Source organism: Callospermophilus lateralis, chromosome 1 (assembly GCF_048772815.1).
Source record: "Callospermophilus lateralis isolate mCalLat2 chromosome 1, mCalLat2.hap1, whole genome shotgun sequence".
Classification (NCBI taxonomy): domain Eukaryota; kingdom Metazoa; phylum Chordata; class Mammalia; order Rodentia; family Sciuridae; genus Callospermophilus; species Callospermophilus lateralis.
In genome coordinates, this window is record NC_135305.1 from 87,628,790 (window position 1) to 87,772,968 (window position 144,179).

The 144,179-nt window shown below is 37.9% G+C and overlaps 2 protein-coding genes across 2 annotated transcripts in view; both read left to right on the forward strand.

Annotated features, from left to right (window-relative positions):
* Positions 1-19,706: 19,706 nt before the first annotated feature.
* Itprid1 (ITPR interacting domain containing 1) lies at positions 19,707-106,078 on the forward strand. The gene is made up of 14 exons (XM_076853892.2): positions 19,707-19,887; positions 21,136-21,184; positions 21,501-21,544; positions 37,196-37,247; positions 39,665-39,751; positions 41,692-41,894; positions 45,574-46,148; positions 48,170-48,227; positions 90,491-90,573; positions 91,149-92,372; positions 98,742-98,869; positions 100,348-100,459; positions 100,878-101,022; positions 105,990-106,078. Exons 1-14 carry the CDS (start codon positions 19,725-19,727, stop codon positions 106,076-106,078), a joined length of 3,012 nt encoding a protein of 1,003 aa, XP_076710007.2. The 5' UTR covers positions 19,707-19,724.
* Positions 106,079-138,674: 32,596 nt separating this feature from the next.
* Ppp1r17 (protein phosphatase 1 regulatory subunit 17) overlaps positions 138,675-144,179 on the forward strand; it is a 13,271-nt gene continuing 7,766 nt past the window's right edge. The window contains exons 1-3 of the mRNA XM_076863772.2: positions 138,675-138,756; positions 142,184-142,336; positions 143,694-143,846. Of these exons, the coding sequence (XP_076719887.2) occupies positions 138,675-138,756; positions 142,184-142,336; positions 143,694-143,846 (388 nt within the window). The remainder of the gene's footprint in view (positions 138,757-142,183; positions 142,337-143,693; positions 143,847-144,179) is intronic.

Consider the following 144,179-nt stretch of genomic DNA (forward strand, 5'->3'; position numbering starts at 1 on the left):
GCTTTATTGAACTGACTTGGTCATCCAGAACAAGGTCGAATAGAAGTAGTGAGAACAGAGTATCGTTGCCTTATGTGCAGACCGAAGGGAAAAGGCTCAGTCTTGCACTATTAGGTATGATATTTACTTTCAGTTTGAGGAAGTTCACTTCTATTCCTAGTTAAGAGTTTTCAATCATGAATAGATATGAATTTTGTCAAATGTTTTTTCTGCATCTGACAAACGATCCTATGCATTTTCTTTTTTATTCTGTTAGTGTGATGAATTATGTGAATTCATTTTTTTTAAGTGCTTAATTCTTTGTTGGAAGATGAAACTTCAGGGCAGCAAGGGTGAAGGAAAACAAAACAAGGGAGAAAGTCACGGAGCGAATACAAGGAGTTGCTGTAGCGATCCTGGCCAAGCAAAGCGGGCACTGTGCGGAGATGTGCCACTTATTCAGTCATTCAGAACAACCCTTGGTTGGAATTTTGATAATAAGCCAATCCCATATTCCTGGGATAAGCACCACTTGGTCCTGCTGTATTAACCATTTAACCTGTTCCTGTTACCTATTATCACTTTCTAATAGAGTGAGTTGGAGAGTTTGCACTTGTGTTTATTAAAGATACTGCTCTATAATTTTGTTTTCTTAACAAGTACAAGGCCTGGACTTAATTTGCTCTCTCTCCCCAAGGTGGAAGGCATCTCTCTACACAGAGCTGCATCTGCAAGGTTTTCTTTTAGTTGTACTAAAAGCAGGCACTGTGGTCTCTCACCTGATCTCCTTAGTTCTGTGCAGTTGGTTTGATGGGTGCATAGCAGTTCAACTTGTGTCTATGGGGAGAGGACTGCCCAAGGACCTTGCTCAGTCTCCATCCTGCGGTGCCCTTCTGTTTTCTTAGAACATCTTCACCAGGTTTGGGTATGCCGTCCTCATTCAGAGGAACTGAGGAGAGTTCAGAAGGAGTACGTGGAGCATTGGTGTAATCTCTTCCTTAAACATTTGGTAAAACTCACCAGCAAAGCAATCTGATCCAGGCTTTCTCTGTGAGAGGATTTTAATTACTAATTCAATTTCTCTAATAGATACAAAGCTATTAAAATTTTTTTCCATTTTTTTTTCTTATCCTGGTTTTAGTCAGTTGAATTTTCCAAGAAATTTTTCATTTCATCTATTTTGTCAAATGTATTGGCATACATTTTATGATAGTACATTGTTACATTTTTAATGTTTGTAGAATCTGTTGTGATGCTTACATCTTTAGGAAGGGGCTTGATCAAAATTTAAAAAAAAATTTTAAAAACTCTTTAAAGAACCACCAGTTGACTTTCAATTTTTTCTTTATTGTTTGTTTTCCATTTTGATGGTCTTTGTGTTTGTTTTGTTATTTCCTTTTTTTCTACTCTTAGATTTAAGTTATTTTCTTTCCCTGTATTCCTAATATAAATAACTTATTAATATTCTAAATTTCTTTTTTTCCAATATATGTAATTTAAACTATAAACGTTTGTGTATTTGTATTACATTTTTCGCTGCATTCTATACATTTTGATTTTAGTTCAATTGTTTAACAATTTTATTGTGGCATTTTTTTTTACCCCATTAGTTATTTAAAGTGATTTAATTTTGAAGTATCAAGGAATTTTCTAGCACTTCACTGTTATGAGTTCTTAATTCATACTGGTTTTTTTTTTTTAAATCAGGGTACCTGATATGTTTGATTTTGACTTATTGTGTTTTATGGCCCAGAATATGATTATCTTGGTGAGTGTCTCATGAGCACCTAAGAATTTTTATTTTGTTGGGTGGAGTATTGGGTGGGCAATTCCATGTTTGATAACAATGACTGTTAGGACAAGTTGGCTCATAGGACAAGTTGGCTCATAGTACTGCTCAAAGCGTGTAAGTTGTTTCTGAATTTCTATTTGTACTCCTAATTATTAGGGAGGTATTAATTTCCAGCTCCAAATTGGATTTGTGTATTTCTTTAGTTTTGTAACGTTCATTTCATATCATGAGACCTATTTTAATAGTTACATGTTCATTTAAAATTGAGTCTTCTTGTTGATTTGATCTTTAGTTATGATAACATTTCCCTTCTTACTCCATTCATTGTCTTGGTCTAGAATCCTGTTTATTTTCCTGGTATTAGTTTAACAATATCAACTTTTTTATGTTTAGTGTTTAAATGTTATATTATTTTTGTTACTTTATATTCAACATTTGTGTCTTTATTTTTAAAGCAACTTCATTGTAAGTAACTTATAGTTGGGTCTTGCTTTTTATTTTCCCTAGTGTGGTCTGACAACTTCCACCTTATATTTGGGTGTTTGTTCCATCTATATTTAATGAAATTGTTTTGTTAAAAATTTGCCATACTATTAGTTGCTTTCTAATTGTTCATCTCTCTCCCCAACCTTCTCCCACCCAAAACTGGTCCTTTCTATTTGCCTTATTTGAGAAGAGGGGGATGAATTAAATTTTTAAAATCTGTTTTATCATCTTAGTTTTTTTACTTTGTTATGCTTCTTAAAAAATAATTTTTATGTTTTTTTTTAGTGGTTTCTCTAGGGCAGCACAGTCCAATAGAGCTTTTTTCCATGATGGAAATGTTCCAATAAGCCCTGCATATATGGTAGCCAACAGCTGTATGTGCCTATTGAGGCACTTGAAATATGGTTAGTGCAACTCGTATTGAATGTTTAATTTTATTTAACATTAATTAATTTAAAATAAATAGCCATATATGAGTAGTGGCTACTGTGTTGAACAGCACAACTCTAGAGTTTATAGTATGTATCTAATTAGATTCTATCTTTAAGATATACTATTTCACAATATAAAAAACAGTATAGTTCCCAATACTATTCTCTTACCTTTTGTGTTCCCATTTTCATAATTTTGTTGTACAGATGTGTAAATCTCACAATTCTGTGCGAATATTTAGCTTTACTTGATTAGCCTTTGAAGAAAATTTAAATGTACTTTTATCTACTGATAGTATTACAAGTAGGTAGACACATGATAATACATGATAATATATTTTGTAATATGTATGTGGGTGTAATAGTCCTCTATATAATAGAAATAACCTTTAGGTTTCTTATCAGATAATTTTTAACCTTTCAAGTGTGACTCATTTCTTCTTGCTGAACCAATTTTCCAGCTGACTTATTTTTTTTCAAACTGAAGATTTTCTTTAAGTGTTTTGGGTTTTTTTTTTTTTTTTTTTTTTTTTAGTACAGATGAATTTTTCAAATTGTCTTATGTCTTAAAATGTTTTGTTTGGGCTGGGGTTGTGACTCAGTGTTACAGCACTTGCCACTTGCCTAGCACATGTGAGGCACAGGGCTCAATCCTCAGAACCACACAAAAATAAATAAATAGTTAAAAAAAAAAAAAGAATACTTTCCCTTTAAGAAAATGTTTTATTTATCCTTCATTCTTGAAGATCAGTTTAAAGGGCTACAAAACCACAGATTCATATTGGGTTTTTTGTTTGTTTGTTTGTTTGCTTGCTTGTTTCTCTGTCTTATCGCAGAATGGTAATTTTGTCTTTTAGTTTCTTTCGTTTCAAATAAGACATCATCCATGATTCTTACTTTGTTTTTCTGTAATGTGTTATTTTTTCCTCTAGATACTTTACATGTTTTTCTCTTTATCTGTAATTTTTAGTTTGATAACAATGTTTCTCAGTGTAATGTTTCTGCTGGTGATTTACTGGATTTGTAAGTTAATGTCTGTCCTTAATTTTGAAAAATACCTGGCCATTATGTTTTGGAATATTTCTCTTTTCCTTCTGAGACACTGATTACTCTTCCCATAAGACACTTGTTATATACCCATAGAGCTCAAATATTATGTTCCATTTTAAAGATCTTTCTTTTCCCTCTGTATTTGAATTTTGATAATTTGCTCTTAATTTTTTAAAGTACATTATTTATTTATTCTAATTTGTTATGCACAATGGCAGAATGCAATCCATTTCATATTACACATACAGAGCACAATTTTTCAAGTCACTGATTGTACACGAAGTATTTCCACACCATTCGTGTCTTCATACATGTACTTAGGGTAATGATGTCTAACTCATTCCACCATCATTCCTACCCCCTTCCCCTCTCCCTTTCCCTGCCTCCCCTTTGTCCTATCTAAAGTTCCTCCATTCCTCCCATCCTCCCCCTCCATTCCCATTATAAGTCAGTATCTTCATATCAAAGAAAACATTTGGCCTTTCGTTTTTTGGGATTGACTTACTTCACTTATCATTATATTCTCCATTGATGTGGCTGTGTTCCTATAGTATGCTGTTTTTAAGTCCTTTGGGTATAAACCAAAGAGTGGGACAGCTGGGTCAAATGGTGATTCCAAGTTTTCCAAGGAATCTCCATACTGCTTTCCATATTGGCTGCACCAATTTGCAGTCCCACCAGCAATGTATGAGTGTACCTTTTCCCCACATCCTCGCCAATACTTATTGTTGTTTGTATTCTTAATAGCTGCCATTCTGACTGGAATGAGATGAAATCTTAAGAGTAGTTTTGATTTGCATTTCTCTAATTGCTAGAGATGTCGAACATTTTTTCATGTTTGTTGATTGATTGCATATTCTCTCCTGAGAAGTGTCTGTTCAGTTCCTTGGCCCATTTATTGATTGGGTTACTTGGGTCTTTTTTTTGTGTGTATGTGTGTTAAGGTTTTTGAGTTCTTTATATATCCTAGAAATTAGTGCTTTATCTGATGTGCTTATGGTTAAGATTTGCTCCCATTCTGTAGGCTCTCTATTCACCTCACTGATTGTTTCTTTTGCTGAGAAGAAGCTTTTTAGTTTGAATCCATCCCACTTATTGATTCTTGGTTTTAATTCTTGTGCTATAGGAGTCTTATTAAGGAAATTGGGGCCTAATCTGGCATGATGGAGATTAGGGCCTACTTTTCCTTCCATTAGGCACAAGGTCTCTCTGGTTTAATTCCTAGGTCCTTGATCCACTTTGAGTTGAGTTTTGTGCATGGTGAGAGAGTTTTAATTTCATTTTGTTACATGTGGATTTCCATTCACATGTGGATTTTCACAGCACCATTTGCTGAAGAGGCTATCTTTTCTCCAATGTATGTTTTTGGTGACTTTGTCTAATATAAGATAACTGTAGAATTTCTACATTCCATTTTCAAGCTCACTTACTTTTCCTCTGCATCCCAGTTTAATGCTATACTTATCATCCCATCATAAGAATTCTTCATTTCAGTTTCTTTCTTTTTTATTTATTTTTACCTCTAGCATTTCATGTGGGTCTTTGTGTCACCGTTTTTCATCTTTCTGTTGAAATTATCTATAAACATCCCACCTTTTTAATTAAATTTTTTACCGTATTTATTATAGTTATTTTAGAGTCTCTGTCTGATAAGTACACCATTGGGCTATCTCTGAGTCTAGTAGTATTGATTGTTTACTCTCTTAATGAGGGGTATCGTTTTCTTCTTTTTTGTGTGTCTTGAAATTTTTTATTAAATTATAAATGTTGTATGTAACCCCCCCCCAAAAAAAAAGAGTAGAAAGTAAATACTTTTTTATGTTCTCAAAAGGGAATATCCCTTCTCTCATCCAGCCAGTTACACAGAGTATGGAGTCAGTTTAGTCAATAGACCTGTTACGTCTGGGATTTATTGTTACTTTCAGTCAGTTTTGCCTCACCATGGCCTTCAGATGATTGCAGGGAGGTCAGAATCCTCCCTTTAGCAGAGATGGGAATCTTAGTGCTTATTGGGTTTGTCTCAAGTTCCGCCTCTAGTCTTAAGCAGACTTCATACATCGGCACCTCAGGGGTATTTCTCTTAGCCCTTCTCATGGCCAGGGAGCTGCTGCCTGTTACTCAGAGTGACTCTGACTCTGCTCTCCTGCCCCTCCGCCAGTCACAGCCTGCTGCTGCTTCCTATTATTGTAGTGCCTAGATGATTTCTTAGAGGGTGTGTTCTCCCCAAGGACTTCAGCAGGCCTGCATCCTTGAGAGGAGACGGTCTCAGCCTTTCTTCTGAGCCAGCTCTCTTATTGACAGTATCCCAGGGAGGGGTAATAATGTACATCTTTTGAGCATGAAGTAGATGCATGCCTAGGTATATTTATCAAAAGGGTTAATGATGCTTATTAAATACAACATATTTGTATTCACTCCTTTTATCTTTCTACGTACTCCATCAAATTCTGGAAGTTTCATATTAAAATCTTTCATTATGATTCAAATTCCCAATTTCTACTCTATTTCCATCATTTTCTTTTGTTTTAAGTATTCAGAAGTTATGCAGTAGGTGCGAAAGTACATTACCTATCATTTAGAATGTGGCTACAGTCATGGGCTGGATGATGATGTTCCAGTCCTCAATGGATTGCATCTACACCAGTGGTCCAGAAGATGATTTCTTCTACAAATGCTATAGCTGTCTTAGTTTGTGTAAGTGCAATCTTATATTCTCATAGAAACAAAGTCACCTAATGAGGCATTTCTTAGAGCGCATCCCTGACATTGGGCCACACCTGAGTGTATTCTTATAATATGATAAATTTATTAGTAATTCTTAATACTTTTTACCTAGAATTCTATTTTGTTTTAAATTAATATTGCTTTTTAAAAGTTGCAATTTTTCTGGAGATACAGTTTTCTTCATTTTCACCTTTCCTCTTTTTTTTTTTTTAAATAAAGCTATCTCTAATAAATGCTAGCAGCAGTATACTGTAAAAAAATCCCAATAGAGATTGTCTATCACCTAATATGTAAATTTAATTCATTTATATTTATTATCATTATAGACATATAAGGACTTATTGTTACTGTCTTATTTTTTATTATGATACAATGTTGGAGATTCAATGTTGGAGATATAATGTTGAAGATTTCCACTAGGAACTTAACAATAATAAAGAAGACAAGTAGATAATATGTCATGTAATTGAAAATTTAGGCAAAATAAGCAAACTCAGGAAAATACACCTTGCCAAAATTGGTACAAATAAAAAGAAAATCTAGATAGTATTATAATTAAAAATTGAGTCCATAATTATAAATTTTCCACAAAGAAAAAGTCAGGTACAGACTACCTCACTAGTCAACACTTTCAAACATATAAGAAATAAATCCTACAATCTAAAATTCATCCAGAGAGTAGAAATGAGGGAACATTTTACAAAACCATTTATGAAGCTAAAATGTCTTGCTACTAAAATTTGACAAGAACATTATAATAAAGAAAAATACTGGCCAATCTCATTTATTAACAAGGAATTTTAAAAAAGCCCTAAGCAAAATATTAGCAAATTGAGTTCAGTGGAAATATAAAAATGATAGTACACCATGACCCAGTTAACTTTATTTTAGGATTACAAGATTGGCATAACATTAAAAAATAAGTAAATATAATTCATTACATTGACAGAATAAAATAGAAGTAGCTCATGATAATCTTGGTGGAAAAAAAATGGATACAAATCAACCCATTCTTAGAATTTCTAAAAAAAAAAACAACAAACCAACAAACTGGAATAAAATACTTAATGTAGAATTAAAGAATGCTGTAAAATTATATGACTTGGGCTGTAGTTATGGTTCAGTGGTAGAGTGCATTGCCTAGCACGTGTGAGGCACTGGGTTTGATCCTCAGCAACATGTAAAAATAAATAAATAAATAAATAAAATATATTGTGTCCATCTACTTTTTAAAAAAATCTACTCTACAACAAAAACATCTGAGTAATATGAAATATGAAATCTTCCCTCTATGCTTGGGAGAGAAATAAGGATATCTAAACTTGTTGATAGTTTGTGCATGTAAATCACATCTCCCCATTTTTTCTAAATATAATGTTCATTCTATAACCTAAATACCTCAAAATCACATCCTATGCTGCCCAGTGCTGGACATCTACCTGGTCTAATGACCACACCTGGTCTGTGACTTCATATAGATCCAGATCTCCACTGACTAACATATCACCAATACTTTTTAAACTTATGTTTCTGAGTCATCTCCCAAACCCTCAGTTGATATCCTATATGTCCCTCTTTCCCTGGCCTATTCTTCTTGCCCTTCATAATCTCTTGCAATGGCAGGGACAAGCAGTTTTGAATTTGCTGTTAGAGATTGAGGAGCAAAACATAATCAGGAATGTTGGGAATGGGGAGATAAGTTACTGGATGGAAGAAGCTGCTGAAGACCATTTTTGAAGTGATTGGTAATGCAAAGGTATTTCAAGCGAGGAATGAGATGTAGCTAGAACTAAAACTGACCACTATGGCTCCCTCTCCTTTGCTCTTAACAAGATCCTATAGTTGAGTTTGTGGCTTCTAGTCATGAATCTGGGATGCTATGAAGGAGGCTCACATTTAAGACTCTTTCAATGAAATGGATAATTGCGATTTTTAGAAGAGAATCTCAATGTAGGAAAGCACCCTAGGATGACTCACATCCATCTGCCTTAATTTAGGAATATCTTCAGCAATACACAGTGGCCAATATTTGAATATATGGATTTTGTCTGGGATAAACTTTGTCTTCTCTATTTAATCAATAAGGTAAAAAGTTATACTATCATCATTTTCTCTTGATTATTTATAAGGAATAAGATCTCCTATCCTTTCCATATTCCCTGAGATTTCAGGGTTATGATCAGCGTGAGAAAGGAAGGATGGTGATATCTGTGATGACAGAGGAGCAAAGAATACTTCTAGAATTTGTCTCTGAAATAATTCAAGTAGAAAAGAGGATTTAGACAAAGCTCTTTAATCTCTTCTTGCCCCTAACTCTTTCTTTGTTTTTCAGACCAAGTATTTTCTCATTTATGTAATTCAGAGTTTTAGCATCATAATGGTCTCTGTGAGATTGAAATATGCTGCAGGTTTTTTGTGGGACAACATATTTTTTTAAACTTGAAAGGTATTCACTTAATGATCTCAAAGTGAATTGTTGACTATTCTCTTCATGCATATTTTTATCTTATATACATAAACTTTACTTTTAGAGCAGTTTTGGGTTCACAATAAAATCTGCTGGAAGATAGAGAACATTCCCAGGTGCCCTTTACTCTACATCTGTATAACTTTCCCTATTATCAATATACCCCACCAGAGGAGTACAATTGTTATCATTTATGAGCCTGATCAACACATCATTATCACCCAAAGTCCGTGGTTTACTTTAGGCACTCACTCTGGTGTGATACATTCTATGGGTTTGAACAACTGCATGATGTCATGTATTGATCATTATTGAATACACAGTTTCACTGCCCTAAAAGCCCTTTATGCTGACCCTATTCATCTCTTCTTCTCCCCTAACCCCTGGCAACTATTAATATTTTATTACTTCCTAGTTTAGCTTTTTCCAGAATGTCATGTAATTATAATATTAATAATAATACAGTATGTAGCATTTTCAGATTGGCTTCTTTCATTTAATAATATGCATTTAAGGCTTCTTTATATCTTTTCATGGCTTGATAGCTTATATCTTTTTAGCACTGAGTAATACTCTGTTTTCTGGATATACCATAGTTTTTTTATCCATTTACCTACCGAAGGCTATCTTGGTTACTTCTAAATTGGGGCAATTATGAATAAAGCTGCTATAAGCATCCAGGAGCAAGTTTTTGAATGGATATAGTCTTCAAATCTCTAAATAAGTAACAAGAAGCACAACTTCTAGCTGTCATGGCAAGAGTGTATTTAGGGTGGTAAGAAACCACCAACTTGTCTTCCAAAGTGGCTGCACTGGTTTGCATTCCCACCAGCAGTAAATGGGAGTTCCTGTTGCTCCACAACTTTGCCAGCATTTGGTGTTATCACTGTTCTGAACTTTGCCACTTTATTAAGTATATAGTAGTATCTTGACACTTGCATTTCTCTGGAGTATTTTTTTCAAATGCTTACTTTCCATCTATATATCCTTTCTGCTGGGGTGTCACCTAAGGTCTTCCACCATTTTTTTTTTTAAGTTTTAAGAGTTCTAAGGATATTTTGGATAATATTCTTTTTTTTTTTTTTTTTTTTTTTACTCAGGGGTGCTTAACCACTAGACCACATCTCCAGAACTTTTTATTTTTTATTTTGAGACAAGATCTTGCTAAGTTACTATGAGCCTCAATAAGTTGTTAAGGCTAGCCTCAAACTTGCAATTGTCCTTCCTCAGCCTCATGAGTCACAGGGATAACAGGCACATAACCACCACACCTGGCTGGATAAGAGTCTTTTACTAGATAAGTCTTCTGCAAATATTTTCTCCCAATATGTAGCACTTCTTTTTTCATTCTCTTGACAGTATCTTTCATGGGACAGAATTTTTTATTTTATTGAAGTCAAACTTATTATTTCTATCTTTCTTGGGTTATGCCTTTGGTATCATATCTAAAAATTCATCACCAAATCTAGATCATCCAGGTTTTCTTCTGTTGTTTTCTGGAAATATTATATTTCCACATTCTGTGATTCACATTGAATTAATTATTATGAAGGGGATAAGACCTGTGTCTAGATTTTTCTTTTTTGAATGTGGATATCCAATTCTTCTAATAGCATTAGGTTAAAAGACTACCTTTCCTCCCTGGTGTTGCCCTTGCTCCTTTGCTGTCTATAACTATATCTCTTTCTGTGTCTCTCTATTTTTGTTCTATTGATCTATTTTGCTTCCAGTACAGTGTTGAGAAAGAATAGTGAAAGGAGACATTTTTGCTTTGTTCTTGGTCATAGTGAGACAGATTCAAGACTCTCACCACAAAATATGATGTTACCTGGAAGATTTTTATAGATATTGCTTATCAAGTTAAGGACTCATAGTTGTCCAATCATTTTTTTAAAAGATAGTAAGAAAGGTACACGGAAGGAATAGAACCCAACTAAAGGAAGAGTTTAAGAGAAATAACCACCAGATAAAATGACTTGTGATTTCATTAGGTAACATTAAAGAACATAAAGAACACATGTCTGTCACAAAGCCACTTCTCAGCAACCTTTTGACGAAATGTATGCTGTAATTATTTACATGTATTTTGGTTTCCTTATCTGGAAAGTTCAACTACCCATTACCCCCTTTTCAAGGATCAAGACCACAATTTCCCCTTCTAAGAAGACTTTTCTTACCTTTCAATATTAACAATGTTCCCTTTTAATATTTAAGAGCCATTGTTTATACTTCTGTCAGAAGGCAAATTATACTTCATCCCATAGAATGAAGTATAATTTGGGGGGCTGGGGCTATAGCTCAGTGGTGGAGCACTTGCTTAGCTTGTGTGAGGCACTGGGTTTGATTCTCAGCACCATATAAAAATAAATAAATAAAATAAAGATGTTGTGTCTATCTACAGCTAAAAATATTCTTTAAAAAGTGCTATTTTTCATAATCAACTCTAAGTTCCTCAAAGAGTCCCATACCCAGCACTTAGATATTTAATTGAATTAAATTGGTAGATGTCATTATTCAGTTCATTTAATTTTTAGTAGGTTATTTATACAATGTACTTTATGAGCAACTTCTAGTGCATGATCCTGTGCTTGACATGATAGAAACTACACAGATGAGTAAGTCACAGTTCCCACCTGCTGAGAACTATGCATTCATTCATTCATTAACCTATTGCTCATCACCTGCTAAACACCATGTATACAAAAATGAGCAGGTCATGGCCCATGCCTTCAAGGAGTTCCATTAGTTGGTGGGAAAGGAAAGTTTAATAAATCATTCTGAATGGGAAGAGTGTTATAATAAGGGTTGGCATAGGTCACTGTGGGTGCCAGAAGATGACTGTGGTGCAGAGAGATGAAGAGACTAGGAGACAAGGTCCCGATAGAATAAGTTCCATTTGAGCTCCATGACACTGTATCCAGGATAGAGAAGCAGCGTGCTTCTAGAGGGATCTGTATCCAGTGCCATCAGAGAGGAGGATGCATTTGTGAATTAGTAGCTCTCTGCATTCAGAATAAGGTGAATGTGAAGAACTTAAGTTGCAGTGATGATGGAATAGAAGATGAGCACTACTTCACAGATGTTCCCTCATCCAGCCACTCCTCCTTGTCAGCAAGAGGCAAAGAAAATGTTGAAAAGGGAAGAGTAAAAATGGTGAGGACAAAGAAGAGAATCATCAAGAAAGAAAAATCAGTTTAAAGTTGGAAAAGATCAAGGGCTGGATCCAGGCTACCTGTGGAGAAGCAGTGGGTCCAACTTCACCAACTTTGAAGTTACTTCAAGTTTCTGGAAGCTGTCTATATAGCTCTTCGTTTAATAATCCTTTGCTTAATTTTACAAGCAAAAGATGAAAACTGCAAGTTCAGGAAGACTGACTTTGGGATCCAGCTTGGGCACAGCTGCCTTTTCTTTAAACTCAGCTTGCTCCCAAATGGCAGGAGTGAGTACCCTTCACATATTTCATGGTGGGAGGAAGCCACCCACAGAACAAGTCATCAGATACTGCTTGTTCCTCCCAGCAGAGTGTTGACAGAACACTCCATTCCCCAGGCTCTGCCTCTACTGCACTGAGTCACTTGGAAGTCCTGACAAGTGTTTGTGGGACTTTGCCACTTGGATAGGAAGGGGGAGCAGAAGGGCAATTCCTGGCTTCACTCTGTTGCTTCGTTTTTCAGTTTTCCAAACTTATGAGTAATAAAAACAATGCTTTCTTCTTGTTGTTGTTTTTATAATTTTGAAGAATCTAACTTTAAAATATTTTAAAATGTGAGCTCCATTGATCAGATATTAAGCAGTCCATGTGGACCCTGGAAACGGAATAATGAACTTATGGAATCATCTTACTTCATCCAATTATCTCATATTATGCAAAAGGAAATAGCATTCGGAGAGAACTTGAAAGTACATGCCGGATGTCATACAGCCAATTGGTAACTCTTTGTTGATTAATGAAAATTAACTTACCTTTTTGTTTTTTGGGTGATCCATTCAGAACTTTCATCTGCTTGCTAGCTGTTAGGGAGCATATAAAAGGAGCTAAAAGACTGTGTTTATTCAGATAGTTGTTTTTCAAAAGGCTGAAGAGGCACTCACCAACTGATTCATCAGAAAATTTTGCTAGAGAATGGAGAAAATATTGTATGTGTGTGTGTGTGTGTGTGTGTGTGTGTGTATGCAGGTCTATAATCTCATCATTTTTTTCTAATTCAGACTACTGTCCATTACTCTTTGATGCTGTGAACTATTTCTGGCAAATTTGTAGTAGTTGCACTTCCTGATAAATTGTTTAACTACCAAATACCAAACTAACCTTAATTATGCCATAATCAGATTTTCTTTGCAGTTTCTCAGTTCCTTTTGGTATTCATGTAAAGACCCAGCCATTCAACAAACATACAAGACTACCTATTCCTTGTAGTTATATAATATGAGCTAAAATCTCTATCCTGAAGAAATTCTTAGGGTGGTTAAATTGAAGTGTAAATAAAGATTTATAAATCAAAGTAAAATACCTTAATATTGAACCATGGGATTATCAAAGAACAATTAAAGTTATGCTCACTTGGAGAGAGCATGTGAATGGAGGGGATTGTGGATAGCTAAAGTTTGAGGTACAGAACATATAAAATTTAGAGGTCAGAAAGGGAAAAACCAGCAAGAGAGCTTGAGAAGAAAAAGCTTTGAGTGAGGTAGGAAGAAATTTTGGAGGGGAAAATGCTAAACCCCAAATTAATAGAGTATTTCCATTAAACAGAAGTGATCAATTATATCAAACATTGCCAAAATTTCTAAAATGAAAGAAACTGAGAGTTGACCACTAGTGTGCTGATTCAGGTGGGTTGTGAAGTGAAAGGCGTGGTCGTCTCTGTAGATGGGAGCCTCTCACTATGATCCAAGTGTAACTACAAGTTCTGGTTCATATCAGCAGTAGAAGTAGTTTGCTTAAGATCTATTGTAAGGGTATCTCTCTTTTTTAATGGCTTAATGTGAGATATGAAAGGAACAGAGGAATCAAGGAAAACCTGTAAGTTCTTGACTGAGTAACCGTTTTGATGGTGATGCCATTCATTGAGATAGGCCACACTGGAATAGAGGCAAGTGTGTTAGAAGGTAAACAGTAGACAAGGAAACAACAAAGAATTCAGTGCAGCATATTCAAGTTTGTCTAAATACATCCAAGTGAAAATATCAAGTAAGCCATAATATGAATTTCTGAGGCTGGACCAGATTTGGAAATGTGAATTTGGGAACAATCATCAGTTGAATAGAAAACTAAGGTGAGCTGGGTGCAGGGACACACATTTGCAATCCCAGCAGCTTAGAAGGCTGAGGCAAGAGGATCACAAGTTCAAAGTCAGCCTCAGCAACTTAGCAAAATGCTGTCTCAAAATAGATTTTTTTTAAAAAAAAGTCTGGAGATGTGCCTCTGTGGCTAAGCACCAAAGATTCAATCCCCGATACAAAAAAAAAAAAAAAAAAAGAAGAAGGAAAGAAAAAGAAAACTAAGGTAAGTTTGGAAAAGGATTTGAGGGGTGAATGGAGGATTCTTTGAAGATGGGCCACACCACAGTGTGTTGAAAGGTGGAGAGAATGTTCCAGAGGGAGGAAAATGGTGCAAAAGTACAAAAGTATGCGTACAGAGTGGAGGTGACTGGGTGCTTGAAATCAGAATGTAGAAAGGGAATCTCTCACAGTGATGAACTATAACCATGGAGATCAAATGGAAGGAAAGATTTCTGAAAGGGAAAAGGTCATGGAACTGAGTGGCCGGATGTTGGTGGGTTATCTGCACAAGTAATGCAATCTTCCAGAAAGACCACAGGAATGGCATTCTAAATTTTTCAGTAGGATAAGAGACAATGTTCTGGATGGTGACAACTCCTTAGAATGATGCATATGCTTCAAGGGACAGAGAAAACAAAGTCTGAAAGCAGCAATGAAGAGCATAGAGGAAATTTATACCACCTCCAAGAATATGTCAAGATTATATGATAGGAAAAAAAGTGCCACAACTTGAGAGCAGCAAAGGAAGACATGTCCAGATTTCAATTAGAGAAAGGAGATGAAGGCACTGTCAATGAAGAGGTTAGAACAGAGGGGACTTGGTGCATGGCAGTGCAGGAATTCCAGAGGGCATAGGGGTTAGAAAAGTCCAGGAGGGATGGTAGATTGGCTCCATGAGATAATGTCACTGCCACGTGAGCATGACCCAAGAGAATGGTGAATTACTCCTGTGGTCTCCAGTCTCCTTGGACTGTCAGCCTCTCAGTACTGAACTTTTAGTTTGTGGAGGTGAATAAGTAATGTTAAGGCTCATGATAATCATCTTTTTGAGAACATGAGTTCTGGGGGCTACCTTTATAAACTTCTATGAGTGGCACCATAGCTGGAAAAGGGGCAGGTTTTACTGGAGCATGTAGACTTCTTTTAGATGATGCTATTGGGGAAGACACTGGCTACGGAGGATGGAAGGGGTAAGGCAAGCTGGACAGTGTTGGGGACCTTAAAAAGGACTGAAGGGGGGCTGTGATGAGGAAGATCCATAGAAGAGATATGAAGGTTGTTGGGAGTCGCCCCGACTCCAAAGACTAACTTCCCCATCCCCCAAGAAGAGCCATCCAATGGTGAGCCCTGCTGGCTCACATGATCCTTACCCACCAATCAGACTAGCCCTGCTGGCTCACATGATCCTTACCCAGAAATCAGAAAGCACCCCAGCCAACTGTCAAACCGTTCAACCATTAAACTGCCATAACTGTCAAACCACCCCCGGCTCTATAAATATGCAGAGCTGTTCCTCAATAAACGGGCATTTTCTTCAAAGAGAAGCCTTGATCGTTCTTTCAAAGATACTGTTAGAGATCCCTTGTGGACACAAAATGTCTTGGGGTTGTTCTCCCATTATGAGATTCTATTCCTGACCACAGAGATTATTCAGAAGTGGTGGCCAAGGCCAGCACAACATCCTATGATTATAACCTTGAAATTAAGTACATAGTTGAAGGAAATTCAAGACTGTTCAGAACCTCTAACTCTGCCCTCAGGAAGATATGCAATTTCATGGTCACAGAAAAACTCTATTCTCATAGCCCCCAAATATCTCTTCATTACCCAAAATAAGCAATCTGGAGACAGCACAGGTTATCCATAAACTAATAATGTTGAATCTATCTTCTATGAGAAAAACTCTGCACGGGTTGGTGAGTCTTCTTTTCTTGGCAATTCTTGAACAGAATAATGATACAAGGAAACAGAAAAGAGAAGGTAAAAGAAAGAAAACTAACAAATATGAGTATCGATTGTTTTATATACATTTTCCATTAATTTTTCCAAACAACCCTTTGAAGTGGTTATTTTATATCTACTACAGATATGAAGGAATAGATTAGCATAGACATTTGAAAATTCTCTCAAGATGTTAGAACCCAGCAGAGCTGAGATGAAAATCAAGAGTTATCTGATTGAATCTCTTGCTCTTTTATAGTTGGCACATGTAATATCTGATAAAAAAAAACTCATTTGTTAAATCATGCAAGAATTTTTGGAGGTGAAATGATTAGATTATGAGAGCTGTACCCTCACTAATGATTAATCTATTTGATGTATTAATAATTGGATGGACTACTGGGTGATTGTAGGCAGGTGGAGCATGGCTAGAAGAAGTAGGTCAACTAATAAGATGTGTCCTAGGACTATATGTTGTCCCTGGCTTCTCTCTCTTTCTTGGATTCCTGGCTGATCTCTGGCAAGCCCTTCCACCATGATGTTCTGCCTTACCTCAGACCAGAGCAATGGAGTTGGCTGTCCATGGCCTGAGGCTCTGAAACTGTGAGCCCAAAATAACTTTTCCTCCTCTGAATTGTTCTTGTCAGGTATTTTAGTCATAGTGACAAGAAACTGACTACCACACTGGCCAAGCTAACTGGATGTTCCTTTCCCACGTAACCAAGCAATCCACTAAACAGAGTATTTACCCTGGGCCAAATGTTGTACTGGAATCTATGGAGAAAACATAGAACACCTTCCCTGTTATCTCAGTATGAATGCCTTGTTTGGCAAGACAACCAGTCTGCATAGAGATACAAAAAAGATGAACCCCAATGGACAAGAATGTAATGATTGTCACTGTTTAAAATTTCAACATATCAAGTTCTATGATTTCATTGTGCACTGAAGACTCCATGGTATAAAGAAGCAGGTATGGGTAAAGTTGCTCTAGTTCAAGAAAACATGAGGCAGGGTCAATTTAACAAAGTTGATTGTCTTCTCGTGTTGATTATTTTTAAAAATTTGAAAACTTGATAACATTTTGATGTATTTCTTTTTCTTTATTTCAGTAATTAGTACTTTGCTTTTATAAAATGAAGGTTTTGATGTGTATATAATTTTGCATTTTTAAAAATTAAAATGACAGCATAAGCAATTTCCCCCTATTAGTAGATACACACACACACACACACACACACACACACACACACACATACACACACAAAGGATTGATGAAAGTATAGTAGTCAGAATAGAAGGAACTGAAGTACAGGGGAGAACCTGATCCAGGATGAGGGTGCCACTTTGGGCTAAGTCAGAGCTGGCAAGAATTGGACTCCAAATGGTCCTGGGGACTGAGGGGTTAACTAGAGGAGTTGGCAGAGGTCATATGCCAGAATGCTGCCTGTCTATCCTCTGGGCAATTCAGGGTTGCCACCTGATCCAAAGGGCTGCTCCGGGGAGCCACGTGAGTGAATGCCAAAGGAAGGTCATTCAAGCATCAGAGAATCCATTTCCAGAAGCAGATTTGTTTACTAACTGGGAAGGCATCCATCGAAACAGAGGGAACAAAAGAGTTTTTCTTTACAAACCAGTCCCTGACCCTTGCCTTTAGCAAGGGTTCCCACTTTTCTTTGGCAGCCTTAATTCTGCTCTATAGCCAAGTACAACTGAGCTGGCAGAGAGCTTACCCTCTCTGGTTGTGCAAAGCTAGAGGCTGAGGTCAGACTTGCCATTGTAGAATAGGAGTTTGGGGACATGCAGATAAAGTAGAGCTTTCATTTAAAATTTTAACAAACTTTTATGTTATATATGTGGAAAAGCCATAACTAGATTAAAATTTAACATTATGGTACTCTCACCTGCTTCTTATCCCTTCTCTTTACAATGCAAAATCTCTCCTACTAAATAGAAATTAAAATTTGTATAATTCACTACCAGAAGCTCTTCCTAAATTTAACTTCCTAAAATTGACCAGGTAACTTGTTTACTGTCAGTGTCGATTGCAACTGCCCACCTTTTGCCCTGTTTTAGCTAACTGAAATTTCTTAGTTTTTGCTTATTTTGAATGTAAAATTATCAGCCATCACAGTTATCATTATTTTTTCAGCAATTTACAAATACACAGTATTTATACTGTGTACTTATATTTCAACAATGTTTGCATTTGAACATATAAAATACATAAAGAAACTGCTACTGCTAGTTGCATCTAGAATGTTCACCTATACTTAAAGAGAATAGTCAAATGTTTACAAAAAATCTGAATGGTTTACCTTTCTCAAAAAATTATTAAAAATGATGGTTTACATATATGTCATGTGAACAGTGATTGTGCACCAGTGTGGGGTGTGAGGAATGCTGAAGTGGGCGTTGGGCTCTTTGGCTATTTCTCTAAACCTGAAGAAAACACTAATGCAAATTCAAATATATGCCTGGAAAGAATTGAGCCAGAAAGTGTGAAGGCTAGTTGAGTCTGAGCCCTGGCCCTGTTTATTTTTCACATGTTAATTTAGTACCTCTTGTGTGCCAAAAATTCAGTCAAATACTAAATACACAAATGAGGAAGGGAATACCTCTTGTTCTCAAGGTGCTTACAGTCAGGGGAAATTGAACAGTTTATATAGCTGCTCTAAGCTCTGGTCTCCTGCTCTAAGTCTATGATAAGGAGGTTCATAAAAGTCAAATTAGATAATAGGAACCATTAATATTTCTTGTACCAGGTGTATCATATATTCATTAACTCTAGTTGTCCCAACAACCCTAGGGTAGATAGTACAGTCTCAGGACTATGACTGGAGTGTCTCTATTTGAATCCTAGTTGGCTGTATGGCTTTGGCTATGCAATTAATCTCTCTGTTCTTCAATTTACTATAAACTGTGACAATTATGTAACTTCTTTCACTGAAGATTGTACCTTCTGTAATAGATGTATAGAATTCAGCACAGAAGCTAGCACACAATAACTATGCTACTGAAGTTAACTATTATTAAAATTCAGTACCATGTACCCCAAAATAAGCGGGTAGAGAGAGACTATGTAATTTATACAAGACCACACAATAATAAGTTGTAGAGATGACTCTCAGCCAATATCAATTGGTTGCCAAAACCTTCATTTCCACCCATCATTTTGGGTCTCTAAAAATATTTTTAGAAATGTAACTATTGGATAACTTTGAAGACTATTTATGGGTGGCTCCTCAAATCCAATTTCTTTACTTTCCATCCACATCCCAGACCACCAAATTGAATCCTTTAGCATGTGGATGTGGCCTGGTGACTGGCAAGGCCAAGTTGGTCCCTGTTCCCCAGCTGTTGGTTCATGGAGAGGAAACCATTCCACCAACTTGAGATCAGGAGTTTGTCTCCCATGGCCGAGCCAGGCTCCCATGTGAGTGTGGAGCTGGACCACTCACTGGACCACAAGCATCCTGACCTACTCCCTCGCACTGAGCAGACCCAAAAGCTAGTTCACTGCATCTGATTTGCTTGTGTGACTTAAGTTAATTTGCAGAAGTACCCTCTTATGATGGCGGAGAGGCTGCGAGGACCTGACAGACCACAAGATGGCCAGGAAAAGAGCAAGAGACGGATCCTGAGGTACACCAAGAGGGCATGGGCTCCTCTAGATGAGCAGCTGTTTCCTGGCTCTGAGGAGGAAAGTCAGACGGTCACCATCCCCCTGCTAGGTGAGACGGGCATTCAGGGCTATTCGTGAAAGGCCCTTCTGGGGGTGGCAAAGGATGCAGGGCTTTGGGTTGGAACAAGGGCTTGGCTTTGAGGAAACCAGTGTTTCTGACTTGATGCCAGATCATTCTATAAAATGGACACTCTGGTTTTCCACAGAGATTCAAACCACAGAGACTCTGAACAGAAGTTGACCAACTAAGGAATGAACTCTACTTCCTTTCCATTCCAGCACCCCCTCATCCCAAGTCTCAGGGACTTGAGAGCTGAATGGGATCCAAGTTTGTTTCAGGACATCATTTTATTGAAAGGTTCTTGGGGTCTGGCATGAGACATTAACAATAATGTTAATAATTTGAAGGGTGATAAATAGAAAATATTTCTCCCTCCCCTTCCCAAGATGTTAACTGTTGGATGTCTTTTTTTTTTTCTTTTCCCATCAGCTAATTTATTCTGTCCTTATGGCACCTTGATTGAAGAACAAACCCACCTCTAAGGCCCATTGGCTTTTGGTTCAGCTGACACCTTGTGAGGAGGATAATTCAGGTGCCCCAGTGTTAGGAGAAAATCAAGGGAGATCAGCCCAGGGTAGATAGCAGCCAACCAGAACAGAAACAAATATTTAATAAGAAATGTTGCCTTTATATCCTTTCTTTATGCCTTTTGACTTATCTTTTGAGCCAGTGCTAAAGATCCACCTTAAAGACTGGTGCCTTTTTAACACAGGGTGCCTTTGGCAATCCTGGAATTCTAGTGCAATTTGTCCCTGGAATGAATGCAAATTTCGTTTCTAACCTGGCAGAGAACTCCTTGCAAATAAACATCACTGGCTGCCTGCCTTAGGTAAATGTAGTGATTCAATCAGGAGAGGCTCTGTGGTGATTTACACCCCAAAGAGAAAGACAAAACTCTCATATTCTTTTGCGCCCTTTCTATTCACACCAGGTAATTTAAAAAATTATTCTAGCATCTTTTGCTCTAGACTGATTTATTTTTCTCCTCTTTAACATTTTCTTTAATTTTTCCTAAGTTTCAGTCCTTTGGCAAGTTTACACACTCTTCTCAGGAAAGGATGATTATGGAAAACAGGAGGTTGTACCTTCAGGGATAAAAAATGAATATGCTTATAGAAACATGTGACTAAATATGTAGGGAATTGAGCTTTTGAGTGATGACTGGATGACACAGTGGAGTCATTTGAGCTGGTGGTGGTGCTTTGACTAACTGTGCTGTTTCTTTCTCATTTATAGAAGATTCCAAACAGGAAAGTATCCAACAGTGGCTAGACTCTGGATTCTTGTAAGTGTTTCTTTGTGTCTTCTATGTTTCTCTTGCAAAGATCCATGACAACCATTTGGGTAACCCTGACTGGACAAGGTGGGATGCTCATATTCACTAGGTACTTGAAGGATTATCCTATTATTGCAAAAGATTTATATCAATTTAAAAGTACAAAAGAAAATGCTGTTTGAATCCCTGACTGTTCACTGCTTTCCAGAGGTCCTCTTTGCATAAAATCTAACTGCATTCACACATGTCAGTTTAATTAAAAAGCAATTTCGTACAGTTTGCTTGCCTACATTGTTTGACTCACAGTACTTTTGTTTTTTTACAGTGTCTCTGTAAATGAAAACTTTCAACAAGTCACCGATCATACTGGTAAGACAAGAGAACCCAGAACAGTTATAGTTTGTGGTGCTGACGATGAGATGTATGTGTGAACGTGTCTATGTGAGAATTATCAGAGGTTTCTAGAAATGGAACAGACCTCAATCCTTCTGTTTGATTAATAAGACACTCAGAAGGCAGAATGGGTAGTTGTCTCCTGAGCACCAGGTTAGGGACTGAAATCAGGGCTCCTGTCCTGTCATCACTTGACTATAGCAGGACACTTGCTGGTTTCTATGAAGATGTTTGCAGGGATATAATTGTGGAAATCGTTTGCTTTTTCCCTTGTATTTTGTATTGTACTTTTATTTCTTAATCTAGCCTCTATTTTTGGTCTCAAAATTACACTTACATTTTTTCTCTCTCATGATACATTTGTTCTAGGGAAGAACAAATGACTAAATCCTAAAGCAAACAGTGCAAGTATTTATGAGGCAAAAAAAAAAAAAAGTATGACATTTGTCTTGCTAAGATTTGATAAGAACATTATAAAAAGAAAAAGAAATGTAATTACAGGTCTCACAGATTTCATCTTTCATATATGAAATTTCATATTTCATAGAATCTGAGATCCCTCAATTACAAAATGTACTTATAATTACCATTCAGATAGATTAAAATAAAAGCCTCTTGGTAAATGAAAGGCATCCTGATTTTGTAGATATTAAAATGTGAAAAATATGTTTTAAAATTGATTCCATGTCATAAAGAATGCATGTGAGGAAAAAAATTGACATAAATTAGAAGTTCAATGATTAGAAGGGAAAATGATCAGTCTAGTAGTAACTAACTTTGCTGGTTTTAATTATCTCACTCACTTCCTCTATGGAGATTTTAAGTGAAGTTTGACCATTGTCTACAAAACAGCTTACTTAAAAAAATCCTCAGTATATTATTGAAATTTCCTTCCTCACCAAGTTTTCATTTTTCTTTAATATCAAAGTTCCATGATATCTAAAGTTCCAATAAATCAGATTGAAATACCCCTCTATTCATAATAGCTCAGACTCAAGGAAAAAAATGCAAGAATTTAAGAAATCCAGCTGGGTATTCGATGGCCCTGACATTGTCTCTTGCCCTGGTGATGGTGAGAGCCTCACTGGTTCTGGGGTCATCAGTAACTGTGCTAACATTGTCACTTCCCCAAAATTAAAGTCAAATCATGGCCTTGCTTCCTCAGAACCAGGTCAACAGACGACAAAGGCACAGATAGGATAGAACCACCTGGAGGAAAACAGGGCCATCAGCAAGGCTAAGCTCCGGGAGGCCCAGCTTAGATTCGGCAGCTCTTTCATCTCCAGCAAGACTTTCAATAATAATCGAATCGCTTCTTACAAGTTTAACTGAGCCTTTCCCTTGACCAGCCCCTTGCTCATCGATCATATATTAAACTCAGCAGCTAGGATGGGAATATGGCTAGTTCTCATTTCTTCTTCGCAGATGAAGAATCTGGGCACTGAGTGGTCTAGTGGTCATAGCTGGTTAGAGACAGGTGGAGGAACTGAAGGCCCAACCTTCCATGAGCCCCTCCATGCACCGGCTTCGGCCGGGATGCAAGAGCTGCACACTGAGCTCAGGGAAGCCCAGAGTCACCTGGGAAATGTGGGTGTGGGCTCTGTGTGAAAAACTGGTCACCAGAGGTCATGGAAAGGGTATCAGGGAGAAAAATGGTGGCGGAAGGAAAAGGAAATTCAGAGGAGGAAAGGTGTCACTACTGGAGAAATTATCCTGCCAAAACTCTTAAAATCCTGATAGGATGCCAAGTGGACATGCAGAAGGTTGTCAGGGCAGCCATAACAAATGAGTTCTAATCTGATGCTTAAAACACAAGAAATTTATTCTCTCAAAGTTACGGAGGCTGGACGTCCAAAATCAAAGTGGCAGCAAATCATTCTTCCTCTGGAGAATCCTCCTCTGCCTCTTCCTCATTTCTGGTGGCTCCTGAAAATCCTTGGTATTCCTTGGCTTGTGGTTGAATCATTTTGTTCTGCCTTCACAAGGCCTCTTCTCCCTGTGTGTCTTCTCTTCTTCTGAGAACACAGGTCATTGAATTTAGGACCCACCCTAACCCAGCATGAACTCCTCTTAATTAATCAGACCTGCAAAATCCTTATTTCTAATTAAGCCCATCTTTAGAGGTTCTGGAAGGAAATGAAATTTGGGGGAACATTACTAAACTCACTGTAAGTGGAATTCATTCTGAGGCTTCTTCCTCATTGATTATTTCTGAGGCTTGGCACATGGAAGTGGTATTAAGAGCCAAAGGTCTTGTCAACTCAGTTCTAACTGGATACCTTAAACACAAGAATTTATTCTCTCATAGTTATGGAGGCTGCACATGCCTTCCATGGGAAGCATTCTGCTGGGCCTATGGGCCCTGCACTGGTCCCAAATAAAATGGCTTCGGTGGTTCTGTTCCTGGGTTTCTCCCGAGCCTGTGATGGTCAAGCTGAGACCTCAGTCTGTTATGGTGATTCTTTGGCTTTTGTGCTCTTGTATGGCTACCTACGGTCTCATTTTTATTAAGCTAGCATCTAGTTGACCCATTTTATACCTCATTCATCACCCTGTGCTAGGTAAAGCTTCTAACCTTTGGCACTTCAGCCTCTTTATCAGTAGAACTGAAACGGGAAGGAAATTAATATGCATTGAGGGTGCACATGCTAAGTTTTTCCTGCATATTGCTTCATTTACCAGAACCATATTCTGAGGTGAATATTACTACAATTAAATTTTTAAAAAAAATATTTTCTGAATCGTAGATGGACACGGTATCTTTTTTTTTTTTTTTTTAATCTGGGGATTGAACCCAGTGCCTCATGCATGCTAGGCAAGCCCTCTACCACTAAGCCACAACCCCCTGCCCCTACTATGATCAAATTTTGCAAGAAGAAAAAAGAGACTGAGAAAAGTTAAATACCAAAGTAGTTCAATTAAAAGGTAAAGGAATTGAGATGTGAACTTGGACTGGTCTGTCTGTACGCCTCTTGCCCTCTCAAGAAAATCAGTGGTATTTACTATACACGTCACACATGGCAAGACCTGAGAGCCCCAGCATCCCTGCTGGAAAGTCAGCACCCCACGAACAACAGGAGAGAGAGAAGGAGCCACTGGCACTGTCTCCAAAACTTCTCAATTGAGTGCACCAGCTCTCTGGGATCACTACATGGTCCTGAGATTAAAAATTTTATATGGGACAACACTACTTTTTAATGTCAATCAAGTGTCTATGGAATTGCAGAATGGTCACATCTAGATCTTAAAATTGAAAAAAAGAAACATTTATCAAGTTGACCAATAGGTACAAACTCGATGAATAAGTTCATGAGTCCTGATATATAGTATGGTGATTATAGTTAACAATCCTATATTATATACTTTAAATTTGCTGAGGGGGTAGATTGTAAGTATTCTTGCCTGAGGAAAAAAGTAACTGTGTGAGGTGATGGTTTGTTAATAAGCTTGATTGTGATAATCATTTCACACTATAGATCTATATATGCACATACACATCAAAATACATTGTACACCTTGAACAGATATCATTTGGTCAATTATACTTTAGTAAAGCTGAATAAATATATCAATTCATCTGGAAAGCTCTAAGTAGTCATTTTGCTTAGATTTCAGAAATTTTAAATTAAAAGAAATTAAACTCTTATGGAATTTGATGTGACTGAAAAACTAATGCTTGAAACACTCTATGGTGGTTGTCTTTTTCTGATACTGTGTTTCAGATCTCCATACAATCTGGACTAAAATAATGATTATATAAGTACTATGATTAGTGATTATTATTAATTATCAAATACTTATTGTGTATTTTAAGACTATTTCCAAGTACACCTCAAGCAAAACAGCAGGATGACTAACTTTATTAAATACTGAGGAAGTTAGATATTCAGAAAGGTTACAGGATTTGCCTAAAACTACACACCTGTGAAAGATAAGAGACATGATTTGAATTCAAGTGTGATTTCAAAGTTCATGCTTTTTCTATCAGAAACTAGTATGCCTCTCAACTTCACTAGCTGGTAGTTGGTGTAAATCAACTAATCTGCCTCTAAACTGCACTAATGGTAGTGGGTGTAAATCAACATAAATTTTATCTCTAGCTTGTCCTTACTTCTGTGAGTCAATTTGGGGTGGCAGAAAAGAACTCTCCCTGAATTTAAGATTTTATGCTGAGACATGCACCAAAATGTATTCCATTTAAACCTACAGGTACATAAAGTAGATTTTAGATCAAAGAAAAATTGATTAACAACAGTTCTAAAAGTAAGAAAGAGGTTCAATACTATTCTGAAATTAATCTATAAATAACTCCTGTAACTCAAATTTGTATCAAGTCTCACCATTTTGCAAGTTTCAATTATGTTATTAAAAAAAAAAGTTGTTTCCCAAGTTTGGGTGGATTATTGCTACCATCTTGGTATCATAGGATCTTTCTGCAAAAATGACTCCAGTAGAATTTCTGGGAGCCATTAGATGTTACAGGCATTTTCATGAATGAGTCCCCTTCACTGTCACTTGTGGTACTCCAATAGAAACCTCTTTGGCATTACCTCATAGAAAAGTTGTCTTAACACTTCCTAAGCATCCTGTTCTTCTGCTCCCCAGGGACCACCATCATTGCATTAGAGCCCTTATACTGCTCTATTTCTTGCAGAATTTGTAGAAATGCTCGTTTTTATACTACTGCCTGACTCTATCACCTGGGGATTTAGGCAGTGATACTAGTGTTTTATGTTACATAAAATGCATGAAGGAAGTCATCTTACAGTTTATTCCTGCAGTCCATATTTCTCCTCACACCTTTGACTTAGTCTGGAGACTGGAGAACAAACATGCTGTCCACTCCAGTCCCTGCACACAGGCACAGTGGTGCTGACAGATCCCCTTTTGTCCCATTCTTCAGTTTTTAGCAAATACATATCTAGTTTTAGATGCTCCTTTAGGATTGGAGATAATGAAGAAAATAAATGTGGTGCTAAGATAGACAATAAACAATTAAGTAAATATGTAACAGCCAGGAACATAGGCATTGGGGAAGGCATTTCAGCAGCTGCCTGAGAGAAGTGAAAGAGAAGGACATTTGCTTCTCTCGGGGAACTGGACTGTTCCAGGCACAGGAAACAACATGTGCAAATGCTGTGGGGTTGCATATGCCGTTTGTATTCCAGGAAGACCAAGGAGGCTAAAATGGCTGCAGCTCAGTGAGCAAGGAAGAGAGTAGCAGGCCAGAGGTTAAACAATTAGCTAGAGCTGGCACAGTGACACATGCCTGTAATCTCAGCAGCTTGGGAGGCTGAGGCAGGAGGATTTTTTAACTTCTAGGCCAGCCTCAGCAACTTAACAAGGCACTAAGCAACTTATTGACACCCTGTCTCAAAATAAAATATAAAAAGGGCTGTGAATGTGGCTCAGTGGTTAAGTGCCCCTGGGTTCAATTCGCAGTACTCCCCTCCCCAAAAAATAAATTAGCTAGAAGCAAAATAATTTAGGGCCATATATATCCCTATAAATACTTTGACTTTTATTCAGCATGACTCCTTGAAAATAATTTAATTAAAAGGAGTGGCATGATCTCGATTCTTGAACAATTCTGCTATCTAGTTGGCTGCTATTTGGAGAACAGACTATAGGCAGTGGGGAGCTGGAAAAGGTAGAATCAGGAAGCCCAGTTAGGAGGCTAATAAAATAATTCAGAGGAGAGAGGATGGGGACTGACACCAGGGCACTAGCATTTATTATAGAGATAAGTGTTGGATTCTGGATTATTTGGAATTTAGGACAGGATATGTTGATGGATTAGATGAGGGGCATTAAAGACAGGAGAAGTCCAAGAGAACTCTAATGATTTTTTTCCCAGGCATCTAGGAAGATGGATGGCCATTTACTGAGATGGGAAAAACAATATAAGAATCAGCCTTGGGGTAAGAGATGAGAAACTCAGTAAGAGAAACTCAGTGTTAGACATGTAATGATTCAAATGCCTAATAGATATCCAAACAGATACTACCAGGGAGGTAGTCAGAAATAAAAATCTGGAGTTAAGGGGAAAGTGACTGGTCATTTAGATGGTGTTTAAAGCCAGAAGATCAGATGAGATCACCAAGCAAGTGAGTATAGAAGGAGGAAAGGTCAGGAAGATATGGGGAAAAATAACAAAGAGAGAAGGAGAAGGATTGGATTATGAGGTCCACAGAGAACCAAGAGGAAAGAGTCTGGAAGAAAAGTTGGTGTGTCAAAGAGGGAGCGATCAACACCATCAGCTCTTGATCATGGTTATAGATGAAGAGGAATGACAGCTGGCCCTCAGGTTTGGCAGTGGAAGCCATTAGTGACCTTGAGAAGATCTGTGTTAGAGTAGTGCTGGGGAGAAAGCCTACATGTACAGCCTTCTCATGGGAATGAAAGCAGAAGAAGTGGAGACAGAAAACTACTCTGAGAAGTTGCAAGGTGAAAGGGAGCAGTGAAATGAAATGATAACTGCAAGAAAGGAAGACAAATGCAGATTTTCTCTTTGTTGTTGTAAAGGGGTAGGAGTTCTTCCCAGATTGTGGATTTTAACCCCTTGTTGCATATATGATTGACACGCGTTTGCTTTCACAGGTGGCTGCTGCAGCAGGCATACAGGGTAAATAGGCATGATCAGTGACTGAGATGTACTAACCTGCTTGGTGCCTCTGCCTGGCCTTCAGTGGGACAAACCTTGGCTGCCCTCTGGGACCTCTGCTCTTGGGGCTTTGAGATCTCTTCCAAAGAAACATTGCTCACCCAAGCTTACTTGCTGACCAAAATTATTTGTGTTTCTCCTTTTAATGGTGCCAATACCTTCCCTTATACCTTCTTCCCATGTTGATTTTAATCACTGCTAAAGACTATATGGGTGCCCCTGCTCATATCCCAAGTCAGACTAAAGAAATTCCTGAAGGATTCTCTTCTTACTTCTGCGCTGTCTTCTGGTGAACATTAGGACATTTTAGCTGAGTGCTCTCACAGCCTTCTTTTTAAATATCCCCATAGAATTTGCTGCTCAGGGTACATGGATGACTTACAAGGAAGAGCTCCTAGTCATCCTTCAACTGTTTTCTCTTTTCCCTTTCCAGGAATACCCACCACTGAGTGCAGAGTAACTTTGCTTAGTGCATACCAACTGCACAAGCAGTTGATTCTCAGTTTGGTCACAGTCAAGATCCACAAACCTTCCTACAACCATAACCATAGGATATTCAGAGCCTCTGTGGGATCCCTCATGGTGCTCTAGGGATGATGGCCACGGGTGCTCAAATTCCTCTTTCCAGGCCGCTGACTCATTCTTAACCTCAGACTCTATCTAAGTATAAGCAAGCCCATAGAATGTATCCTGTTTGTGGCAAACTTGTTCCCAACACCAGAAAACAAATTAAATATCAATACTACCCGACAATGGGAGTACATTGTCATTACAATGCAAAGGTAAGACACATATAATGAATGCATGCTTCAACACATAGGTTTATATAATTGGCAGTGGTTTAACAACATATCCAAGCATCACTATAAGTGAAGAAACTAGAACTATCTCCTATAGCAAAAAAGGCAGTTTGGCTCAAAGCTCTGCTTGGTGCTAGTTACTACTTGATGGGTAACTAATTTATTTGTCCTTTTTTATATGTAGATATTTTGTTTTCAATCTTCAGAAAAGAAGAGTAAAATTTATTTCCAGGAGGAATGTATCAAGTACGAAGAACTTGGAAAATAAAATTCTAAAACCCGTGCTCTTTTTCATAAGAAAATGTCAAAATAAATCCAATTAAACAGACTAAATGTCCCCTTAAAGCTTGTCAAGATAATATGTCTAGAGCAAAGGCCTGTTCTAGGTGAAGGGTACAAAAATGTAGAATGTGAGACTTATACTCTCAGGAATGTCACTCACTTTCTAGGATCTCACAATTCAAATGTAACCTACACCAACTTTTCTACAAAACCTTCTCCTCTTATCTCTTTTCATTGCACTCCTGGTTCTTGAACTTCCTTCATCCAACTCCTCTTGCCTAAAGGTCAGTCCCATTCTGATAACTTCACACAATTTTCTGGAGGCCTGAACCAAGCCCCATATTCTGTATGAAGCCCTCCCTGACTTCTGCACTGAGACACTATTTCTCTTCTGAACACCCGTAACATCCATTCTGGGTTCTAATCAAGAGGCAGTTCTTCTGTGCCGCCTCACATTATGAGGGATATGATCTTTCTCCCTGAAAACAGCTGAGGTTCCTGCTAGTGTAGGAATCGTCTCTCTCCAAATGTACCAAAAGTAGTCAATAAAAGAATCTTGGTAGATCAAAATGAAGATGAGGTTGTCAGGTTGAGAAATCTCAGAAGGGAGATTTGAGCTAACCAATCAGAAAAAAAATCAAGAGGCAGAGCAAAAATGTTTAATTTGGTGGAAATAAAAGGAATTTGAACAAAATGAGAAGAAACTAAACAGGTGTGGGAAAGTAATCAAGCTGGAGATCTGGTTTCAGGCTAGAGAACAAGGGTAGAACTTTCTCTGCTAAATACGGTGTGGTCAGATTATAAATGCCTTTAAAATCCAGAATGAAGGAATCATGCTTGATGTCATAGGACTAGGATGGCACACCTCTAGTTCCTCTTCAAATGGATAGATAGTTGTAACCAGAATGAGGAAGATTTGGGTGGAGGATCTCTGTTCCCCTGAAAAAGATGGCATGAATAATTTAGAATAATAATTGCAGGAAACCATATGTTACCACCTCTCTGTTGTGGTGAGTTCTGAACTCAGTACAGTGAGGAGAGAAATGGCAGACCTTGGTGCTTATCTTGGCAAGGGGAAGAAGGTGCACATGTTGGGAAGAAGTTACAGGACTCAGGTTTGAGCTGACAAGGACTTATACTGGGCTTAACAGTGGAATGGGGAAGAAGAGTCTCACCATCTCAAAAATAAACAGATACCGGGTGGGATGTGGGGAGAAGAGACCAGCATTCCATTTGATTTAATGTTTTGAGCATGAGAATCAGGCAGAATGTAAGAATCTCGTTTTTGTAAGAATATGGGCTAATAATTTGCCAATGGAGACAATACACTGCTGACTGCCTTTACTAAGTATCGTGGTCACGCAGGAGTTAAATATGCAGAAAGCTGCAGAATGCTATTATTTTAGAGCCCTGCAAAAATGTGATTTGATTAGTCTATTGGACGATATTCCAAAGAACCAAATGTCTTCCATGAATCAGTCAGAAATGCTTAGGAAAACCAAAATAAAAAATGCTTTCTAAGCCAATAAAGGTGCTAATTAGTGCCTTCTGCATATCTAACTACATCTTCTCCAGTAATACATTTTGCAGGGTTAAGTGCGGTATCTGCTGCTTCAGATGGCAGAAGTCCGCCTCACAGTCGGGAGGGTGGCTAGAGACTCAAGCATCTAGAAGGGAATCAGAATTGGAATTTTAACCCATGGAATGGGATGTACTGGATAGAGCAGGGACTTTTTTCTCACTTTAATGTTCCTCTAAACAGATCCTTAGGAAACTTGGGGATAGCAGGACTTAATTTGTAATTTTTTTTCTTCCTCCCCCAGTGCTTTTAGAAAATAAAATCTGGTTTTAAAATTTTAACAAGGGTATCCCAGAAGGAAGAAAGAGGTGAAAATATCAAACCCAAGCAATTAGAGAAGCGAGTGTGAAATTGAGAAGGGCCTAGCTAGCAGAGCTTTGTGTGGGAGACACAGGTAGGCATCCAAGGGTCCCACCTTCTGCCTGGGGCATCTCCAAGCCTGATGCCTGCAGAGGCCTAAGGAGATCTGGGGTAACGGGAGCAGTTTGTCTGTCCTGGCATGGCCTTCCCTTTGTATCAGAGTCTTGCTCTAATCAGAAGCTTCCAGGAACAGGCAGGTAATTGCTAATGAACAGAGCAGGTAAGAGGAGAGGGAGACTGCAGAAAGTTGGAGAACCCACTGCCTTTAACAGATTGCTGCCCCGAAGACACCTGGGCCTGTAATGCTGGCTTTTCCAAGTTTTTAGGCAAATCTAGGAATCCCAATCCCTGTGAGAACTGGCACATTGTGGGCTACCAGCTTCTGTGTCTCTGTTCAAGTTCATTATTGAAAACAGGCCAAGGGAAACAGGACCTGACCCCAACAAACCAATTCTCAGGCTCCAGGCAGTTTACCTTACAAATTAGCAAACTGGGAAAGAAAAAAAAAAAAAGCCTCTAACAGGCAAGGAATCACAGGCAAAAACAAAACCTCTTTTAACAGTCAAGTTTCTGCTCTGTGCAAGACTCTTAGCTGCCCGAGTCCAAATGCCGAGAAGGCCAATCACTACTTCCCCCATAACCAAGAATCAGCACGCAGAGACACCATGAAAATAGCACTTGGTCTCCAAGGACCTAGAGAGCCAAGGAATGTAAAATGGAAATCAACCAGGGAACCTAATTAATTTTTGATGATCTTATCACAATTGAAAAAATCAGGCTCATCTTATGAATGTTTCAAAAATTATACCAGTTTTCCTTGGCTTGAGTTTCTCCAAAAAAATCTAAGCTTGGCAGCAGAAAAGGCTAATGTCTGAGTGCATTGGCTGCAGATAGACATTTGTGTCATTTTCAACAAGATCAAGAAGAAAGAGGAAAGGGGTGTGGGAAAGACCGTAAATGCTGCATTTCTTCCTCAGTGATGGTGGGGTTCAGGTGAGGCGGCTAACATCCCCTAACTGTGGCTGATGGCGGGGAGCAGGGCAATGGATGTTAGCTGTGGGGTGCAGGAGAGGAAGGTCCTTCTCCCTGCTTGTACCAAACCCCTAAGACTTTCATATATGACAGAAGCCCTCCACTGAGATCAAGCCAATCCGCTTCTCACTTCCTAGACAGCATCTTTCCCTAGGACCTTCTTTTCTTCTGGATGCAACATTTGGTTTCCTGGCTACCAAAATTGCTTGTAACAACAGTGGCAGGGCCTAGGGACGTGATCCACAGAGTGAGGCTGGCAGATTTGTGTGGACTCTGGGATCCATGAAGAAGTCCAGAGTGAAAGCCTCCAGATCCTACATGACTAGATGTTTTTTTCTGGGTGACAAGATTTTCTTCAGGGCTAGGGTTTTTGAAAGTTCAGCAAGGCTGAACTAACTCTTCTCATCAATATCTGAAAATGGATCATTTCCTCTCTGACAGTGTGAGCAATTCATTATGGCCACCATGGCAGGTCCCTGGCCTGGACATGCTTGTTTGTTCACACTTTCTAAGAACCCCAGAGCAGTAGCAGACAACTGGAAAAGACAGAGAGAGTAATGAGGACTGTGGCACCAGCAGAACCTGCAGCCAAATGGCCAGGACTGTGGGAAATTTTAGGCAAGGAGAACTGATCAGAAACTCCCCAGAATTCTCCAGATGAGCTCACTCAGGTACAAATGTGGGCTTCCTTTATGTGTTACATGCAATGCTGTAGTTACAGGTAGTGCTGGTTAAGAAGGTAGGGGACAGGGGAAATGGGAAATTTTTGTTAGGGAAATAGGAAATTATTTTACCTTCTGTTTGGGCCACTTATTATTTATTTCATCTTGGTATCAAGTCATTACAAATAGTTGCCTAAAAATTATACTGTGCTTGGATGGATAACATTAATGAATCTATGAATAGCAAAAGCTATTCTTTCATGTGATAACTTCAATCAACTGGCAGTGGTTTTATGAGTTGGAGTTGTGCTGAGACTGAGTTGGGTTCAGTAAGCAACTGTGCTGCAATGGATTAGTAATGCCTGGAAGAAAGACCTGTGTCTGGAAGTTGTCAAATCTTTCTCCTGGAGGTGCCTCACAGGGTCAAGAAAGAACAGAATGAAAGAAGGCATTCCCTATAATGTTTTATGAACCAGTTATGTATTTTCTTCAAGTTGTTGACATCTGAAATTTAGGTGCAAGATCTGAAATTTCTGTTTTTCTCCACTACTCACTCGGGAAGTTTACTCTAAACAAAGGATGGCAAATACACTCCATCTCACAAGACAGTCCCAATCAGGTGTTGGTGACTATTTTGAGAGCCTATCCAGGCTCAGTGAGAAAGTAATGCAATTGATTAATGATGTCTGCCATGGGCAGTGGGCTTGAAATTGAAGCACAGAGACCATCCTTATCTGTTTCAACCTTTGAAATCAATTTATGTTTCTCATTCCATCTGACTGCCATAGTGACAGAGTTACATTTGTTTTGCAAGGCAAACATTTACTGTGCCTGTTCTTTCACTGTCTCTAAATGTAATTGTATATTTTGAGCTTAGTTCAGAATACTCTATTTGCACACATCTTAACAATGTATCTCTGTCTTTTTCTTTCTGGACAAGTGTTCCTTTTTCCTAGCAGGGTAACTAAGCTTTTTAAAAAAAATCTGCTAAAAATGATGGATATTCCAGCTCTGATTTTAATTATTTCCTGTCTTCTATTGCTTTTGGTGTTGATTTGTTCTGCTTTTTTCTAGGGTTTTGAGATGTAATTCTTTTAATGAAAGAGCTCAGTGCAACAGACTTTCCACTCAGAACCACATTCATAGTGTCCCAGAGATTTTGATGTATGTTGTGTTGCTATTCTCATTTACCTCTAAGTATTTTTAAAAATTTCCTCACTGTTTCTTTTGCTAGTATTCAGGTGTTAGAGTAGTTTCTATTTTTCACTTTATCATTGATTTCTAATTTTGTTCCATTGTAATCTGAGAGAATGCAGGATTTACCTCTATTTTTTTTTTTTTTTTTTTTTTGCAAAGTGTTGCTTTGGGGCCTCAGAGATGGTCTGCTTTGGAGAAGGATCTGTATGCTGCTAAGAAGAAAGTATATTAAGTCATTGATGGATGAAATATTCTATGTATGTCTGTTAAGTCTAAATTATTAATTGTATTTTTTAGTTCTGGACCTTTTTAATTTAGTTTTCATTTGGAGGATCTATCCAGTAATGAGAGAGCCATGTGAAAGTTACCCAGTATTATTGTGTTGTGGTCTATTTGATTCTGGAAATTGAGAAGAGTTTGTTTGATATATGTCAATGCTCCATTGTTTGAGGCACAAATACTTATGATTGTTTATGTCTTGTTGATATGTAATTCTGTTAAGCAGTTATGAAGTGAGATGTTATCAAATTCAAAAGTTTCTTCACAGCAAAGAAAACAATCAAGAATGTGAAGAGAGAATGGGAAAAAATCTTTGCCACCTGCACCTGAGATAGAACATTACTGTCCAGGATAAATAAAGAACTCAAAAAAAAATTCTGAACACCAAAATAAATAAACAAATAAATAGTCCAATTAATAAATGGGCAAAGGAACTGAACAGACACTTCACAGAAGAAGAAATACAGTCAACAAATATATGAAAAATGTTCAACATCTCTAGCAATTAAAGAAATGCAAATTAAAACTACACTGAGATTTCATCTCACTCCAGTCATAATTGCACAACAAAAAGTAACAATAAATGCTAGTGAGGATGTTGGGGAAAAGGCACATTCATACATTGCTGGTGAGACTGCAAACAGGTACAACCACTCTGGAAAGCAGTATGGCGATTCCTCAGAAAACTTTGAATGGAACCACCATTTGACCCAGTTATCCAACTCCTCAGCATACATATATAGTGAGAGGCCACATCAATGTTTATAGTAGCTCAATGCACAATAGCTAAGCTATGGAACCCAACCTAGGTGCCCTTCAACAAATAAGTAGATGAAGAAAATGTGGGGTATATACATAATAGAGTATTATTCATAAAAAGAATGACTTTTGCCAATAAATGGATAGATCTGGAGATTATAATGCTGAATTAATTAAGCCAATCCAAAAAATCAAAGGCTGAATGTTCTCTCTGATATGCAGATGCTAGCACACAATAAGAGTGTGAGTGTGGGGAAAGGAAAGAATAGAAGTTGATTGAATTAGACAAAGAGTAATGAAGGGAAGGGTGGGAGGATGGGAGTAGGAAAAACAGTAGAATGAATCAGACATAACTTTCGTATGTTCATATATAAATAAACCACCAGTGAAAGTCCACATCATGTACAACCACAAGAATAGAATCCTAACTAGAATAAGTAATACTCCATGTATATAGAATATGTCAAAATAAACTTTACTGTCTATATCTAAAAAGAATAAGAAAATGTGATTATTGCTATAAAAATTATGGAGATCCCTATTTCCATCCACCAAATTTGACATTCTCAAACAAGTTAGTTCTGGCTCCAAATGAAAGCTCTTTATTATTTTCAACATTCTTTCATATATTTTAATCACTCGGGTTTGTTCATCTAAAACTTTTTCCAACCTGCATTCTCTTTCTTATGATGAAAAACTTCATGTTCTCATAGAAGTAGAGGGTGGGGACACTTCCCAGTGTTGTGCCTGTTCTACATTTGTACCCAAGAAAGCCATGAGGGAAAGTAAGTGATAAAATGTACTCATACTGGGAATAGTTCCTTTTGCAGATGTCAGCTGCATGTGGTGTCGTGACACACAGTGTGATACTGCAAGAGCCCTTGAATGGGCCTCGGATATCTAATATATGTTCATCCTGAGATATTCTGTCCTCAGCTCCACTGCCCAGCAAATGGACTGGCGGCATCATCGTTCTCACATTTATATGTTTGCTCAAAAACTTTTCTTGGTTTTTCATGTCCTGACATATACTTATAAACTCTTGTTTTCAGTTTTCAAATCAACTACAAGATATTCTATTAGCAGTGTGGTTTTTTGTGTTTTGTTTTTTTTTTTTTTTTTTTTTTTTTTGAAAAAAAAAAAGAAGCTATGGCATTTTTTAGTGACCATGAGAAATGTATTTAATTTCTCTGAGCCTCAGTTTTCTTCTCTATTATGTGGGAATAAGAACAACAATAAAAATTTTGGTTTTTATTTCGTGGTTTTATTGTAGAAATTGGGATTATACATGTAACATGGTTAGCTGTTGCTTGAGTAGATTATACTAAATACATTGTGCTAAATATAGTATGCTATTGCTAAAATCAATAATGCAGGTAGTAATAAATTCCTAGATCTGTTACTCTTGATCATGGACTCATTACTAAATTTCTGTGAGTCTCAATTTCCTTATTGGAGAAATGAGGATATATCTTAAATCAAATGGCTTTTGGATGGATTGGATGGTACCCACTAATGGAAGATGCTCAGTAAATGCCAATTCCTTCCCTTTGTTCCTTTGCTTGCCCAGGCTGTGCTTTTGATGGGCCACAGGTTCCACGAGAGAGCCTCCCCACATGCTCTGCGATCTAATCAGACCAGTCTCAGACCTTCCTCTTTTTAAAGATACCTTTTTCTCTTCTTTAGTGGTGATACCTCCTTTCCATTCATCAAATTCACTTCATTCTTAAACATCCAATATAAATCCCATTTCCCCCATTGAAACCTCCACTGATTCCTCCATTTGCTCCTGACTTCTCGCTTCATTGAACAAGTATATTTCTTCCAGGGCTTTGTCCTACTGTTTAGCCATTCATTATATTCTGTCTTGTTCACTCCTGACATACCTTCTCTTCCATGCTTATACAACCCAGGATATGGAAATTCGGTCCCACATTATTTCATTTGGATATAAGAAAATCTCCCATGAGATAAAAGAAAATTAAGTTCACCTCTACTGTTTTTTTCTTCCAGTTTCTTTGCATGAACAAGGAATGGTTCAAATGACTGTGAAAGACTACATGAGGTAGGTAGCAGAATCAGAGTTCCTTCTCCCCACTATGTTACATCTGAATCTTTCCTAAATGAAGTAGAAGTGAGAAAGTTTCTCAATAATACCATGGATCCTAGGCTCTCACAAAAGGTCACACTGGTTGAGTGCCTGGAACGTGTTCACAACCCCTGGAGAAATAGAGATTCCTTAGATGTCATAAAGGAACAAACAAATTAAATCAGCAAATGCTGACTTGGGAGGCAATTTAATTAGAACTTGTGCCTCAGTGACATTTTACAGTGACAGTACAGCTATTCATAAAGACCTGTTCATATGACAGTTGTATTCATACTTTCATCTGGCCAATGTTATTAATTATCATGATATTTACTGGATAATAATGCATACAATTTTCAAAGTTAGATTGAAAGCAGTGAGAGTCTCTTGATACAAGGAGAGACTAGATCTCAAAGTGTGGTTCCCAGACCAGCAGCACCAGCAGCACCTGGGAACTTAATAGAAAAGCAAGTTCCTGAGCTCCCTCCCTGCTCAGACTCACTGCACTACAAATCCGTGAAGTAGGGTTCAGAAACAAAGATGTGTTTCTTCAAGTCTTTCAGATGATTCTTGGACATACTCTAGTTTATAAAATGCTGGGATAAACTCTGAGATCTCCTGAGTTTAGGAACTCTGCTTCCTGGGCTCTCATTCTTGCATTTTTGAGATAATTCTAACTAGCCAGAAACCATTGCTATATCCCTCTTACTTCTACAGTTCACACTTTGTTTTAGTCAGCTTTTACACTGCTGTGACTAAAGGACTCAGCCAGAACAATTGTAGAGGAGGAAAGGTTTATTTGAGGGCTCACGGTTTCTCCATCCATAGACAGCCAGTTCCATTCCTCAGGGCTCCAGGTGAGGCAGAGTATCAAGGTGGAAGAGTGTGGTGGAGGGAAGCTGCTCACATAATGATCAGAGAGCAGAGGGCAAGAGAGGTATCCACTCTCCAGATACAAAATATATACCCCATAGCCACACCCTCAATGAACACTTCCTCCAGCCACACCCACCTGCCTCCAGTTACCACTCAGTTAATCCCATGAGGGATCAATTCACTGATTAGATTAAGTCTATGACCCCATCTTTCTCCTCCAAAACATCTTGCATTGTCTCACACATGAGGTTTTGGGGGATACCACATCTAAACCAAAACACACTTTAAATGCCATTTTTCCTAATTTTTTCCCTCCCTTTAAGGATTGTTGTTTTTGTTTCTTGTGAAACAAGGATCACAGGAAGCTCCCAGAAAACCGTCTTTTTTCTCAAAAAGGAAGATGAGAGTTGGATTCAGTGACCAGCTCTACTCCCTGCCCCCACCCCCCACTTTATTAGAACAGTGACTAGACATGAATTCCTCTGGTCTCAAGGCCAGAGTTGCTCCTGGATGTCTCTGATGAACATTACAAAATAAGATGTGACCCATAAACGCAAAATAAAAACTAACTTAAGCAGGTTGCTATAAACGGAGATGAATGGATAAATGAAAGGATATTTTTCTGCCGCACCTCAAGAGTCAATAGTCTTTTAAAACTGGAGTTCATATTATCCAGAAACATACTCTTTCTCAGTCTTCATGAAAAGAAGCAGTTAAACAAGGAAGTGGCAAGCCCCAGCTCTTCTTCCTAAATGTGGACAGAACAAAGACAAATTCAGCAGCCCAAGTAAGAGAACTCGATGTCCTTGGGAACACTGCCCTCTGCATTGGAGTCTTTGATAAATTCTAATTGTATTGTCTATTGTGTTTGACGATGCTAGATGTGACCCATGGTAGAGCTGAGATTTATAAAACTGAACTACATAATAATAATGTTCCACTCTCCTTGAAAGTGCTTTCAAATGATTTGCAAATGCAGACCTATTGCATAGAGTGACTCATTTTTTTTTCTTTTCAGTAATAAAGGAGTTTGTTACTGTTGCATATGGATGGCCACAAGAACCCTGGGGACAGCACTTTGAGATCTTTCTCCATGCAATATGAAATTCTTTTCCATTATAGAATTAACATGGATTTGCTTCAGTGACTGTTCCCTGTGCCTATTTCAGCACATAATTTTAACTTCTTCCCCAAAGTTGGAACCTAACAAAGCTGTGTTCCTGAAAAGGTTCCCCAATGATTTACCATCTGTCAAGAGTATGACACTTTGTCACCTTTATAATGAGCAGTAGCTGGGCACCTAACACTTAAATTCTCACACCTGCTATAACACAGTGCTCTGAAACGAGAATCAGGCCCTGGGCTGCACACTTGGTCTCTTCAAAGTTGTGGCCATTGTGGGGTTGTTAGAAACTAAGAGAAATGCACCTTTGCTCTGGAAGGGAAAGATTGACAATGACCTCCCAGGAACTACCCCAATCAGCACTCTCATGTTGGCATTCCCCCCTTGGTTGTAGGTCTCTGCATCAGTTTTCTGAAACTCCCACCCTATCCAGAGGGACCAGTTTCAATTCTTGCCATTCTACCACAAGTGTACCACAAAGGTATGTGATTTCCACACATTTTTCCTCCAGAAATACATTCTGGGCAACAACCAATTTTATAAAATTATAAATAAGGATTTGAGAAAAACTTGCTGAATGAACGGGTGAGAGAATAAACAAAGGACTTCCAAATTCCAATTTGCAAGAACAATATAAGAGTCAGTGATATGGAAAACAGACTAAATATCTGTTAATGTAAAAATGGCCAAATAAACCATTGGCCCATTCATTTTATGGAATTTCATGCAGTGATTTAAAAAGTAGGCAGAGATATGCCCTGTGTATATAGTTTATACCTAGTAGATCTGCACCTATTAGAAAGATCTTCAAGGCATATCTTTTAAGGGAAAAAACAAGATTCAGAAAGATACATAGAGTGTGTTACTATTTATAAAACAAGCTAGTGAGATATTTGGAGCATGTATATAGCTACATAGAATAATGTCCAGAAGAATATACATAGGTTTAGGAGGAAAAGGCTCAGAATTACTGGGGACAATGAGGAAAGTAAGAAAGATATTTGTGTGTAATATTATAATTTTTAACATGTTAAGCGTATTTTAAATATTTCTTGCAAAATTCAATAACAATTTAAAATAGTGATATTTTCATAATGATTTGCAAAGATTTAAAATGACAAACCAATCAATAATTGTATTATTGGCCATAAGATTATACCTTTGGAACACAAGGACTACCTTTGTTCATTTTTGTGCCATAGGTGCCTAGCATAGAGGCTAGAACATGACAGACACTCAATAAATATTTGCATAAATGGGCTGAATAAAAATTTGTGCAATAAGGTCAATAGACTAATGGATTAGTCAATAGACTAATTTAGACTTCTTGCCAGATATTTTTTTTCTCCCTTGAAGCTCCTTTTGTTCCTATGTCCATGTCATTGACAGATGGGCACTCCCAGTTCTTCAAGTAATTTCTATGACTAAATGTACAAGCCAAGCCATTTCAGCTCCCAGTGAAGATTGCTGGACTACCTTTCCTTACTTGATTGAATCAAGAGGCAAATGTTACTTGGAAAGTGTAAATGTGTTGCCAGTGTTTTCATTAAGCAGGCCTGGCCATGAGACTAAAAGTTCATGACCATAAAATCATCTCAACTATTGAAAATAAGCTCATTAGGGTTGCATGTCAAGGTGAACACTAGCATCAAACAAGAAGGGGAAAAAAGAAGAAAGAAGAAGTAAAAAAGAGAAAAAAAGCAAATATGGTAAAACCTCATCAAACATGAGTTTTATAAGTTCCAACTCAAAAAAGCTCAATAACTGGGAAGTGAACTAGTATACATAAATACAAATTCCAGATAACGGATATTTATCATTTTCAGCGCCAAAACGGACTAGAACAATTTGATACACACATTTGTTTATCAACCAAGTCCAAAAAAAGAAGAGACAGAACATGTGAATCCTACCTAGGGACTTAAAATCATTATTCGTAAACATGAGCCCTGGGGTTCTGCGTTTAATATCCTCAACAGATTTATGTAGCTGAGTATGCCCCACACTAATACTCTTTAAAAATATTCTTCTACCAGTCTTCTGTTGACTTTTTTCCCCCATTTTTTCTCTTGCCATCAATTACCACTTCTTTGTGTTTGACAGTGCACTATCTTTGGCATCCATTCCACAATCTTCCTGCACTGTCTAATTTAACATTTGCTCTTGGGGAAATAAAAAAGCCAGATGGATGAACTCGTGGTATTGTATGTAAAGTATAAGAGAGCAGTCCCTCGGTGCAGAGACTGACTGTCCTTTAAGTAAGTATATATGAACGCTAGTGAAGGCACCATCTGTCTATTCAGGTTTCTCTTCCGCTCAGTTTCTGGAAGTTTGGGTGACTAGAAAAATGTGGCTTAGGCTTCAGTGAGGTGTTATGGATAAAGGGACTCATATATATGTTCATTTTTTTTTTAATCACAGCATTCCTGAATGGCTGGAATTTTGGGAAAAAGACCCAGTGGAGATTCTCTTAGATCTGGGGTTTGGCGCTGATGAGCCAGACATCTGCACACAAATCCCAGCCAGATTCCTTGGTTGTGGCTCAGCAGCCAGAGGGATCAACATCCGTGTTTTTCTTGAAGCTCAAAAGCATCGGATGGACATTGAGAATCCTAATTTGTATGGTAAGTACGGACCTTGTTAGCACCTCAGCAAAGGCAGTGAGTGTCCGGCCGGGTGGACCAGAGTATTAAACGGACAGACTAGTAGGCTGTGTGTAGTAACATTCTGTTCTTTTTGCACAGTAGCTTAAAGCAGAAGAGATTTCTTTCTTGATCAGTCTACATGTCTACTGTGGGCTGGTGTGTACATTTGGAAGAAGGATGGATCTGCTCCAAATTGTCCTCACTTGAGGAATTGCTCCCCATCCCCACCCCACATACCACCAATATATGGAATGTCACTAGTCGCAATAACAGGAAAAGGGTAGAAATGGAAAAACATAGTTAGCACTTAAATCCTCTGCCCATAACTACACATATCAGGTCTTCTCAGATTCCATTGGCCAGAACATGTCATAGGCCTACATAACCCCAAGGGGTAGGAAGATGTAATCCTGCCGTATGCCCCTGACAAGAGGAAAACTGGTAATACTGGTGAGCAGCTCTAATATATACCACAGCCACATACCCAGGAAGCAGAGAAACCAAGGTCTGACAAGGCTCTTCTAGGTCATTAGGTGACACCTTAATTTCTCATCTATGAAGCTTAGACACACACCATTGGCAACCTGAGCTATAAGTGGTAGTTGTTAATCTGTCATACCTGCAGATTTGTAGACTAGCTCTGCCTAATCTTTATAGCTATTGTACATTGTTCTGTTTCTCCGGCTGGTCATTAGTGGAAGACTTTTCTTTAGGACATTCCTGAGGATGTTCTTTTTTTTTAATTTTATTTTTTTTAATTAATTTTTATTGTTCGTTGTTCAAAACATTACATAGTTCTTGATATATCATATTTCACACTTTGATTCAAGTGGGATATGAACTCCCATTTTTACCCCGTATACAGATTGCAGAATCACATCAGTTGCACATCCATTGATTTACATATTGCCATACTAGTGTCTGTTGTATTCTGCTGCCTTTCCTATCCTCTACTATTCCCCCTCCCACCCTCCCCTCCCCTCTTCCCTCTCTACCCCCTCTACTGTAATTCATTTCTCCCCCTTATATTTATCCCCCTTTCCCCTCACTTCCTCTTGTACGTAATTTTGTATACCCCTGAGGGTCTCCTTCCATTTACATGCAATTTCCCTTCTCTCTCCCTTTCCCTCCCACCTCTCATCCCTGTTTAATGTTAATCTTCTTCTCATGCTCTTTGTCCCTACTCTGTTCTTAGTTACTCTCCTTATATCAAAGAAGACATTTGGCATTTGTTTTTAAGGGATTGAGGTACACATACTGTGCTTGAATAATTTGGAGGGAGGATATCTTATAGTTTATTTACTACAGGATTGATGTAATAAATCAAAGGTGTATTTTCAGTGTCCTAGAGGAGAAATGCAGCATTTTTAAAATCATTTGAATTTAGAACCCCCTCTTGGAGCAACAAAGAACATCTCCATGGAACAGAGTTTGAGTGATTCTACATGGGGAAAACGGCAAAGTTCTGTTTCTGAAATAAATTATTTTAAATAAATAAATTCACTGAAGGAATGTCAAGGGAGCTGAAGTTGTTGTTTTTTTATTTTAATCAAATAATTATCTGAAATCAGGACTTCATGTGGATTTCTTATTTTAGTTTCCACTTCTCTATTTCCATGTAGATGAAGTGGGTTTTAAAATTGAAGCAATGGGGGTTTTGAAAGGGAGTATATCAACCTGAACATGTTGTGATGTGAATTTTCTTTATTTTTTAGAAGCAATTGATATTGTTCTTTGTTGTCTCCTCTTCTGAGTCCCACAGAGATGCAAGCTTCTTGATCAGTTCTTTATTTGGGAAAAATAAGAACATTTACTAACACTTGAGCAGTGTTTGAGCTGATCTGTGAAGGAAACACTTTACAAATGAAATCGACACATGGATTTTAGAGGAACTAGGAGTTTGCCCATAATCCTGTAATGACTGCCCTCTTATTTCTGCTACTTAACAATACACTTTTGATTCAAGACTGCTGAGAAGGTCAAATGTAAAACTAGCAATAACAAAATTAGTTGGCTGTTAGAAAGATAGATTGGAGATGTATGTCTCATTCAAAGTCAGTAGAAAAAAAATTCAAACTTGAGGGTGAGAATCAATTCGTCCATTGTTCAATCTACCCAAAGGCAAAAATAAGACACTCATCCAACTCTTCAGACTATTGTGTTCTCTGAATTGACTGAACCAATTAATTTGATAGGCTTTGTATAAGTATAAAAACCTGCTACGGGGTAGATGGGAGACAATCATAAAAGCTGAATTATGCTTCAATCTTACCCTCTGGCTCACAAAAGAGATTTGGTTTCAACTAAAGCTTAACTTGGGGGGAGGAATTTAATCAGAATTATTCTGAAACATTGCAAACCCAAATTCCTATTGGTGTTGAAAGACTAACACAGTCCTCTATGGGAAATCCCTCATATTGTTTTGGATGAGTTAATATCTTCTCCTTTCCAGTGAAAGAAGCAGGTAAGTGTAAAGATGTGCACAGGGAAGAGTCACCAGCATTGCTCTGATGGTGGATAAAAAAAAAAAAAAAAAAACAACGTGTAGAGGACAGCACCTTCCCCTCCCATGTGGTCCTTGGCCCTCACTGGGCTATGCAACCCGGCATGCTGTCACCGGGGTTAAAAAAAGGGGGGCTGTGAAATAGATCGAGTGTTTGTTTCCATTACTGTAGCTTCATTATCTTCAGATACCAAAAATATTTTTTCACCATTTTTTTTCAAACTGGCAAAGCATCCTCAAATGAACTCTTAATTACATTAGGTCTCCCCCTATGCTAAGTCATATATTACCTGAATACTGAAACCAGATCATCCACAAAGACTGACAAGATGAGAGGTTTTATTTTGAAGGACAAATGCATTTTCACATTCACGACTTCTTTCTCTTGAAAGACTGAGGAAAATACATTTCCTTCCTGTCTTGCACATTGAAATCATTTATTTTAATGACTGATACTTACATAGCAGCGTGTTTTACAACTTTTTTTGATGCTCGCAGCAAATATGACACATATATAAAACAGTCATGATTCCAAGATAAAAAAAGAGAAAAAAATTGACCATTTACTATGCCTGGCATAGAGATTAACACTATCTATTCATTCATGCAGTCAGGGTTGAATTTCCAACAATGATTCACCTGAGATTTGGATCCAGGCCTTCTGGCTCCATATACTAGACCATTCCACACTCTCTGGTTCTGGAGATGATGGAGATGATGGAGGTCATGATGAGATATCAACCCCATGAAGCTGTGAAAAGAATACTCAGGCTGCATCATGTTGAAAAAGCCAGGTTCATTCTTTTACAGTTAATTTAATACATATAGGTAGATAGACTAATACATGTCCATAGTTTTTCATAAATTAACACCTGAAAATGAGGTGTTAAATAATCCATATAGCTATGTATATTCAGCTACATTTAAGAGGTGTTGACTTTTTCCATAGCACAAGGATTTCTCATGACACTGGAGAATCATCTCCATACCAGCAAAAATATGTGTAAAAATTTACTTTCAAGAGTTCAAAGTCCTTCCCGTCTTGAAAATCACATGGCAACCAACTTTTCAATTTTGATAACACCATCCACTGCATCAGTACAGTTTTGCTGAGAAAACTCAGTGTAAAACGTTTGCGTTCCTTGTATTCTTTAGGTCGTTTCCGACAGTTGGAAATCCTGGACCACGTAACCAATGCCTTCTCATCTCTGCTGAATGATGTCAACCTCCCACAGAGCCCCGCAGAGGAGAAAGCTGGAGGAGACAGGATGCGAAGAAGGGCAGTGAGTGGGGCTAAAGAGCCTCAAAGAAGAACAAGCAAGATTTTACGGAGAGCCTCGAGATGGAATATCCAGAGGGCCTGTGACCCAGAAGCATCCGAATCTTTCAAGATGAAAGACAGAATTGTTATCCCTTCGGCCAAACCTTGTGAGTGTGGGACAGAGTTACCAGCAGCTTCAATCAGCCACAACCAAAGCCATGTGTTTCCTTTGGCGGAGCATTGGGCTGCCCAAGCCTGTGATGACTTGACACCTTGTCACCCTCCCCGAGATCTTCTGGGCAAGCAGTGGCCTTGCTCGCCCATGCTGGCCAAGCAGGCTTCTCTTTCCTACGTGCCTGAGGGATCAGTCAGGGGCAGAGCTCGGAAGGAGAATTTGATCCACATTAACAAGCTCAGGCACATGTCTCATCTTGTGGGTAAAGGACCAGACTCCTTTGAAATGGAAGAGGTCAGTGTTGTACCTACGCGCTCAGCATCCTAAGGGGTATTACCTGCCTTCCAACTCTCACTTAACTATCTTTCATGCTGTCAATGGTTTTTATTCCAAATTCAGTTTGGTCTAAGACATTTAAAAGCTATTCTACTTGCTTGAGTCAGAAATAATCTAGTATGAAATGAACTTTCTTCACTTCCTTTTCTTTGTCTTGCTCACAGATTAATCCATGAGTTGCTTGTGCTGTTTTATGATGCATCTCAGTGTGCTTTGTATGATCAGTATGCTAACTTCACGTTTCACCTTTAAGGGTCACATCAACTATTGCCCTCTCAGTGAAACCTGCCCTGATAATTCCCCTGCTGTGTCCTCACAGCTTGTTTTGTAAGAAAATTGCAAATGAGTCAGTGGACCCTCCAGGTCTCACCTCTCAGCAGCTTGGAGACCAGGGAATGTGTCTTGGAAATGTTTCCTCTGCCATGACTACTGCAGTTCCAGGGGCAAAGCAGTAGAATCCAGTGGGTTTTGATGTTAGGGGGTTAGTTTCATTTCTTCTGAGGTTTGTTGGTATTCATATGTCTTGACCTATTTCACACATACTCTCTGCTCCTTTATGTCACCTACAGTCACACTAATTTTCACTCTCATTTAGATCTTTACCAGTACTTCTTAGTCCCCCAACCCCAAAATACATACAACTTTCCACTCTCTTCTATTCATATAATCCCCAGGTGGGGTCACCTCTCCATTGAGCCTTCTATGTGCCAGCCACAGACAGAACAGCCCAGAATTGGTAATAGAATCTGCTTTGAAGAGAGCTCCAGAGAAGTGTTAGAAAATCATAACGTGGGACAGTGACAGGTCTGCAAACATACTTTTAAGGCAATCTATAGACTTGTTTCGGTGTATCCAGGCAGCAATTAAAAGGATTCTTAACCAGCCAGGGGGGTCTAAGAGGATCATGGAAATTATGGGAAATAAAGCTTAACTAAAATATTAAAAGAAGAATAGGATTTAATTAAGTAAATATAATCTATCACCAGCCCTCCCTGCCCCACAAAGACATAAAAATGTATTCAAAATATGTTTAGTCCTGCATCTTTTTTTTTTTTGGTCATATAATCACAATATTTAAAATGTTTATGTCCTTTGATTCAGCTTTCAATATTTAGATATCAATCCCCAATAAATAAAATGATATGTAGAAATAGATACACAAATAAAGATTTTTATTGTTAGTTGCAAAATTTTTAAAACATTCCAACAATTGGAGAGTTGTACATTTAAATTATGGCCTACCAGGCAGTCATGAAAATGGTGCTTTCAAAGAAACTGTATGATGTGGGTGGAAAGCTTTCCTTCTAAATTTTGAATGAAAAAAAATTGACTACATCATCGTATGCAGGATAAATTTATGAAAAAGAAAACTTGCGAAGAAACACTTCAAGATGTTAGCACTAACTATTTTCTTATACTTTCTTTTTTTCTGCAACATGCTTCTATAGTAAAGTACATTACCATTTTTAAAGTAATATTTATTATTTTGTTTTAACATAGCCTTATTCTCATTGATAGAGTATTATTTATTAGTTTCTAATAAATATCAAAAATAAATTCTGCTCCATTGATTTGTAAATTAAATTTTCTTTTATCCATCTAGGCACTATATAGCACTTCAGTTTTTTTGAATTATTCTCCTTAGTTTAGCAAGCCAAATTAACTCAGTTTCTACAAATATATTCAATGTGTTCTTGATAGCAAAAAAGTCTTTCATAATAATATTATTATGTGAATTCGGTTAAAATTTATATCTCCCAAGAAGAATTGTGTATCCTCGCCTTCTTCCCTTCTCCTGAACTCTTTAAATCCTTATCTTGGGTACTTCATCCTTACCATCTCCTCCAGCAGACTATAACCTATTTGAGATGAGGAATTCATGTTTACCCTACTTATTGGTTGCCAGTAGACAGTTAACTAAATGAAGTGAATCTTTATGAAAAAAATTCTAATGAGATTGTTGCAATTTGATGCCTTAGGTCCAGAGCTTTGAAGAAGAGACTGGAAACTCTCTTGACTTGACTTCAGGAACTGTAGGTAAGAAGTCATGAAGGTCAATGACTGCATTCATGACCTTTCAGAAAGAGAATGTAAACAACTGGCTTAACTTTCTTAAATATGTAGAGAGCTTGAATTATCTCCAGGAGATATCCTACATTATGCATCATTTTAGCTGTTAACAATCTAGCCTTAGTGCAAATGTATACATGTGAATTTTAAAATACTTACTAGGAAAAAAAGTTTGATATCCCTAGGGCTAATGGAGTCTGTGGATGTCTAGCACCAACTCAGTTATGATCTGCCTACCTTAATTGAATGGATTTCAGATAGGACTAACTAGGTGAATACCTTCCTATTCAGACTACCAACTGCTTGGTATGGCACAAGTCATATATTTTTATTGGTCCTCTTCCTAACCATGATGAAAGATAAGTCCAGATAATTTTTAAGTTCTCTACCAGCACTTACATTCTAAACTTTGTATGACCTTGATGTTCAACTCTCAGTGGAAACAAGTTGTCTAGATCTGACTTCCAGATGTCCTCTTAAAAGGGTGCTCTCTCATCCCTGTCACAGAAGAGGAAGCCTTTCTTCACTCCTGGACCTAATGCTCTCATGCAGTTATCATAGTGATTCAGCATTTCCGTGATCCTGTAATGGAGCTAGACGGAGGCATTGATTAGTGAAGCAAAATAGAGCAGATGAAGCTAGTGCATTTCCTGGAAGAAAATATGCAAATTTTTAATTTAATTTGGTGTGGTGTCAAACACATCTTTTCCATTACGAAGTGTATGTATAGGCCTCATTTTGCTAAATGCTGTTTAGAAATTATGCATTAGTAATTATAGGGTCCTGCTGATTACATAAATTGTTATCCTGCTCTTTGAAGTAATTACCACATAACCTGCATTGAGGTTTATAAGAAAAAAATAAGCATCTGTTTTCTATCTAATTGAATGCTTCTCAATGAAGCTGGAGGTCCCCCTGCCAATAGAAACTGCCTTCCTTGACATTCGTTTAAGAGGTCTACTGATATCATGTAAGCCATTCCAATTATGCCAAAAAAAAAAATGATTTAGGAAGTTAGGCCAAGAATTACGAATCTACATTTAACCTCAAACTGAGAGAGTAAAGTGAGATAAGGTTAAGGCTAGCCTAATGGAGAAAATCTGGACCACAAATGAGATTTATACTTTCAAAAAGAGTGTTGTTAACTTACAAAATGAAAAAAAAAATGGACTGAAATCTAATAAGAAAAATTAGTTGAATTAATGAGGTAATGATCTTATATATGTAATTACTTAGATACACAATATGTACACATCATATCTGCATTTTAACTAAAAGTTTAATTGACCACTTAATTTGAAATATAAAGGCACGTGGAATATTTTGATGAACCAAATATGGCAGAAGTGATGTGGCTCTTAACCCACTCACCTGATTCCTGGTTCTTGGGAAGTTCATTCTTGAAATAGTCCTGCTGGAAACCCAGAGCCCATGTTTTGAGAAGCCCAAGTTACCTGGGGTGACATGTGCAGGCACTTTGGTGGACAGCCCTGAATGTGCTCCCCGGTGGATAAGCCTTCAATGATGTCCAGCTTTGTTAATATTTCCAATGATTCTAATCCAGATGCCCAAATCCAAGTGACAGCCCCCCAGCTGAGCTAGCTAGCCCACAAAACCCTGAGAGATAAGAGTACCTTGTTTTAAGCCATATGTTACACACACTATACACAAATACACAGGCATGTGATAATCTCTTCAAATATCTTTAAAATTTAATTGCAAATCAGTTTAAGTCTGTATGGTCTCTACACATGCAAAGTACCTTAGCAGGAAAGGTGTACTTCAGCAATTTCTAAATGAATTTAAGCAAGGTGACTTCTTATAGAAAATGGAGACTCAAAGCCCCAGATGTACTGTCCTACCTTTACCTCTGAAAATTCATCACTGAAATGACAAGGTAACATAAAGAGAAGAGGGAAATAATTAAAAGTGCAATTTAAAGGGTAAAGGTACATCATCTACATTCCAGAAGCTCTGAGTACTATAAGGGCGATATAATGCTGTGGGATATAATGGTGAATGAGGATGCAGACAATTCTTTTCTTTTTTAAAATATTTTTAGTTGTACATGGGACATAATAATTTTATTGATTGATTGATTGATTGATTGATGTGGTGCTGAGGATCAAACCCAGTGCCTCACACGTGCTAGGCAAGCGCTGTACTACTGAGCCAAAACCCCAACCCAATTGCAGACAATTGTAAAGGAAGAACCACCTAGGGATTAAAGAGAGGTGTTTACTAGAGGTCAAAATTTCCAAATGAATCCTCCTTATAAAATTGAACATGGCATACTTTCATTCCTTATGAAATGGATAAACTCAAGAAAAATTACCACAAAAAGATTGAGTATTTTAAGAATCATATTCAGAAGAAATGCCCCTATTACTCAAAGCATGAGTATAAGGAAACATTAGAAATCCTTGGAAATGAATATATGTATGAGGAGATTATATCTGCAATCTCCAGTAAGTAAAGTTAAGATTCCTTTCAGACATGATTGACCTTATCTGATTCTATTTCTGATAATGGATAAGTAACTCCTAATGGGCCAGTCCTCCCACAGATTACTACAAACTCTGGACAAAATATTTTTTAAATGCCTATCTAAAGACACTAATGAGTACACATGGGCAGGCAAATAGGGAGTGGGGGTGGGATAGGGAGTCAACACTTGAACACTTGGAAGAAAAGAATACACTGCGTCAGTTTCCTTTATTAAAAGAGTTTTAACCTGAGAAGTGTCTGCTCAGTTCCTTGACCCATTTATTGATTAGATGATTTGTCAAAATGGCAGCTATTAAAAATACAAACAATAATAAGTATTGGTGAGGATGTGGGGAAAAAGGCACACTCATACATTGCTGGTGGGACAGCAAATTGGTATAGCCAATATGGAAAACAGTATGGAAATTCCTTGGAAAACTTTGAATGGAACCACCATTTGACCCACCTATCCCATTCCTTGGTCTATACCCAAAGGACTTAAAAACAGCATAGTGTAGTGATGCAGCTTCACCAATGTTTATAGAAGCACAATTCATAATAGCTAAATTGTGGAACCAATCTAGATGCCCTACAGTAGATGAATGGATAGGGAAACTTTGATTCCTGGCAAGTTTCTTGCCTCCTAAAACAATGTACAATTCCCAATATCCAGGCACAGTAAGAATTTACTGGACACACACACACACACACACACACACACAAACACACACACACACAATGGAATATTATTCAACATTTAAAGAGAATAAAATCATGGCATTTGCAGGTAAATGGATGGAGTCGCAGAATATAATGCTAAGTGTTATCCAATCCCAAAAAAAACAAATGCTGAATGTTTTCTCTGATATATAATGGGGATCGGGGGGCAAGGGAGAAATAGGTGAACTTTAGATAGGGTAAAGGGAAATGACAAGGTAACATAAAGAGAAGAGGGAAATGATATAAGTTCTATTTAATGGGTAAAGGTACATCATTTAAAGGGAGGGAAAGGGAGGGGGAATGGGAGTAGGAAACTGGGGAATGAGATGGACATCACTACCCTAATTACATGTATGAAGACACGAATGGTGTGACTCTACTTTGTGTCCCAACCAAAGACATGAAAAATTATGCTCTATATGTGTAATATGAATTGAACTGCATTCTCCTCTCATATGTAATAAATTTGAATAAATAAAATTTTTTATGAAGACTTTTAACCTGAAGGTAGGAACCATTCTAACCCTCCAACAGACAGTAGTCGTCTTACTACCCAGAAAAATCAGAAGACAGAACCTGGGACAATGGCAATGGCTGGAAAGTGAGTGTGTGTGTGTGTAAGTATGTGTGTGTCAAGGGGAAATCCCAGAAAAGAGAGAGGTTGGAAAATCCCTGAATTCTAATCTTGAAATCTGTCCATATCTCTGACCAATATGTGAACTCAAATGCATATAAAAGACTTCAAGAATTTCATCTAAGATTAAAGGAAAATTTCCATTTTAAATTTGATTCCAGGCAAGTTTCCTGCCTCCTAAAACAATGTACAATTCCCAATATCCAGGCACAGTAAGAATTTACTGGACATATGAGAAAATAAAAGAATGTAACTCATAGTGGGGGGTAATTAGTAGAAACAAGCCATGAGAAAATTCATATGTTGGAGTGAGCAAGTAAGTGCTTTAGGGGGGTTATTAGAGTCACATTGAAGAATGTAAAGGGAAATGTCCTATAATAAATGAGAAGATAGCAAATCTCAAAAGAAAAATAGAAATAATACAGGTACAGGATGAAATGGAAATTCTGTAAGTGAAAATTACAGTTTTGTCATTCAAAATCCATTGAATAAATTTAACAGCAGGTTAAATGATAAAATGAAGACTTGGTGAACTTTGAGATATAATAATCATCCAGCAATCAGGAGAACAAGGGAAAAAAAGAGATTAAAAAGTACATAAAATTTTTTCTGAATTTCAAGTTCCTGTGAGACAAGAAATATAAAAAGGTAAAGCGTTGGTAGTTACAGACAGAGAAGGAAAGGACTAAAGAGAAAAATACTGGAAGAAATAAATGTGAAAATTTTTCCTAATTCACTCACAGAGACATTTATAGATTCAAAGTTCAGTAAACTCAAAGTGGAATAAATAACAGAAAATTACACCTAAACAGTGTTATGATCAAAGTCATAAAAATCAAAGATAAGAAAACATGTTCAAAGCAGGCACAGAAATGTGATAAGGGAATTAAGATTTGAATGCTGAGACATCTCATTAGAGAAAATGGAGACTAAAGATAAAAGAATAAAGATAAAATAATCAGGAATAAAGATAAAATAAAGACATTTTCAGATAAAACAAACTCATTAAGAGCATACCTGCTCTGCAAGATGGACACTGTATTGTGTTGTTTTATGCCATATGCTGATGTAATACATGATAATTTATACCACAGAGGATGGAGGAATTGGTAAATGGAGCAACAATACAAAAGCCTTCTACATTTTACATGTAGTGGTACAATATTCAATTTAAGTAGATTGTAAAAATAAGGATATAAAACCGTCACCAATATTAGAGTCATACATATTGAGATGGATAGACAGATGATAATGATAGAAAGTAGAATAGCAGTATAATTGAGCCAATTCTGTCATTTATGATAGAACCAAATAGATCCAGACTCAAATTATAGCTAGTTACTACTTTCATGTGACCTAGAGCAAGTCAGTTTACTTCTCTATTCCTCATTTCCTTAAATGTAAAATAATAGCAATCTATTCACACAGTTGTTCGGAAGATAAAATGAGTTAATTCATGAAAGGAGATAAGAAGATCTTGAGCATGTAAAACACTCAATAATAATTGCAATAAGTTGCTAATGTAAATTAAGAAATAGCAATAATACACATTACTTAGAAATAAACTACATGACTAGAAGAATCCCTTCTGGAAAGGAAGTAAAATGGTTACCTTTCAGGAATTTATTTTTATTGCATGCTCTTTTAGTACAATTTGACTTTTTATATGTGTATTATGCTTTGATTAAATAACTGTTGCATCAAAATTTGTTTTTATTAAATCCAGGCACATCAATGAAATGAGAAAACCTAATGATAATAGTAAAATGCATAAATTAGAAGGATATAGCATCCACAAACATCCAGATAGAAAAGCATAAATTAATCACAAATAAGAAAAAATTAAAACATCTCATCAATAACACTAAATAGTGGATGAAAATAAACTAATATACTATAATTTAGAAATGGAAAAGTAAGAACCAATGATTTTATACCTGGCCATATTCTTCTCTTATCTATAAAAGTAGCCTGAAGTCATTTTCAAAGATAGGAGGAGTCACCCACTGTATCTCCCACTTCCCCTCTAGGACAGTGTCTTCCACAGAGTGAGGGCATCCTTGGATCATGGATCTAGGAAGCAAATTTCAGATTTCTTAGATTCCAATACTACAGTGTAGCAATTGCCAGCTCAGTTCCTCTAGACAAATTATGCAATCTCCAAGTCTTCATCTAAAGAAAATAAAAATAGGATTCATAACAGCATCTACTTCATGGTATTATTAAAATATTAAATAAGTTAACACACGTAAGACCCTTAGTTTATCAGCTGTTTTTATTCTTCCTCTAAATAAGATGTTACTTAAAGCACTCCAGAATAACAAAAAAATGGCATGGAAGAATGAACTCAAGTAGTACAATCCACAAAACATATGTTAAAATTTAATTAATTATTATTAAAGCTTATGAAAAAAATAAAATGCTAAAATACTTATGATTTTAAAATTACAATAATGCTTTATTTAAATGTACTTTATTATAACAAACTTATTAAGGAAGGTTAATTGTGAAAGATTGGCCATAGGATAAGAAAAGAAAGACAAAAACCAATCAGGGGCTATAATATTAAAATCTAATAGTAGATATTTTAAGGCAAAGGAAAATTTTTAAAATAAAATAGAAATTTAGAAATTAACCAAAATTATAAACCTCATTTAAGAATTAATAATTAGGGCTATGTGGCTAAGTGGTAGAGCACTTGCCTGACATGTGTGAGGCACTGGGTTCAATCCTCAGTACTGCATATAAATAAATTAATAAAATAAAGATATTTAAAAGAAAAGAATTAACAATCATAAATCACTATTTCTAATAGCTTAATATCCAATATATAAAAGCTGACTCTATTAATGTTTTTAAAAGCCCACATAAATCAATAAGAAAAACAGCAAGATCAGCTTATTAGATTAATAGGGAAAGGAAATACATGGGCACTCTGAAGGAATAAATATAAAAGATCCACAGGAAGGGCAAAACATGTTCAACTTCATTTTTTTATCTATCACATTAGCAAATATTTAAGGTTAAATAATATAAAGTGAGAGAAGAAGTGTTAAATAGACACCCACTATTGGTTTGAAATTAAATTGTCATAATTACTTTGTGGTGTGACCTGACAGTTTAAAATGGATGTAGCTTTTGATGTATTTATTTCAGCCCTGGAATTTAACCTGCCAACAGACTCCAATGTACACACAAAGATTCATACTACAATAATTCATACTACAATAATAACAAACTAAAGACAACCTACATATGCCCCAAAATAATCTTCTTTGAGAAACTATGATACATCCCTATATTAAAAACTATTCAGTCATTATTTTGAAAAATGAGGAAAAATTGTATGTATTGATAAAGAAAGATCTCTCATGTGTCCTGAGGATTTAGCTATATCTCAGTGGCCAAATGCTTGCCTATCAAGCATGAGGCTCTGAGTTTGATCCCCAGCACTACAAAACAAAATAAAACAAAACAAAAAATGGAGTTGTTAAATGAGAAAAAAGCTATATGCAAAAGATTCTGTATATGCACTCTTTTGTATTAAAATAGTATGTTTCTATTGCATGAAAGTATGCATAAAATGCTTCTGGACGAATGTAAAAGGAACTGTTAATGATAATACTTTAACAGAAGGGAAACTGAAATGTGTTAAATTAATTGGCATCTTTTAATTTTCTTTTGTTGCGATGTGCATATGTTATTTTCATAACACTCCATAGCAAAAACTTCTGGCAATACCACAGGAAATGGACACAATAAAAACATAATGTTTTAATATTTCTCTCAGTCTTTTACAGAAAGAGCATGAAATTAAAAGGATGATTAAAAGATATTAATCTTATAATTAATAACATTCATTTAATACAAAAATATTGAAATAAATGTTCTTTGCCAAAATTCTTGAAATATCTACTTAAATGTCAAACAATGCATAAATGCAAAGATTATTTCATTAATTTTTTTCATACAGATGCAAAAAGTAAAGGTCACTTTTCCACAGACATAAATGTATATAATAACATTTGCATTCAATAGTAAAAGTAGACACAACAATTTCCAAACCCAGATAAACAAACAATCCCAACAGTTAATGGCTGTGTTTACCATCCTAAATAAAAATGCAGAAAATTATAAGTTAAAACTATGAATTCAGATAACTTAAATAATAATGATAAAGATGTTTTATTAAAATCAGAGTTGTAGCAAAATCAGTAATCTGAGGCAAATTCATAGCATTGATTACTTTCATTATCCAATAAGTAAAATAAACTTGCCTCTAGAAGTCATGAAAATAATAAAATGAGCATAATTAGAGATTAATAAAAATACATGAGAATTAGTAATGTAGAAAGCAAAAACAGGTAATATGGTAAGTAAAATCCAAGCACTAAATCTTTTATAAGAGAAAAAGTCAAATTTAAGAACATAAAGACAAAAGGTACATGCAAATACAATTAGAAAAGCAAAATAAAATTAGAGACAAGACACAAAAACACTCATGCAGAAAATAAAATGAAGAGCTGCAAAATCTTTCTTTAAATCACAAAAGAACTCCAGTACAACTATTATATTTAAAACCAGGTATTAATTACTATGAATTCCATTTTAGGAAATATATAGATGTGTGCATGTGTGTTGCATCTTATATAATTCCTTTATATATATAAACTTTGTGTTCATGTATAAATGCTATGCAAATTTTATTGTTTCACATATGTTATAAATTTTATATAACAAATAACTGAAATTAACAATTATATAATCAATATGCTAAATTAGGAAATTTAGTGTTGGATATTTAGTGTTTTATATCCTGTCTCCTGATTATTGTATTCTCTTTTTTAATGATTGCCTGACATTTCATTTTATATATTATTTTTAAAATCCTCCTTACTGGACATTTAGGCTAGTTCTAATTTTTCATAGCTCTTTTATGTCCCTTAGGATAACTTTCTAACAGGTCCTTGAAGGTCAGGACGTAAACACAGATGAAGGTTTCTGACACACATTGTTCTAATGTGTTTCTTGGCCAATATTAGATTTCACAGACTCCTAAACCTCCACTAATTTAAAAATTCATTTGTCTGAGAGTAATATCAATTTGTATTTCTTAGATTGGATCTGAGTATGAAAATTGATCATTTTACACACTTCTTATTTACCAAAATTCCTTTTGATATCTTTGGGTTTTATTAATTTTTGTTAAAAAACATGAAATATCTGAAAAATCTTTCAAATGAATGGAAAGTATAGAAAAACACTACAAATATTTACTCCTTGAAGCCACCCAAAAGCTCTATTAAAACTCAACCTTTGGTTTGGTCATCGTCACTTCAGAAATTTTTTAAAAGGAATCATTACAGATACAGTAGGAGTCCTGGGTTTACCTTTTCTGATCTCATGTCCTCCCTCTCTTCTTTCCTCCCCAAATTAACCAGGGTTCTGAATTTGGTGTTTATACATTCCCTTTGCATATTTCTGTACTTTTACTTTGTGTGTGCATTATTAACACACAAGTTTGCTAAAATTAATATATATCTTATATGCCTATGTATCCAATTTATCTCTACCTTATATTTATGATATTAATCTATATAGATAAATTGTTTATTATCATTGCTGTTTGATAATAAACATTTTATTTATATAAATACATGATATTTATCTATATAGATAAATTGTTTATTATCATTCTACAATATGAGTATGGTACATTAAATTTCCTAATTTAGCATATTGATTATATTAATTGTTAATTTCAGTTATTTGTTATATAACATTTATAACATATGTAAAACAATAAAATTTCCATAGCATTTATATATGAACACAAAGTTTATATATATAAAAGAATTATATAAGATGCAACACACATGCACACATCTATATATTCCCTAAAATGGAATTCATAGTAATTAATACCTGATTTTAAATATAATAGTTGTACTGGAGTTATTTTGTGATTTAAAAATAGATTTTTCAGCTCTTCATTTATTTTCTGCATGAGTGTTTTTATGTGTTGGTCTCTAATTTTATTTTGCTTTTCTAATTGTATTTGTATATACCTTTTGTCTTTTATTTCTTTATGTTCTTAGAGTTTGACTACTTTTTCTCCTTCATGACAAAGTGGTTAAAGACATACAGTTAAGAGACAAAAATAATTCATAAAATATACATTCTCACAGGAAAATTTCTCAATTCTCTTACATAAAATCACATATATCATCATTATAACATACATAAAAATTGCATAGGAGACAAACTTCACTTAATAGTTTGGTGACCATATGAGTGCAATTAGTTTTGGGTGATATATTTTTCTTTCTTCCTTTTACATATTGTGGAGTGCAGATTTAATTTGTAGCAAGTATCTAACCCTCACCCACAAAAATAGAGATGATATATCCATAGATAGATAGATAATCGATCATAGTGTTGACAATGCCTATCTTTGATAATAGGATTGCACCTCTTTTTTCCCCTTATTTGCTTATCTCCTAATTTATCCCAAACATTACAAATAATCATTCAACAAAGATAACCCTAAGTGTTGATGTTTACAGATTGAGTACACTTGAGAATTTAATAAGAATAAATTATTAAGATTTTATTAATAGGAATTTTTCTCTGAAGCAGACTTAGAAGACTTTAACTTTGAGTACATATCTTTTATATCCTGTCTCCTGATTGATTGGCACTAAACACTATTCTATTTATTCATTCTCCCTCTTTCATTCTTTGATGATATTTCAAAGGAGTTGAGGTGTTCATTAGAACTTTCTCCATTCTGAAGAAGACAAATTCTCAGTCTCTGCCTCTCTTCCTCTTCCTTTCACTCCTGCTGCCCTTGTTAAATGACATCTCTTCTGGTCTCATCAAAAGAAACTATCTTTTTGCTTATGTTTCTCTATGTTAAATTGTGCTTTGCTTAAGGGTAGGACCCTTGATGTATTTACTCTGCATCCCCAGACTTGTAAAGAAGCCCCCAACCTTATCAAGGCATCCTTTTAAATTCTTGGCAACATATAGGCGGCCTCCTCACATGGGTTGAGTCACATCTGAGCATCTTTCATCTTAGCAAGAAGAGTTCCCATTCTATCCACCAACTTGTGACTTAACTCTGCAACAATATATTATATGCAGAGTGTTCATGACTATTCTGACAATGTATGACATGGTATTTTTAGTTACTTTGCTGACAAGGATTGCAATAGGGTCATTCCTCATTATCCTTAGAGGATTGATTCCAGGACTCCCTGACAGATATTGGAATCATAGGTGCTCAAGTGCCTTATTTCAAAAGGTGTTATAGTTGCATAAAACCAACATGCACCCTTTCATATAGTTAAATCATCTCGACACTACTTGTAATGTGTAGTGGAATGGAGACACTATATAGTTGTTCTATTATTTTCTTTGTATTGTTTTAATTGTCATATTATTATATTCAAATATTTTTCATCCACGATTTGTTGAGTCTGCTGATGTAAAACCCACAAATACAGAGGGCTGACCAAATTAGGAATGTATTCAGTTATATATTCTTTCCAAATTTATAAATCAGGGCTTTATTTTTTGCACGTTGCATTTAGTCCTAAGTAACACAGACCTCTATATTCAAGTTTCAGACTCACTACAGCAGCATGTCTCAGAAAATGGGTTTATCTGAATGTACACGGAGTGTGTTGCTTAACTTTATATTCCAAATCAATTACAGTTTTTATCAGGGAACAGCTCCTTGTTAACATAGTAATAATTTACACTGATACACAGATTTTGCACTGTCCTAAACAGTTTCAATTATATTATTAAATGCAATCGCATGCTACTCTTTCCCTTTTAGAGATTGGACATCAATGAATTAAATAACTTGCCTAAATTTACACAGCTGGCTGAGGAGGACCAAAATTCAAGCCAACATCCTTTGAATTCAAATCTATTCCTCTTTCTATCCTGAATCCATGTATTCAACAAACATCTAACGAATATTTATATGCATAGGAACCCATTTTGGGTGCTGGGGATGCTGATGGGAGGAAAAGAGAAGCCTCCATTTCTTTCAAGTCTCATAAAACTTGTAAATGTTGGAAGAAACTAGTAATTAGTGAATTATGTAGAATAAGCAATAGATAGATAGAAAGATGCTAACATCTGGGAAAGAGCCAGACACAGATAAGAAAACCTTTTTAAGGCATCCTTTTAAATTCTTGGCAACCTGTAGTAAGTGCTTACTCTGCCAGCTGAGGTTCCAGGCACTTTACATGTATTAATTCGGGAATCCTCCCTGGAGGTAGATTCTGTTGTTCCTAGTCCCATTGCACAGATGAGGAAACTGAGGTAGAGATGGTGCCGCTGTCCACAGCCACACACTCCAAAACTCTGACTCTCTGATTCCAATTGCTTTCTGACTTGACCTTGAGCAAATGCTCCTAGCCAGGTGCTGCAGCTCTTGCCTTAAATCCTAGTGCTGCAAAACAATTAACCAACACCAATGTTCAAAGATAAAAGAAACTGAAATCATGAGTCTCTGAAGATACTGATGCCTTCAGTAATCCACACATGAAACTACTTTGCCATTGATAGTTTCATTCCTGGATTATTGTCACTGTCCTCCCTGATGAGGTGAGTTGCTAATGCAGAGGTCAAAAGGGACTCAGCTGTCACTGAAAAGAGGGATGAGGTGCTCAGCTCATCTTGTTTGTTGGTTGTTTGGTTTGAGTCGTGCTATTGGTTTTCAGGGGATCAATGCATATGGGTTAGGGATACTGTTCATCAGTAACTGCCTATTCACAAGACATAGTAAGACCAGGACACTGGTGGAGAACAAGCCACAGTGGCCCTGTCCCTTGGCTCAGTCACCTGGCCTCAATTTGAGTCCAATTGCTTAATTTTCTGTACACCCTGTGAAAACCAATTCCCATGCCGCTCTGTGTCTTCTTTATTTTTCTCCATAATGTAGTTTCTGGCTGTTTAACTGCAGCAGGCTTTATGATAAGGTTTTTTTTTTTTCTTTTACTTTTTTTTTTCTTCCTTGGCAATAGGCATAGACTTAATTTTAAAAGACACACTCAAACTCCAACAGCCCTGAACAACTTGCACAGAGAGCGGGGTGTTTTCTGCCTTGTTTTTAAAATATTACAATTTTTTTATTAGGCAATTTTATCATTGTTATAAATAAGTAATTGTACTGGGGAGAAGGGATAATCCTTATTTAATTAAATTCATCTATACTCCCAGGTTGGCAGCAACAAGACATATGTGAGACTAATACCCGCAGCCTGCCTCTTTGCATGTGCAATTAAAAATTCACTCTACAGTAGCACTGGCAGTTTAGTGTTGCTTTTGGCATTTACAAATTCTTTTATTTTGTGACTTTTTTTTTTTACCATACACATATGCTGGAGCAGATGTTGCTTATTTGTTGTTTATTCAAATCTGTAGGCTCTGGCAGCTAACTCCATTGTTCTGTAATGAAGCTTTATTCACTGTCCTGTATTAGGACCCAGCGCCTGCATGAGAGGCTGCCTTAGTTCCCAGTAGGACGCCACAGTTATTGCCCTTGTAGTTGGCTGTTTATAGTTGGAAGCTTGCACTGGGGGAAAAAAGCAGCCGCAACAAAGGCTGGGTGGTCACCGTCAGGGTGCGTGCAGGGGAACTGACAGGAAGGTCATCGAGCTGTGTCCTCTGCTCTGTCTCTGCCTGGTGGTCTCCGCCTGGCATCCAGGCTCATCTGCTGTGGGGATTTGGTGTCTGCGACTTGGAAGCATTGTCTTCCTGCTCCCTCTCTATTTTCCCTTTCTTTTTCTCTGTCTAGTTATTTATTTCCTTCACAAGCAGGCTGTCTGCTGCCTCTTCCCACTCCCGTCACCATCGCTCTTATTTCCACGGCATCCATACATAGAGTTTCGTTCATAACTATGCTTAGCCCTAGAGCTCCGTCCAACACAAACCGGTTTCTTCCACATCTCACACCTTCATCTCATCTTTCCTGGTCCAGACACTGTTTCTGGCTGCCCATGTCTTGGGGGCAGCCTCACTTCATAAAGTTGAGAATGTCAGGTCCATGTTGACCATAATAAAGACCTGCTGATCCCCAGAGCTCCAATGCCAATTTGGAGACATTCGCCTTCTGAAAAACCCCTATCTTGGCCAGGAGGCAATCAATCAGAGATGTAACCACCTCCATCTGGCACATTATGACATGGAACCTCACTATTAACACATTTGTGATTCATCTTGTCCCAACGAGTGGTGCCAGGGATCAACCGCATCCTCCCTCCCCATGGCAGCTGGGAGCATTCTAGCTTCCCAGCATGCAGAGTTAACACATTGGCTCCTGTGACATCGCAAGTAACAATTCTTTTAATTATCACACCTTCCCTCCCCCTCCCCACCCACTCTACAGACATTTTGTCACCAGGGGGATATTTTGCAGCCGGTAATCAGTACTTTTCTTAATTGACTGATTACGTTCCAATAACGTGAAGCCTGGTATTTTCCACTATCATCAAAGGGGAAGTTCCTTGATGCTAAGTTCTATAGATACAATACCCTATGCTTGTTTGGGGGGACTTTTACTTCTATAAGTATGCTGTGGTGTTCATTCATATTTTTTAATTGATTTCTGTTGTCCGTATCATGAGTGTGAATCCCTGTAGGATTGAATTCAAGGTCTTTTCCCTTCTGACCTCATCCCATCCTGACAGCCGTCCTTCCTCTCCAATGCCTAGACTCTGTGTGTTGGGTTGCTCATCATCTTCCCAAATTCTCTACTTTCACGCTCTCTACTTTTACATCTCATTCTTTCCTTTTCGTGGAATCTACTTCTGAGTTACCACATGCCAAAAGTTGTCCATCCTTCAAGGTCTCAGCTCATTTACTACCTCATCTATTATTTCCTCCAAGAACCCTACTCCCGGGGATACTCCTTCTTCAGTACTCCTAAAAAAAAAAAAAAAAAAAATATATATATATATATATATATATATATATATATATATATATATATACCTGTACCACAGACCTTAGCTCACTTTGCCTTGTGTTGTAATTAGCTGTGTACATAATGCATGTTCTTAACTAAATCATTACTTCTTTTAAGGACAGTTGCCATGCGTTTTTGTAGCTATCTCTTGTTCCATCTACAGAGGCGCTCGTGCGAGGATTATAAGAAATGAAAATAAAACTTTATTGAGCATTCTATGTGCCAGTGCTACACAAAACACTTCAAATTCTTACTTCTTCCTTGAAACCACCATGGGAATAAGTGAACATTATTCCCATCTTACTGATGAGGGAAGAGAGATTCAGAGAGGATAAGGAATTGGATCAAGATCACTCAACTAGTGAGAAATTGAGCTTGGATTCACTGATCCGTCTGATCCTAAAATTTTATTCTTATTAGAACACCCCTCTTTTCCCTAGCAAGAAAGAAAAAATTAATGTTGCTATGTTAGAATGATTAAAATACCAGCCTAATATTAAAATGTAGAGAGAACTAGATTTATGGTTCAATAGAGAAAACACTGCTAAGTTTCTAATGGAACATTAAAATCAAAGTATATTGTGTTTGAAATGATTCATACCAAGAAGAGTGAGAGAACAAAATAAGGCTTATTCTTTAGCCAGGGATTGAATTCATTTGAACTCAGGCTTAGTTATTGTTATTGTTATCATCATCATCATCATCATCATCATCATCATCATCATCTAAACACTCTCACCCCTGTATGGCAGATAGAAAAGTGAGCAGGAGGCTGCTTTGCCATGCCTCTTACAAAAATTGAACTTTTATGTTTAACAAGAGATGTGTTTCCGAACTTTTTCAGAGAAATGTCTATGTCAGATACGAAACCAAGAAGCCTCTGTTTTGTTTTAAGCTGGGGATTTTTTGGAAGGGGGTTGAAGAGTAAATGTCTGACAGGTCTTTGAGCCTGAAGAGGTCACTGTGGAAGGAGCGACAGTGGCCCAGGTAGCTGGTAGCAGTCTCTGAGGAAAAAGGAAGAAGGTAAAGCTGATGTATTTCAGGCTCTTTTTGTCTCACTGGCCAAGTGTGAGCATAAAACAGTTCCAAGGTCAACAGTGAATCAGGAAATCTGGGCTTATATTAATTAAGGAGTTTATGTTTTGCCAGAAGTCCCAGGGTGGGAGTTCTGGGACTTAGCTTCCCACCTCCTTTTCAGGGGTCTGTTGGAAGCACCATCCCAGGTTTTGCCTTGTGTAGCAAATACGATTCTTTACAATGAACATGAAGCTCTGTATGGGGTTGAGCAAATAAGGCATCCCAATGAGAAGGGAACTGGTGACAGAAGAGGCTTCGGGTGTTAGGATTCTTCCTTTCCTAACTAATCTGATTCTGGCTGTTCTAGCCTTGGAAAGAGATTTGGCATTTCCCCTCCTCGCCTTCCCTGGGAAAGTTGAAGCCAGAGGTGAGGCTTGGTCCTCTTTCTGGGAAGAGAGGTTGGAGAAGGACTCAGAGCCAGAGCAGCTGAGATTTTGATTGGTTTCTTCTGCTGCCAACTCTCGCCAGCTTCTGGTGCCCACACAGACCTCAATGATGATATCTGACATGGTCTATTTCCTCCATCATGTGCAATTTGCCCACCTGCGTGGCCTTCTCACAGGTTTAACCTTGGTCACAGATGGCTGTGCTAACCAATAGGATTTACATTTGTTTTATAAAATGTAACACGATATGGATTTGTAGGTATTCTGTTTTCATTAAATGACTTTCCTTTAAAAAATGTGTAGAGTTGGTCTACAGGGAGTTTCAAATTTCTAATTTATTATTGTTGTTCCTGTGTGTTCAGGGACAAATTAATAATATAAATTCTTACTTCTGAGCAATATGACTATTGAAAAAATACTTAAATATAAAGTATTAACTATAAAGTGAAGAAATTATAATGTCATGGGAGTACAAAGATCCTGACATGCATAGTCTGATAATCCCACAGTTTTTTCTATGGGATCTGACACCTACTGGAAGCTCAGTGATTATTTGTTCAATGAGTGAACAGGATCAACAAAGGCTTCTCAGGGGCTGTATCTGTCTGTGATAGAAGCCAACAAAGCCAAACCCTTCACTAACCATCTTTATACTGCAGTGAGACAGCCGAGAGAGTAGGAGAGAGAGAGAGAAAGAGGACTCAAGATAGTCAAGCCTCAGGCTTAAATAAAACCACTTAGATAAAACTCTGCAAAAAAAAAAAGAAAATGTAGCCCAGTACCATAGATGTCTGTTACTCTGACTTTATATGGATAAAAGAACTTAAAGCTTAGAGGAATAAAAAAAAATTATCCATCAGACAATGACTTTCAAATAATAGTATCAAATATTATGCCAACTGAAGTTTTCATCAGGAAACTGAAGTGGAAATTAAAAGCTTACAAAGAGATGATTTTTTAAAAAAAGGTGTAAACCAAGACATTTCCAGGAAGTATTTTGACTGGGTTCCCAGATCACAGATTGACTGATTTTTTATGATTGTTAGGATTGACCACTGACACTATTTTCTTTTGTATATTGGCAACTCTTCCATCTTGTCCAATATATCCTCAGTATTTTTTTTTTCACAAAGTAAATTTTTACATCAGGTAGGCTAGGAAATCTAACAAGTTGAATTTCCTCTTCTTTTCTTCCCCTCTATTAATTTCTATTCTTTTTCTCTCTAGATAAGGTGATTGAAACCGTCACCCTTGTTTGACCTCACCTTTTTCTTGGATTAGATTCTCTCTCTCTCAGAGTTCATGTCTTATCTTCTTCTTCTTTAAACACTTCCTACATCTCTATTGATTGTTTTTTAAATAGAATATATTCCAACAATTTTACTAGGTTCCCAGGTGCAGTGTTAGAGAACAAAGCTGGGCCCTCTGAGTGCCTTTACCACCAACCTGATGGCGCTATGGTTGCCTGGTGCACCCGTGCCTTTCTAGAACATCTTAACATCACCAACTTGGAGATTCTCTTGGATTGGATTCTTGTTAATCTCCCGTTTCTTGATCTTGTCTGTATTTATGGGTACCTTCACTTTGATGAAGGGCTGTCTCTATTAGCTTCCTAAGAAGTGTGCAAAAGATATACATTTTTTGAGAACGTGGATATCTGAAAATGTTTTTATCCTGCTCTCACAATTAATATGTGGGCTCAGCATCATATTCAGGGTTAAAAATTATTTCCTTCAGAATTCTGAAGTCTGTGCTCCATGGTCTTTTTACTTCCAGTGCTATACTATTGAGAAGCCTGAAGCCAGAGTCCTGTTTTGTTTTACTCTCTGTCTAGAAGCTTATACATTTTCTTACTGTTTCTAGTACTCTAGAAGTTCATATTGATGTGTAGGAGCCTATTTTCATCTTGGATTGGGTGCTCAGGGTAAATCACAAATCAATGCCCTTCAGTTTCACATCACTATTAATAAATTTCTAATCCTATTTTCCCCTCTATTTCTTCTGAAAGTTAAATTATTTGAATGTTGGCACTTATGACCAAATTCTCAAATTTTCTACCTCTTCATTAGTTAACTCTACTTTCAGGAACAGTTTTTCAGTTCATCATCTAATGTCTTTAGATTCTGTTATGGTTTGGATCTGTCATGTTCCTTTAAGGCCGGTGTGTTGAAGGCTTGGTCATCAGCTTATGGCACCATTGGGAGATGGTGGAACCTTTAGGGACGGAGCCTAGTGGAAGGAAATTAGGTCATCAACAGTGTGCCCTGAATCCCATTTCTGCTTTCAGTGCTATGGCACTATGAGGCAAATAGACGTCCTCTGCCATGTGTTCCTGCCATAATGTACTGTGCTGCCATAGGCTCAAAGCAAGAGGGCCAAGCAACCATGGACTAAAACCTCTGGAATTGTGAACCAAAATAAACCTTTCCTCCTTTTATCCTGATGATACAGTATTTTTTTACAGTGATGGACAGCTAACACAAATTCATTTGTTTTTATGTATTTAACTGACATAAGGCTATATTTTTCCAATGCCCCCAGCATTCTTTTCTTGTGTAATCATTGCAAAGTTTCTTCTTATCTCTTTGAATATAGTGATATTTCATGTATATGCATGCATGTTCATGTATGTACCTGTAAACTTTTCTTCTCACCACAAGTTTTTTCTGGTCAAATTTTTTTTTTAAGAGAGAGAGAGAGAATTTTTTAATATTTTTTAGTTTTCAGTGGACACAACTTCTTTATTTATATGTGGTGCTGAGGATTGAACCCAGCGCCCAGCGCATGCCAGGCGAACGCTTACCGCTTGAGCCACATCCCCAGCCCCTGGTCAATTTTTTTTTCCCATTTGCTTATTATGGTCTTTATCTTCTATGTTGGCAGTTATTTTAGATATCTGGTGATCTTTCATATATATATAAAAGTTGGCAATCTGGGAACCTAGTCAAGAAGAGCTTAGATGTTTTAGCTTTCAATATCCAACATATGCAAATCTATAATATGGTAAGCAGAAGTATCAAATGAAGGTCACTGTATTTTCTGTTTTCCAAGGTCCAGTGAATGAACTTATATCATTTTTTGGGGGGGTTCAAGTTGGGGAACTACTCAATATAGTGGCCTTGTAAAGAGAGGGATCTAGGATTTAGTGGCTTCACCAATAGCCTTTACCCAATTCTATTATCTCCATACTTCCCTTTACCTCCAGTTATGAAAGTCATTGTTATTGGCAGTTCTGAGTTATGTATCGGGCTGGTTCTCATTTTTGTTTATGGTTTAGTTTCCTCTAGGAAATATATATATATTTATACACACACACACACTCTCACACACACACATATACATACACACTTTCTCATCTACTTCCTAGTTCTTAAAATAAAGCATATTTTTAGTTATTTGTTTTTATGACATCTTTATTGACATATCATTTATATGCCATAAATTTTACCCTTTAGCATGTGCCATTTAGTGATTTTTAAGGATATTCACAGTATGTAACTATCACCACTAATTTTAGTTTCCCATCATTCTCAAAATAAATCCCATATCTATTAGTCATTTCTTCATTTCTGATGCCTTCTCTTCCTAGTCTACATAAATAACTACTTTATTTTCTACCTCAATGTCTATTTGATACATTTTATAGATATGGAATCACATACTATGTGTCTTTTGTGAATAGTTTCTTTTATCATAAGGCTGAGTTTCATTCATGTTATACTATGTATTATATTTTATTCCTTCTTGTTGCCAAATAGTATTCTCATGTATGGATAGAATTCATTTTATTCATCTCTCAGATGATAGATGTTAAGGCAATTTCTACATTTTCACTATTATGAATAATGTTGCTATGAACATTCACATTTAAATTTTTATATAGACACACATTGTTATTTCTCTTTGTTGTATACCTAATAGTGGAATTGCTAAGTCATGTGGTGGCTCTCTGTTTAACATTTTCAGAACTTCTTAAATTGTTTAACAAAGCACTTAAATCATTTTACAATGTCACAGAAAAGTGAAGGTTCCAATTCTCCTAATCATTGTTGACATTTATTATCTCTCCTCTTAATTTTCACATTCTAGTAGTACTTTATTATGGTTTTCATCTGCATGTTGAACAACTTTTAATATATTTATCAACTATTTATATAACTTGTTTGAAGAAATAATTTGAAATTCTTTTCCCATTTTTAAGTTGGGTGATTTATTTTTCTATTTTTGAGTTCTAAGTGTTTCTTACATATTACAGATATAAGCCCTTTATCATATAAATGATTTTCAAATAGTTTCTCCTATTCTATGGATTGTCTTTTCCTCTTGAGAGTGTCATTAAAAACTCAGTTTTAAACTTTGAGGAAGTCTCTATCTCTATTTCTCTACCTTCCCCCCACCTCTCTCATGCTAGGGATTGAACCCAAGGCGTGCTTTACCACTGAACTAGACTTGTGATCCTTCTGTCTCAGCCTCCCAAGTGTTCTTGGTTTCATATCTCAGAACACATTGCATAGTACAAGTTCATCACATTTACAACTGTGTTTATTTCTAAGTGTTTCATAGTTTTATGTATTGAAAATTATCTATATTCATTTTAGTTAATATTTGTACATGGTGTTAGCTAGGAAGTTCAACTTTATTCTTTTACATGTGGCTGCTTGGTTGTTCTTACATCATTTGTTGATACATCTATTTTTCCCCAGTGAATTATCTTAGTAACTTTGTTGGAAATTAATTGACTATAAATATACAGATTTATTTCTATTTACTTCTTTTAATTTTATTCCAATTAACTATACGGCTCTCCATATGCTAGAGTTACACTGTCTTCATTATAAGTAAGTTTCAGATAAGTAAATAGAAGTCCCCCAACTTTGTTCATCTTTCTCAAGACTGTTTTAGCTACTCTGGGTCCTTTAGATTTCCATATGGAAATTAGGGTCACCTTGTCATTTCTACCTAACAAGGTAGCTGAGATTTTGACAGAAATTGTACTGAACCTTAAAATCAATTTACAGACTATTGTTATCTTAACCTTAGTTTTCTGACCTATATATGGAGTATAGCTCCATTTATTTGTTTTTTTAAATATTTTTCAACTGTGTTTTATAATTTTCTATACAGAAGTCTTGCAGCTCTTTGGTTAAATGTATTCTAAGTACTTTATTCTTTTCAATGTTGTTGTAAATGCAATTATTTTCTTGATTTGTTTTGAACTGTTTATTGCTACTATGTGGAAATAAAATTTTTCTATATTTATCTTGTGTTTTCCAACCTCAGTGAGTTTATTTTTCATTCTAATAGTTTTTAGTGGATTTTTTAGATATAGATATATGTTTGATATATATTCATATGTGTGTGTGCACACACACACACACGACCATGTTATCTGCAAATAGACATAGTTTTAATTCTTCCTTTTCTTTTTTTTTTATTGTTGGTTGTTCAAAACATTACATAGTTCTTGATATATCATATTTCACACTTTGATTCAAGTGGGTTATTTTTATTTTTACCCCATATACAGATTGCAGAATCACATCAGTTACACTTCCATTTTAATTCTTCCTTTTCATTCTGAATGTCTTTTTATTTATTTCTTTTTCTGACATAATTGTCCTGTAAATAGAAGCAGGGAAAATGGATATCCCGTCTGCTTCTTAATTTTAGGGGGAAAACATTCAGTCTTTTACCATTAAGTACAATGTTACTCTGTTAATTTTGTATGTGCCCTTTACCAGGTGGAGGATAATCAGTTCTTTTCCTAGTTTTTTTGAGGGTTTGGATCATTAGAAATTGTTACATTTTGTCCAAGGCTTTTTCTGCATCAATCTAGGTGACCATAGGTATTTGATTTTTAATTTTACTTATTGCTTATGGCATAGACTGATTTTTAGTTAAAATATCATATTTCTGGGATGTATCTCACGTGAACATAGTGCATAATCCTTTACATGTATTGTTGAATTTATTTTGCTAGTATTTTATTTGGGACTTTTACATGTATATTCACAAGGACTTTTCATGTGATGTCTTTGTCTATACTTGATATCAAATCTAGACGTAGAATTAGTTGGAAAATGCCATGGTTTGGATCTGGAATGTTCTCCAAAGGCCCATATAGCAGAGGTTTGGTAACAAGTGTGGTGCTGTTGAGGGATGGTAGAACTTTAAAGACATGGGGCCTAGGGGAGATCTTCGGGTCTTAGGGGCATGCCGTTGAAGAGGATAGTGCAACCCTGGCCCCTCTTTTCTTTCTTTCTCTCTCTCTCTCTCTCTTCATGGTTGTGAGCTGACCTGTTTTGCTATACCACACATTTCCATTATGATATTCTTCCTTGTCCAAAAGCAGTGAGACTAGCTGATCATGTACTAGAACTTCCAAAGTTGTTAGCCAAAATAAAGCTTTTTTCTTTATAAGTTGATTACCCAGGTATTTTTTTATAGTGACAGAAAGCTAATATAGTAAATAGTCTCTCCTCCGGTATTTTTAGAAGAGTTCTGAAGTATTAAGTTATTAAGCTTTTATTTAGAACCTTATATTATTAGTAATTCTTATACATTTGGTAGAATCCACCAGCAAAGCAAACAGACATGGGTTTTCATTTGTAGAATGTTTTTAAATTATTAATTAAATACCTTTACTTGTCATAGGCCTGTTCAGATTTTTTATTTCTTCTAGACTAAATCTCAATAGGTTTACCTTTTTAGGAATTTCCGCAATTTATCTAAGTCATCAAATTTGTCATTCATTTCATTTTCTTGTAATGCATGTTACTTCAGGAAAGTTACTAATACTATGTTTTCTTTCATTTTTGATTTATTAATTCAGTCTTACTTTTTTTCTTGGTCAAGCTACCAAAAGATATGTCAGTTTTGTTGACCGTTTCAAAGAAAAAACTTCTTTAAAAATTCTTTCTATTGTTTTTTAATCATATATTTTACTTATCTCTCCTCTATATTATTTCCTTCATCCTGCATTTTTTTACATTTAGTTTGATAGTTTTGTAGTTTCTTAAGGTGGAGGTTTAGATGACTGACTTGAATTCTTTCTTAATATAAGCCTTTTAGAGCTGAAAATTTCCCTTGAAACATTGCTTTGGCTGCATCCCATAAATTATGAGTTGTTTCAATGGTTTTCACTCATCATAAAGTATATTCTAATTTCCCTGTGGTATCTTCTTTACTCGGGAGTGAGCTTTTTAAAACAACAACAACAACAACAACAACAAAAAAAAACTTTGTGAATTTCTCAGTTTCTTTTGTTACTGACTTCTAAATTTCATTATATTGCACTCAGAAAATATGCTTTGTATAATTTAATCCTTCAAATATATTGAGGCATGTTTCATGACCTATCATATGGCTTATCCCAGAGAATGTTGCAGTACATTTGAGTAGAATGTGTTTTCTTCTGTTAGGAGGAGTGTTCCTCAAATATTTATTGGGTTTACTTGACTTATGGTATTATTCAACTCTTCTATTTTGTTGTCGATCTTCAGTCTGATTGTTCTACTCATTATTAAAAATAGAGTACTAAAGTCCTTCATTACTATTGTTGAATTATATGTTTTACCTTTCAAATCCATCAGGGTTTTTGTTTGATTGTTTGTGTGTTTGTTTGTTTTAATGTATTTTGGAGCTTGGTCTTTGGTATATTTTTTGGTTGTAATTGTAATGTCTTCCTGATAAATTGATTGTTCTATCATTATAAAATGATATATTTCTTTGTTTTTATTAACAATTTTTATCTTAATGTCAATATAATATAATGTAATATGAAAAATATAGTCACTCCAGTACTTTTTGGGTGCTATGCTTTTTCTAACATTTTACTTCAAACTTATTTGTCTTTTGTAATCTAAAGTTTTTCTTTTGTAGAGAGTTTATAGTTGAATCATATTTTTATTTTTTATCCATGATGCCAATCTTTTTCATTTGGAGCATTTGCTCTATTTTGATTTAATGCCATTATTGATAAGGTATCAATTATCTTCTATTTTGCTAATTTTTTATGTCTTATATATTTTTATTCTTTTGTTCCTACATACTGCATTTTTTTTAATATTTATTTTTTGGTTTTAGGTGGACAAATATCTTTATTTTTCATTTATATGATGCTGAGGATCTAATCCAGTGCCTCATGCATGCTAGGCGAGCACTCTACCATTGAGCCACAACCCCAGCCCCCATACTGCATTCTTTTGAGTTAAAGAAATATTCTCTAATATGTTATTTTAATTATGTTGTTTTTTATTACATTTTTTAATTTAGTTTCTTAGGGTTAATCATGGAATTGTCAACGTCTTAGCTTGGATACCAAAAATTTTAACAGCATGTAAATACTTTGCTCCAATATAGTTTCATTCCCTACCTACCTTCATTTATAATATTATTGCCATATAAGTTATATTTTATACATTATGATTCAATTAATACCATTTTATATTTATTATTTTTTCTTTTAAATCAGATGACAGAATAAAGAAATTATAAGCAAAAATATACTGTTATTGTATTTCATCTTATGTAGTTATCATAAGTGTGCAGTTTATTTCTTCTTGTGACTCTGAGTTACTGTGTATTCTTTCATTTGAGACTGAAGGATTTTCATTAGTTTTTCTTACAGGAAGTCCTACTAAGAATGAATGAATTCTTTCAGTTTTTGTTCAGTTAGGATTTCTTAAATTATATTTTATTTTCGGAGGATACTTTTTCTGGATAGAGAATTCTTGATTGGTATTTTTCTCTTTCAATAGTTCAAATCCCTTTAAATCAGCCTTCCAATTCCCAGGGTTTCCACTGAGAAGTCAGCTGTTAATGTTACATCCCTTGTATTGATGAGTTTTTTTTGTTTTGTTTTGTTTTTCTGGCTACTTGCGAGATTATTTCTTGTCTTTAGAGAGTTTTATTACCATATATATAAGTATGTATTTCTCTGAATTTATACTACTTGAAGTTCACTGGATTTTTTTTGATTGATCTCATTATTTTTTAAATCAAATTTGGAAAGTTGCAAACATTGTTTATTGAGATAGTCTTTATGCTCCTTTCTTTTCTCTTTCTTGAACTCGTATTATGTACCAATCTCTAAGGCTCTATTAGTTTTTCTTGATTTTTTTCTATTTGTTTTAACAGCTGAGTAATCTAAGTTGACTTATTCTCAAGATTTCTGATGCTTTCTTTGGCAATCTCACTTCTGATGTCAACAACCTGCTCTGAATTTTTCATTTCATTTATCATTCTTTGCAACTCTAAAATTTTATTTATTTTTTTAATAATTTAAATCTATTTGGCAATATTCCAAACTTGATGAGACATTGTTCTCACATATCCCTTTAAATGTTTAGATATAGTTTCCTTTAATTGTTTTCCTTTAAAATATATATACATATACATATACATACATATATATGTGTATATATATATAAAATTATATATATAATATGTACATATATTATATATATTATATATATAAATAGGCTAATTTATTATTCTTGTGTCTACTTCTGCACTTTCTCAAGTTTTATTGACTTTCATTTTGTTTTGCTGTGTAGTGACCATACTTACCTGTTTCTTTTCATGTTTTGTAATATAGTTAGTTTGAAACTTTGTAATAAACTTGGCATTTGGAATAATATAATATGAAATTTATCAAATTCAGATATTACCCCAAGGAATTTGGGGGGTTTATTTAGTTGTGTTTTTATAGTTAGTTTGTTTTAAAGTAATTCTTCGGGATGAATTGCATAAAGTCTATTCTTTGTCATTGCAGTCACTGAAGTCTCTACTAAAATTTCTTAGTTAAGCACTAAGTTAATTAAGCTAATGACAGAGATCTTCTTAAGTGCCCTGAACAAATAAATTTAGCACCCTATGATAAGGTGCTCTGTATATTGTTGGGGCATGCCTATGATGTTCTAAGTATTTAAAATTCAGCTTTAGTTTTCACTTCCTATTTGTTCAGCACCTCATGGTCAGCCAGATGTGAATGATCAAGGTCATCTCACATCTTTCCTGGGCATGCACACAAACCTTGCAAAGAAAAAAATTATAGATATGTATGTTCATTCTACCCTTATAGTCAGAGTCTATTTTATAAAATAATATATTTAATTATATTTAAATCAAGGTCTATGTTTATTATAATTCCTCAATAGTCTACCTGATTTTTATTGAATAATAGACTTAAAAATATCTACTAGTAAACTATCCAGTAGAAAGAAACACCAGAAGGAAAAATATTCTTGTTCACAACCATCCTTCATTTAAAATGTCCTTATGACCAGAGGTCTCATTTGCTCTCTGTTCTATCTTTTAAATAAAACTCTTTGTACTTGGAAAAAAAATAACATCAGTAAACTAGAATAATTATAAAAATATTCTATAATAAAATTATGGTCCCCCCTCTCTGTTCTACACCTCCTCAAAATACCTACTTGTGCCTGGCAAGTGGTGCACATGTCTAATCCAGTGGCTCGGGAGGCTGAGGTAGGAGGATCACAAGTTCAAAGCCAACCCCAACAACTTAGCAAGACCCTATGCAACTCAGCAAGACCCTGTTTCTAAATAAAATATTAAAAAGGTCTGGGAATGTTACTCAGTGCTAAAATGCTCATGTGTTCATCCCTGGAACAAACAAAACAAAACAAAAAACCCTTCTTTTATTTGTATTTGTATTCTACTATATTTTGCAGACTATAGTTGAATGTGGGTAAGTGAAACACAAAACTGGATAGGGGGCTGGGTGCAGTGGCATATGCCTATTACAGCTCCGAATGCTGAGGCAGGAGGATTGTGAGTTCAAAGCCAGCCTCAGCAAAAGTGAGGTACTAAGCAACTCAGTGAGACGCTATCTCTAAATAAAATACAAAATAGGGCTGGGGATGTGGTTCAGCAACCCAGTGCTCCTGAGTTCCATCCTCAGTACCCCCAAAAAAATCTGGATAAGGGGAACTACTGTAGTAGGGACTCATCTTGAAAGTAATTTGAAATATTGTGATATTTTTATTGACAAAAATGTGACAGCATGATCAGTGATTATGAACATATAGCCCTTAGTACTCTCTTAAGAAAAATGAGGCATTAAATCATTCAAAAATGAAAATTCTTTCTTTGCTTCTTATTAGCAAGGTATGTGTAAATTTGTAAACTTCCATTTTTAGATATGACCAAAACAATTACTAATAGCACTAAGTGACTAATTAAGCATTAATACAAGCAGTGTGTTGGAGTTTACCAAGAATTCAAATTTGGTTTTCTATTAAGAGGCCTGCTTTCTATACAATGCTTTAACAATATTCTGCAAGATTCCTACTATACATGCAAACATAGAAGTTGTTGGGAATCTTGCAATGTTCAAGAATTATGATTTGTAATCACTATATTGGTAACATCTTGAATTGATCATGGTTCTATGCCGCAGTCTGGCTGGGCACAATTCAGGAGCCACATGTCAAAAGAAAACTAACTTTATTTTTAGAACCACACACCCCAAACAAAACAGCTCCTCAGGAAAAACCCTCAGAGCCCAACTGCCACCACCGGCTTCCCACAAGCCACTCCCCCAAACCACCAGCCTCTCCACCACAGCCTAAGGGGCTCTCAACAGTTCTACATAGTGGCTTACCTTGCATTTTAAAATGTAAACAATTATTAATTTAACTTTTTATTTATTATATTTATGTTTATACCTTTAGGATCTAATACTAGTGTTGGTGCCTATTGCCATCAGTAGATTTTTAAACATGTAGATCTTAGAGTTCAGTTACAAATCATCCCTACCACTTGTCATAGATTAGGTTTCCCAGAGATAGACTATGGGCTGATGTTTGATTTATTAAGAAGTGCTCCTAGGAAGAGCAGTAGGTGAATGGGAAATGGGATCATGAAGAGAAGAAGGAAATCCACTTGTCAGCACATCCTTCCACCCGCTGACAAAGATCCAATTGTTCTGTCATCTTTTTGATTCCTCAGGGCCTATTTGTTTCAGCTTCGAAAATAGCTAGTACCTAAAATCACACAATCTATTCTCCAGATCGCTTGATGAGCAGTTTTCAATAGCCTTGTTTCTGATTTCCTCTGTGCCCAAAGCAGAAAGCAGCATGAAGATTATTCATAAGCAAAAGAGAGAAAAACAAAAACAAAAACCACATAAGACCAAAAAGGTTTCTAAAATTCACGTTGGCAGCTTAAAAAGAGTGGCTTATCTTTCAAACAGTTATCAGACACTACCCCCACACCCCCACATCCTTCCTCCTGCTTTTGCCTTTCCAAACCCAAACATTCTATTTATAAAAGGAATGCTTTTAATCTGTGGTTTGTGGGTATGGGATGGGTGTCCTGGTCATATTCCAATCAAGATAATTACATTCTCTCTTCCTCAAACCCCCTGTTGCTTACATTCCAAGTGACATTCTTCTTTCCTCTTTAGCAAACTGCTCTGAGGCAGCACTGTGAGGTGGTAAACAGCTGGAGGGGCTCCCCCAGAGGTGGTTGCACATCAGTGTTAAGTGAGCTCCTCCCAGTATAGTTTGTCTATCAACTTGTTGAAAGCATTTGGCATTTTTAAAGCATTTGGCATCTTTCAGAGGAAAAAAAGGGAAGATTCTATGATTAGTGCTATAGCCTCAGTAGATTTGAAGCACTGCTGTAATTAGAATGGAAATAACAACAACAATTTAAAAAGTGATAGACCTTTGCAGACAGGATAATTGATATAAATGAGTTTCTCAATAACAAGTATTTTATAGATAACCTATAATAAAATTAGGCCTTGCATTTTAGGTTATCAAAGATACCATACCTCCAGTATTAAGCATTTTCAAGCTAGGCAAAAGGCTGTTTGAAATAGTAACCAAATTTCCCCAGTAGTTTAATTAAACTGAAATGCCTATTAGCATAAAATCAAAATCACATCATTTTTGTGAAAAAAGACATCCTGAATGTAGATAAAAGAGTTCAGATCAAGTTATTTCCAGAGAAATACATTCTAATTCGTTTCCTCCATTTACAGGGGCCCTTTGGATGAGTTCCTTACCATTTGAATAATTCAGTGTCCTTGATTCACATCACCACACTCTCCTGCCATTTTCTGGTTTAGATTTGTGTACCCTCCCGTACCCACACCACCTGAGGGACACAATCTAAAATTCAGTAAGTTTGGTTGAGAGAATGAAGATAAATAATTTGAAGAATATTGGAATTTTAGATGAAAATACTTGGTGTCTTAAGAAAAGGTTGCTTAGATTCACTTCTCACCCTATAAATCATAGCAGAGAAAGAAAATTCAACCTCTCTTCTCTTTGAACATGACAGTGAAAGAATTTCAGAAGTAGGCATATTTGCAGTCAGAAGAGAAATTGCTAATGCTCAGGGACATTTCAAGCAGATGTGGCCTCCCTGGGATCCTGAGGAAAGGAGAGAAAACAGACCTTAGGAAACCTTGTGCCTTCTCAGAGCTCACCATGTGACTCAGTCACCCAGATCAAAAGTCTGATGTTCCTCCAAACTTGAGATCAGCTTTTCTACTTAATCTTCTCCAGCCACTACCCAATTTGCTTCTCTCACTCCACAACACATTCAGTACCCTGTTCCAAATAATTAGGGCCGTTAGTGGGAAAATCTGGAGGGGACAAGATCAGTTACTCTTGGGAAGACCCTTCGGTCTATAGAATAGGCATCTAGGTGTTGCCTATTCCCGACACTTGCTCAAGTTCCACAAACCTTTGAGAATGTTTCTTTGCTGATTCATAGCCTAATCCCCAGATAAGAATGCCTCCAGAAGACCTCTCCTCATAGGTAGAGCTGATGTTAGAAAAGGGTTTGAGTCAAGAAAGGCTAAAAGCAGATTTCAGAAACTCCCCTTCTGGGTATAGCGTAGATCCCTATGATTAACCTGTTACTAACTTAGTCTTTGTTTAAACCTTATTTGTAAAGCTAGGTTGGAAGCAATGCATTCCACTCTACCATAGCACTCTGAAGGCAAGGATAATACCCAATTTCTTTTCAACTGCCAGAATTTACCTCGGTGCCTGGATATAAAACAGATTCTTAAAAGCATGCATGTTAAGGAACAGCTGATCAAGTAGGTAAATGAAGCAACTTATCTTCTTCACCATTAAAAATTAGAGTGAGCTTTTCTTAGAATGTCTTTAAAATTTTTTTATAACATGATTTTTAAATGCTTTATCAAAGGAAAGTGATCTCATCTAAAATTAAAGAAATATATTTCAGATTCAACTACACTCAATGCTACTAAGAAGGGTCTTTATTTACAGATAGTTGGATATAATAAAAATTTTCAGCAAACTTTTTGAGACTTAAAGAATCTATGGCTAAATCTATTATTTTTTTTTCCAGTGCTCAAAGATACCCCTGTTGATTCTAAAATCAAAGAACAGACAGAAGTTCAAGTGGGTTGTAAACTTGGCAAAAACATACTCTACCAAGAAATAAAAAAGAATTTGGTTTCAAAATCTGTTACAGTACAGGCATCTTCTGGTTTTCCTTTTACAAGAGAAGTCCAAGAAAAAAGAATCATAACATCACTTAACACAATGCAATATACTTTATGTAACTAACAATATTAAAACTGCTTTTCTGAAAATGAGGCCAAAGGATGTAACTTCCTTTGAAAAATCAGTGTGGAATAAGCCACTTAGTAACCATCATCTTGCCTTAGGTGTGGGTGTTTAACCTCCTCTTATCATTTGGCCCTTGATGACCTAAAGTGATCACCCTCTACTGTCATCACTCATCTGATAGCAGTGTTTCTCCATTGTATTTCTGTTTGCATTTTACTGTTTATAAGCCCAGGACTGTCCTGTCTATATGGTGCTTCCCTCTGCTCTCATGAATATCACAAAGGATACAACAGCTTGATTAGACTTTTTTCTGTGGTCATTATTGAGAACATCTCTTCTGAACAGTTTTTGGCACTTGAATTCGTTCTTCATATGTCAGTGCAATTGTGCCCTAAAGGAAGAGTCAGTGCTGCAGAGACAAAGGGGCTTAATTCTAAATGTGCCCAAGGACTCTTATTACAGGCAGTCTTACTGTCTGCAAGGGCTGATGAATATCCTCAGATTCTAGATTTGAAACATTAGATGGAACTTCTAGAGAACAGAAGCACAGTCTTACACTCCATTGCATCTTCTAATCTAGCACATTGCCTAACACACAGTAAGCCTTCAGTAGACATGTTTGTGGAAAGAACCAATATAGCAAAGTATAGCAATCTCTCTCCTAGAGGGTAGATAGTTATCCAGCTTTATGATTAATTTATTTTACTTTGAAGTTTAGGAGGTATTCCTTGTAAATTGTGTGTCTCTAAAAACAATATACTGGGAATTGTGTTTTTCATTGCTATGATATTAAATAAAATTCATTCTTTAAAAAAAATTTTTTAATTGTAGTTGGACACAATACCTTTATTTTTATTTGTTTTTATTTTTATGTAGTGCTGAGGATCAAACCCACCACCTCGCACGTCCTAGGCAAGCGCTCTACCGCTGAGCCACAGCCTCAGCCCCAATAAAGTGCATTCTTAGTATTTTTCTTTACTCTATATTTTAACCTTAACCTGTAGCTTGTCACTTAGACAAGCTCCTCAAAGGATGGGCTGTGTCTTACAATTCTCTAATCAGTGCCTAGACAATCAATGTTCAATCAGAGCAGCTGATTAGAAAAGGCTGCTATACGAATGACTGAGAATATAAAAAAATAATGTCTATCTGAGTTTAAAATGATATGGATGCAATAAAAATAATATTACTGGTGCCAAAAAAAGGTAATATAGAAGACATTCTTTAGAGAATCATCAAAATGCTAGTGAACAAGCCAGAGATGAAAGGATTAAATTTGACAGATATGAAGGATAATGTCCCAATCTTCTCTCCATTTTTGTTCAAACTTGGATGGTTTGAGATCCCTAAAAACTCAAATTTCCTTTTTGTTACAGAGGAAATGATTTCAAATTAAAGCAAAAAGATACAATGTTACATGAATACTGGGTTAAACTGTCTGGCTGATTGTGGTAGTTGTATCACTCAGGCAGAGAAAAAAAAAACATATTCAAAAGGTTTAACTGAAGAGAGTTTTGAAAAGGGACCATTTACCAAAGCAGGCTGGATTCATGGAACCACCAAAGAAACACCCAAGGCTAGCAAGAACAGAAAGCCATTGTCACTTTTAGGTCTGGGGAAACAGAGTGATCCTGGTCCTGGAACCAATAAAAGTTGGAGCTTTAAAAGAAAGACTCAAAGGGATCTTTTATCCTAAAGGTGCAGCCACTTTCAAATTGTCCCTAGAAAAGGAGGCAAAGGATATGTAATCCTGTGCCCTTCTCCTGTCCATCCATCTCCTTCTTCTCCTGGCACATCCCATTGATTAAATACAAGTCAAAGCCTGGAGCACAGGCAGGGCAGACAATGATGGGAATGGAGGGTAGTGGAGGCCAGGGAGGGTGAATGTAGAATAATGCACATACATTGGCCTCCCTGAAAAGCCTCTGTTTCTCACAGAGCCATGAGTCCATGTGAGGCTCTAGAGTACAGCTGGAGATGAAATCATCAGCTTAACTTTTGATGGAAACTTTGGTTCTAACTTGGTCAATATTTATTTTCTTCTCCAACTTGGGTTATTAGTTTTGATCAACTAGGCTGCCATATAAAAGGACTACTTCTTCTTTCTGTCTGAGCATTAGATGTAATCACCTGCCAATCAACTAGTTAACTGAAGCAAGGATAAATGTTTGTTCCCACTCAGATTCACAAGAGACGGGGAAAAAAAACAATTGGACTAGTTATCACTAGAACTATGCTAGTTGAATCAGTACAGAAATTAAACACTCAAGAGAAGTCAAAATTTGAAATCTACTTATTATCTCAAGTGGAAAGACTGTTCATTTAGTCCTAGAAATTTCTATTATTCTATTTTCAAAGATCTAAATTAAAATTTGCCATTACTTTACATTCTTACAGGATAACGAATGAACATTTAGTACTCAAAATTGGATCTTCCCCCTTCTTTTTATCTCAGGAATGTCTAATAAATAAGTATCCTTGTAGACAAAGAAGATAAGTGTGGTTAAACAATATAATCTTTATAGAGTTGTAGAAATGTTCTATTTCAGAAATATCTAACTGTATTAAAATCCTAGCTTTTTTCATTCCAAGATCCTTGGTCATCAATTATTCCCTGATTACTCTATGCCACAAAGCTCCAGGAACCCTGGCCTCTTTTCATTCCTCTGACAGAAGCATTGTAGGGGAAGGGAGATCGGGGACAGATATCATTGGGTCACATTCTCTGAATATATTACCCCAGAGTGTTCTTTTCAACAATTTTCAAGGTAAGGTGTTAATCTGACAGTTTTTAGAGAGAAAGATATTCACACTGCTAGAGGGGCCAGATGAGTTATATATTTAAAAATACAATAGTCAATTAATTGGACCAATGTAGGGGTTTGGTTTTTTCATTTTTGTTTTTGTTTTTCAAACTGATATCTCAGCAAATGTCCTCATGTCAGATGCCAGTAGATAGTACAGGTACATACTTTTTTTTTTTTGGTAGCAGGAATTGAACCCAATGTTGCTTAACCAGTGAGCTATATCCCCCCAGCCCTTTTTTTATATTTTTATTAGAGACAAAGTCTCACTGAGTTGCTTAGGGCCTCACTAGTTGCTGAGGCTGGGTTTGAACTCACAATCCTCCTGCTTTGGCCTCCCGAGTCACTGGGATTACAGCTGTGTACCAACCAGACCAGTTTAGAATTCTTGAGTAGTAAACTTTACACTTTAAATTCCAGTGGATGTGATGGGCGCAGTGGACACCCCTGTAATCCCAGTAACTCCAGAGACAGAGGCAGGAGGATCACGAGTTCAAAGCCAGCCTCAGCAAAAGTGAGGCACTAAGCAACTCAGTGAGACTCTATCTCTAAATAAAATACAAAATAGGGCTGGGGATGTGGCTCAGTGGTGGAGTGTCCCTGAGTTCAATCCCCTGTATAAAAAAAAAATTCAATATGCTTTCTGATGTTCATATGAAGCAGCATTTCAGATAAGCATAGACCAAGGAAATAGAGCATCCATGGATTCTTCCTGAAAAAGAAGTGTCCAAGATATATAGCAACCTACCAGATAAGGGAGTCCTGTTTGAGTGGACAGGCAAGGCAGAGTCTGAAGAATTATAAATATAATTGTGAATAAGATAAATTATCATGAATATTTTAAAAATAACAGTTACTGGATCTAAAATTCTAGATCATATCATAGAAAGTTATAATAGAAGAGAAACTGTTAAATAGATTCATTAGGAAGCCAATAGATACTGTTTAGTTCTCAACATTGACAATTATAATTTGAAATGGGTAAAATTTTTATGTTAATATTGTTAAATACAAAAACATTCTATAAGCCTTTGGAATTACTGTGGGTGGGGAGACAAAGAAACAAAGGAAATATAGTTCACTAGCAAAAGAATATGAATTGAAAACTAATTATATTAATAAAACTATCATATATTGAGTGTCAGAGTAAGCTATGCAATTTACTTTATCTCCTTTTATTCTCTTTCCAGTCTATTTGATAACTATGATCCAACTCAAAATCAGATCTACTTACGCATGAAATTAGGTCAGTTTTTATTGGTACATCAGTAAGTAGAAGGACGGTTAAAAACATGAGTTCTGATTCTCATTGATTAGTTTTAGCCACTAGTAATTTTGATCTGACAAAGATGCTGAGGCTGAATTCCAGTATAGCAGAAAAATCTGTCATGGACTATTAGTGATACCTATTTCCAGAAAAAGAGAAAGGATTTGTATCCAGTGTGCCACATTTTTACTACATCCATCACAATTGTAAAAGTAGATAATATACAATTATAACCAATAAGATTGAATGTATATCACATGAAAATGGAGCTAGAATAAATACATCTAAACAAAGAAATAGATTTAAAGGTCTTCAAAAATTCTATGCACATTTAAAATAAAGAATCAAAGAAAAGTAAAGAGTAGAATGAATGAGAAAGATAAATACCAAAAAAGTATGCCAATGAAACAAGAAAACAGAAATTATAGCATGTATTACATACAAAAATTTATGAATTAAGACCAAAACTAAGATGAAAGGCAGACATAATATTCTCCATTCTTAGAGAATATGAAATAAAAATAAATTATTAAATTGATGACATAGAAAATAAATTTAAAACATTCAGTTAAAAAGAAATCACTAATTCAAGAAGTAAAAATCCTGAAATTTCAGTAGTTTCTGAAGAGATTAAGAGCTGGTGGTGGGGGGCTGGGGATGTGGCTCAAGCGTTAGCCCGCTCGCCTGGCATGCCTGGCGACCCGGGTTCGATCTTCAGCACCACATACAAAGATGTTGTGTCCACCGAGAACTAAAAAATAAATATTGAAATTCTCTCTCTCTCTCTCTCTCTCTCTCTCTCTCTCTCTCTCTCACACACACACACACACAAAAATATTTTTAAAAAATTTAAAAAAAGAGCTGGTGGTGGCATGTACCCCAAGTCCCAGGTATTGAAGGCAAATCATGAAGAAATTAAAAGTTGCCACAAATTTTTATCTTTTATGGTATTTTTATAAGAAAAAAATATATTATGTGACAAAAGCAGGATATAAAGTGTGCATATTATGATTATTATTTTACAACACAAACACATGCATGTGCTCAAAGACAATTCACATTCTTCAACATGCAGAAATATTTTATTTTCCTAAATGATTAGATTATATATGAATCTTTTTGCTTTTTCCATTTCTTCACCACCATGTATTGCTTCTATCATAATGAACAAGAAGTATGGTATTAAGCCAAGAAAAGTTAATTTTAGAGAAGCAGCTTTCCGCCCCCCCCCCTTAATGATGAAGAAAGTTTATTCTAACAAAAGAACAAAGGAAAAACAGCTAAACCTGAAGCAATCAGTAAGAGAAAAGGGAAGGGAGAAGAGAGAGAAAAGGAAAGGAGAAAAAAAGGTGGGGTGGGATTCCTGGGTTAAGGAACTTGAACCAAAAGTATCAGCAGGATGCTGCTAATGGAAGTTATCAGAATGTGGTATAGAAACCTTGCAGGGGAAGTCTTCTACCAAGACTTCTGGCATAGAAGGAAGAATCAACTTGTCTCAGGAATGTCTTCCATAACAACTAATTCTCCTGGGTCACAGTCAAGACATAAGCTCCATGAGGGCAGGTGTCTTTGCTGATACTGTGGACTATCTTAGGACTGCACAGGACACAGGGGACCAAGGTTCATTTGTTAAGAATGAAGATTTCCTCAAGAGCCACCCAGGCTCTGCCTCCAAAGTCTGTTGCCGTCAGTAATTAACAGTGCCTTGATCCACAGCAAGAACATTTTTCCAAGCTATAGATAGATAATACAAGTAGGTTTCAGAATAAATACATGGAATAAATACATCTAAACAAAGAAATAGACTTAAGCATCATTCAAAAATTCTATTCACATTTAAAATAAAGAATCAAAGAAAAGTAAAAAAGCAAAATGAATGAGCAAAATAAATACCAAAAGTAGGCCAACAAAACAAGATGAAAACGGAAATTATAACATGTACAATATACAAAAATTCATGAACTAAGACCAAAACTAAGGTGAAAGGCAGACATAATATTCTCCATTCTTAGAGAATATAACATGAAAATAAATTATTTAATTGATGATCAAAATCATCCTTGACAGGAAGGCACTATGATCTCAAATGAGCAATTCCACAAGGATACAAGCTAAATCCTTTATTTAGTTTTCAGAATATGTATTCCTTAGTTTCAAAGTAGAGGCCCATGTTGGCATAACCCAACCCTGGGGCCACCATTTCTAACTAAACTCACACAACCTTAGGCTGTGTATGGAACCAAAATACCCAGAGGTAGGGACGAGAACAATCTTCCTGCCGACCATGCTGGCCAGACCAGTTCTCAGCTGGCTTCAGAAACAAGATCTGGAAGCCAGGCTTTACAACAAGCATTATTAAGTAAGAGCTTATCGGAAAGTACAAGGGACAAACAGTAGGAAACCCTGTCCTATGAGGACTGATCTAAAGGGACTGGGGGGACTACACTAAGGAGAAAGGCTTGGAATTACAAGAGAACTGTCTTCAGAAAAGGGGGTTAGTCATGTTCTGTTTGTTACTTCACTGAGTTATACTATAATCAATAAATGGAAAATTCTATGAATTTCAGCATTTTCTGGAAAGTATAATATGCTCTAAGGTTCTAAACATATAGGAACAATTCCCCATAACAAGAATTGTGAACACTGCTAGGTGACATCTGTTAGGATTGTTCTAGAAGGGATTCCTGCATTATATGATACATGACACCATCTTGACTTCTTACCTGGAGACTGTGGCCAATGGAGAGATTTTGTTAGCCTAGAAAACATTTTTAAATTAATTTTTTAAAAATGCCCTTGAGGAACAACCAGAGTAGTCTACACAACCCACACCACACCACTTCTGGTCCTGAACCGAGCTGCTTCACATACTTAGGCTACCTGCTCACCTCCTAAGGGTGTTTGCATTTGCCTCATCTGCAAAGTCCACTCCAGTTCTAAGATACCTTGGTCTGTGACTCAGCTTCACCCCTGAGCTCTCACAGAAATTTTCTATCATTATAAGATGAAAGAGATAGGAACTCGGCAATGACATAAGTGAGTTAGAATCTCTGATGAAGACAGTGAATCCAAACAGTCTCAGGTTGTTCTCTTTCTCTATACAACTTTGGCCTGCCATACTATTCTTTTTTTCCCTCTCCCTTCTTAACCTTTCAATTCCATAGGTTTTTTTTCCCCTGAGCCTCTCTGAACAGACTATTTAAGATGTAAAAATTTTCACTTAGGATTCAGAAGCTTTTATTATCTTTACAGTCCAGAAAAGCAGCCTTCAGGTTGACTTGGCTTGCTCGTTTGAACCATTCCAAGGTTCTTGGTAGGGATCTGGCTCCTCACGCTGTGGTTGGTGTAATGCTGCCATCTAGTGATTATTTAGATAAAGTGCCTGAGGCATTGGCCTCCTCCCAGGCACAAAATGTTTTTAAATGTATATAACAATGAAGTAGTCCTGCACCACGCAGGTCCACCTAATTGGGAGGATAAAACTGAAATTCATGAAGACAGCTGTGTACTGAAAAAGGAAACTTATAATGAATATTAATATTAATCACAATGATCATTCATGATATTCGATAATAATATCAATAGTGATTGAGTTATAATAATGATGCTCTGCATCATTATTAATATATTAGATTTTTTTATTTCTTACATACTTGACAATAGTGGATATTATTCTAATCAAAACTCCACAAATAACAGTATCATATTCATTTATTCCACAGGAGGGATCAGACACAAAGAGACAAGCAGACTTCCCCCACATTACAGAGCTCATAAATAAAAGAGTCAGAATTTGAACCAGATAGGTGGCTCCAGATCTTCTAGATGATTCAGTCACGGAGCCTAGCAGCATTTCAGCAGTGTTCATCATAGAGAAGTTGGCCTGGTGGGAGAACCAGCCATTGAAACAATATAACAAAATCGTGTGGAAGGTTGGTAGTGAAGGGTTCTATTTATCTAACTGGTTTGGAACAAGAGCCAACCAGGAGTGGAAGGCTGGGGAAATAAGATCTAGCTGGAGGACAAGGACTGGTAGCATCCAAGTGGGAAGTCAAGGCCCCCATTTAGCAGAGTAAGGAAGAGCTCTGGCTCTTGGATACGTTAAGTGCTCAGGGGAAATTCTCTTGAGGATCCTGAGACTTGGGTTGCTCACTCTTGGTCTAGCTAGCTTCAGGAACTGACCTGGGCATGCTGGTACCATTTCTGTTACTCTTGCCAAAAGCCCAACCTCCTTCCCTGAAGTCCAGCCTCCCTTGTGACACACATTCATATGAGGCTGGGGGAGTGATAAATGATACACATTTGTTTTTGTCTGTTTGTTTAATAATCCATCATAGCCATCCTGAGCTAGGTGATTTCTCATCCTTTGTCTTTTTTAATTCCTACAACCCTAAGGGAATATTTAGAATTTGGAAGCCCAGTATCTAGGTGTTATGGTCTAGTTGCTGAAAAGGTGCTTTAAAAGGAGCAAGAATTTTGAACCTCCTAAAGAAATTAACCCATCTGTAAATTGTCCCACATTTTGCTTGTTGAGTTTCTTAAAATAATTTAGATGCATGCATTCAACTTTTAGAGCAAACACAAGTTAAAAAGCTTCATTGCTGACAGAACCATGCCCAACTCCACCATTTGATCTCACCACACAAGTGAGGTTCTCAAAGCCTGAAGGACTCACAGATTCCCTTAAGTCAGTTTCAGAGATTTGTTTGTTTGTGCTTTATAAATAGTTAATGAAAAGTAACAGTTATATGACAAACATACCCCTTTTAGAGGAGATTACTCTTTGTACTTTTTAGACGCCCTTCATGTATCTTGTTGTTTATTCTGTCCTCCATACATGAAGGGCTTCTGCATCCACAGCCCAACCACAGACCAAAAATATTCAAAGGAACAAATCTTTCGTACTGACCATATACAACACATAGCATTTACATTGCATTAGCTATATAAGTAATCTAGGAAGATTTAAATTACACAAAAAGCATCCTAAAAACACAAAGTACATGTAGCAGGGCATGGTGGTACATGCCTGTAATCCCAGCAGCTCAGGAGGCTGAGGGAAGAGGATCGCGAGTTCAAAGCAGTCTCAGCAAAGGTAAGGCGCTAAGCAACTCAGTGAGACCCTGTCTCTAAACAAAATACAAAATAGAGCTCAGGATGTGGCTAAGTGGTCAAGTGCCCCTGAATTTAATCGCCAATACTTTCCCTCTCTCCCACAAAGAAAACCTAACTCAAAAAACAAAGTACAAAAGAAGATATGTGTAGGTTATATGCTAACACTATGCCATTTTTTTTTTTTTTTTTTAATATAAGGGACTTGAGCATCTGAGGATTTTGGAATTCTGGGAGAGGTCCTGGAACCAATCTCCTACCCATACTAAGGACAACTGTATTTGCATTTGAACCAGACTATTATGGGCCACCCAGTCCACGGGTGAATACACTGTAACACATCACTTTATTCTAATATTCTAATTTATCATTTCATTTTGCATTGTAAGAAGGGGAATGGCAAACATCATATGTGAAGTTTATACTCCAGAATAATAATTACTTAGATATTATCTGGAAAGGTGAAATAATAATGACATACTGGGAGTCCTTCAGTTTGTGGTGCAAATTTTACACCAAAACATAAAGAAAGAACAAGAGGTTGCAAAGTCTACCTTGCCATCCTCCAACAAGGCTCAAGCATCCTGTTGGGTTTCTAATGCTATGTAGTATGGGGGTAGGGAGTGAAGAGTGGAAGTTAGTCCTGTCCTCTTCTCTCCTGTCTGCATACTGTACTGCAGAGGGGCTTTGGGAGTGAGTAGTAACAGGAGTGAGTAGTAACAGGCAGCCAGGGGTCCTGAAGCTTGTAGGATAAGCGTGCAAGATGGGGTTCATGTAGAAAATATTTGAAGATAGGGTGTCCACTCTATAGGGTTGTGCCAAAATGACAGGGCCTGTTGCGTAATACTTTAAAAAAATTATATTCTGCATTACTACCATCATCATCATTTATTTTTTCACAGAAGCACAAATTTTTTTTCTAACTCTGAAAGGATCTAAAAAGTTTTAATACTGATTGAGTTAAAATTATAACAAAAGCAGTAAAATCAAATGTATTACACAAATTAAATATACATTTAATTTGTATATTTAAAATGTATTTATTTCTATAATAAATACACAATCAATAGTCTCTATTTTCTCTGACAATAAGTAAACAAGTCTATTACCCAAGTTAAATGTTCTGTACATATTGCTCATGTTAAAGGAATATCTTTTGGGTAGCTATTACCATGCACACAATTCAGTTTTATAATAATAATAAATAATAATTATTTTTGCAGACTTTTTACTTTTCTAGGTCTTTGTTATAATCCCCATACACATTGCTATTATTTTTGTTTATTCAATTATCTTTTGTGTGTGTGTGTGTGTGTGTGTGTGTGTGTACCAGGATTGAACCCAGAGTCACTTAACCACTAAGCCACATTCCCAGCCCTTTTTTATATTTTATTTCAAGAATGGTCTCACTGAGTTGCTTTAGGACCTCACTAAGTTGCTGAGGCTGTCTTTGAATTTGCGATTCTCCTGCCTCAGCCTCCTGTGCCACTGGGATTACAGGCTTGTGCCACCACACCTGGCTTAGGAAAAGATTCTTATCTAAAATTTAGTAACAATTTAGTAAAAGGAAAAAGAATATGTAAATATACACACACATACAAATTTTAGTTTTTTACTGTTTTATTAATGTAGAATTTAAGGCATGTAAGGTCTCCTTCTGAATTTTCTTCCCCTTAGTAAAGAATCTGCTCACAACCATATTGGTATTTAGTTTTTTGTTTGTTTGTTTGGGGTGGGGGGTGCCAGGGACTGAACTCAGGGACACTCAACCACTGAGCCACATCCCCAACCCTATTTTGTATTTTATTTAGAGACAGGGTCTCACTGAGTTCTTAGCACCTTGTTATTGAGGTTAGCTTTGAACTCGCAACTCTCCTGCCTCAGCCTCCCGAGCTGCTGGGATAACATGCATCCATGACCGTGCCTGGCTGTAATTTAGTTTTGAGAGAAGTTAGTTCCCTTCCTTTAGTACATGCTTTCCTCTTCTTAATAGGAAACTAGAAATGCAGATTTACATGAACTCTTTAGCAAGTAAGAGAGAAAGTAATGGAATTCCTTTATTCCTATGTGCTTGACATTTGTGGAGGCTCTCTGACATGCCGGGCACCTAGGGGGTCCTATTGGCAGCAGGTTTCTATTTTACTGAACTCAAGGCCTCTTTCTTCTCACAGGCACCAGGGTGGACAGAACAAACAGCTGTCAGTCTGACAGCAGTGGGTTTCTGGAAGAGCCACCGGAAGCCCCGCCCTTCCAGGTAGGAAGAGGGCCCTTATTGCTCACCCCACATGGTCCACCCTAACCTCACTCGTGGCTAACTTAGAAGGAAAGATAAGTTTAAGGTGGCTGCCAGATTCAGAAGGGTTTGGAGGCACATGCCATGTGCAGTCAAGGGGCAGAGCATGATGGAGTCACAGTAGACGAGGTTCCAGAACATTCCACATTTCCTTTTCATTTTTTTAATATATATTTCTTTAGTTGTAGATGGACACAATACCATTCCTTCTTTTTTTTTCCATTTATTTCTTCCTTTCTTTCCTTCTTTCTTTCTTCCTTTTTATGTGGTGCTGAGGATCGAACACAGTGCCTCCCGCATGCTAGGCAAGCGCTCTACCACTGAGCCACAACCCCAGCCCCATCCTTTTAATTTTTTTAGTCAAGAAAGTGGAGCCTCATAGGCTGTTGCCAAATGAAGCACTCACTGGTGTAGAGCTTGAGCCTGTAACTTTTGTCTCCTAACTTCGGAGTCAACCATGATGACGCTTACAACCTTACCCCTGTTGCCTTCCCCACCTCCTGACACCTTTCCCTTTGTCCCGGTTGCTCCTACAGATGTCTTCCTTCCCAAGCAGCCAGAGTCCTGCTGAGAACGGAGGCAGAAAGCCAGGGGATCAGAGCCACAGCTTAGTGTCATCCCAGGACTGTCAGCAGGAGTCAGAGAGGTCTGGTTCCCAGAGCATGGTGAGCACATCTTTTTCCAGCCAAGACTGGAGCACGTTGGAAGAAAAGGCTTCAGCGTCTGTGGTGGAGGAAGAGCCTCCGCTTGAGGCCACAGAAGGGCCACCAGAGCTGTTGATCCCATGCGCAACCCTGGCCAAGACCGCCACTGGGAAAGAACACCCAAGGGAAGTCGGCCATCGGTGGCGGTCCCCACCAGTGTCCCGTGCTGAATACGGAGGCGCTGGAGCCACGGTCACCTCCCCATATTGTGGCCCTCTAGGATTGGCCCACATCACAGAAGAGAAGGACAGGACTCTGGGGCCTGAGGGAACAGAGGAAGTGCTCGCACAAGGCCACCACTGTGAGTCTCAAAGTCTTCCTGAAGACAGTTTCCCTCATGTGGACTTGGAGGCCCTAGGAGCAGAAGAGGGCAGCAAGTTCTGTCCCTACACCAGCCACACCTCACTAGTACAAGAGTGGCCACCACAGCAACTTCCTAAGCACAGAGAAGTCACATCCTGTCCCGTTGACCTTGGCCAAACATCTGACAGGTCTGTTTCCCACCTCCATAAACTGCCTGGAGATGTTCCCACTGACCCAAACGCTGGCCGCTCCCAGGCTGGGTCGGCCCAGATGTCCTCTGATCTGGCGTCAGCTGCTCACAGTGCCATGGCCTTGGGGACGGACTGTGGAGGCACAGATTTAGAATGCACTCTGTGTGACCCTCTGACTACCACAGGACCAAGACCAGGGACAGAAGCGAGACGGGTCGCTGATGTTTCTGTTCAGACTTACACCTATGAATCCCAGCCCTGGCATTGCTGTTCAGCCCCAAGTGACAAGGCCTTCGCTCAGAGGTCCCCGCCCCTCACCAAATCGGTCTCTCTGGACGCAGGTTTCCCTAGTCTTTACCCAGTGGGCACCTGCCACGCTACACCCACCCTCTGCTGTGTCTGCTGTCATCACCATCCCCACTGCTGTGCAGAAAGGCCAAGCCCCGGCCCTGCAACTCCCGTCTGTAGGCACGGCCTGGGCTCACGTGCAGATCACCCAGAAGCCCAGTTCACGAGGACCTTGAAAGCCCTCCAGGACGCCACCATGAGGGAGCTTTGTTCTGTAAGTGTTTCCCCTGCAAAGACGAGAAGGCAAGTGCACCAAAGGCACCACTCATGCCTCAGGGATAAAATCAAGGCTTCCTTCCTGAATGTGAGATCTTGGGGATGGCCCTCCTGACTTAAATCACGGGAACCATTTGTAGAGTACTTTATCATTGAGGGCATAGTCTCCCAAATCTCTTCATATTTCGCGCTTCTAATCACTCACCTTTTGAAGCAAGGAAGGCAGATTTCATGATTAGTCTTCATTTTACAGAAGGAAAAACTAAGGCATAAAACAGTAAATTCATATCCCCAAGATTGTCAGCATTCATGCACTCGCCTCATCTCCAGTTCAGTCGAGCTGAGAAGTTCTGGGTCTTACGTTTTCTTAGCTGAATAATCTTGCACAAGCCATTTAATTTCTCTGGGTCCACCCTATCAAATCAGGAGATGATGCAGCCTGTAGACCTGGGTTGTCTTATTATTGAATAAGCTTGTAAAGTACTCAGCAGTCTGGTACAGAGAAGCTCTAGGTAATATTAGTTGGGTGTTCCTCTCATCTTCAGTTATTAATACTGTTTTACTTCTGCTCAGCTCTTGAATCTAGAACTCATGTCAGGTGGAAGGACTTTGGTCCACCCTTTCTAGGCTTGTTTCAAAGCAGATACTGGGGGTATTAGAAACTGATCAACCTTTTGGGGCCTTTGATTAGTCAACAGGTATTTAATGAGTCCTTCCAGTGCCTTCTTTTCCACACTCCTCAAGGTAAGAAATAATCTAGGCCCACCATAGATTCAAAAAAATCAAGACTCTCACACATGAAATTGCATACAGAGAGATTTAAAAGAGGGACACAGACACGAGGATTGCAGCTATTCAAAGAAAATGAATAGGAAATGTGATTTACTGAGCACCTAGTATTTGTGTCTGCTAGGTTACCTTCCAATTCTTCAGTTCCATAAATATTTGTTGAGTACCTATGCTAACCATTTTAATGACTTTACCGTCCTTTGACCTTGGATTCATACATACCATAAATATTTATTGGATTCCTAATATATTCCATGTCCTCTCTCTTTTATAGACCAGGAACTAGAACTGAGAGAGGTTATATAATTCTTCCAGCACTTCCAAACTACAAAGTGATAAATACAAATTCAAATTTGGAAGACATGAAAGTTTTGGACATCCATTCCAAGCAAAGGTGTGTCCAATTCTAAAATATCTAAATATATATATAAGTAATGTTAACATTAGAAAGTGATTATTTGGAAGATAAAGCATATTTCTACATGATCTCTCAACAAATAGAAATAGCTATCAATGTAATGATAAAGATAATAATTACATGAAAGTTGAAATAATTTGTCATATATTATTTAATATTTCAAAACTATCAGGCATTTGGAATATTTTTAAATGATACATGAATGAAGGTTATCTTCTTGTAAGAGAAAGCTTTATTCAAGCAATAAGATAGTACCTCGTCTGTTCACATCCACCCTTGAAAACAATACAAATCATTTATTGATTGTGTTGAGAAGAGAGATTCCAAACATGTATCAACTGAGAAGCACTATCACTTAATTTATCACTTGATATTAAAGTCAGGTATCTGTGACAACAGATTAGTATAGATACTCAGTTAGACTATCCCTCATTCAGTGATGCGACCACAATTGAACAAAGGGGTAAAAAAAGGTAACCCAGTCTCCCATGGCACAAACAAAAGTGTCCGGCTGCAGGAGATTATTTGACATGGTTGAGTCAATGAACACAGAAGCCCCAGAGCCTAGAGCAGCTGATGAGTGGGCCTGACACAAGTTCTAGAAGGATACCTACTTCCTCAGGCAAGCCCTGGCATCCAGGAGCACAGCAGATCAAGTAGCACAGCCTGGTCAGACCATTGCTATTGAAGGCTTGGAGGTATTGGAGGTGTCCTCAGAACTTTGTAGGAGCATGATTCTGAGGACTGAGAGAGAAAGTGGGCATCTGGCCCTAGGGAGCATATAAGCAGGTAGAAGGACTAAGCTTTTGGAAGGCAGAATACAGACCAACACAGCCCTAGAGAAACTTAGGCTCAGGAACCCAGAGCCAGGTACTAGGCAAGGATGCTGTTTAGACAGGAGACTAACCTAGGTCTAGGGGTGACCCTGAGTCTAGACCAGAGGTCTTCCCATTCTTCCTACTTTAGGCCTTGGGCCTGCATATTCCCATCTGTGTGGAACAACTTGTCATCTAGAAATAGATGCTCCTACAGGGTTGATGCTATGACATATCAGCACTTCTGCTGAAAATAGAGAGGATTTGTGGCCCATAATGCACAGTGTACACCCTCAGATGGCTATGTAGGTTTTAAACAAGCAGGAGTTGGATAGAGTGTGCGTGCCACCAGTACAAGGTTTAAGATATCTTGTCCCATATTGCCTTAGCCTTCTCCCCTTCTAGAGCTTGCAATTATAAAAAAAAAAAGTACTTTTACCAAATTAATTTGGTATTATATACCTACTGAAATGAATATATAGAGTTTTACTAAATATTAATGTTTCTCTTTATTTAGATCCAAGGAACCAGAAACATACATTCAAAGGAAACAATCAAAACACACGTAACTAGGCACATGTGTATTTGTGCTTGTAAGCAGACATACATACATGCCTACACACACACACACACACACACACACACACACACACACACACACAGGAGAACAAGTAAAAATAAGGGATTGTATTCCTCGGTGAGCCCAGAGGCCACACAAAGAAACTTAAAGAACAAAGAGGAAAAGGGTGCGCAATGCAGCAACATCTGCCACCTTGAGAGTGAGCCTGGGTGGTGAACCTGGGTTTATAAGGCCTGAAAAATATTCCAGAGAAAAATGACTTTAAGTTAAATGCTATGTGTTGGCAAGGATTAGGAAAGATATTTAGGAGAAAATTAACTAGAAAATGCGCAAATGAAGATTATAGGCAGGCATGGATATCACCTTTTACATAATAGGAATTCCAAACAGATGTTAAAACTAAGCAATTTTAGGTAAAACATATGACATAGAGAAACACCTCCAGCTTATCCAGTGGTTTCACTGCAGAGAAACACATGGCCATTTTTGTGGTCTTCTGGGATATCTAAGATAAAGGTTTGTTGATATGAATAAATTCTTAGAAGTGAATTGATTCTTTACAATAATTTGTTGACTTAAAAATTGATTTGTTGATATCAAATTTACATATATAAACCTATATAGATGACTTCTCAAGAATTATTTATTAATTTAAAAATGAAAATCTTTCTAGAATAAGATCTGAATATTAGAAAATTCTTCTATTGTGTTTATGATTTAATTTTAAAGAAAACCAAAATTATACAAAATTTAAAAAGTAATATGAGCAAGTCAAAAGTGAAAGTTCAATGGTACCCTTTGAACTTGGTACCCTTTCTTTTACAACTGAAGTTTGTTTTAATGGGTTTGGGTCAGTAGAGCAGAACTTGTATTTGATTAGGGTTTAACTTAGTCCTTAAATTGGAAAAAAAAAAAAAAAAAAAAAGCCAAGTGTGGTGGCTCAGGCCTGTAATCCCAGCAGCTCAGGAGGCTGAGGCAGGAGGATCATGAGTTCAAAGCCAGTCTCAGCAACAGCAAGGCACAAAGCTACTCAGTGAGACCCTGTCTCTCAATAAAATACAAAATAGGGCTGGGGATGTGGCTCAGTCATTAAGTGCTCCTGAGTTCAATCCCGGTACCGGACACCCCCCCAAGAGGAATACAAAATACATCCTTCCTTGCATAAAGTTCCCTTCCTTGCAAACTGTTTCCTTATCTGTTCTAGGGCTAAAATGTATTTTCTTTGTGTTTCCAAATGACCAGAAGATGGCAGCCTTTCAGAATCTTCCACATCACTGAGGGGAATGTAACATTCCATTGGTTATTTCCAAATCCAACCCCACACCATCCAATCATGAAGGGTCACCCTGAAAGATCTAGATGGAGCATAAAACCCAGTGTTTATGATGTCCAGCCAACTTGGGCAATGTCTTTTGAAGGGCCTAATCTCACTGTCCCCAGAATTTTGAAGTGAATTTGAACCCCTGGCCAGTCTTGGATATTGTATAGGAGTACATTTGAACTACTTGATCAACTCGCTCCTGAGGGACAGATAATTTCTCCACCTGTCTAGCTACTCCATAGGCCCTGTTGTGACCCAGTCAGGTACTGAGAAGAAAAGAGATGAATCTGGAGGCTTGGGTTTGAAATCTGGCTGCCATTTTTTTTTTTTTTTTACCACAAAGTTATCAACCATTTTTTTCAGAACATGTGTCTGTGAAAGAAGCCCTCATGGTCTCCAGGATCTTTTTTGGCTTTAAAGGCCATAATATGATCATTTTCTAAGCACTCTTGCCAACATCAATAATGCTTCAGAGTCTCCTTATTGCTGGTTCACAATAAACTCAGACTGAGGCAGTTAAATAGTGCATTAAAAATTATAAAACTTAGAGGATAAACTCAAAACTTAACTCTCAAAGCAAAAAGAAAGTATTACCATTATGACAATTCTGAAAAGAACAACAATAGGACTGCCAGGATCTTGGCCCTGTGGTTTTGAGGAGAAGGGTAAGAAATATGGAACTTCCTAGAAAAAGGACTGGAGGAATTAGCCTAGGTATAAGGTTTGTCTCTGTGGAGGGGTGAGAAGAAAATGTTAAGTGGGCCTGCTAGCCATGTCAGATACCTCTAAAGAGTGTCTCAAAGGCCCCACCTCAGGCTCTCTGCTTCCATCCCATTTGGCTGTCCTATCTGCAAGGGACACCAGGAAATGTAGTTCTTCAGCTAGACACATTGCTGCCCCTAAGTAGAATTATATCAATGAGAAGGGAAAAAGTGAGCAGGCAGCTAAGCAACTGATGTGGTCTGGGGAACCTGGTAGAGATAACTTTAGGGTCCAATAAGCATTAACCTCATCCAGAGTTGGGTAGGTAATGATCCTGGGGTCCTGGGTCCTGGATCCTGGGTTTATTCAAAGCATGATCCAAACAGATTGCAAACTGAGGGAGACAGCTGGGTAAAAACTCAGCATATCATCAGAGTGTCCCACAAATGGACAGAGCTTGGGTGTGTCAAAGATACACAGCAGACAGAAGTCAGAGCAGTGAAGAGATTTTGTTCAACTGCTGGTGATAGGGGAAAGAACTGAACTCCATTCTGATTTGCACCCAGATCATTTAGACATTTTAAAGAAAGTAAGAGAAAGGGAAGAGCAGGAGCTTAATAGAGTCAGAGATGAGAAAACTTACAAAAGGTTGGTGAGTGTAAATGCTGTTCAGCCGGCTGACAAGTACTGCAACTAGGATTCTACCCTCCCACAGAGCCTGGGCAATAGCCTTCTAGATGAGAATGTTTCAAGGGAATGGTTCTTGGGTCCTTGATAAAGACAATTCTGAGTTGTAAGAGATATACATTCACAATTTTAAATCCCTTTTAGTAAATGATGTAAGAAAGGTAGGTCAGGGGTCTATGCCAGGTTTTGGCTAAAGCAAACTATAATTTTCCTGGCAGCCCTGAGCTTTATTCAGACAGGCATTTTAATTAGGGGCTGAGCTAAGCATTCTAGTGACAGAGTCTTGTTATACTAGAAGCCATGCTAGAGTTTGATTAAGTATCTTAACACAGATCAGAGTTGTTAGGTGGAGAGAATTCTGCGATTTTAGATGCTGCAGGAATATGTTTAAATTAGGAAACCAAGGCAAAGACACAGTTCTAGAGAGGATGTAAAATTTGAAGGATGATTCACATCAGAAGTAATGAAAAGCAAGATCTCAATTCCAGATTCCAACTCTCAGAAAGGATAGGATGCCCAACCTTTGCCTGTCTTACTCTGGGTGAGCTTGTTAGCTGGGTGGAGCTGATGCTGCAGATCTCAACCTCCAGGGATGGTGGCTAAGCAGGGCTATGACTCATTAAAAATATATTCTAAGTAGATCTTCTTTAATCAAGCACACACCATCTGAGCAGATGTGTCCAGTGTTCTTGGTACTCAGCACCAAAGTTAAACAAAATTAAATGAGAGACTCGACTTTTCCAAACACAAGCCCTCTGGCTGGCCTGCCCCACCCCCTTCTGTCCATGTCTTTGCAGCCCCACATCACCCAGTCTCTTTGAGACGGAATGATAGCCACTCAAGGGCTGCCCAAGAACCTCTGCCTTCCTGTTTCAGCTAACTATGGGCACTAGTTACTTCCTGAGGCCCAAGGCTGGGTCTCCCTATTCTCTTCCTCGTATATTAACAGGAGAACTTTGATCCCCTGTGGGAAGGAGACCCATTCCCTTCTCTGGGTGAGCTTTTCCAGTGCATCAGAAAGGACACCTTTCTCAGCTCTTTCTAATGGTTCTCAGTGCACAGTCCTCGAGATGGAAGCCATGAAGACTGTATGCCAGAGTTTCCGGGAGCATTTAGAGGAACTTGAGCAGCACCTCACAGGACAGCAGGCACTGTTTTCCAGGGACATGTCGGAGGAGGAAAGGTAATTATCTGAGGGAGTCATAAAAGTAAGTACCAGACCACACACCTGGAGCAAGAGAAGGTAATCAGGGCAGGACAGGACTGGTGAGCACCCTGGAGCAGGGCTAATGAGAAACGGGCCAGGTTTTCCTTAACTTTCATGGTCTTGTTTTTGCTTTCTCAGTGGGAGCCTGTGAGAGTCATTTGCTGGATGGGAACATTTACTCTTTAAGGCCAGAGCGATATGAGAAGGTCAGAAGAAAGGCAGTGGGCTGGGAGGAGGGGGATTACCTGCAGGAAATCTTCAGGGGATGTGAATAGGGTTCATGCAAATGCAAATGTTGGGGGTTATTAGAGTTTTGAAAATCTACATTATTTTCACATGGATTAAAAATGTGTCCCAAATCTCTCAAAAATAGAAAGATCAGTAGAGGCCAGTCAGAGGCTCTAAGGGGGGATGGAGAGGGAGGAAGAGAGGGAGGAAGGGAGGGAGGAAAGGTGAACTACTGGGGAACTGAAATGGAACAAATTATTTTATATCAAAATGATTTTATATTGGGCTGGGGTTGTGGCTCAGTGGTATCGCACTTGCCTAGCATGTGTGAGGTACTGGGTTCGATTCTCAGCACCACATATAAATACATAAAATAAAGGTCCATCAACAACTTAAAAAATACTTTTTAATAAAAGAATTTTTAAAAAATGATTTTATATCAAAATGAACCTTACCATGATATATGACTATAATGTACTAATAAAACATTTTCTTAAAAATATGTCCCCAAAGCGGAGGCATTGTTCATTGCCTGAACAATAGGATAGGGGTAGGATTTAACTGTACAGGGCCATGAGGGTTCTTTTTGGGGAGATGGTACATGAACTGGATGGTGGTGATAGTTGCTCACCTTGTTAAATTTACTACAAATCAGGTAAACTTTAAAACAGTAAACTTTATGATAGGTAAATTATACTATCATGGAGTTGTTTTAAAGAAAAAAAAGGATGGGAATAAAGCTCAGTGGAAGAGCACGTGCCTAGCATGCATAAGGCCCTGGGTTTAATCCTCAGCACCCCTACCCTCTTAATCCCCCAGAAAAAAGCAACCTTCCTGAAGAATATATCTGTTTCTGTAACTGAATCAAATAGAGAAGGTGACATTCTCTTTTCAGAAATTTCAAAGACAGGCCAGGCATGGCAGCACATGCCTATAATCTGTAATCTCTGCTCAGGAGGCTGAGATAGGAGGATCCCAAGTTCAAAGACAGCCTCAGCAAAAGCAAAGTGCTAAGCAACTCAGTGAGACCCTGTCTCTAAATAAAAAAAAAAAAAAAATAGGGCTGGGGGTATGGCTCAGTGGTCAGATACCCTTGAGTTCAATCCCCTATACCCTGCCAAAAAAAAGAAATTTCCAAGACAGGACCAACATTTTGAGAGGGACAATGTAAGACTGCCCTTAGAGGTGATTATTAAATTTGGTTGTTTTCTGTTATTTATCTGCAGGGAAGAGGCTGAACAACTTCAAACTTTGCGTGAGGCCCTGAGGCAGCAAGTGGAAGAGCTGGAGTTTCAGTTAGGAGACCGGGCTCAGCAAATCAGAGAAGGACTTCTATTGGTATGGAGCAATGGGAGGCAGAGTGTGACTGTGTCCAACCTGCCAGAGGAGAAGGGCATTCATTGAGAACCAGATTTTGCCACCATTTCAGATTCCAGGATCATGTGCCCACACCTTCATTTCAGGAATAAAGTACCTTGGGAACTCAGTTCCCCTAATTGCCATCTCCACCATCCCCCCTGCCCCATAAATAAGAGTGAAGTGCTATCACCCATTTTCCAATTAAGAACAAGAATCACGGGTATGGTGCAACTTACTCTTGAGCCAATCGAAACTAAGTACTACCATAATGTGCTGCTGGCTCAAAGAGCCCATTCTAGAGAATTTAGACCTCATAAATGCCTCTCTCCCAAGTGAGTGAGCTATTAGGTACAAATACTATACATTGTCCACTCTTTTTATTCTTGTTTCCCTTCAGCAGCTGGAGTTTCTCACGGCGGAGCCTCCTGAACACTATACACACCTGCAGCAGCATACCTGGGCAGAAGAAAACAGTAGCCAGACTTCAAGTGCTAACACCCACACAGCCATGGTCGGTGGCCAGCAGCCTCCCTGCTCAGGTGTGGTCCAGTTGGCTGCCCTTGATTTAACGGCCAAGGAGACCAGAATCGAGATGTCTCCCCCATCACCAGCTCCAGAGGAGTCTGGTCCAGCCCCTCAATCAAGTTGTTCTGAGGGAGAAAAAGATACAAATAACTTCCTCTAGTTCCAAGTAGATTTAATGTATAATGTAAGAGCTCACAACAGCTGTAGCAAGGAGATCTAAATTTCCTCTCCAGAATTGTCTCCCAACCCTTCATCCCCTATATCTTTTTTTGTTTGTTTTCATACTCTGCTCTATGATTAAACTCAAAGCAATTTGGAATACTTCGTACTCATTGGCTATGGAATAATTAATCACCTACTATGTATCTGACCCAGGCTATACAGTGGTAACCAAGTGGTGTACAGTCTTTGCCCTACTAGACCTTACTGCCTGATGGGGGAGAGAGAATATAAACACACACATGCATTCGTCATTAAAAGCTGGGTAAGTGCTTTGAAGAAAATTACCAGATTTTAAGAAAGAGGACACATTGGAGAGTCTGATTCAGATTAGGTGTTCAAAGGCCTGGTTGGGGAAGTGACAAAGGTGAGGGAAAGAGAATCCAGAATGCAGTGGCGCCAGGGCATCCAAAGGGCCTGAGTCAGTCAGCCAATGGGAGTGCAGATGAAGTACCTACAGTGTGCCAGGGACCCTTTGTGCAAGAGGCAGCCAGGAGCAAGACAGAATGACTACACTGCATGAGTCAGGTGAAGATTGCAAACAACAACAAACAACTCAGTGAGCTAATTTCAGTACTGACAATATGGTGGAGAAGCCTGTGTGTAATGTTGCAGAGGGTGACGTGGGGTGAGAAGTGATTGACGTTAACTCGTTCCGGAGACACTGACTCTCTATGGAATGGGAACACATGGAGAATAGAATGGGCAGGGAACATGTCATGGAAGAATAATGCCCTGGGGGAAGTTTATAATTTGTAGAAGAGAATGGACAGGCAGAGGTCACCCGCTAGCAAAGGAACTAGGACACTGTTTTGAAACTGGCCATCGCCAGAACCAGCCTCACCACCTGCTTCCACTCCTCATCCTCCTTGCATTTTGGAAACTCTTTGACTTTTTATTCCCAACTTCCCTGGGGAGGACCCCCTTGTTTCCTCCACTGACTGTACTTCCTCAGAATGTGGAAGCTCCCATCTTCTCCTTAATTCTCCTTTTCCCTTTATACCGCTTCCCTCCATAGACACATCCCCTCTGCAGTCCTCCGTGCCCCCAGTTCCCACCTGTCTCCAGAATCCCAGTCCAGCATCTTCTATTTCCCTGCCTCACAGACTCTAAGCCACCATTTTGCCTTATCTCCTCGTGTCTTTCTCCCTGTTACCTCAGAATCTGTCACCATGTCATTGCTGAGTTTCCCACCACAATGTGGTCTCCAGAAGTCCCTTCAGAACCTGGTGACAGCACAAGGCAGTGGCCTTCTATGTAACCCTAGCTTCTTTCTCCCTGAACCACACTGGCCTCTGCCTGGTTGGTCCCCCTCAGACTCCCCTTGGGCCATATTTCCTTGATTAAGGTGAGTACCAGGAAGTACTTTTAGGATATCCCAGAGAAATGAAGAGAATCACAGGATCGTACCATCCCCTCCCACGCAATATTCCACCAAAATGTGTCTTTGCCCCAGAAGCAGCAAGCCTCTGCTCTTGTCTCCCATTGCATCACCTCCCTATGCCACGTCCCTCTTTTGGTCCCTGTATCCTGGCTCTATTTTTAGTCACAATTGGCTACCAATTGTACCTACCAAATGGCTTTTCTTTCTGAATTTCTTAAAATCTTCACCTGGATTAGACTTTAGGCCTCCATTTTCCAGGACACTTTGAGCTTGCCTGTGATCTCTGCCTGCTTCTTCCCCATAACACCTGCTGACTGAAGAGAAATACCTGGCTCTGGGCCCTCCCTAACCTGATCACCATAGCTTTACAGTCTCAGGTCCTACTCAGCCTTCATATGAATCTTAAATGCTATTCAACTAAACCACCCCATACATGCCTGTTCCCTTTCTTTGATAATCTATACAAACTATAGTCTGCTCTCCATATCCACAGGCTCTGCATCCATAGCTCAACAATATTTTTTTTAAAAAATGCATCTGTCTCAATGTAGAGACTTTTTCTCATCAATATTCTCTAAATAGCATAACAATTGTTTACCTAGCATTTACATTATACTAGGTATCATAAGTAATCTAGAGATGATTTTAAGTATGTGGAAGGATATGTAGGTTCTGTGCAAATACTATACCAATTTATATAAGGGATTTGAGCCTCTATGGATTTTGGTATCCTTGAAGAACCCAGAACCAATCCATTGCAGATAAAGGGAAGACTACATCTCTCCTGTAAGTCTTGGGCTAGACCTCACCCATAGTACAGGATTTCTTTGATGATCTCTGGTTGAAGGGATCCCTATGTTTTGGAACTCCTTTATCACTTTTCACCTTTATTAAGACACTTATAACCTATTACTTTGCGTTATCATTATCTGCATAGGATGCATCCTCCCCACTAAACCAAAAGCTACTTAAGGGCCATGTACCACCCTTTACCCTTGTGTTTAAGAGAAACTATCAGGATGAAAGTTCAGGCTTCTTGTACCACATAGGACTTTGGCTACTTGCTCTCTTTTCCCTCACTTCTTCCTCTGTGAAATAAGAATAAGAAAAACCACGCCAGGTGGTTGGACAGAATAAATGCAGTAAACCAGGTTTAGCAGCAATTCATCCAGTACCAGTCACACAGTAAATGCTCAGTATATGATGACTGTTATGATGAGTGCACGAGAACTCAACAAATGCCAGCTTCCTTCTGTTGAAAAGCACTCTGCGAACAAAGACCTTACACACAAAGAATATTAACAAATGCCTGATGAATGAGGGAGATGGAAATAAATTAACAGTCTCAGGAGGGAGTGAGGACAGTGATCTGACTACAGAAGAAGCCTATTTTAGGCTATAGTAGAAGCTAAGTTTGGGTTTTAAAAACAGATTTGTTTGTGGTTATTCCTGACAATCAGGCAGATGACTTCAGATATGATGGAGGAGTAAAAGAGACCCATTGTTTCCAAGTGACAGTTAGCATATGGAATCCCCAAAGACCTCCAAATATTCCATAGTGTTTCCTAGTTTATTCTTCTAACTCTCCAGCAAAGATCACAAAGAGATACTGAGATGTAGAAAGGCCAGAGCCTTTGCCATCTTCCATGCACCATGAACTGGTTAGCAATGCTGCTTCCAAATCCCACCTCTCATTCTCAGGCCTTTGGATGCAGACTGCATGACACCACTGGCTTTCCTGGTTCACATAATAAATCTCCTCTTACCTTTGCCTGGCTCTGTTTCTTTGGAGAAACCTAAGAGTACACTAAGAAAGAGTTCAGAGATGGAGTGACAGACCTACAAAAGGTAAACAGAGTCCTAAAACATATTAATAAGAAGCAACTGAGCTCTGGTGTTAAATTCAGGATTTCAGGCTTAACCTATTTTGGCTCAGAGTCCCATGTAGAAGACCCTCTCTATGGAATGCTGGGACACAATGAGTTAAATTCCACTCCACTACTCACTATGTATTCTGGATAAACTATTTAACCTCCCTAAGCCCCGGGGGCATCATGTGTAAATTAACAGAAGCAATGCACACTACCCTTTAGACAAAGGCTGGAATGTGATTAGGGTCAGTAAACCCTACTGTTAATGATTAGGAAGATAATGACAGTAAGGAGAGTGCATGCCATTTATTGAATATCTGCCTATAGGCCAGGTATTGAGCTAAGCCTGGCTTAGCACTTATCTTCACAATAATCCTGAGAGGTAGGAATTCATCTACACACACACACACACACACAGAGAGAGAGAGAGAGAGAGAGAGAGAGAGAGAGACAGACAGACAGACAGACAGACAGACTATATTGTCTAAGGTCCAGCAACTAGTAAGGGGTTGAGTTCACACTCTGGTTTGCTAAACCAATGGCGTATCATGATGGTTCTGCCGGGCCTAAGGGCTTATATAAAGCTTACCGATGGGCCCAACTTAAACACAGTGTCCCTGCTTGTGTCTGCACTACCTAGTGGGCTGAAGCAGGTATTTTTTAAAAAAAAAAAATACTTATGGCTTAGAAAAGTTTGAAAAATATTGCATGAAATCTAATCACATACAGCCTCTCTTTCATTCAAAGAGGTTCAGAGCTGCTTTTATTCCAGGAGACGTCTTCTATCACAACAATCTTTTTGAACCTCTCATCCTGCCCAATTTCAGTTTGCTATTATCTGCTCCTCTCCCACAAAAAAAGTGGCCAGAGTCTCTTTTCTGTCCCTGCATGGGATATCTTACTATTCTCTCACCAAGTCCCAAAGTCCTGGACTCTCTTTTTCTCTTTGATGTTAACCATGTTCAAGTTGATTCTACAAGAAAAACCCAGACCACATATATGAAAATAAAGAAGAAAATTTCAATAAATACTAACAGAAAGTGAATAACAGGAACTCTTTTACTCAGATTGGCATGATTTCCTTTGAATTAAAAAGAAATAAAAAGTAAAATGACACTATCTAATGGTTTTCAGTTTAGAACTCGGCAGGGAACAATTTGGCTTATTCTACCTCAAAGTTTCAGGGTCTTTCCCTGATTTAATTTATTCCATCTGGGTTCCACATTTCAGTGTTCAAGTCCTATAGCTCTGAATAGAGAGGTTGTTCTAAGAAACAGCACTTGGAATGCAAGTCACACATTTTTCTTGGTCTTGTTATGCATGAGAAAAGACCCAGGTTGCATAATGGAGACACAAAGATGAAACCCTGAAGGCTCTTCTGAACCAAAGCATATGTGTAGACCTTGTAGATTTCAGTAAAGAAATACATTTTTTTAGCCCATAGAAAAATATTCCTCAGAAAAGTGGCCCATTAGATTTGGTTTATTTTACACATATTCCCTTACATGTAAACTTGTGTCCAAAGAGATGGAGCCTTTTTATTTCCTTAAAAGGAAATATTTCTTCTCAAGTGGAAAAATAAAATCAAAAGACTTTTGAATGGCATGAGAATCTGGTCTGCTATAATTGTTGCTTCTTTATTGAGGAAGTAGTTGGTGTTTTGATATAATATAAGTCAATAAAATAGGCCATTTTGAAGAAGTCAAAGAAGACAAGCTATTTCCCTTGGAGAAGACAAACTTTCAGAGTGTTTTCAAGTGGGTTGCATGCCTAATTTGAACAACAAATAGCAACTACAATTGCAGGGATTATAGATTATTTAAAATAATGTCAAATTGCCTTTCTTACAAATTGGAGAATATAAACACAAGCTAAAACAAAGCATTCTTCTCTGACCCAAGCTCAGCCTCTCTAATAGTCTAGTTTTCAAACATTATCAGGCCAGAAGATTCGGTATGGGATGTTCCTCTCTGAATTTAGTTCTCAGCTAAGAAAGAAATCTCCACATCAAGAATGATTTCAAATCATAAGAACCACATAAGAACCAAATCATAGAACTTTGGCCACTTGCTATCTTTTCCCTCACTTCTTCCTCTGTGAAATAAGAATAAGAAAAACTACGTCAGGTGGTTGGACAGAATAAATGCAGTAAACCAGGTTCAGCAACGATTCATCCAATACCAGTCACATAGTAAATGCTCAGTGTATGATGGCTGTTATGATGAGTGCTCGAGAACTCAACAAATGCCAGCTTCCTTCTGTTGAAAAGCACTCTGCAAGCAAAGTACCTTACACTCAAAGAATATTAACAAACGTCTGATGGAGTACTTCGAGAACTCAAATTCCATCCAACACTAGTAATGCTCTCAAACACTCAGTGTCTTATTCATTCCCAGGAAAACGGAAGTGAAAGAAAGCACTAGCATTTAATGCAGTTCTTAAATGTACCACCAGTTTCTTCTCATAAATAATTGTTTATTTGCTAGTTATAATGTATCAGAGTCACAGGACATCTATATATTTTTGTTAAAACTTAAAATATTGGGGATATCTCACAAGGGTGTAGTTTGCAAGACTAAAGAAATATAAATATCTGGCATTTTCTCTCCCCAAATGTGTGTGTGTGTGTGTGTGTGTGTGTGTGTGTGTGCTAGTTCACTATAGTTATATGTAATATTATGTATAAAATCGGGGCTCATTTTGACATAATCATTCAAGCATAGAATATAATTTGTTCCAGTTCAGTCCCTAGTACTTCCCCTTTCTCTCCTCCCTTCTTCTGTTCCCCTCCCTCTACTAGTTTTTCTTCTATTTGTTTATAGTTTTTTTAAAAAAAATTGGTGCCTTATAGATATAAAGATTCACTGTGTTATATTCATACATATGTACATAAGATAGTCTTGCTCAATTTCATTCCACCATTTCTCCCTTCTCCCCATACCTCCTCCCTCCCCCCAATCCCTTTCCCTACTCCATTGACCTCACTTCTACTTTCATAGGATTTCTGCCCCCTCCTCTCCCAGCCCCCTGCATTTTCCCCCTTATTTTGATCTAGCTTCTGCACATGAGAGAAAACATTCATTCTTTGACTTTCTGAATCTGGTTTATTTCACTTTACATGATGGTCTCCAGTTCCCTCCATTTATTAGCAAATGCCATAACTTCTTTCTTCTTTATAGCTAAGGAAAACTGCATTGTGAATATATACCACATTTTCATTATTCATTCATACGTTGACAGATGACAGATATGTATTTTAAAGTGATTTATTCTTACTTTGGATCATCTATATTCTTCTATGGACACTTGTTATTTGTCAAATGTACTGCTTTGTTTTTAAGTCCTACGAATAAAAGTTATTTCCTTTTATTTTGTATTACCTAGTGGCATAGTTTCCTTAAACTATTCAAAGCTGTTGAACCATGTGAAATGTATCCTGCTTTGATCAGTAGCCCTATCACTGATGTATGTTGGGGGGAGGGTTTCTGCCCTGAGCAGCAACATCACTCATTCTTGCTCAGTGGTCTTGCCCACTTTGTCTGTTCCACATAGCCCCAAGTTCTACCTACCCCTCTGCTTCCTCTGCCCCAGTGGATGCTCCAGAGCTCAGTAGGGCAAGCCATAGACAGTTATATGTTCATTGCTTGTTTAGAAAACAATTCCTTATTCTCCCCAAACAAATGTATATCTTCTGTTATTTTGATGAGAATGACTGTCTCCCATTTCACACTTACATCAGGGCTCATCAGTACACACTGTGCTTTAAAGTCTTTGATAATTTCCACATCTGGGTTACCTTGCATTTTGTATCTAATGATTATATTTTCCCTTGAAGGATATTAAACTTTTCCTGGTTCTTCATATGTCAAGTAATTCTAGATTGTATTCTGGACATTTTGACATTATTCTATGAGACTCTAAGTTCTGTTAAAAAGTTCCTGAAGATTGTCGTTTGCTTGCTTGCTCTAAAAGGCAATCAACGCACTTAGCTTTGAATTCTAGTCCTGATCCATCTGTGTAATGGTTCCAGAGTCAATTTTGCTTTCTCACCCTTGTCTGCCCTATCTATCTAGCTCTGTGCATGTACCACCCCCAGGTCAGTCTGTGACCAGAGTGGTGGTCTACACTATAGTTCAGTTTTCAAAGCCTTTGTTAGATTGCTTCTGATCAAAGTTCAGAAATGAGTCCAAGACTTTATAAATGGATTTAAAGTTCCCCTTCCTGCAACTACCTCTTAATCTCTGAATAATCCCTGTCCATAATGTCACTCCTATGGGTCTCTTTTCCAGGCTCTGGGTAGAAAACTATGGTTTTAGCATCCTCTACTATCATGGATCTCCTGCAACTGGGTCCACCTCAAAGCAAAGAGAAAACAGCGTCAAGAGCTAGAGCTGTTACCCCTGATACCATCTCCATTGCTGTGGCAATTGCCACTGCATGAGAGAAAAAGCCACTTCGTTGCTGGGACATGCCTGAGGAGGATTGGGAGGAACAAAAGGTCTGTTTCCCAGGAGCTCCTTTTGCAGTTCTTCGACCCAAGACAGAATGTTTTACTTGCACCTGTTTATGTTTGTACCTGTTGCATAATTTCAAGTTACAGGCTGCCCTAGAAATATGGTGGGGGTTATTTCCTTAAGGGTTATTCTTTTTATTTTTGCTCCCCAGTTGTCCTGTTATTAATTACTTTCAAATTCCTCAAATAGTTGTTTCATATGTTCGATTCAGGAATGTCAAGTGGTAATCAATACAAAAGAGAGAGTAGCATTAACTTTCTCCTAACCAGAATTACAATATACAAATGTAATTTTTTTATATCCAGAGTTGCTTACCACTGAGGCACATCTCCAGCCCCTATTTTATTTTATTATTTATTTTGAGACAGGGTCTCACTAAGTTGCTGAGGCTGGATTTGAACTTGTGATCCTACTGCCTCAGCCTCCTGAGTTGCTAGGATTACAGGTGTGCACCACCCCACCCAGGTCAACAGAAATGTTTTTAATATTCTATTATTATGAGAAAAATGCTAACACTTATTTATCATGTGTTAAATACTGTGATAAACCTTTTATATGTGTGATTTATATATTAAGAAAACAAACATTTTAAGTAATTATTGTTACCCCCACTTAAAAGATGGGAAAACAAGGGCTTACTGAGGTTAAGTGAATTGCTCCATGTCACACAACTGGAAAACCAGACATAATCCCAGTTCCATCCCGAGCTAAACGCTGAATCACCCTACACTGTAGCCATTGCCAAGTCCATTATGCAGTCTGGGTTGGGCCAGAGATGCTAACATTTTGATTATCTGTACAGATCAGGCAGTACATAGTCTTCTCTGAAACTTGTGTTTTTCTAGCTTTCAGCATTGATTAGGTCAAGTTGAAAGACGTACTTATGCACAAGGCGGGTGGAGATTTAATATTGCTTTGTGTTGGTTATTGGGCAGGTGTTTGTTTAAAGGAAGTGGAAACAGGTGTGTGGGCCTTGATTCAATTACATGATGGAGGGGGACACATTGATCCATGGCCATTTTCAAGGAGAGCTGCTGATTGTGCTAATTAATCATTTGTCTGTCAGAACAAAATAGAACATAATGGAAAATGATGTTCTAGTGCCATAGGTACGGAACACAGACTCATGTGCCTGGCTCTCCTAGCAAGCAGATGCAGCTGTTTATGGTGACAGTCGTTACGATGCAGTCTCTGAGTCCTCCTGGATCATCACGTCTGCCATGGTTTGAAGGAAGGGCGTTTTTATAAACTCTTGCCAACAGCATGGGACCTCATCCAACAGGAATTGCCTCTCAAAGAAACCTTTCCCTTCAAAGAGATTAATTAAGTCTTTTTAGATCATGAGGGCATCCCCGAGATAAGGCTGGAAGGGACATTTTCTATTCTGTGTCTTGGAAAACTCAATCTACTTCACCGGACCAGACATTTATGCTCATAATGGGATATCATAATAATACTTAATTCATTCTTTCAATTATCCACTTGCCAATCAATAGCCATACTAGTCTTTTAAAACCATTAATCAGGCACATTGATCTGCTTGAGTATCTTCAATGACTTTTCAGCACACTTATGATTAAATCCCAACTCCTTACCAAGATTGACAAAGCTGCACATGATCCCACCCTGCATATCTTACAGTCATTCTGGTCTCGGGGGCTTTTCCTCACTACTTCCTCTTTGTAAGGCTTTCTGCATTTCTCAGATATTCATAGGGCTGGCACTTTCTCAAGCCTCTGATTAAATGTCACCTCTTCAGGGAGATTTCTTTGACAACTGTGTCAGTTTTCCATCAGTATAACAAATACCTGAGATAATAAATGTAAAAGGAGAAAGGATTTCTTTTGGAGGTTTCATTCCATGATCCATTGCTTTGGGGCCAGTGGCAAAGCAGCACATCATGGCAGAAATGTGGCAGAGCCTAACTGCTCACCTCATGGTTGGCAAGAAAAAGAAAGAGGAAGGGCTGGGATCCCACAATCCCCTTCAGAGGCACATTTTCAATGACCAGAAGACCTGCCTCTAGACTCTACCTCTTTAAAGTTTCTGTTACCTCTTGATGATGCTAAGCTAAGGACCAAAACTTTAATACATGGGCCTTTGGGGCCCAAACTGTACCAAAAAACCTTCTTATGCAAAACAGGACTTATTTCTACACACATCTCTATTCTCTATCCACTTACCCTACTTTGTTTCTTTTTATTGCCTGTATTATCTAGATAATTATTTGTTTGTTTTCTTGACTGTCTCCCCTACTAGATTCTAAGGTTCATGAATGAAGGACTTGCCTCTCTTTCACATATTAACCCCAGGCCTTAAACTTGCCTGACTCATAGTGAGTTTAGAAAATGATTTGATGAATGACTGGACAAGAGAATTAATTACTGCATTTCACTATGTTGTCACCACATTAACACATATTCAGGAATGTTCTGTACATCCTAAGCTTGGGCCAAAGAGAATTTAGTAATCAATTTAGTAATCAAGTAATACCAGCACAATTTAAAAAAAAAAATCTTCACATAATGGTCACATCCCATTTTTTTTTTTTTGGCAAAACATTTAGCATAAAATCTGCAATAATTATGCAGTAAAATAAATATATAAATATTAATGAACATTAAATAAACACAAACAAGACAGAGGAATTTTTAGTTAGGGGATGAAAACACACATAGCTAATAATCAGTTCATTTTACTTTTTTGTTCATCCCTCCCTGCCAATTTCCTATCAGTAAGAGGGCTTTCAAGCCTGAGATCACAATTTTCACAAGTTCATGTGAAGTTGAGGAAAAACTAATATTGGAACTACAGGGCCAGTCTTTAATGAAGTCAATGAAACTCAAATAATACTGCTGTCCCCCTTGTGCCTCAGTTGCTTCTCTCTCTAAATGAAAGGAGTTGTCTCAGTTGGTTTCAGCATCATACAGCTGACTCCCATCGTATAGTCTGCCTCCAGGGTTTCCCCTGCACTCTCTTCTGCTGTTTACCTCACCAGCACAAGGAACTCTTTATCTGCAGAACCCTGACCCCCTTGTTGTAAATCAGCCTCCTTTCAAGAGCCTGCCCTGAAGCAGGATTCAGTATGAACAGGTTTCCTTTCCCTTTGAGACTCCATGCCTGTATGGGTTTTGCAAATTTTAGTCAAGTATCTAGGTTACTGATTCTCAAATGTGATTGTCTATTAATAAAAACTGAGAGATTGCAAAATATATCATTGCCTAGAAAATACACCCAGAAATGTTTATAGAATTGGTCCAGGGTGAGACCTGGGCCTTGGCATTTTACAAAAATGCTCAAAGTAATTTTAATATGCACATGGGGTTGAGGACCATGCATTTGAATAGGAAAGACAATGAAATGACTCTGACATAATTTTTTTTATGTACATATGTGAAAATACCTACATGAATCCCATCATTGTGTACATGCACAAGAACGAGGTGTTAATTAGAACAAGATATATTCCATATTTGTATAAGTTTATAAAAACGGATTCTACTGTCATGTATAACTAAAAAGAACCAATAAAAAAAGAAAGAACCATTAGTTTACATAACCTAGAGAGGATTATAAGGACATAATTTAAATACATATGCTAAATTTGACTTCTGTTCCAAAGGAGAAGCGACCCACAAGGTAAGCACTTCTTAGTTGGGCCCTTCATTTATCCTTTAGGTCCTATTCTTGGTTACCTGTTCTCAGGTTTTGGGTTTTTTTCTTCAAAAAGTACCTCATTCAAATATTCTCCATAAAAATATCCACTGGTTGTTGTTGTTGTTGTTGTTGTTGTTTTTAAAGCAACCACATCTCCTACCTACAAGTGTTGTTATTGCCCCACGATCATCCCTCCTCTCCAAGTCTGCATTATTAGGTCTTGATCTTCACTTTCGGATTCCTCAAAATGCCTTCAGACCTTTTCTCTAGTCTTGTGGATGGAGTGGAGAGCAGAGAACATGAAGGCACTTACTCCCTGGATTGAGACTCATTTTCCCTTGAAGTGTATGATTCAAAAACACCTTGCTACATCAGAGATCACTTTCAGAGAGATCTCCTTCTCTTAGGATATAAAAAGTTAAAATGAGTGTTACTCTTAACAATGAATACAAGTCAGGTAAAGGTCAAACCTATCAAAAATCTGAGATCAAGTAAATGGAAGTACTTTTCAAGTACATGGAAATGAACCTCCTACATCTCTTCCCAGGAGAGATAGCCTTGTTGCATTGGTGACAGAGCATGGGAGGAATATTGATTGGTGTGTATTTTTTTGTGTGTAGATAAAAGCTATTAAATTTTGCATATTCACTTTATAATCCAGATATCATATTTTTAAAAACAGATATTCTCAGAGAAAAATTATCCATTGATATCCCTCACGAATGTCAGTACAGATATTCTTAACAATATATTAGTAAATCATATTTTCATTGGATAAAAAGTATAGCAAATTGTGATAAACTGGGGCTATTCCTAGTAATACCAGGTTGGTCATTTTTAAAATGAAAAATTACATGAAAAATACATATAATCACCTCAACAGATTCAGAAGGCACATTAATTAAAAGTTCAAGCCTTTCATAATAAAATCTCTATGGAAGTAGGAGTTAAAGGTAAGGTCCACAAAAATGATCAAGGACATCTGAAACAATCTATAGTTCACCTCATCATTAATGGTAAAAGATTTGACTGTTGATCCCTAAAAGCAAGAATAAGGCAGAAATGTCCACTCTCTCCACTGCTATTCAATATTTTACTGTACATTCTACATGGTGCAAAAGCAAGAAAAGTGGGAAAATGGCAGAGAGATTGTGAGGAGATAAAATTCTTTCTGTTTTCAGATGATATTATTGTCTGTACAGTAAATCCCTAAGAATCTATTAATCTACAAAAACAATGAGTTTAGCAAGATCGTGGGATATTATGTCAACATGTCAACCTTGTATTTCTTCATATTATCAGTAAATAACCAGAAAAAAATAAAGTGTAATGTAAATTGTAGCAAAGAAAAAAAATTTTCACATAAATCTAAGAAAATATATGAAATTTTCCTTAGTGAAAACTACAAGATATTGATGCCCCTCACCCAGAAGCCTTTGCTAACTTCCTGTCTTTTATCCCTACTAGAGGAGGACCATTCCTTTTCTGTTTTTCCAATGAGTGACATCTACTTCAACCCTATGCCTCATGCCTAGAGTCTACAACCCACTGCTGCACCACTGCCACACCAACTTTTGCTGCACCTTCTACATGTGTCCTCTGCTGTGAGGGTACTTCTGTACTTGGCCATACAGAAGTACTTACAGACAATCCTGTTAGAACTAGTCTGGCCTCTCCTGCTGCAAAACAAGACTCCTCCGACATTTCAGTCATTTTTGTTTTGGCCAATAGTTCAGATAGGAACAACCTCTCATGGGAAGGCCTCCAGGAAACCAAATTAAGGTGAACGCTGGTTACAAGAGTAAGTTCAGATAACAGGAGATGAGGACACAAACTGTGGTCACAGTGGAAGCAGATGGTGACTAATGTCTGGTTGACCCTGTAACTCTCTGAATTCCTCTTTCTTGTAGTCATAAGACTAGGATTGGTCCATGAATCTAGAGTTATAGTAGATCATTAGGAAGGAGCCATTACCTCTAGTTTGGGAAATTAAGAAGACACAAGTCCAAAACTATATCAAAGGCAGAGTCTCTGTTCCATGCAGCTGTGCATTTCAAAAAACTTATTCCAATTTTGGTTTAATAATTATAAGTCACTTACTAATTTGGATGACTAGTTATTCAATAAATAGCGATTGAGTGTATATTCTATGTCAGGCTCTGTTGTTATAGGGTCTCAAAAACAAAAAAAAATATAGACAAATTCTTACTTTCATGTAGTTTCCATTCTGCTTGTTGGGGACACAGTGTGAATAGACAACAGACAAACAAATATGCAAAATGAAATTTCAAATAATAATATTTTATATAATCAATAAATTAGGCAATATGATAGTGACTGTGGATGTTACATTGCACTGGGTATGAAAGTAAGCCAGCTTTATCACTGGGTTGCAGACCAAAATAATGAAATAAAACCAACCACATACATTGGTGAAGATGCAGAGAAATTGGGACCTTCTTACATTGCTGGTGGGAATAGAAAATGGTTGTAGCTACTCTAGGAAACAATTTTTCAGCTGCTCAAAATGCTAAGCTACCACTTTATCTAGAAATTCTACTCCTATCTACCCAAGAAAATGAAAATTTATGGCTACACAAAGGCTCATACATCAATGTTCATAGAAGCATGATTCATAGTAGCTAAAAAAAAAAAAGAAACACCACAAATATCTATCCACTGATTAATGGATAAACAAGATGTGGTACATCCATACAAAGGAGAATTCTTGAGAAATAAAAAAGACTGGAGTACTGACACCTACTATGACACAGCTGAATCTCAGAAGCATTATACCAAGTGAAAAAATTCAGACACAATAAACCCATATATTTTATGTTCCCATTCATGTAAAGTGTTCAGGATAGACAAATATATAGAAACATAGAGTTCCTTAACCATTGTCCAGGGTTAGAGAATGGTTTGGGGGAATGAGTGATTGCTATGCATACAAGGTTTTTTTTAGGGGTAATTAAAATATTATGAAATTAGACTATGGAGATGGTTGCATAATTTTGTAAACATATTAATAACCACTAAATCATTTACTTGAATTGTATCATATGTAAATTATACCTCAATGAAGGATTTAAAATAAGCAACCACACAAACATTTACAGCAGGGTGTTTCTAGACAGACAGCAGCAAATACAAGCACCTGAGCTGGGAAGGAATTTACTCTGTTACAGAAAGGAGTTCAGTAAGGCTGGAGCTAGGTGAGTTAAGAGGTAAGTCGGGTATTTCTTCATACTATCAGTAAGTAACTGGAAAAAAAAAACTAAAGTATAATGTAAATTATAGCAAAGAAAAAATTTTGCACATAAATCTAAGAAAATATATAAAAATTTTCTTAGTGAAAACCACAAGATATTGCTGAAGTAAATCAAAGAAGACCTGATGAAAATGACAAGAGGTATCCTGTTAATGAATTGGAAGACTCAAAATTGGGTAAGATGAGTTAGGGCCTGTGTGTCAGCCAGCTCTCTATCACTGTGACAAATACATGAGTAAACAATTTAAAAGGAGGGAATGCTTTATTTCATCTCTCCATTTCAGAGGTATCAGTCCACAGTTGGTTGGCTCCATTGATTTTGAGTCCGTGGTGAAGCAGAACATCATGGCAGAAATGACTGAGGAAAATTACTCATTTCATGGCAACTGGGAATCAACAGGAGAGAAAGAGTCCCAACATCCCTTTCAAGGGCATGAACCCCTTCCTTCTGCTAGGCTACTCCTTTTAAAGGTTCTACCACCAACGAACATTGCCTTTATCATGAGGTCTTTGGAGAACATTCAAGATCCAAATGTTAGTAGTCTAAGACACCATGATAGGGATTTGGTTTTAATTTTGCATATAATGAGAAGCATCTGAGGGTACAAAGTAGGGCACTGATAGAACATGTGATGCATTTTAAGATGATTAGTCTGGCTACTTGGTGAGTAATTGACTCGGGACAAGAAAGGAAGAAGGATAACCAGCAGGGAGCTACTGTAATGTGGAAAACTCCAAAAAATGTAGATTTCTTTATCTTTTCTTCCCTTTCCTTTTTCTTTCCTTTTTCCTTCTTTCCTTTCACTTCTTTTCTTTTGTTCAGAGACAAAAGACAAGGTCACATTATATTTAGCAGAACCATTCTCATGAGTTGTCCCAGAAAAAGATGCTATTGACCCACAGTTAACCTTCACTGATCACTAAAGAACAGTCTATTAATAATGAAAAGTAAGCTGCTTTTACGTAATTAGTATCTATAAAGGGAGTATTATCCCAATTTAGTATCTGAATCCACTTTTCCTACAAAAAGCACTGTCAAGGTAAAACGTAGACCACTTTCTATGGCTATGGCAACTCTTTCCACATTAATTCCCTAGCCCACAGCAACCAAATGACTTCCTACGTCACCACCCACAGTCTTCAGTGCTATATTTGGAAAAGGGACAATAGGGCATCTGTAGGAACACAGAATTTGCATCAGACTCCTCTTCTTGCCTAAGGAATTATTTCCGTTGTGCAAACTAAAGTGGGTGGCAAAGAACAGGCAGGCTTTGTTAGACCATTACTCATGTAATGAGATTTGAGCTCTGCTATTCAACACAATTTTCAATGGGCACTTTCCCCAGAGCTAAATTACTGCCTACACACATTTTGATGATCAAATATAATTTAAAAAATAAAAGAAGACAAAATACCCCTTATTTTCTCTAGCTGCCGGTCCTTTTGAGTTGGTTAACTTATCTTGTGGAAGAAAGTTGCACGGCAGGACACTGCTCAGCCTTGAGATGTCCCACTCTCATCTGGGATTCCTTGGGCCCTTCACCCAACCCATGACTGGTCCCATGGTAGCTCTCTTGATAACCCAGTAGGGGCAAAATACTGGGGAGGACCAAGTCTGTGTCAGGAGCCAATCAACCTTGAAAGTATGAATGATTTGACCCCTGCTCTCTCAGCCAGCCCATGCCTACTTCTCCATAAAACTGAGCCACATCCAAACACTGACTATAGATCCTGCTTATCAACTCTAAATCTTTTCCTACTCAGTTCAGTTTTCTTCCAGGTTCTCTCTCTCCTGTGTGATCCTGCATATCTCCCTGTGAATCTTCTTGTGTCCCTAATCCCGATAACTGGTAACTCTTGTCCCTGTATAGCTTGAATTCTAGGAAGGTCAGAGTATGCTTCAACATAGATTAGAAGGTATCTTAAGAACTCCAGGCCCAAGTCCTGACTACAAAAACTGGTATGATGTTGTGACTCTTACCACCTCAATTACAAAGTCCCATTGAACCTCATTCATTGTCTTGTGCCCTGGTGGTAGCCTCACAGGTCCACTGGCTCTACAAAGTCAGTTACCAGCTATACACCCCACACACTACCCCATCCCACCAAACTGGGTACAGTGGGAATGTCTGGCTCTCTTCTATACCATGCCAATATTTTGCCATAGTATCTTCCTCTCAATATTCACCTGGCTGGGGTTGTGGCTCAGTGGTGGAGCACTCGCCTAGCATGTGCAAAGCCCTGGGTTCTATCCTCAGCACCACATAAAAATAAATAAATAAAAAAAGGCATTGTGCCCAACTACAACTAAACAATAAATATTTTTAAAAAGATACATTTACCAACAATGAACCTTATTCCATATCCTGTCCATGTTAAATCATATCACATATTTAGATCCTTGCTAGTTTGATGAGCTTGGTTTGTGATTGTCTAAATACTAGTGAGCTCAAATGTATTTTCATACATTTTGAACACTTTCTGATTCCCCCTCCTCCTCCTCCTCCTCCTCTTCCTCTTCCTCCTCCTCCTCCTCCTCCTCCTCCTCCTCCTCCTCCTCCTCCTCCTCCTCCTCCTCCTCCTTCTCTGGTTTTTAATAGTTGTCCATTCAAATTCATTGCTCATTTTTCTATGAAGTACATGTTCAAGGGTTTATAAATGAAGGTCTATAAATGAAGACCATTTAAATGAGAACAGACAGAGAATATCTATTAAGAGCTGGCTAGAGCAAAGGAATCAGCCACATCACTTGTTTGACAGATTCAAAGGCAGGCAGAAGAGCTAAAAAGCCTTAAAAAGAAAAGGTTGGGAAGCTTCAGTGTGCCTTGATTAGAAGTTGGCAGAGGGAAACTGGAGGCAGGCTAAGTAGAAGCAGGACTTCAAGTGTGGTTGATATATGAAGCATATTTGGCTTTATCTGATGATTTATGGAGTTGAAAGTAGGGGCAAAATACTAGGAAGAACCAGGTCTGAAATTTTTGAACCAAATCCAATTGCTTCAGAGATGGAAGGTTAGAGTTATATTTTTGTACATGATTTGATCAATTGTATGTTCAGTTTTTTTAGGAAATAACCTCTCTTTCTCTTTGATATGTAAGAACTCTTTATAGATTAAGGAGATTTGATTATTTTTGTACCTGTTGCAAATTGATTTCGAGTTTTTAATTTGTTTAATAGGTTTATGTTTTGACAGTTTTTTTTTTAATTTTACATAACCAATTTTCTTATCCTCTCCTCCAGCTTAGAAAGATTTTTCACACTCAAAGAATGTAAAATGTTCAGTTATATTTTCTTCAAGTACTTTTAATGGGCAATTTGTTTCTTACATTTAATGTTAAAATCTATTTGGAATTTATGTTGGTAAAAAGCAGTTGGTGGTAATTAGTTTTCTATTTATCCAGATTTATGTGCCTTTGTCTTAGCTTTACTTATTGACAAGTCTATTCATGCCCTACAAAGTATTCCCCACCAAGAGTTTTCCTTTTGCTGAGATCATAATTGAGAGTGAATCTCTGGCTGAGTTCTAAGTGATGAAGTACCTTCCAGAACTTTAGGAAGAGTCCAAGGGCAGGAAGGAAACATCATGGGCAGATAAAAGATAATCCAGAAAACCTTGTCCGGTAAGAGTTTGCATTTAACTTATAAAATCTTGTATTTTGTTTATAGTTTTATTTTCTTTAAATATGCAATGAAGAGCACAAAATGTACCATTCAATGATTTTTGACATATGTTTATACCCTGCAATTTAAACTACTATCAAGATAAGAGGCAGTACATTCATCTTGGAAATTCCCTCATATTCTTTCCTGATCAGCCCTGCTCTGCCCTACAGAGGAATCATTGTTCTGATTTTTTCCATGTAAATTTTGTCCATTATGATCAACAACTTACTTTGAAATGCGTCCAAAATAACATACATGGGTGAGAGGATAGAAGGACAGATACGTGGAGAGTTTTACATTAAAGCAAATATTCAGTAAAATGACAGTAATAAAATCTGGATAATAGGGATATGGCCATTCCCTGTAAAATGTTTTCAATTTTCCTGTAAGTTTGAAGATTCATATAATAAAGCATTAGAAAAACAGAGAAGAAAGACCCAAAAAAGAACAATAATACTTTTGAAGAAGATAAAGATCAGGGTAATATATCTTGCTAGATAGCAAGGAAAATATAAAGATAGATTAATCAAAACAGTGTAATGACGGTTCAGATATAGAAAAATTGGAAAATGGAACAGAACAGAGAACCAAGAAACAGTTCCACATATGCAGAAACTATGACAGAAATAGCATTGCAGATCACGGAGGGAAGAACATATTTTTCAAGAAACAGTACTTGTACAATCCGTTATCTATGTGGAAAAATAAAATAAAATAATACCAGATGAACAAATTAAGAACTTAAATTGGAAGACAAAACTGTGAAAGTTTTAGAAGAACTTAATGTAGCTGAGTGATGCTCAGAATTCATTTTCTTCCTTCTGATATTTTTTCCTGCATGTTGGAAATCTTGAAAAAAAATTAAAAGACATTTCTTAATCTCTCAGCATCTAATGATCTGGATATTAATTAAGTCCCATCTACCAGGTGAACTCACATAAATTAAGAAGGTGACAGCTAACGCCTGCTGATGTAAGCTGTTTTCTGCTTCAAGCAGCACCTGACTCTATAGGAAGAGTCCAGCAGGAAGCCAGCCCCCCACCTGCCATAGCTGGACTCCGCTCCAGCCTTCACTCACCTGCTTCAGAGGGGTTAAGTGATTGGAATGGTTTAAATCTGGAATGTCCCCCCAAAGGCTCATGTACTTTCCATAGTATTTTAAAAAACAATTGGCTCCTAAAGGCTCTGACCACATCAGTAGGTTAATCCATTGATTAACCCTCTTCAGTCATGATCGGCTTTGCCTCAGGCCCAAAGCAATGGAGCCAGCTCCAAGTGGACTGAATCCTATGAAACTATGAGCCCAAACAAATTTTTCCTCCTGTAAGTTATTATTGTCAGGTATCTTGGTCATAGCAACAAAAAGCTGACGGTCACAGTGGGCATGCTGTAAGTGGATTGTGTTACCAGGCCCAAATAGAGCTGCCCACTGCATGACAGATCAATAAAGTCTGGAGACAGGTGGTGAGCCAAGGAAGGGACCTTTATTCAAAAAAGTCAATGGACTGATAAGTTGTCCAAAGTCCATCTTGCTCCTTAGGGCCAGTGAGGAGATTTTAAAGGTGAAGTTTAAAGAAGAGGGAACAAAGGAGTACAAACAGAATCCCAAAGTTATTTTTTAATTGCAGGCTGCAGGCCTCATGAAGATTGGCTGGCTGGGGTTGATGCTGTCTGGTCCTCCCAGGTTTCTGTAACTCAGTTTCTGGTTAGCATAGATGGTTCACCTTAAGCTACTCATTAACAGATCATATGCTTCCTGCTACCTGTGTGCAAGTATGCAGATTGCTTAAGGGTTATGTTGGTTACCACTGTGTTCTGTGACATTATTGGCGAGTAATATATCAAGTTTTAGCAAGCCTCTATTTTCTGGGACTAATAAACTTTTCAATGTGGAGTTGATGCTGCCACAATAGCAGCTTTGCAGCTATGGCTTTCTGTTTAGCTAATAAGTACAGTGGTACATCTATGAACCCCACAGTTACCATGGTGACTATTTGATTTCCTCTCTTCCGATTTGTGCACACTATCAACTCCTATTGAAAGTCCTATCATTTCTGGGAGTCATTTATAAAGGCTCGATTTAGATTTTGCCCTTATAGTTTTGACATAGATTTCCTCTGAATTAATGTCCTCTTTCAAAAAAAAATTCTGATGAAAACCTTGGCTATGTTTCCAGCACTGAATTCAAATGATCCAAATATAATATTTTAAAAATATGCTAACAGCCTTGATACGAAAACATTTCCTAAACAGAATACATATTGGACAACCCATATATTAAAGTAATTCACATTTAACTTCTATTCAACAAAAGGCAACATAAACAGACAACCCTCATAAAATTGTAGATGTTTGCTATACATAGGTTTGGCATATATCAAAATCCAAATAGATCTTTTTAAAAACTAATATGAATCAATAATAACGGAGGAGAAAAACAGAAAAATGGGCAAAAGATATGAACAAGAGGAGGTACATATTCCATAAATATAAATGTTATGGTTTAGAGATGAGATGTCCCCTAAAAGGTTATGTGTGAGACTATGCAAGAAAATTTAGAGGTGACATGATTGGGTTATGAGAGTTTTAACCTCACCAGTGCATTAATCCCCTGATAGGGATTAACTGGGTGGTAAATGTAGGCAGGTAGGGTATGGCTGGTAGAAGTGGGTCATTTGGGGGAGGGGTGCCTTTGGGGTATATATTTTGTTCCTCTGAGTAGTGCAGTGTCTCTCTTTTCTCCCCCTTGAGTTGTTCTGCTTCACCTTGAGTCCCAAGGAAGGAGTGGGGGCTGTCTGTTGACTGAGACCTTTGAAACTGGAGCACCAAATTAACTTTTCCTCCTTAAGATTGTTCTTGTCATATATTTTGTCACAGAGCAAAGGTTGACAAAAAACAAGGAACGATAGTTAACCTCATTTTACCCCCAGAAAAGGGCACATTAACCCCCTTTCAAGGGGGGTTGTATGAATCAAATTTGAAGTTAAACTGGTTTTGTCTTAACTTTGATTAGATTCACTTTATTACTAGCTTCAAATATTTTCATGGTGGGATAAGGGCAATTCCTTCAGCAAAACTTAGGATCCATACATTAGCAATTTCAATTACTAATCACACACTCTGGAGTGATTTCTTTTGATTTTCTTGCTTGTCCCCAACATTCAATGGTGGCTGCCTTATTCTCAGTGAAGATCTGCAGTGCCTCAGGTGTTTCCTGTTAGCTCTCCTGCCTCGAATCCACGAGTCTCAGGGAAAATATCTGTCTTGTTCCAGATTCCTCCCTTTCCCTGTAGCATGTCACCTACTCTGTTACATTTGGGAAAGTGAGAGAGAGCAGGTGGAGAAATCTCTCTGACAAAGGCTCTTCAGGATTCTAATTCATCACTTTAGCTCATTATGACTACTTCTTTTCTTTTCTCTTTTCTTCCTCTTTTTTTCTCTACCCTGGGTTCTTCTTTCTCTGCTCTCTCTATCATTGGTGAAGGCAGCCATAGTCCCCTTTCTCCTAGGATGAGTTACTTTCTCTAACAGCTTATTCTCAGATTCCCTTGCATTATCTATTATTATTCCTTTGCATTGTCTATTCCCTTGCATTCTGATGCTTAAAAACACTATGATTTTTTGTATCTTGTCTCCTCTTGTTATCTTCAGGGTATCCAGATGGGGTTGAGTTCCCTCATGTCCCAAACAAAAAATTGAGCAAGACACACATAAGTAACAGGCAAAGTACAGATATTTTGAAGGTGAAGGTGGAAGTAGCACTCTGTTGAATAGAGCAGAGTAGGCCTAGCAAGACGGAGGAACTCAAGGCCCAGATGTCTGGAAACTGGTGTTCTATGTGATGAGCTATGAGGTGTTATCTTTGCTACACAGTCCTGATTGAAGGCCTTACCCCATTTGCTCCCACTGGTTACCTTAGGATACTTGATTAGAATTTGCCCAATTTCCCCCATTGGTTACTTCAGAAAATCTAATTAAAATATTGCACACTTGACCCACACTGGTCATTTAAAAATACCAAACCTGTGGCAGGAGTTGTCATGGTGATAGGTCCTCAGTGGAAGGAGTTGTCATGGTAACTTATTGTGAACAGGGACTTATTATGAAGTGGGACATGACTGTTTCCCTGCATCCACCATCTTGGTTTCCCTGAACTCCTACATAATACTCTCATTGTTGAATCTTGTCATTTGTATATACTTTGAATGATCGTGGAGCTATATACCCTTTTACCAGATGTTCTAACACATGATTTTCAAAATTCTGTGAGTGTGTAAATTTAGAGTTTGTCTAAGTTTGTCCAGGAGATTTATATCTGACTAAATTAAACTTGACATTATCATTAATGGAAAGGTAAGAAAAAAACATGATGTAAAAGAAGTGAAGAAAATGATTATTTATTAGGTGTATGCCATGAGACAAGCTCTGTATTGGATACTTTGATGTATTATCTTACTTGACATTCATCACAACTTTCTACCACAAGTATTTTCATCCCCTGCCATCTCTAGGTGGAAACAAGCTTTCGGAGATAAAGATCATCTGTGGTCACCCAGAGTGCAAATAGAGAAGATAGGATTTCAGCTCAGTTCTCTATGATTTCAGATCTTGCACTTTATTTCTCACTATAGTATATGCATGAAAAACACATGATGCATGCACATGGGGGCTATCTCTCAGTCTGGAGATGTTGGCTTCTCCCTTGAATATGTATTCCTTGCTTTACCCCCAAAGCTTCTCACTCTTGAGATAGTTCATATTCTTCCATGAATGTATCTCTGCTTTTGGAAATAAACTTAACCTGTGTCTCTGGGGGAAAAAATAAAGAATATGTAGGAAAAAGCAAGGATGAAATTGTTTAGGAAATAGTGGACAACCAGGTCCAGGCTGGAGAGGTAAGATAGGGTGATATTCTTGCTATACAAGTTCAAAATTGACTTCAGGGCAACTGGTCTCATTTCATTTTCCCAGATGGTAATGGGAATGTAAGAAAAGTCTCTCTGGAAGCACTGGCAAAGCTAAGGTCTGATTGACTTAGTCTGCACCACCAATCCAAACCCAAATGAACATATAATCTAGTAAAAATCATGTGCTTTCTAAATACAGCCTGGAGGAAGATCCTCTGACCTCCCCTTCCAACCAGAGTGCACCCCCTGGGCCCCTTCTAGATAGACATTCTAGAGCTGTCACTGCCCAGCCAGGGTATATGGGACAGATGGGAGGAGAAGGCCAAAGCTCTGCAGAGAGACCCTTGCCAGAAACTGGGTAGCTGGCCTTTTCATTGGCAAAAGGCAAGAGAGTTTCCTACTGGGCTTTATGTGTACAGTAATATGAGGCATGTGATTTTCTTGAAATCAAGTGCAGAAGTTATAGCCGCTATTTTAAATACATGCTGGGTTTAAAATTTGCTTTCACATATTCCTAAATTGTGTGTCATTTTTCATACAGTTGAAACCAAAGAGGCACAGTCCTAAAACTTTAGAAAGATTTTTTTTTCCACATCGTAAAAACCTTAGTCGACACTTTTCCTTATGCTCCTAGAGAGTTAATGAACTTACTTATTAATATTTTGTAGCGCAATTCAAACATGATAACCCTGCATATCTAAACTCTTCTCTCTGAGCAACAAAAGCTTTAAACAACACTGCACATACCTTAAAATTCTATGTGCCCTCTGGGAAAATATATGTACTTGCTCCCTCTGTGTTCAGAAGCCCCCATAAACAGTGTGCTGTGTCTGCTGCTATCACCATCTGGTAGCTGACATCAATTCCCTCGCTGGCTCCCTCCAACAAGGCAGTCTTATATGAATGCTCACAGCAATGTTGGACAGGCCTTGGCGACACGGTGGGGGAAAGGCTCGGTTCCTTTATGATGCTGCCTCTCTAGTGGAGAGTGCTCAGAATCCAGGCAATTCTCAGGTTTGGAAAATTATAATAGTTTCTCTGGATAGAAGCAAGCGAGGAAAGGAGGCAGCAGATTGGTTCTCTCCAGGCCTGTTCGTTCTCGTGTGCTGTGAGAGGTAAGCGGTGACCAGAGTGTCCAGGCCTGCCCCTTAATGACTTCCAGTTGCATTAGTCAGCGTATTTCTAGGATGTTCCTCATCTACAGAGCACTCACTTAACTGAGTGTCAGAGAAGCTGTGATAGAATTAATATTCCGGTAAAGCTCTGGATTAGTAACCGAATAAAAGCCACATGGCTCCCTCGCTGTTCTGCTGAGTAGTGATCACCGTTTTATACCGAAGCCAGATGTCCAGCTTTGAGAACATGTTACTCAAAAAAAAAAAAAAAAAAAAAAAAAAAAATCAGCTTGGTTTTTTTGGAGGAGCAAATGATGGGTCAGATCCGTTTCATTAATGCCAGAGAGGAGAAGAGCATGAAGCGCGAGGAGACCGCCCCACCCCCTTGCGGGGACAGCTGGGGAAAGGGTCACACTCATTCCAGAGTGAGATTAAGGGAAACACTGGAGAAGACAGACCTGGCTTCAAGCCATCTCCATCTCTTAGTAGCTATGCGGCATGGACCAGTGACCCAGGTCGCTGAAAATCAGACTTTACACTTATGCTATAACATGAGAGGACACACTTTGTGGAGATCTGATGAGAATTAACCAGAATGTAGTCAGGAGATTGGAGTGAGAACTTCATAAAGGGTAATTAGATCAGAGTGTGCTTGTGGCCCTTTCAATCAGAACAGTCACAAGGTCAGTGTGATTTTGGTTCCTTTGGTCAGAATGTTCTTAAGGACCTTATGTCTCTGGATCTCCATTGAATCAGACAAGGCGATAGAGACCAACATCTGGAGTCTAGAGGGAAAGGTGGTACCTTTGGTGGAACAAGGCCCGGAACTGAATCAGCTACAGGAAATGAAAGAAAAATCAAGGCGAAGGGGTGAGATTAAAATAAAATCGGAGTGGGGAGTGGAAAATGGTTACATCTTGCAGATCAGATGCCCAGTCATCCAAAGCTCCAGCAATAGGTCTTGTTGGGAAAGTGGTGCATCCTTAGAGATATTCAAGTCAGCAACTGACCCAAGAAAGTAGGGACCAGCCCATACATAAAGGAGATTTTCTCACATCCCAGAGGAGAAGCTAGAATGGAGACGAAATATCAGAAATAATTCAAAGGTTTATTTAAAATTTGGTGGTTCTTGAAACCATATGCATTGCCCCTCTGAAAGACTGGAACTTTTTTGTCTCAATAGGGCAGGTAAATAGTTGCTATCTTCTTCCAACTTTCAGAAGTTGACTAGACTTTGCCATGTTCTCCTGCCACTTGCCATGCAAAGGGACTTTGAGATTGTGATGGTAGTGTATTTTGTACACCATTGAATCTGCAGTATCGAATACTACCTGTACATTATTTCATATGGTTCAGTAGATGAGTGTATAGATATATGGATGATGGACAGATATCATACTACTTCTCACCCTTGATTATCTTTTCTTTTCTTTCATGAAAAGTCCTCCTTATATCAACCACTCTTGCAAATCTCTCCAGAAATAAATTCTTGCTTCTTGCTTTGTGCTTTTAAAAACACTTGATCAGCCAAGTATGGTGGTGCAAGCCTATAATCCCAGCAACTTAGGAGGCTGAGGCAGGAGGATTGTAGTTTTATGTCTAGCCTCTGCAATATAGCGAGGCCTTGGACAATTCTGTAAGACCCTGTCTTGAAATGTTCCTAGCAAATTAAAAAATAAAAGGGGCTAGGGACGTAGCTCAGTGGTAAAGTACCCTTCGGTTCAATACCCAGTAGAAAACTAAAAAACAATAACAAAAAAAAAAAAAAAACACAAAGCAACATTTGATCATATTTCTGCTAGAGAACTGAATGCCCCTTATGATAATTTTATGCATCAACTTCCCCCAGATTATGAGCTCTAAAAAAAAGGGCACCACGGCTTGTTTCTATTAATTCCCTAACACCAAGTTAATCTTCAGTAAACAACAATTGAATAAAAGCACTCCTTTTCAATTATTTGAGGCTAAAAATTAGCTACTGCTTTTTCTGACTTATGGTATATGTTTCAGGGCTTGGCAGAGAAGCCCACATGTTGGTAAAATCCAACAACAAAGTAGAGGCAACAGTAATCATAACAAGTTAAGTTTTTTGCTAAATGTCCTCTTAGACCTTGTTGAAAGTGACTTTCCCTGAACTGAGTCTCCATTCTCTTTCAAGCAGCTTTCAAATTACAATCTGGTCAGTGACTTAGGGCACAGATACTGGAGCCAGACTGGGATTCAATCTTGTTTCTACAGCTTCTTAGGTATGTGCTTAGCCTCTTTGTGCCTTAATTTACCCCCCAAAGAAGGTGATAATTACAATCTCTCCAGGTAGGGTTGTTATAAAGATTTTTTTAAAAGTCCTGTACTTACTTAGGTGCTTAGAACTATGTCTGGCACATAGTAATCACTCAACTAAATATGGAAAACTTTGACAATTTACCATTTTTTAAATATGTAAAAGGGAAACCTCTCATCTAGACAAGATGTTATAGAAAATAAACAAATGTCATGAAGAAATATTTTGCTGAAGAAGTTAAGATGGAAATAAGTACATGAAAACATGTTCAATATCATTAGCCATCAAAGAAATGCAAATTAAGTGGATTAGACAAAGGGGATTGAAGGGAGGGGAGAAGGGATGGGAATAGGAAAGTCAGTAGAATGAATTGGACATAACTTTCCTATGTTCATATATGAATACACAACCAGTGTAACTCCACATCAGGTACAGCCACAAGAATGGGAAGCTGTACTCCATATATGTATAATATGTCAAAATACACTTTACTGTCATACATATCCAAACAGAACAAATAAAAAAGAATATTAGTGCAGTTAAAAAAAGAATAAAAATGAAAAAAAAAGAACTCAGCAATAAATTACCTCACACCAATCAAAATAAGTGAAATAAAAAATAATGAGAACACCAAATGCTGGTGAGGATGCAAAGAGACCAGCTAACTCACATATTACTGGTAGGGATGAAAAATGGTCCTATTCCAGAAAACACTTATAAAATCAAACATGCAATACCCTATGGGCCAGAAATTGCACTCTTGGGCATTAATCCCAGAGGTATTAAAACTACATTCACACAAAAACATGTACACAAATGTTCCTAGCATCTTCGTTTGAAATAAGTGAAACTTGAGTCACTCCAAATACCCTTCAACATTTGGCTGGATGGACAAATTGTGATACATTCATAACATGGATATTTCTCAACCAAAATAATGAATGAGCTACTGATAATATCTGCAAAACCTTCAATAAATTTTCACAGAATAATACTGAGTGGAAAAAAATAACAAATACCAATGATTGTATGCTATATGATTTCATTTGTATAACATCCTTGAAATGATGAAATTATAGAAATGGAGAACAAATTAGTGGTTGCCAGCAATGTCTTGGAAGTTGGGAGGGTAAAGGGAGGCACCCTGGTTGTAAAGAATAGCAGGAGGGATTCTTGTGGTGTTGGAAATATTCAGCACCTAAACTGTGATGGTAAATAACATGAACTTGCTCAGAAGATAAAATTGTATAGAACTTAACACACGAGAAAATCTGAGTAAGATAGGATTTTAATATTGGTCCAATCTACCTGATGGAGACAGTGTGATATTCTCCCATAATTTTACAAAATGCCACTATTAATCACAATATACAGGGGATATCGCTCTCTCTGTATTATCATTTACAACTATATGTGAAGCTACAATAATTTCCATGCAAATTGCCTTTGAAATTATCAAGGAAAAGACAAGTATTCACCTTTTCTCTTATTTTAATGGGTACTTATGAAGTATAACATAATTGATATCAAACAGTGAAAGTTTTCCATATATTTATTTCAATGAAATAGCAATAGATATTATATTTTCTTTTTGCTTAACTCAAATAGCCTCCGATTATCAAGAGTTAAAATACATTCAAAACCGCCCAAAGCAAAGACGTGGACACTTATTTTCAAGATATTGATCTAAAACAGCTAATTCCCTCTATGAGAGGTGGATGGAGACATTCAAGAAAATCCAGCAAGAATTCTGGACAAAATGCCTAAAAATATTCAGCCTCATTCCTCCACCTCACAAATCCCTGTCCAGTCAGAGTCCTGTCACCCATCAACACAGAAACTTCCAGACTGACGTGAAAGGCAAATCTTTCAAGTGGACATTTTATAGATTATTGACTAAATCATCTGGAAATATTCATCACTGTGATGGGTCTGTTGATAAGGATGGGATATTTGTGATTAAAATGAAAATAGATTCATTTAAGGCTAGTTACCATTAGGCATCCATCAGGAAAGAAGCCAGAAGCCAATTCAGGCACAGAGCAGAGGGCCTTTGGACCTACAAATCATGTCATGGACACAATGGCTCCTTGCACTTACCCTGCGAGCACTGTAGGCGCACGGTCTATGACTTCAACACTGCACACATGCGGATATTATTTAGAACTCTCCAAGGTATAGATTTACATGACCATCTGCCATCTCAGTTGCTGTTTACATCTGTCTTAGAAGGGGGAGGGACAAAATCAATTAAAGTGCATGTAGAAGGTCTTGAAAAAATCAACAGCAGCAACCACCTGAACTTGAGGGAAGTATGCATGTCTCTCCAAAGGTGAAATAAGGGAGAGGTAAAGAAAGGGTTTCTTAAAATCCTCAGGCCCTGTACACTTGGAAAAATGAGAAATTATACCCCATTTGATTCAAATGTATGATATGTCAAGATCAATGTATTGTCATGAGCAACTAATTAAAAAAAAATCCTCAAGTTAAAATACCATAAAATAGTTCACCTCCTTTAAAAAGCCTCAGGAACTATCTCAACAATTCATGCTTTCAAATTAATTTACTTTGATAAATTAGACTTTGTAAAAATTAAAAACTTCTTTTGCTTTATGAAAGATACTTACTGTTCAAAGGTTTAAAAAGACAAGCTACAAATTAAGAGTAAATATGTGCTATCTGTATTTCTGACAAAGGGTTAATATCCAGAATATACAAAGAACTTTGAAAATTCAACAACAAAAATTAATACAATTAGAAAGCAAATAAAAGACACAAATAAAAATATACAGGTGACAAATAAGCACATTAAAGATGTTAAGTCTCATGAGCCATCGAGGAACTACAAATAAAAATTACAATGAGATATTTCTGCATACCTATAAGACTGACTCTAAAAAAAGTGACAACACAAATTGCTGGGGAAGATTCAGAAAAATTGAAGCAATCGTACTTTGCTGGTGGGATTAAAAAAGAATCCTACTACTTTAATGGCATCGTAAAATTAAACATGCAATGGCCAAAACTTGCACTTCTGGTTTTTCACACCAGAGAAAAGAACAATTTTGTTCATACAAAAGCCCCTATACAAATATTCATAGCAGCTTTATTTGTAACAGCGAAATACTAGGAATAATCCAGATGTTCTTCAACAGGTACATAGAGCAAACTGTTGTGTACCCTAGAATACTACTCAGCAATAAAAAAAGGAACACATTTAAGTGATGGACATTATTATCCAAAGTACATGTATGAAGACACAAATTGGTGTGAATATACTTTGTATATAACTAGAGATATAAAAAATTGTGATACACACACACACACACACACACACACACACACACATTTGATGCAGGCAACAACCTGGATGAATCTCCAGGGAATAAAGTTGAGTAAGGAAAAAAGAAAAACACAAAAGATCACACACTATGATTCCATTTTTATAACCTTTTTGAAATAACACCATTAAAGAAGTGGAGAACAGATAAGTAGTGGGCAAGTGTTAAGGAATCAGTGGTGCTAGAGAAGGTGAGGAGGAAGGAGACTGGGGTGCCTCTTTAAGGGCAAGATGGGAGAGGCTTGTGGTGGTGGAAAGCCTCTGTTTCTGCCTGTCTCCTTGTCATTATTCAGGTCTCCATATTGTACTACAGTGTTCAAGCTGTTGCTATTGGGAGAACAGTACGAGTGTTCTCCAGCTATTATTCTTTACAACTACATGCATGTGGCTCTACCATTATCTCAGAAAGGTGACACTTAAAAAGAAGTTAAGCATTTAGGAGGAAAGGATATCCTTTCCACTGAGGTTGGATGAAGACGCTGCTCACTCAGTGGCCAAAAGGCTTTGGACAAGATGAAGCAGGAAGCCGGGCACAGAGGGTTGTATCTAGGCACCGTCCCACAGAACCTGGGCCTTTCTTCCTAACCAGGAGTAGTGCCTTTGGACAGCCTCCATTTCCTTCTAGAAGGTTCCAAAAAGAAAGCAACCAAGTGAATCAGACAAGGATGCCCACTTCCTGCCAACTTGTTACCAAGGCCTCTGAAGAAATCCTAACCCTGCAAGTCAACCTCAAACTAGTTTACTGTGATTCCAGTTCTGTTATTTAGAGGCTCGTCAGTGGAAGGGAAGCATCCGTCACTCATTACCAGAGACAAGCAGGGGGAAAGGGGCTGCCCAAGACCTGTACTGCATGTGACCTCCAGGAAGGAAACAATGTGCTTGATAGTGATCAGACGTCATCTGTGAAAAGACGTCTCTTGGGCATCATTGGGTGGTATCTGGGCTACCCTCAGGGGTCTAAAGCCCTTCCTTCCTGTCTGTGCTGATCCCTACCTGATCTCTGGGACTGTCCTCACTGCATAAAGATGCCCAGAGCAATGACTGTGAACTGCAGCTCCTCCAATCAGCACAGATAGCTCATAGCAAGCTTTCCTCCCCTGCACCCTTGCTTAGGCACTCTTTGGCTCCAAAGGGTGCATACCACATGTGCATTCCTAATACTGGAACATTTGGTTCAGTTCCTTTGAAGGAGCCAACTTTTCCTGGCTTCCCCGTCCCAACCTGCATAGTAAAGAGTTGCCTTCTTTGCCGTTGTGCTATTTGGAATGCACCGGTGAGCAGTGTTGCAAAGTGGTTAAAAGCATGAACTTAGCATCCAATTGCCAGGTTCAAACCCCAACCCTGGCATTTAGTAGTGGTGAGACTTAGGGCAGATGATTTGATCACTCTGAGTCCCAGCTTCCTCATCAATATAATGGGTCTCATCTCACACGGTTGTTTGAGTATTAAATGAGTTGATACATGTGAAGAGTTTGAAAAAGTACCTGATGCATGGGAATATTAACACCATGTCAACAATAATAGCGATTGCTATTATTACTTTTCCTTTACTTATCATCATATTATTCTAAGATGCAGCAGGAGTGGTCAAAAGTCTGCTGAACTGAAATTTAAATTGATTTGAAGGTCAATTTAAAATTTGCTGTATCACCGTTAGGTTATGCCTCAGTTTCCATATTTGCAATATCAGGCAAAAAAAGAAAATATAAAACTATTGCTGGATTGTTAGGGGGGTTTAAGGATGTAATTGCTTCGTCGGAATTTCTCTGGTTTGCACACTGGAAACCTAAAGCAGGATTTGGTGCATTGTACTTTTCTAATCTTCAGTTATTGCTGTTGAGAGCAGTGCCCGCTAAGGCGAGGTTAGTCCTCTCTCCTTCTCCATCCCCCTTGCCCTGGCGCCTGAGAAACAGAGCATCCCCATAGCAACAGCAGCAGCTGGTCCCTAGATAAGAGGAGCTGGAGCGGGGCAGCAGCAGCCTCTGCTGCAGAGCAGCCAGCCAGCCTCAGTGAATAGGAAAGCCTCCTCCTAGTCTCTGGCCTTCTCATCCCGGGGCCCTCACCGATTGGTAAGTGCTTTGGATTTTTTTCTCGACAAACTTTTGTGATGAGCAAAGCAAGTTTCCAATAAGTTACAGCTTCTTTGTGGTTGCTGGGACAAAGAAGGTTGTAGCTGGTGGCACTGGGGTTGGGCTTTATATGGAGCATGGCTAAGCTGAGGCATGGTGGGGAACAGAAGTCATTACTTTCATGTCATTTTTTCCAAGGGACGTGGGGTCCTGAGTTTTGTGAAAGCCTGTACCCTCGAAAACTACATTGTAAAGTTTTAAGATGAGCATTGTGTGTGTCTGCGTATTCACACAGCACAAGGAGTCTCAGCTTATCAGGCTGGGCAAAGTACACTTATCCAAAACCATCTGCATGCCCTACTTCAAGTCACTCCTTGAGGAATACTGTGGATTTAGGTCTTCTCAGTGAACAAATTTGATTTTTAAACATCGTACTCTTTGGCCTGAATTTCTAAGGTTAAAGAGAGGGGGGTAGCAAAGGATATGAATTATACATAGCCAGAGGGGGCATTAACCAGAGAGCACATTGGGTGATGGTTGTCATTGTTGAAACTTTTGATTGCATCAAGTACATCTAGACCTGATTACTTTTAGGATGTTCTTTAAAATACCATCATCTCACCCAAGTATCCACTGGCTACAGAGAATCGCTATGTTCCCAAGATCTGAAAGTGGGTGTTCTGCCATTGGTTTGTGCCTTGAAACGTTCTAATCTTATTAACAGCTTTAGAGAAGGCCAGGTGTGGAGTGAAATTATTCTGAAAATCAATTTAGATAGTTATAGATGTAGGCATCATAATCACAAGACTAAGAGTACAAAGAAGGCAGCTCAGGCTCATGATAGTGTTAGCATGTGCTGGGTCCTGGGCTGGGTGCTATCCGCATATTATATTATTAATACTCTCAGGCACTAGCATCCCCTATTTACAGATGTGAAAGCTAAGTTTTTCAAGAGAACACATGGATTTCCCAAATTCACCAAGTTAAAGAGGGACAAGCAACCCAGCATTTGCTTCTGCCTCCGAGCATCCGAGGTTTACAGAGAGGAATTTTCTGCCCATGAGTTAAGCCGTATATTCTTACATCCAACTGAGAAAGCTACTGAGACTCAAAAGAAAAAGTTCCCAGATCAACTTCTGACCTCAAAACTGAACTCACTAATCTCCTGCAGCTGCAGAGATAGCATGTAATCCCCCTGGGGAAAAAAAAAAAAAAAAAAAAAAAACTAGCCTGAGATGATAGAAGCTGGTCTCAGCAAAACAGGTCCTCAAGTTTCTGCAGGCTGGATTGCCCTCCGGCAACTTCTTGGGGATCCTGCCCAGGCATCCAGTTCCTTAGCCCTTTCAGTTGCTCTTCTCAAAAGGTTAGGTGACCTCTGCCATTAACATTTGCTGAGAACTGTGACATCTGTTTATAGATCTCCTCTCTCAGTCCTATTTGCTTTTACAAGTGTCTCTGTGAAAAGAAAGGCTTTGTCTCTTGGGAAAAGGATTAGTCAGGAAGTTGTAAGAGTTTAGCATCTGGGGCCCTACAAACCCTCCTCAGATCCTGAAATCACAACTCCTGATCTCTTTCTTGTACATGCTTTGCTCATTCTCCCAAACCAACACCCAAGAAAAGAGTACAGATCCACAATCCTTTATTCTCTAATTAAGAAATGTGAAAATTTCTGAAAACCAAAAAAAAAAAAAATCTGATGCTGTTTGTGTGAAGCTCAACATAAAGTTATTTGGTAGCCAAACCTGACCTGGAAGGATTGGAATCTTCATAGGGTCTGTGCTTGCTGCCATTCAGTGTGAAGATTCATATTTAGCTGCAGAAATAATGTGTGCAATCCCTGGTGCTCCCTAAGGCCCCTTGGGGGTATTACAAAATAAAAATGCCCTCATTTCCACAGCAAATTTGACTTCAAGCTCATCAGGTGAGGGTAGGTGGCCTCAAATTGACAATTACAGAGCAGGACAAGCCACCACTGTGTCAGTGTTAAAATTCAGAGACCACGCTGAACCAGAAAAGGCAAGAGATAATGAAGGGTCACAAATCTTTCTATTAGAGACAATTATGGAACAATCCCAAAGGTAAAGTCTCCGTCAACAAGTTCCACTGAACGCCCTAGCTTTTGCGATGCAATATGAAGACACAGAGAACCTTAGATATAAAGGGAACTGGTACCTCCCAAGTCCCCAAATGATAGGAAGCTGCTAAGGAAGATGATGGACACTTCCCTGGATCACGTGACTAGGGCAGGTCCCTGTATGATGCCTGCTTGGAGGGGAGAGTGAATCAAAGAGGAAAGCAGGGCAGAGTCGAGAGCTGGAATTAGAAATATCCTCTTTCTTAGTTCAAGAAATAGGCTCAGGTCTTACAATGGTTTGCTCGTAAAGAGCACCCTTCTCTCTGAGAAGGCAAGTGGGGAGTGGAGCAGGTGGTGGCCTCAAACTGACATTCAACAGGCAAGTACAGTGGCAATGATCAATAAGAGGGTACACATTCCAAATAGCTCTGCCCTCCAAGTACTTGTTCCCTATGGAGTTTCTGACAGGAAGGTCACAATGACATAACCCCATGGGCAGAATGGGTTCCACCAAACATGAGAAATTTTTGTGATAGAAAATATTTTTGAATCTCAAATCTGGAAATCCTCTCTCAACCCCTCTCGCCAATAGTCCTGCTGGTTCCCACTGATTTAAAACAGTGTTTGTTTTCCCCATGGACGATACAGGCTGCCTTGCAGAGGTAGCCCCTGTCAGTCTCATGAGGAATCTCTAGCTGCCCTAGCATGTCCGGGGCCCTCTAATGTGTGGAACTGATGGACCTGGGGCAGGTTCTTCCCTCTCTGCTCTGGTGCTGTCAGGGCTGCTTCGTTGGGATGAAACTGCATTTGAATTGTTGAGAACAAAAGGTTCAATTGTTTCTTAGAATTTTCCACATACACAGCTATCTAGTGAGGTGTAGAAAATGGCACATGATAAGAGCTATCATCTCTTGAAGAGCGAGTACAATGTGCTAAGCAGTGAACTACATAGGAACTCTATGAGGCAGTTATTATTTCTGTTTTACAAATAAGAAAACTAAGTAAAAATGGCAATTGTGTGTGGGGGGGGGGGTGGAGGGGGCAGAGAAGAGAGGCCCGTATGTCCCTGAGCATCAGTCTATAGGGGTATAACAAAGAAGCTAGTCTTGCAATTTTCATCATAGCTTCCAGGGAGAGAGGGTAAAAATGACTATATTGGGCTGGGGCTCCATTTACCCTCACCTCATCATTAATATTTAGCAACTTCATCAAAGTCACATAGCTTTTTAGTTACTAACTGAGCTGAGATTTAATCTAGGTTTATTGACTTGAAAGCCTGTGTTCAAATTAAATAATCAGCTATTGGACACCTGGGGGCAGCCTTGTGACCCAAGCATGAAGAAGGGCTACCTTAAGTTGGGGAAGAAGAACAATCACCAAATAAGACCAGAACTCCAAGATCAAATGATGGCTTTGACCAGGAGTGCATAACTATTTGCATCAAATCTTCCCTGGGGTGATTTTCTGCTATGTCTATGACTGGACCCATGACTTCCCAGAGAAGAGAAAGATGGGTTAATTAGGTGCAAAGTTCTCCATCTGAGGCTGTAACTTTTCCTTGAGACCTCAGCACAGAGCCCCCTTCTGAGTGGTTTCCCATAGCTCTTCTCATCATTAAAGATGGAGGTAGGGGCTACCCGAGACAACAGCACACTTCTTTATGGTCCCGGGGAGTTGGCCATGTCTATATATACATTAAGAACAATGGTCGGCATTGATTTCTGCTGAAATTCACATAGTGCCCCGAGTGACACTAAAAGCCAGGCTCAAGTGATCAGTTAATGGCTCCATCTGCTATGCAATGATCTCAGCTCACAGGGGGAGAGGCCCTCCAGCCTTTCCTGAGAACACTGGCTAATTCCTCAGAAGACAACTGAGTCGAACTTATTCTATGAGCTTGAAATGTTAGCACAATTGGTCTTTGTGTTCCTCTGCACACGGCAGGTCCAGAAAATCTCAAGAGAAGATGATCAGCTGAGCCAATTTAATCTTATTTGTTCCTCCCCCACCATTCTTGCTATGGTAGGACCAGAGTACTAATTATCAGAGAACCTCAGAAAGGAACTTCAGAAACAGAATTTGAACAGTCTCTAATGAAGATTTCCTATAAATCTCAGCTAATGCATTTTTCATTCAGTCCTGACGCATGTCCATTCTGGATTATCACTCCTCCCGGGCAATGACTATATCTAATGGCTCTGGAAGTTCAAATGGATTTGTGGTTCAGGAAAGATGGAGGATAAGGGGAGGCAGACAGATTTGCTCTCATGTCAGGAATCCCTAGGGAGAAAATAATGACGATCCATCTGAGGCCTAAATTTTCTCCTGGCACAACTCTATCACCCTCATAATATGGACTGGGAAGCAGTCTCATTACTTTATAGTTATGAGATAGAATGGTGGAAAACTAGAAGCCTGGTTAAATTTGAATTCAGTAATTCACTTTGTTTTTAAGAGATGTGTCTAGTGAAGTCTGTAGAACTAGATTTGGATCTAGGCTTGGTAATTTAATAGATGCATGACTAAGTAAATTAGGTATACTTTGTGAGCCTCAGTTTCTTCATCTGTCAAATAGACATAATCCTACTTTGCAGGACTCAGCTGACAAAATACAGGTGAAGTTCAATCAAGATTTTCTACTCTGATATGTGGATGCTAATCCATAATGGGGATCTGGGGGGAGCATGGGAGGAATGGAGGAACTTTAGATAGGGCAAAGGGGAGGGAGAGGAAGAGAGGGGGTAGGAGAGATGGTACAATGAGATGGAAATTATTACCCTAAGTACATATATGAAGACACAAATGGTGTGACTCTGAACAACCAGTGACATGAAAAATTGTGATATATATATATATATATATATATATATATATATATGTACTATGAATTGAAATGCATTCTGCTGTCTTGTATGACAAATTAGAATGAATAAATAAATTTAAAATTTTAAAAAAAAGATTTTCTATAACTCTGAGCTAACATTTCTAACTCAGAATCAGTCAAGGTATTTATTCTGAAACTCTTAAAATGCCTCTGAAAGAGGAAAAATACTGAGCATTTGATATATGACAAGTAGCAAATAAATTGTGCCTGCATGGGTGGGTGTATGATCCATCTTATTTGGGCTTAAAGTTTCATACTTAAGTATAAGAAGCAGTCTTAAAAAATAAGATTGAGTTGGGAAATAATAGTGCTCAAAAAATATATTTATTTAATAAGTGAATGAGTGTATGAGCCAAGGGCACACTTAATGGACTGTTTCTTACACACCTGTAGTATAAGAAGCACACCCGCTCTCCTTTGATGATGTCCACTGAGCAAATGCAGCCCCTGGAGCTCTCAGAAGACAGACTAGACAAACTAGACCCTTGTTACAGCCACTTGGGTAAGTGCTCCACTGTGAATGTCAGTCATGGAAGTCAGAAAGGGGTGTCTCTGCCATACGGCTTGCAGGCAAGTCAGAAAAGAGGCCCCTGAAACCTGATAGACTGTGCCTTCTGGTGACAGCCAACACCAGCTGGACGGGCAAATAGCCATGGGTCTGTGGGGTCTGCCATGTAAATATTAGCTGAAGCACTGGGGACAGGTTTATTAAAGAGAGAGAGAAAGAGGAAGCATTGTCCTCTTTTGTGGGTCTGCTAGAGTCCCAGGCAAAGCATTTTTGAGGCAATAAATGGGATGTGGCAGTAGAGGTTGTTTCCAGTATTTCCCGGCACACTTACACCCCATGTGCAGTGCCAATAAAATATTTCAAATATCTCTCTTTGCCTATCAAGACAGAATTTTAAATAGCCTTTTTCTGTTTTATTGTCAATCTGTTTCCTTTCCAGAACTGACTTTTTGCATAACCTTTGTAATGAAAATACCAGAAACATTTCTGCCTCTACCCATTTCTAAAAATGAGACACTCAGACTTTTGATGGATGGGCCTTTTGCATATTCATAGCCTTTGTTTATGCCTCGCCCGGTTATAACTCCCCCCTCCTCTTCCCACTCCCCATTTGCCATCAAGATATTTTATGTTCAGAATTTCTCCAAAAGTGGGGAAAAATGCAATTGAAGTTAAAGTATAAACTGAAGCAAATGTCTTGCTCTATGTACTTGTGCAGAGTAGTGCCTTAGGGTCAAAGGGTGGCCCACACCCCTGACAGGTACATTGCCAGGCTGCACCCCCAGAGACCCCACAGCTGGGCAACACCCATTCTAAGCAACATTCATTCATTCAGTAATTCATTCATTCCTACCTATGGTATGTACAATATGGGAGAAATTAACTGTGCTGTGGGAGAACATGTTTTAAGAACTGCTCTTTTAACCAGGCATATGAAGACTCACAATTCCAAGAGCCCAGGTTTAATTCTGATCCCATAACCTGCCATCAGTGTCCCCTTCTGCCTTTTATTTGACATTTTGAACCTTATTTTCCGTATCTGCAAATTGGGGATTAATAGTACACTGTTTTGGGAGGCTTCTTTTGGAATTAAATGAGATGGTGTGTTCAGGAATGATAGTAGTGTTTTTAACAACCAGGAAAACACAGGCAGAGATGAATCAGAAAAAATGCTGGCCAATCTTGTGTGCTGGAATGACACGGTGATACTCAGTAAAGGCTCCTTTACAACCTTTTTATTGTATATATAAACTTCGTATAATCCAATGCCTCATATGTAGTATGACTTCAATAAATGTTTATTAAATGGAGATGATTGGATGAAATTATCAAAATCTTTTAGGCAAAGGAAATGTTTATTACTATGCATGTGACTGAGGAAAATAATGTTATTTGATTTGGGGGTTATGTATAGTGACCTTTTGATAATACAGGCATACTAACGTATGGTTACCAAGGGATGGTGGTTTCCTCAGGCATATTGAATTTTCTAAAACTAAAGATAATTGTTTTAGAAACAATTGTTTCTATTGTTTGCCCAATAAACCATAAAACTTGAAGGCAAGAACAATCTACTTGTCCTTTTTATTCCTAGACTCTAGCAAGCCCTGATAATACACTAGGAGCTTAATAAACATTGATTTTATAAATGAACAAATGAAAGATCCACAAATGTCCAGATCCACAAACTAAAATGAAGAGATTTGACCTACTTAATTTTCAATGTTTCCAAGAAATTTATCTGAATATTTTACTGAAAAAAGAAACAGAGAAGGAAAGAGAAAGAGAGGAGGGGAAAGAGGGAAGAGGAGAGGGAGGGAGAGGCAGGGATCTGAAAGACCCAGTTAACCTCTGAATGTCCCCCATGTTCCTTCACATTCGTAGATCTAGCCAGACTGCATTCAGGTCAGGCCTCGGAGTTTCCAGAGAGGACAAATAACCTGGTTGTTTTTGTGGAATTTGCTTCTTTGAATCCTAACAGAATATCTCCTTACACTAAACATGTTGAAGTCCATTCATTCAAACATATATTCAGCAAACATTTAATTATTGCTGCTAAGGAGATGACAGACAAGATGCTATCATTAAAAAAGGGAAGAGAAGACCTGCACAAATCAAAACTATGTCAGTAAATTCCTCACCCATCTTCGTCTTCATTTCTATGGCCAGAAGAGGCCTCCTGCTGATTCATGCTCAGGCTTCATCATTTGTCAACTTTAACAACTTTGAAGGTATTACCTGAGCAAAATTCTGTGACTATTCAGAAAATGAGAAAGGACACACAGGCCTGGAGTTTGCATGGAAAGACTGATGAAGGGGGCCTTCTTCTGGGCCTGATGGAATTTTAGGGGCTGAGCCATGGCAGAGGGAACATTTTATTAAAACATGTGGAATATATAAATGTATCAGATGCTTTGCTAACATGAGCAAACACACATACACACACGCACACACACACACACATTCACACACTGATTTAATATTATCCTTGCTTTAAGTATTGAGAGACTATTAAAGTTCCTACAAATTAAAACCACGCTCCCACAACTGGCAAATGAGAGAGTTAGGACTTGGACGTGGGGTGGCTGATTCTCATTCAACAAGCACTTATTGAAGGGAGAAGCCATTGAGGATAAAATTGCATGAAAGCATCTACTCCCTAATGTCTGGGAAGATGCTGAATAGAGCAACAGATGAATCACTGGGAGCAGTGAATGAGGGCTGGTGACAGAGAAGGATGAAGGAGAGCAGTAACAGCCTTCAGGGGCCAGGAGTGATGATCTGATGGAAGTGAGGTAGCCGCAGGACTCCAAAGGCTCTCCTGAGGTCCTGAGGGGACTGAGAAAAAGAAAGAGATGCAGAAGAAGACAAAAGGGCTGGGGCTAGGATGGGCAAATAGGAGAGGTGCCCAGGCCATCAGGACGACAAGGCTGTCCCAGAAACGAAAGAGAGTCGAGAATTTACTGAGAACCTCAGGGAAACTCCTAAGATCAAGGGAGCTGCAGATTCCACGCTGACCCTTGGGGTGTCTAAAGAGAGCAAGCCTTGGGCAAAGGAAATTGAGCATTAGCACAGAGAGCCTACCCCGTCAGAAACAATGCATACCCACGCAAACCCACTCTGAGGTCTGCACAACCATATTTTGAAGTTCTTCTTTGTCTTGCTTTTCAAATTCTCTTAATTGGGGGTTTCACAGAATTCCAGTTTTCCTTTCTCTCTATTCTAGTCTATACTTGAGTAGACCATTCTGTAAGTCGACTCAAGTCCTCTGTGGAAGAGGCAAAAATAATAAACATTTTCCTTTTTCAGAACAAATGACCTCTGCTCCCAGTGTGGGACTAACCCTTACTCATGTTATATTCTTCTTCTTCTTCTTCTTTTTTTTTTTTTTTTTTTTTGCTTCATATCCTGTCAAAAGCAGATGATCTTTCAGACCAGTTCATTAAGGACTGTGATCTCAAAAAGAAGCCAAGAAAGGGGAAGAACACACAGACCAACCTGAATGTTGAGTCAGACCAAAAAAAACCAAGGCGGAAAGATACACCCGCCCTGCACATCCCGCCTTTTATACCAGGTAACGCACAGCGCAGCCACCTCCCACAGCTGTGAAGGGGAACCACCTCCATGGACCATGTTGGTCCTAACACATTTCTCTTTAAATATTGGGTATTTAAATAAAATAATAGTGGATTAAAACAGAACTATATTTATAATACAGTATTTTTCACTCACTGAGAGTGGACTTTGGGGACAGAAAGGCATGCTCTGCTCCAGTCATTGGGGGTCCAGCTGATGGGCTCTGATATTATCAACAGACAGTGAATAAAGCCACCACAAACTTCCAAAGCCATCATGCTCATCAACATCCAGCAGGCATAAGGCATCGGAAAGGAGGATTAGTGGGGAGATGGCAGTGGGACAATCACAGGACACACCTGACTACAAAGGAGGCTGGAAATATAATCCAGCTCCATGTCCAGGAAAAACATGGAGCAGTTTGATGAACAACTAACATGTCTCTCTATGAGACCTTAGATGTGACATGTGACACTCCCTTTTATGCTCAAAAACTTTATTTGCTTGGTCTCTTTTTCCTTCACTCTTGGTCATTTCCTTAATGTCATTTCTATTCACGACATACTTTGAGGGAGTACAAAATAAATGAAACATATTTCTAGGAAGGAACTTTCATGTGTAAGAAATAACAGTGCAGACACACCTGAAATCTGTAGTGAGAAGAAACATCACAGGCTGGGATGGAACTCCGTTGTAGAGCACTTGCCTAGGATGCCTGAGGCCCTGGGTTTGATTTCCAGCACTGTTAGTAAAGGAAAAGGAAGGAACATCAAAATGGAAGTTCTAATTAAGAACCAGGGAAACCGAGTCTGGGTAGTGAGTTCTGATTTTTAGAGCATTATTAAATGATGGAGAAAATTTTCACCTGCAGAACAGAGGTGAGAAGGCAAGTAGGTGAGGTAGGGCAATAATTAAGGTCTAAGGGTGGAAGTGTGAGGCACAGAACTTGCAGAACAGAAAATGACCCCCCTGGCTAAGGAAGATGAGCTTTGGAGACAAAAAAAAATCCAGGCTCAATCCCCGTCCAACACCTAGGAAATGGAATAAATTGAGCCCTTTCTTTATCTCACCTATCATCTTAGGTAGATCATGGTGGTGGTAATACTAAATCCCTCAGGGATTTATGAGGCTAAAATGAAATCAGGCATGCAAACCCCTTTGTATAGAGGATGTTCCTAGTGCAGTCTGCATAAGTATTATTCTTACACTAAGGAAACTTCATTTATTAAAATAAGTTTGGGAAAGCAACCTTGACTACCTTCACCAGGTATATGTGCTGTGTTTATGCACAACCCTTCTAATAGGATATGTTCACTTGACCCTGCTTCTGTCTCTCTGTTCCCCTAACCATGCAGGTGTGATTTCAGAACATCTAATTAAAAGATATGATGTTCAGGACAGACGTCCAAAGGGCAAAATAAACCCAGCTCTTCATAACTCTGACCTGGAACAGAAAAGGCCAAGGAGAAAAGACACACCTGCCTTGCACGTGCCCCACTATGCAGCAGGTAAAAGAGCAGGAGGTGGTGGGAATGGGTCGGGAGCCTGACCACCTGGAGGTGCTGGGACATGGCCTTTGTCCTTGCCCAGCAAGCTCAGTCTTGCCCAAGTGCTCTAGGGAGGAGTCACATTTACTGCTGCCTCTCAGATTTATCTTCATTGGCAGTTCCCTGGGGGACGACCTGGAGATGCCAGAGGCTCGGAGATTGCTCCTGCTTCAGCAGAGCTGGTCAAATTCACTGAGCCAATGAAACAGAAATGTCAGTGGGTCCTTGAGAACTGGTGAAATACCTTTCCTCGTCTCAAGTGGATCGTGTGTCCAGTAACTGATGGCTGATCCT

Coding starts and splice junctions, on each gene's coding strand:
- Itprid1 (XM_076853892.2), top strand. CDS start 19,725: ATGATGGCGGAGAGGCTGCGAGGACCTGACAGACCACAAGATGGCCAG. Junction 21,185..21,500: donor TGGCTAGACTCTGGATTCTT/GTAAGTGTTTCT, acceptor GTTTTTTTACAG/TGTCTCTGTAAATGAAAACT. Junction 98,870..100,347: donor GACATGTCGGAGGAGGAAAG/GTAATTATCTGA, acceptor ATTTATCTGCAG/GGAAGAGGCTGAACAACTTC.